Genomic DNA, 144,179 nt, shown 5'->3' on the forward strand with positions numbered 1-144,179 from the left:
TCTGAGATTCCTTGTCACCTTGGTTGTTTATGGTATTCAATGGACTATTTCTCCACCTGGGCATTAATGGAAGTGTATTCTGCTGTGTTCCAGAAAGAAGATTTATTATATAAAGGTCTCTCTTTAGCTTGTTGCAAAGAAGGTGCTTTTCTTTTGGTTTCCAGTTGGTGGTGTCTAAGCCTCCTGGATTCTTGCTTTCAATAAAGCCTTAATAATGCCTTTTTTTCCTTTTAGATGTTTAATAGTGTTCACTACTCTCAGCCTCAGTCCCTGTCAGTGTTAGTGATAGTTTTGGTAGCATTTGTTCAGATTCCCATTGGGCTCCGTGGTGTTCATTCTTGGGGGAGGGAAGGGGCCCTCTGGCTTAGGGTTTGGGGGCTGTGGCTCAGCCTCGGTTTTGCACCCATGGCTGATAAAAATCATCTGTTGTTTCTTTTCCATCTCACTTCTCTGCTTTCTGCCCTGATGACTTGGCCCTGTCACTCATCACATGGAACTCACAGCACTCTCAGGCAGGGCAGTTCAGAGATCTTGCCACACCTTTTCCCCTCCTCCTCCTCTTACAGGGAGCTCCAGCAGCTTCTTTATTTCTCCCAGTCCACCGCCTGACACCAAGAGTTCTGACCTGTGGTAGCTCTTATGCGCAGATCCCACACTCAGACATTCTGGTGTGTAGTTTGAATATTTTTTGTTGAGTTTTAGATGTTCAGCTTATTATTGTTTCAAGGAGAGAGATCTGGGGATGTATCTCACTCTGCCATGTTTCTCTAAACTCCCGACAATCCTTTTTTGACCCATGCCACCAGGGATGAAGAAGCCAAGATGCACAGAAGGCCCAGGCAAGAGCCGGACAGGTTCTGCTTAGCTCCCTAAAGGCCAGGCTTGGAATGGGTCTGGACATGACTGGTTATATAGTTGCTGTGTTGTCTCCTGCGTTCAGCTTCTGCTTCCTTGCCTGCACATGTCAGGGCAGAATCCACCTACAGGCAAGAGCTGCCTCTCCGGAGGAAGAGGAGGCCCTAGTCAGGCTGTGGGACACAGGAAAGCTCAGTATGCTGGAGGAGACCACTTGGAATAAGGCATTGAGGACTGAAGAGGGGCCCTGGTCACGGCTTCTCTCAGATGATTTAACAAAGAGTTAGTAGAGAAACTTTCCTCTACTTGGCAGTGCCCTCATGCTTTTCCTTTCGCTCTCTCATAGAATGTATTGATAAGTTGATTATGATGGTGGGAAAATGGGTGTCTGCGATGATATTGGTATCTAAGGGATGGTGTCATCATTGAGTGTTTTTAGGCACTAGGCACTGAAACTGATTCGCACCAAAGGGCACTCAATGGATTCGCCTGACCCCTTTTGCCCTTCCTGAAGGCCTCTTCTCCAGTCCCACTGTCAGAGGATTTGCACAATGATCCATGTAGGAGGGTTTTAATGGCTGACCTCTTGGAGGCTTGGGGTACCTTTTCTATGAATTCCAGATGATTCTTGGGGAGGAATACAACAAAATTTCTGAGAGAGGAAAATACATCCTCAGAGGAGAAACCTAAGGCCCTATCTGTATCTCCTAGAGCCACAATCTAGCCTGAAGCCAAGACAATCAGTGGCATCTTAATTTCCCTTTGATTCAAGGGGCTTGTGGAGTTTTTGACAAATTTTAAGGGGTCGAAAAAATGTTGGGAAGGGGAGAATGGATTCAGCATCATGACTTTATTTGCCCCAAAAAGAACAAATTACCCTCACCTCCATTTTTCTGACTTCAAAGAAGCTCACTCATCCACAACAGTTTCCTATACCCAGTCTCAGTTTCTGTCGTTTTCAAATCCAAGTATGACTGATCGTGTCAGACCAGCTCTCATGAAAGTGGAGGCGTCTGTCCATTCAAAGTGACTCTCCCATTCCAAAGATTTACTTTGCTAGAGATCTCTGTGTATCCATTAAAAAAAATCCATTCCAATCCAATCAAAGGGACACTCTTAAAGGGGTCATTGGATTGTCATAAGCAGAATCCATGATTTGGGTTCGAGAGCCCCAAAATGTGCTGCTCTATTTTCTCAATACTTAAATCTAGTCACAGAAACACTGGTGAATATCCTGGTATCGATTTCAGGTGTAGAACGTTAGAACACAATACTAGTGTGAGCTCCGCAGCCAGTGTCTATTTTCCATCAGGTTGCTGGTACCATAAATTCAGGTACTATGGCTGTCGCTACAAGCACAGGTAAGTTGCCCAGTGCATGCTCCTTGGGGATAGGACTAGTTCTCTATAAAACACAGCTGTTGTATATGCTGTTGATGCTGGCCAGGCAGTGGGGTGTGGGACTGGATGAAAGGGCCTGAATCATTCCAGGATAATAATAGGAGGTTTCCAGCTAAAAATAGGCTGAGGCTGGAGTTCCTGGATAAAAGTAGCTTTGATATGCCAGGTGTTCTCTGGCAATGACCCATTTCCAGATTTAAAAGTGGTAGCTGACCAGCCTCAGGGCTGAAGGTGGAAGCCAGTGGCATTGGGTCCAAGAAAGAATGCAAAGGCAGCTGAGACTTGGATGGTGAAAGAGGTCCATGCATGACAGGTCAAGCTGGGCTCCCAGTAAGCCTCTTGGGAAAGGTTGGCCCCCCCGGCAGGGGCCAAAGATGGCTTTCTTACCCTCATTTCTCATAGGGTCTCCAGGAACGTGGGTGTCAGTGAGGAGTAAGCACCCTGACCCTTCAGTCTGGTCTGGGCTAAGATTGAGGAGGAGGTGGTGCTACGCTCGAGGGGAAGCTTCAGAAAAACTCCAATAAGTAGGAAGTCCCCCCTATACACAGGAGTTCTGACAAGGCATTCCAAGTTCAGGACACACCAATCAAATGTTAGTTGTAGAACAGACCCGTCTAGCTGTGGCCCAGTCAAGGTGATTGGGACAACCCGCCTGCAACCAGTGCCACCAGGGATGAGGAGACCCAGTCTCGGAGAAGCCCGAGGACCAGAGCTGGGCAGGTTCCGCCCAGGTGCCTGGGAGCCAGGCCTGGAAATTGCTTAGAATGGGAGATCTGTGAGGCAATGACCTGCCCCCTCCTTGAGTATCAGCACTTGGCCAAGCACCAGGTGGCCTGTGGGACAGCTGGCTATGTGGTCTTCCAAACTCAATCCTGCCCTGACCATCCGGATCACCAATATTCATGCTGGAGCTCCAAGAATGGACCAAAAGTTTCTCTTTCTATCAGCCAGCCTCTTCCACATGAGAGCTTACCTTCTTCCTCACTCTTCCTGCAACCAGGAACCCATCAAGGCCCAGCAAAAGTCTGATTCCAGAGGGAAGCTCTATGAGGACGGGGGCAAGCTGACATGGATTCAGCTTTTTTGAATTCCTTGACTGGCACAGATGAGTTGCTTAATCAATCAATGCTCTTCGTGGGGGGACTAGCTCTCAATAAATTACTGCTGTTGTCTATGCTGTTGCTGGCCAGTCAGTGGGCTTTCCCTTTCCCCAGTCTTTTGCTGTGTCCTTCCATTACCTTGCAGCCTTGTTCTTTTTTTCTGATTATCCCCATTCTTTTGGGCTTCTCCACTAAGTTCCACCAACACTTTTCTGTTTCTTTAACAATCTGCTTTTGCAACCACCCCATTCTTCTTCTCCAAGTTTCCTTATACCTTTGTAGCCAATTCTTTTTCTTCCCCACTACCACCCTCCCGCCTTATTCCCCCTTTATAACCCCTGCATATGATCTAAATGCCAACCCATCTCTGTGCATTCCAGCCCTTTATCCCCTTCTCCAATATTCATCCTGGATATTTTGCAGTGTCAAAGAAATGCTTGAGGCCTAAACCAAGTTTCCTGGCACCTGGTACCTTGGCTCCTGTCAAATCCACTGCCAAACCAATCCAAGCCACCAGGGGAGTTTGTGTCAGGGGCATGCAATACGGTTATTAATTTTATTGGAGCTTTATCTGGGACTCAAGATGAATAGACATTGTGCCTTCTGCCTCAGCCATGCTGCCAGGCATCCTCTCTTTCTTCCTGAGGGCCAAGTCAGAGGGCTGAGAAGACTGAGAAAGTTCCAGTGAGGCAGGGAGCTGAAGGGAAAGGCACGGTGGCTCAAGGGTTTGGCCAAATTGCTGGACTTTGTGGGTTTCACTGTGTCTCTGTCATACATGGATAACCTTGGCCAGCCTACAATAGACTGTCCTGCATTATTAGCCATGACTTGGATGGTAAAAGAGGTCAACACATGGAAGGTGAGGCTGGGCTCCCAATAAGGCCAGTGGCTAATGGCCAGCCTTCTGGCAGAGGCCAGAGCCTTACTCAGAGAATTTCTGAACCTTGGTTCTCATGGGGTCTTCAGGAACCCTGGGGCCAGTGGAGCATGAACACACTGTCCAACAGGTCTCAGAGAAGGCCCAGGAGAAGAAATGGTTAAGTACTGTCTAGTTCCCTATGAACCAGGCCTGGTAATGGCCAGGAATTGGGAAGTCTGGGAGCCAATACCTTGTGCTTTTTGGAGAATCAGCACCTGGTCAGACCCCAGGGGCTCACTGGGCAGCTGGCCATGTGGAGCCCAGTGTCCTCCTTGCCCTGCCTGTCTGGGTCACCAATATTCCTGCTTTAGTTCCAAGTATGTTTGCTGACCAAGAAGTGACCACCAGCCACTCTTCCAACTTGCCCCTTTCTCTCTTGGAGCTTTCACTCTCCCTAGGTCTGTCCTCACTTTCCTCTTCTGCTAAATGGAACCAGACATGACCAGGGCAGTTAGAACTCCAGAGGAAGGCTCTGGGAGAATAGGAGTGACTGAAGAGGATTCAGCTCCTTCAACCCTCTTGGCTGGGAATTTGCCAATCAAGGCTCCTTTGAGGGAAGATGAGCTGTCAATAAATCTCAGCTATTGTTCATGCAGTTGATGCTGGCCGCTCAGTGACCTCTCCCCTTCCCAGGCCTCTGCTGTCTCCTCCCATCACTCTGAGCCCATTTCTCTCCCCTGATGCTCCCATTTCATGTGCCTTTTACTAAAAATATCCACCTCCATTCCCCTGTCCTTTCTAACTCCTGCATCCCCAACCAGCACATTTTTCTCTTTCTCCAGGATTTCTTATACCATTGCAGCCAATTTTCTCCTTCCCCTCTTCCTCATCATCACTCCTATTTCTACCACTGCCCTCATACCACCTATTCTTTTCAATTCCACCCCATTCTCCCCCTTTCCTATCCTATACCTAAAACCACTTTCTGCCACATCAGGGCTCTGTGTCCCAACCAAGCACCCCAGCTTCTGGGACCTTGGCTCCTGTCAATAGCACTGTCTGAACAGGCAGGGGAGCCAGGAACAGTGTTCTTGGGTCATGTGGGTTGGTGATTTGTTTGGAAGCCTGGCCTGTGGCTCAGATGGTGAGACCTGTGCCTCCTCCCACAGTCAGCCTGGCAGACATACACCTCTTCTTCCTGAGGCAAGGCCTGACATATGGTTAAGTTGACTGAGCAGGAAGGCCCAGGCCTGCAGGGTGCTCAAGGCAAAGGCATAGGGTGGCTCAAGGGCCTAGTTGAGATACTTGTTTGACTTTGGGAGTCTTTATGTTTCTGTGTCAGTCAGGGTCAGCCATGGTGTGCCTCATTGACCCGTCCTGCTGCAGGTGTAGTGTACTTGGGCCATGCCCATAAGTGTCTGGGAAAGAATCAGAGAAATGCCTGGACGGGTGTGTTTACTGTCCTTGCATGTGAGGGCAGGGAGGTGGTGGGGATACATGGATGTGGCCATCCAAGCATGTGACATTGCATGAGCGTCTGTCTGTGTGTGTCTGTGTGAAAATTTTGATGAGGGTTAGGGTGTGCTTTCATGTGTGTTTGATGATGTGGAGGTATGTTTTGTGTGCTTAAGTGTGAGTGCAAATGAGCATGTGTGCATCAAGTGTCTTTTGCCTGAATCAGTGTCTACAGGAGTGTGTGAGTGTTTCATCTTTTTTCCCATAGAGATATTTTATTGGGCTTTGGTGTGAGGAACAAAAGGTGAGGGGAATCCTGTCAATTATATTGTGATAGTTTGCTGGGTGACAGATGACCACTAGACCTTCATGTGTCACTTTTGCATCGGTCATCGTGCACCTGAAACTAACATCACCTTCCAATCAGTCTCTGCCTAAAGCAAGGATATAAATTTAAAAAATCTAGAAGAAATTTAATAAAAGTAATCTACCCAAATGGACCTCTTCCCCAACCTCAGGCCCAAATAATGATTTGAAGTTTTGTGCGTTCCATCCACATGGCCAGTGGGGGCTGCACAGCCTGCCACGTCTGGCCAGGTGCTTCTTCTGCTTACTGGCCTGCACAGGTCAGGGCCAAAGCCACCTGACTAGGGCTTCCTGTTTCCAGAAGAGGGAGCCTTGCCCGGCCTCTGAGACTAATGGATGCTCCATCCATATGAGGCCAAAGCTTGGTTCAGGGCCTTGATTGCAGAGGAGGGGCCCTGGCTGTGGCTTCTGTCAGATGTTTTTATTAATAGTGAGTAGAGAAGCTTCTATTTGCTCTAAGGTAAACCTCTCTTCATTTTTCACTTTTTTGCCTCATGGATTTATGAATTTCATGGATTTATGAATTTCTGGAAATGGGTGTCCAAAATGACATGCATTCCAATTGGCCAGTCATAGAATTTGAAATATGTAAGAAATGGGCAGAAAGTCTTTGTAGGACCCATCACCATACAATGGATCCCCTTAGGACCTTTCACCCTTTCACACATCCCTTATTCAAATATTTGAATAAATCTTTTACAATGATCCATTTAGGAGGGTTTTGGGCATTGAATTCATAGATCCTGTGTGTTTCTGTATAGATTTTGGAGTGATTCTGTGGGGGAAACCCAGTAGAGTTTCAGACAGAGGAAAACACCTTGACAGGGCAGAAACTAATATAAAAAATTTGGCATGTGCCTATTTCCCGAAGAGCCCCATTTTATCCTGAGGCCAAGGAGACATTGTGCATCCCAATCTCATTTGTATTCGATGAGCCTCTTCATTTTTCTACAAAATGTCATTCCTTGAAAAATATTGATAAATGAGGATTGGATCTCATTTCACAGCCTTCTTATCACTTTCATATTTCTTTTAACCCAATTCAGAATGTATTACACTGTCACTTTTCTGGCTCTTGAGAGTCAGACTTATCAATAAGAATGGAACATGTCCTTTATGAGTGCATCTTGTTTTCAACTCAGAGGATTAGCATGTTTGACACATTCTCATTATGCACCGATATGCCAGTCATTTCAAAATGACTCCGGGATGACTCAAATGTTCTTTGCTAACCATCTCTGTGAATGGATTAAAAATAATCCCATCAAATCCAAAAATTATTCCAGTTTGTCTAGGAATCTCTGGTAACTGCTATGCCTGACTTGAGTTTGACAGACTAAAACCTGCTCCTGCGTGTATTTTCTACCAAGTGAAATGTACTGGAGATACATTGCTTATAAACCTCAGAAAAAATCAGTGCACTACCTTATCACGCAACACCTGTGTTCTCCACGGTGCACTCAGCACTTGCTGCCTGGGTTTTAACTGTTACCCTAGAGCCGACATCCTTACCATTTGTCATTTCCCCCCTACTGCCCTCATGTTCTGGTCACCAACAATGTATTGTTTGAGACTCTGAATTTTCTCTTTGTCATTTTGCTTCTTGTGGTCTTGCTCTCTGTTCCAAGAGCATGTAGGAATGGAATCATATGATCCTTGTACCTTTTGGTCTGACATATTTTCCTTACCTTGGTGGGGTGGGGGACCTTTTGAAAGTAAAAGGACAAACACCTCAGTTCCTACCAATCTTTCGACCCTTGCCAGAACCAGCTTTAGCTACCAAGTAAAATATATAAACTATAGATCCTTGAGCCCCTGCCAGAGTCGGCTCCATCTATCAGCCAAAATAATGTACAGATACAAGGAGACCCCAAAGCCCCTCTAATATTTCTTTTTCTTAAGCTTGAGTTCACAGGCCTGGGAAAAGATACCCAGATAGGGGAGCCTGCAGTTAATTAACTACATTTTGGTTACCTGGCTTCAGATAATGCGAAAGAAACATCAAACTTCTTGCCAGTCTACACAGCTGTTGACAAACATCAGCTGCTTTGCCCTTTAGAACCCAACAAAATCTCAAACTTCTAACCCTTCAGGGTCAGTGTTACTCTTAATGTTTGATGCCTTTCCTTGCTTGTAAAATGAATAAACGTTTTACTTTGCTTCCTGATTTTGTGAATTCTTTCACACCCATTGGCACCCTAACAGGTCATTCTCTGGAACAAAAACTGTAAGCTTGAGATTTAAAGCATTATAGACGTTTTCAATGGCTCCCTTATAACACCAGAAAGAATTGTAATCTTGAGCATATTTTGTTTTGGCATCTCTAGCAGTTGTGAAGTTCTTTTACCAGAGCATGACATTGCTCTATGTGTCAGGAACACAGTGTGGTGGCTGTACAGTGATGGGGGACACACTGGGGTTGGCTGTGAGGGTCATGCAGGATGTGAACTGTCCCTGTACACAGTGATTGTGAAGGGCACAGGCATCTAAGCGCCAAGCTGCAGGCAGGGTAAAGGTAATATTTATCTCCTCAAAGGCTTCTATGTCTGAAAGTTCAATCTGATGCCCTAACATGGTCAAGTACAGATGAGTGACATTGTGAGAGTACCCTTCAAAGGGTTTGAGTGGGTCCAAAGTAAAGGCAATTGCAACTGTGGTGTTAACAGGGCCTGAGTCCTCCACAGCCTGTGGGGACTGGGGTTACACTCTGGCCTGCCTGCTGGTCATTGTGCTTTCCAGAGTTGTGGTATCATTTGTGAGATGCTTTAATGTTTCATTCTTTGATACACACACATCCAAATCATTAACCCACCACAGAAAAGTATTCTAATTCTTTGCCCTTTCTGGCAACTTAATCTCCTTGATTTTAAGAAATAACCCGAGGACAAAGAAGCTATTGCCTTGATGCTTACACTGATCATACAGACCACTAGAGGTGTCAGACTGCTAATATATAGTGTCAGGTGATACAGAGGATTGATGTTGAATATTATTCTGATCAGCTCCACCCCACCCTGGTGGGCAGTGGCACGCCCTGGGCCTAGCCTGGCCAGCCCCTGGGCAGATGCCCAGAGTGAGTTTGCCTATTTCTTGATTTTCCATTATGAAGGACATTTTTTAATTTACCATTCAGCTATTTTTCATGCCTGATATCACCTTAAAGTTGACGCCTTTAATGCTTCCCTCCAACAATGCTGTCACATGTTAATGTCTTGACTCTGATCAAAGTTGATAGAAAACTTGAAGTGCGTCCAATTTAGATTAATAAGTACTTTGCTAACACACCATTTAAACCCTCCATATAGATTGCTTTACTAGTGATCTTAACTAAACTTTAATGTACATGTGAAGTATATATTTCTTCATTGAAGTCTGTACCACAAAATAAAGTGCAGAAGACTCTAATCGATTTATTTGATGCAAATTGGAATATGAATAAATGGTTCTCATTCCATTTACAAATCTAGATGCCGTCATTCTTTATAATATATTAGTTTATGGAATGTAGCACAATACTAGAAGATAAATTGTGAATTGTAAGATTTTTAAATAAAGAATATATTAATTTGAAATGTATCATTGACCTAAATATAAAACCTAAAAGAATGGAACTGATAGAAAAAAGTCTAGCAGAAAATGTGGAGATTTCTTTGATATGACAACAAAATCACAGTGCACAAAAGAAAAGAAAAACTGTTAAATTAGATTTCATGATATTTAAGAACTATTCTTTAGAAGATGCTGTTGAGAATATTAAAACACAAACCACAGACAGGAAGTAAGTATTTGTAAGTTACATATCTGAGAAGAGACTTGTATCCAGGCTAGATAACAAATACTCAGAACTTTATAATCAGAAAACACAAAATGGACAAAATTTTTGAATTAATACTTTATCAAAGAAGATACATGAACCCAAAATAAGCATGTGAAAGATGTTTTACATTTAGTTATAAGGAAGTGTAAATTAAAACATGAGTATAATAGAGAGACATCAATAAGATGAATGACTAGCAGACCCCAGTATTTCTCCCACAACAAAAACAATGATCTGACACCTGACTATTAATGGAAATATCTCTGGGAGAACACTGGAGTACAATTAAGAAGCTGTGGCAACACAGAAGTGCACAAAAACTGAGAATAGCTGCATAAAAAAGTATAGGATGTGTTTGACTCTTTTGTCCCATCCTTGGGTCAGCATAGGACTGCACCAAGAGGAATCAGGCATGACTTATCCTGTAGGAAAAAAGAAGAGCAGAAAAATCCCATCGGCCCTGGCTACTACCATTGATGCCCACAGCCTTACACTCTGAGAATGTCTCCAATCTTTGTTAAAACTGAGCTCAGCTGACAGGATTTCCTTGTACCCATTCTGTTGTGCCCCGCTCCCTGGACCTGGAATTTCTACACCTATCCTCCAGCCCTGGCACTGCTGCATGGATGGCCACACCTCAGATTTTGGTCTCTCAAGTGGATAGCTATGCCCTGGATGTGGGGCCACAATATAATAATTTCCAGAACATTGCACATTTTCCAGAAATCGGAAACCCAACACATGCCAAAGAACTGGTGCAATCACATACTCTCCAAAACAGATGCCCCTACTTGCCCCTGGAACCAATGCCACCACATGCCTTTTGGATAGCATCTCCCCACACCTGAAACTGGACATAGCACATCTATGTACCTTACCCAGTAACCTCCTTCCCATATGCCAGTGAAAATCTCTCCCTGGAAAAGGCAGTCTGTAAAGTCTGAAAAAGATGAGTGCTCTTTAAAATGTGGTGACACCAATGGTAGCCTATGAGAAACTACAACAACAACAAAAATCAGGAAAATAACATTGCCAAAGAAATGTAAAACATTTCCAGTAATTGACTCTCAAGCCATGGCAATTTATGGATTTCTTGACAAAAAGATTCCAAATAATTCTTTTAAACAAGCTCAGCAAGTTACAAGACAACGCAGGTAGCTCAACAAAACCTGGAAAACAATACATGAGTAAATGAGAAGTTCATTAGAGACAGAAATCATAAAATAGAACCAAACAAATTCTGGAGCTGAAGGCTACAATAAACGAAATGAAAATTAAATAGACAGCATCAACAGCAGATTTGAGCAGCAAAGAGAATCAGAAAACACATAGACAGGTCATTTGAAATTATCTAGTCAGAGGAGAAAAATAATAAAAATGAGTAAAGAAAGCTTCTGGGACTTATGGGAAATGACCAAGAAAATCAATGCATGCATTGTGGGAGTCCCAGAAGAAAAGGGAAGAGGGGTAGAAGGATTATTTAAAGAAATAATGATAAAAAAACTTTACATATCTTGGGAAAAAAAAGAATAAATAACAAGCATCCAGATTCCAGAAGTTCACAAGACCCCAAGAGGCTGAACATAAAAAGGCCTACACTGAGGCACAGTGTAATTAAATTGTCAAAAGTTAAAGGCAAGAGAGAAGTTGGAAAGCTGTTAGACTCTCAGAGAATTTCTCAGCAAAAATATTGCAGGCTAGGGTGAGATGGATGTTGTATTCAAAATTGAGAATGAAAAAAAAAAAAACAACTCTGCTTAATGAATACTGTATCTGACAAAATTATACTTTGAAATGGAGAGATAAAATCTTTCCCAGGAAAAAGTAACAAAGAAAAAAGGACCCAAATAAGTTTGAAAACTCAATGTACCTGAAATGTTTCAGGAAGATCTTCAAACTGAAATAAAACCCAGCTAACTAGCAATACAGGATAGGAAAGGAAGCATAATTCTCACCAATAAAGGTATAGATGAATACAAAATAATATACCACTGTGATGGCAGTATGTAAATGACTTTTTAACTCTAATAAAAACTAACATAAAAATGTGTCGATGGATACACAATGTAGAAGCAAACACTGATTACAAGTACACAACATGTATGTGTGGGAGTAAAGTCCAATTTTTATTTCTACATGCTTTCACCATAAGCACCTTTCTGTAGATATCTTTGTTGCAAAATGTTTGTGCATCATGACACTACATGTGGCTTTCCATTCTCCTCAGCAAAGGAACATTGTGTGGGGCAGGTGTTAACGACCCGCTGTTATAAACGACAAGCAAGCTGCCCCTGTTTTAGTATCTGCTTATGCAGTCTGTGCAGATGGTAAGTTCAAGACTATGGATCTCTAAGGAGTGTTTCCAACCAGCTCTCTGGTACCAAAAAGAAGGCACATCACGAACAGAGTGATGGTTGTGACAGAATGGGTTTGAATTTCACTCCGGTCAAGAACACTGGCAAAAAGGGTTGGCTCAAATCAATAATACGTTACACAAATTACATGTAAGTAGGATAATCACTTCCTATGTTTTGTTCAGAGTGTAGCCTTAGACTACATAGCGCACAGCAATGCTAGCACCAATCATTTACTGGATTTCTGGATTATACAACACTAGCTTTGGAATACATGTGTCTTTTCCTGTTGTTGCACACTGTCTCTAATGGTAATAGTTCTATTTCCTGTTCATGATATCCACTCTGGTCACCATCTTAGCACTTGGCATACAGGATGTGTTTGGATCAAAATGCCAAAGAGAAGCCTGCGAAATAGAAGAGGCTGAATTCAAGGCTTTGCCTCAAGCATTATTGGTCAGAATGATTCACCTTCCTAATTAAGCACTTTGGATCTCAGATTAATGCTCAACCAGTGTGTCGCTGCCTTATCTGAAATGTCTTTGAGATGTGGCCTTCGATTTCCATATGCATTCTACAACACATTTACTGTATATTTATGGAACAGCATTGCTGAGGACACAAGTTACAAGCCACTACTCCACAGAAAGTTTTCTCATTGCATTCAACAATGACACTACACGCAAGACACTGTGGGTTTACGCTCTCCTTGGCAAAGGCACACTGCGTGGAACAGGTGTTAATGACCCACTGTTATAAATGACAAAAAAACTGTCCTTGTTTTAGTACCTGATTATGCAATTTGTGGGAATGAAAAGTTCAAGACCATGGATCTTTAATGATTCCACCCAGCTCTCTGGTGCCGAAAGGAAGTAGCCTCATAAACCAGCTACTGTTGTGACAGAATGGTTTTGAATATCACTCTGGTTAAGAACATCCTTGAAAAAAGTTGGCTCAAATCAACAATGTATTACACAAATTACAGGAAAGTATGATAATCACTTCCTATGTATTGTTAAGAGTGTAGCCTTAGAGTACATAACATACACCAATATTAGTACCTTCTCACCAGAAAGATTTCTCATTGAATTCAATAATGACACACACGCTAGATGCTGTGACTATCTGTTCTCCTCAGCAAAGGACACTATATAAAACAATTGTTAAAGAACTGCTACTATAAATTACAAGCAAGCTGCCCCTGCATTAGTACCTGCTCATGCAGTCTATGCAGATGGTAAGTTCAAGAACATGGATCTCTAAAAAGTGTTTCCCATCAGCTCATTGGTACTGAAAACAGGTTGCTCATAAACAGAGCTACAGTCATGTAAGACTGGGTTTTAACTTCATTCCAGTGAAGAACACAGAGGCAAAGAGCTTGCTAAAATAAAAAATGTATTACATGAATTACGAATAAGAACTGTAATCCCTTCTTCTATATTATGTGAGTGCCACCTTAGACTTCACAGCATACACTAGTACTAGCACCAAATTTTTAGTGGACTTCTGGATTACAGAATGCAGGTATTCAAAAACCTGTTTCCTTGGCAAGAGTTGCTGACTGTCTCTAAAGGTTATAGTTTCCTATCCCCTCTTCATGTGAAGAAATGAACCATTGTATTGAAACACTGTACCACATTGTTTTTCGCAATGGTTTTAGGTCTCTTTAGCATATATGCTCCCTTCCAAAACATGGCAGCCTGAACCTGCTTCATATGAATTTCCACCACTTTGTATATGTTGGTAGAGTCCAAGTTTGCTTCACACACTGCAGATGTCAAGTCGCCTCTTGGAACAATACTGCAGGCCATTCAAAATATCTATCACTTGGCACATAGGATGCAGGATGCATTTAGAGCACCTTATCGAACCTGAAGCCATAGAATGGAAATGGCTCAATGCAAAGCCATTGCCTCAGTCCTTACTGGTCAGAGTGATCTAACTCTTGATTAAGCACACTTTGACCCCAGCTTTAAGACTCTACCAGTGTCAGTGCCTCATCTGAAACGTTAAAAAAGAGGTTAAGAAAACAATCTAATTTACAATTGCATCAAAAACAATGAAATTCCTGAGAATTAAATTCACCAAGATGGTAAAAGACCTGTTCTTGGAAACCCATACGTCATTGAAAAAAGAAACCGAAGAAGATACAAATAAATGGAAGCATATACTGTGCTCATAGAGAGAAAGAATTAACATCATTAAAATGTCCACACTGCTCGAAGCAATCTATAGATTCAATGCAATCTCTATCAAAATACCAATGGTATTTTCCACAGAACTAGAACAAATAGTCATAAAATTTATATAAAACCATAAAAGATTCCAAATAGCCATAGCAATGATGAGAAAGAACAAAGCGGGAGGAATCCACACTATATCAAACTATACTAATCTAAATTGTCATTAAAAACAACAACAACAACAACAACAACAACAACAAATACATAGACCAATAGACAGACCAGAAATAAATCCTTGCCGATACGGTCATTTAATCTATGACAAAAGAAAGCAAGAATATACAATCTAAGGATGGTCTCTTCAACAAATACATGCAAAATAAATGAAACTGGACCACCTTCTTATGCCATATACAATAATAAATTCAAAATGAATTAAATACTTAAATATAAGCCCCCAAACTTTTAAACTTCTAGAGGAAAACATGCAGGAAACTCTCTGATATTGCTATTAGCAATATTTTTTTCTGATGTATCTCTTTGGACAAGGGAAACAAAAGAAAAAATAAACACATGGGACTACATCAAACTAAAAAGTTTTTGCACAGCAAAGAAAACTATCAACAAATTGAAAAGGAAACTTACTGACTGGGAGAAGGTATTCGCCTATGATACATTTGATAAGGGATTAACATCTAAAATTTATAAAGAACTTGTACTACCCAACAACAAAAAAATAAACAATCCAATTTAAAAAATGGGCAGAAGACCTGAATAGGTATTTTTCCAAAGAAGACATACAGATTGCCAATAGATATATAAAAAGATTCTCAAGATCACTAATCATCAGAGAAATGCTAATCAAAACCACAATGAGATATTCACTAACATCTCTGGGAATGGCTATCGTAAATACATCGACTAAAAAATGCTGGCAAGGATGTGAAGAGAAAACCCCCATGCACTGTTGGTGGGATTGCAAATTGCTACAGTCACTATGGAAAACAGTTTGGAGGTTTAGGTTTCTCAAAAAATTAAAGATAAAACTACCAGTTGACAAAGAAATTACACTCCCAGGTATTTATCCAAAGAAAACCAAAACACTCATTTGTAAAGATCTATGTACCCCTATGTTCTCTGTGGCGCTGTTCACAATAGCCAAGGTAATGAAAGCAACCTAAGTCCCCATAAATAGACACTAGATAAAGAGGTGGTATGTACCTTCCATAAGCCAATGTGTGTAACATGTTTACTTCAATAAACAAACAATATTATTATTATAAAAATGAAGTTTATTTAAAATGTACATTTAAATATCAACAGAAAAAATTTCAAATATTATAATTTTATTATGTTTTCAGATTATTCATGAATCTAAACATACATTGTATTTACTTCAATATCATTATTTGATTGAACTAGGTCAAAGCCGATCATCTCTATCATAGGATGAATTTTTGGAAAAGTAAACTTATGTGAAATATATTAAAACCACATTTTGAAATATTTTTTTATTTTTCAATTGACATACAATATTATATTAATTTCAAGTGCACAATATAGTCAATTAGACATGTATATAATTTATGAATGGTCACCCCAATAAATCTAGTACCCATCTGATACTATATAATGTTATTACAATATTATCGACTATATTCTCTATGCTATACTTCATATCTCCATGACTCTTTTGTAACTACCAGTTTGTACTTTTTCTTTTAATAACTTAAAAAAATTTTAATTACACTTGACATGCAACAAATATTAGTTTCAGGTGTGCCATATGGTAATTTATACATTTATGTAACCCATATGACACCATACATGGTTATTACAATACTACTGACTATTCTCCAGGCTATACTCTACCTTCTGATGACTATTTTGTAACTACCAATTTGTGCCTCTTAATCCCCTCCCCCTTTAGCTATCCCCCAACTCCCCAATCTGACAACCTTCAAAATGCTCTCTGTATCTATGAATTTGTTTCTGTTGTTTGTTTATCCTGTTCTCTAGATCCTACATATGACATTTGTCTTTCTCTGTCTGACTTAGCACAATACCCTCTAGGTCAATCCATGTTATTGCAGATGCCAAGATTTCATTTTTAATGGCTGAGTAATATTCCATTGTATATATGTACCACCTCTTATTTATCCATTCATCCATTGATGAACACCCAGGGTGCCCCCATATCTTGGCTACTGTAAATAATGCTGCAATTAACATATGGATTCACATGACCCTTCTAAGTAGTGTTTTGAGTTTCATTGGATAAAGTCCCAGAAGTGGAATAACTGGGTCCTTCTTTGTCTTTCGTTATAGCCTTCTTTTTAATGTCTATTTTGTCTGGTATAAGCATAACTTCCCCAGCTTTTTTGTTTGTTTCCATTTTCATTTTCATGAAACATCTTTTTCATCCTTTTACTTTCAATTCGTGTGTCATTTAATCTGAAGCGAGTCTCTTGCAGGTAACATTTGTAAGGATCTTGTTTTCTTATCCATTCAACCATCCTGTCTGCTAATTGGAACATTTAATTCATTTACATTTAAAGTAATTGTTGCTAGATATATAGTTAGAGCCATTTTATTATTTATATTTTTTATTTATTTTTTCTTCTTTTTCTTAAAGAAGTCCATTTAACATTTCTTGTAATCCTGACTTGGTGATAATGAACTCCTTTAGTTTTTTCTTTTCTGGGAAGCTCTTCCTCTGACCTTTGATTTAAATGATAGCTTTGCTTGATACAGTACTCTTGATTATAGGTCTTTGCTTTTCATTACTTTGCCTATTTCATGCCATTCCCTTCCTTACTGCAATTTATGTTGAGAAATCAACTGACAGTTTTATGGGAGTTCTCTTATAAATAACAACTGCTTTTCTCTTGCTGCTTTTAAGATTCTCTCTTTGTCTTTAACCATTGGCATTTTAATGATGATGTGTCTTGGTATGGGCCTCTTTGGGTTCATCTTGTTTGAGACTCTCTGAATTTCCTGAGCTTGTATGTCTATTTTTTTTTCACCAGGTCGGGGAAGTTTTCAGTCATTATTTCTTGAAATAATTTTTCAATTTTTTTGCTCTTGCTTTTCTCCTTCTGGTACCCCTATGATACACCCTGTCCTTTAAGTGTCCTTAAAGTGTCCTTTAAGCTCTCAGTGCCTGTTGACATTCAGGGAGTTACAACAGAAGGGGCCCCTCTCTTCTCCCTACAAGGTTTCATAAAGGGGTTTTGCATTTATTCCAAAATTTGACCCCAAAGGCGACTGAACTTGCCATTCCCAGAAAGCCCCTCAGCTCCTTTCCACTGCTTGGAACCCATGGTGATAAGATGGCTTGTTTCCTGTGATGATCCCGCATTTGGCCCTGGGTGTAAGGATGGACCTGAGATACTGAACCTGCTGTTGGAGATTCGAGCCTTTGAGGGAGATACCTTGTAACCCTTCTCAGCCAGACACTTTAGTGTTCTCACAGTATTATCCTGAGAACTCAGGAGGTCCTCGCCAGCAATAACTAAGTCATTCATATATTGAAATAAGGTGCCACGTTTTAGCTTATGGTCCTTGATATTTCTTTCTGGTGCCTTTCCAGACGAGGGCTATCTGGGAGCCCTGAAGGAGCACCATCCATGTGTATTGGCTGACACTGAGGTTCTTTGAATCTTTCCCTTCAAAGGCTAAGACAAGTGAATCTGGGTGTAATGGTTACAGAAATAAGCATCTTTCAAACCAAGGACAGTGTGTTGCTAAGCATTCCACGGGATAGGAGGGTGCAGGGGTTGGGAGCAACTGCATTACTGACTTCCTTGAGATTGTGAATCAACCAATATTTCCTGTTTGATTTCTTTACTAGTAAAATTAAGGTGTTACAAGGGGACTGACAGGGCTTACATTATTTAAAGGGGTTGGACTCCTTGTAGGACCTCTGGCCTCAAGGAGTACTGGGGTTTTCAGGGCTGTGAGACCCTAGGTCTTAGTTGCATCCAAGACCAACTGAGGACTTGTGTTTCCGGGGAGATTACTGGGGCTCGTATCCTGTGAACTTGCCAGAAACGAGAAATGAGTTCCACTCTCTGGGGTACATTGCCCTTAGTTCATCCTCCTGGAGGTCAATAGTAGCCCCTTATTTGGTGAGTGAATCTTGGCTAATCAAGGAGATAGGGCCCTCGGGTACATACAGGAAGGGTTGGGTCAAAGTTTGAGACTCTATGTCACAATGAAGGAAAGGAAAATTGCATTATCTGAGAGAGAGGACAAATAGGTTTGGTCAGGATAGAGTTGGTGGCTACAGGGACACAGGGCAAAGCAGCTGGAAGATCATTCCCTGACAAAAATTTTCAGGGGTCCTACCTGAAACTATGGGGAGCCCCCAGGTGTCAGGTTCCTCAGTCAGAGGCTCTGCTGGCCCAGAGAGATGTCAAACCAACTTCTCCCTTAGTGGTTGAAAGCTTCTTCTGGGGACAGGCCCAGACTTCAAAATTCATCCGACAACTGTGGGCCCACTGAGCTTTCTTCCCTGGGTAGAGGAGATGCAGGGGTAGAGCTCCAGACAGGTACTGCCTGAAGTGACTTGGAGATGCCAGGTGGGCAGAAGAGAGGCAGAATGAGCATGGCATGTTCTGGAATAACAAGATTGTTGGCCAAGAGGAAGGTTCCCAGGAGAGTTGCCATGGGTACAGACTGAGCAAACTGCGGCATTGCCATAGCTTGGGTTTCCAGCAGGACGAGTTTGTGAGATTGGGTGAAAGTTGGAAGAAAGGATCCTGGGATGCCTGTGAAAGAAGATAGCTTCAACAGTTGGGGCCTACTGCCCAGCCCTGTGCGTCTTCGGTTCCTGATCACCTGGGCAACTGCCCCTCACTACTGGGCAGAGACAAGAGGGAGCTGAGGTATCTGTGGATCAGGTTCACAAAGCAGGTCAGCTAAAGGTGATCCTTGCCTTTACCTGGTGAGTGCATGAGACTATTGGTCACAGAATACCAGTGGCAGACCTTGAACTGCCCAGGTCATCTCCATTTTCAGGAGGGGAAGTGGGTGCAGAGCTTTAGGCCAGTCTGAAAATCCCACAGTGACCATCCCTGCAGCCCAAACCCTAAATGCTATATTTACTGCCCCTAAAATTTAAAAGGTTGACTTGGAATAGGTTGCTGCAGTCAAAGGGAAACTGGATAGGTAGTGGGTGTTGGGAGGTTTTTCCTAGGCTGTGGAATTCGCAGTTCTTCCCTGGGAATTTTGGAACAACAGAGCCTTGAATCCTCAGGAATTTTAGAGTGAAGCTTCCAGGATCACCTTCCATGCATTCCCAGGAACTATGAAAATGATGGGTGGGAGGAGGAAGGCCAAGGGTTTCCTTGTATGTGGCTGGCAGAAAGCTCACAGCACAACATTGCCCCCTACCACAAATCCCAGGGTGACAGTGATATTTGGTAATTATGCATAAAGAGAGAAGGAAGGATGTGTTCAGGAATACCTGTGTGGAGAAGCGGGTAGAGAGAGACATAGAGTGGTGGAGGTTCCACGGGTTCATGGCTAGAGGGACACAGTCAGAGGTTTCTGCTTGCACTGTCCCATCAAAAAGCTCTTTGACCCTGAGGATATGGCAGATGTGGACAAACACCTGAGAGTCAGGATAGTGAGGCCAGCTGTAGTCCCCAGGCCCAGAGGGTGGAGTCAGGGCAAACTCTCTGGGCCTTTGAGACAACCCCCATTAGGTGGGGGCAGCTTTGTATTTCTCCTCTAGGTCTGTTGAAGGGAGAGGGCTCCACATGCTGACCACTGATGATACGAAAGCCTGTTCTATATGGGGCTCAGAGGGAAGGGCATTTGCAAGAAGAGGCTTCTGCCTCGGCAGCTTGGGTGCCATCTCAGACACCATAGGGCAGGAGGCTTAAACAAGGGACACTTATTTCTCACAGTTCTGGGTGCCAGCATGGTGAGGTTCTGGGGAGGGCCCTCTTCCTGTCTGGAAGATGGCTGCCTTCTCCCTGGGTCTTAGTACAGTGGAGAGGGAGGTCTGATCCCTTCCTCTTCTAAGTATAAATCCCATCCTGAGGGCTCCACCCATCTGCCTTCATCTAAACCTTATCACCTCCCAAGGCCCCACCTCCTAACACTGTCCTACTGCTGCTTCAATGTATTGATTTGGGGAACACAAACAAGCACTCCATGGATTGCAGGGTGAGGCTAGTGAGAGGAGTGAAGTGGGAAGGTGGCGCTGGTGGAAGTATGTGATGGTGGGTGGGGCTATGGATGTCAAGACCACATTGGCAGCTGCAGAAGAGGAGAGTGTGGGAGACCATGGCATAGAGGACATCATATGGTGAGAAGCTGAGAGAGGCGCTTGCTGACTGGTGGATGCAGAGCCCCCTACTTCCTCTAGGCTTGAAACCAGGAGAGGTTCTGCCCAGGGATGGAAGTGACAGGCAAGTGGGAGGGGCAGGAACCCACTTCCAGCACCAACGGTGGTGTAATGGAGAACCCATGGGAGAGATAAAGAAGGCAGGAGGGCTCCTGGGGAGGCTCAGTCAAGGTGGGCACATCCAACAATACAGCAGGAGGGGCAGCAGCCCAGAGGGGCCAGAGGGAATTGGTCAGGCAGAGAGAGCTACCCAAGTGACCCTCCCAAGCCTCATTGGGGACACCCACTTGTCTGGGAACAAAGAAAGGTAGAATGACATTTCCCACTGGTTGCCATTTTTCCCTTAGCAGCACCCCTTGCTAATCTGTCACTAAAGCTCAGGGGGCATTTTTGTGCCTGTGGGTCTGTTGTGGGGAGCAGGGGGCAGCTCCAAATGGCCAGAACTGGAAAACAATTGATTCTACTTCCCAACCACAGGCAGACAGAACATGTTTGGCTTCCTGAGAGTGAAGATATCTGTAGACCTGTGCGAGCCTTTTGAGCTCCCAAATGGTGTGGGCTTTCTCCCAAAAGATGGTAAAATATTGTGGGAAATTTTCCCGACAACACCGCCCCTGTCCCATATGCCCATCCCATATGTCCCATATGACCCATATGGTGAAGGGCGACAATGTCATCTCTGTAAAATCTGAAGCCGGTTATGCAGGCACACCCATGTACTTCCTTGTGCCCAGCTTCTGGTCTTCAGTCAGCATCAGGGCTTGTCACCCTGGCAGGTCCCACAAATGGAGCAGGATGTGGCACTCAGAGCACCCATGCTCTGTCTAATCAGGTTAGAGGATCAAGGGCTGCATGTCTTTGCCCTCTGTGGCTCTCAAGACTAGCCTATGTGACACCAGGGAGAGCCAGCAAATGATATCGCAGGCAGATGTGGCTCTTTTACAGCACCCCGATCCTCTCATCACCTCTTTCCTCTTCCATAACCCCCTGCTTTTTCCTTTTGGGCTTGACATGTGACCCCCAAGATCTCTTTTATGATAATACAGAGATAGAGGTTGGAGGGTACATGCTGATTGGGCAGGGAGATGCCAAACCAGATGCCTCTTCTACCTGTGTCCTCCAGAAAACATGGCAGAAAGATGTGGCTGTCCATTAGCTGCTGTGAAATAGACCTTAGGCCAGTTTAATGTCATCTTTGTGGTGTCCCTTCTCAGTGGTGAGTCAATGCCACCATCCTCTGCATTCCTTGACATGTTACACATATTCAGAATGCTATTCACTTATTCACCAAACATGAATAAGCACCTGTTATGTTCCAGGCACGATGCTAGCTGCTGGGGTGGGGAGTGAGCAATACAAACAAATGCAGTTGGGTGTCAGGGACATGAGTCAGATGGTAGATAAGACTGCAGATGTTTGTGAAAAATACACTTGTCTAAATGTTTGCCTGCATGTGTTCACTTTAAACTTTTTCTTTCACCCTATTCCAAGCCTTTGGTTTTGTTATTTTTTGTTTCAAGGATTTTAGTGTGATGTAAATCAGAATTACCCTGAGGAGGTTATTAGGTTAGCCAGACTCTATGAGAGAAAAAGCTAGATGGGAATGGGGTGCAGGGAGAATGCTTTTGAGAAGCTCTGATCTAAAAATATATCCAGAACCACCATTTCATACCACCTTCACCAGGGTAATTAGTATAGGTCTTTGGGTGAGGCTTTGCAAATGTGCCAATATCCTGGTTCTCCTGAGTTTTTGTCCAGTGATCGGAAAAAATTGCTACAGTGCTGTGTGCCTAGTAGCGATGTTCTTTCCCCCTCATTTCTCTCACTTATTAATAACTTTTTTTTCTGTAGGAAAACACTCATTGCTCACATTTTATTATTTATTTGACTTTTTTTTTTTTTTTTTGGAACTCAGAGAATGTCACTCTATGGATGATCATCCAATATTGTCATTGTTTATATTTTTTTGAAATCATTCCAATTTTGATCAATGGGAGTCCTTTCCATCTCCTTGATATTTACTTTTTGAAATTCTCGAAGTCACCCAGACACTTGAGGGCTTCCTTACAACAAGGACTGCTGGTCCATGGAGAGGTGATGAACTGTATAAACACCAAAATCAAAAGATAAACACAATGATGATCACAACGCCGATAATAGCTACCATTTATTGAGTGTTTCAGGCAGTGTGCCAAGCACTGTGGACACATTTTTTTTCTTAAAATGAAATCATCAGTATAAACCCAAAGTCTTATTTTCACTATCTAAATTTTTCACATGAGGAAACTGAGTCAGAGCTGAAGGACCTCAGCTGGGTCACTCTGCTGATGAAGTGGTCCAGGGAAGGCCTGTTTCTTCCTTGCTGGCCAGTGCATACTTGGACCTGCACTGGCACGCATGAGAGTGATGCTTTGCTTACATGCTCCCTTTAAATGGCTCTCTATCCCTAGAGGCTTGAGTAGCTGAAAAAAAAGGACCTTTCTGTGTATGCACTGGCATACGCTACCACATTCCCAGCGGATCTTTGGGAGTTAAATACAACCCTGTGTTTTATGTTGTATACAGAAAAGAGGAAATGTGCTTTTTATTTTGCCATATTTACTATTTAAAAATCTAAATTATGTCCCACGCACATCCTTAAAATGTCTTTGAGGGTGTCCTTGAGGGAAAAGACATAATGCAGATTTCACCAAAGGTTCCCTCCATTTTTTAATACTGATCTTTAGGAAACAGCTCCTGTAGATAAGATATGGGGAACAGAGAGAAGGAGAACCTTACCAAACACACATAGCCAAGGTGTGGACTTGCAAGAAGGTACCCAGATATAGATCACTGGGGGTCATATGAGGAAAACCAGCTTTTCATCAGTCCAAGAATTCACACCTCAGGCCAGAGGAAAAAGAAACTTTACCAGGCCTCTGTATGGTCTGTCCCCTGAGCAAAGAGAGGCGAGTTATTCCACAGCCACAGACTGTTAGTGAGCCTGGGCTCTGTGGTCCTAAGATGTGGGCAAGAGACCACAGTCTGACTCAGCTTCTACATTTCCCTGGCTGCAAAAGAGCAGTCCTCTGATGAAGGAGGGAGGTGTTTGTGGTAAACTTTCTTCTAAGTAAGCTCCTTAAGTGAGTGAATGCCCTGAGATAGTGTGGGGAGGGACTCCTTTGTTTTCAAGGCTCCCCTGTAAGAGACAATCAGGACTTGTGGGTTCAATGCTGTTCCCTGAAATAGTGGAAAATTTAAAAATATGTAAAGAACAAACAATAAAGTAAAAAGAAAAAGACACAAATTTCCCACGGCATACTGGAAACTGAGAACAGGAGTGAGGGACAATGGAGACTACAGGATATTTCCAGGGAGCAAAGAACAGAATAGTGGCAGGAGGATCCGTATGGTGGAAGAGGGTTTCTGCTTAGTTGGGTGATTACAGAGGGCAGGGCTGCAGAGATCCTTTTTGGGCACTCTCTTCTCAGGCTGCTGTGGTGTGCTCTTCTTGTCAGGATCTCTCTCATCACATCTACCTGGCTTTTCACCAAGCAGCACTTGCAGAAGTGAGCGAAGTCATTTGGGAGGCAGAACAGGGGCAGGAAGAATGCGGGAAGTAGGTGGTAGAAATACATGGTAAGAATGGTGAAAACATGGCTGTATCAGTTGACCTGATCCCAGCAGTAACAACCCAGAAATAAACTCATCTGGAAAGGCAAAGACTTAATGTGGAGAAAACCCAATCTCTCTGAAGATATAAATACACTCTGAGTGAAGGAGACATACACTGAATGACACATAGAGTAATAGTCCTGGGCTTCACAGGTTTAGTATAAGTTAAAGCAAAATTATATCTCAATCATTAAAATTAGCTACTTTGATTCAAAAGCTTCTCTGGAAAAATAAGTGGATATGAAAAACCACAAGGGTTTTAAGTGAAATAATCAAGGGCAGAGATACTTAATCAGATAGTAAACCATAATACGAAGCTATAATTACTGAAAAGTATAGATAGCTGCAGGAACCATGATCTACATCCATAAAAATGCAGAGATCACACCAGAAAGAATCAGCATTTTTGTCATAATATTTTGTGTACATGCAATAATTTACTAAATGCCAACAATATCATCATTAATCAATCAAGAAAAGTTTATTTAATCAAAATTATGGGATCAAGAAACAAACCTCAGACAATAAAATTAGATCTTCTCATATCCCATTAGAACATAATAAATTTTAGGTAGAGTTGATTTAAAAAAAGAAAATAAGACAAAGAAGACAGAACAAAGCCTGACTATGTTTGACTCTAAGGTAAAAACGACATTTTTAGAAACTATGTAGGGAAACACAAAATATTTTGAATTGGCATTGAGATTAAAATTTAAGACCCCAGCAGAAATAAAGATGAAAAACAAAATAGGGTAGTTATAAAACATTTGCATAGATATACTCCCCATATATAATAATGTCTTAGAAATAATAATTATGTCAATTGAATAATGGACACAGAGAAGGCATAAGCAGACATCTCATCCTTTTTTATTTTCCTGGTCACCATTAACCATTCTATGTTATTCACTAGTTTCTGCAGTCCAGAAATAGGCATGCGGCTCAATGCTCCCCAGCCTCAAGCTAGCGCCTCAAAGACAGCCAACTCTCTTTGAATTTTTATGAGAATTCTGATTACAATCTGGGTCATCTGTTTTTAGACCAGAGAAGTACTCATTATATTTTCTGTAAGATGGATCTCCTAGCAATATTTTTTTCTTGGTTTTTGTGTGTCTGGACTGTCTTCATCTCCTTTATTTGTATATAGCTTTTCTGGTTATAAGATTCTTAGTTGCTGGGTATATTCTTTATTTGAGAGGTGAAACAATTCTAAAGGGAGTCCTTTGATGGATAACTGGATGAAAAATAAAAGGTGGTACACATATGCAATGGAATACTACTCAGCTGTAATACAAGACAAAATGCTGCCATTTACAATAGCATGGATAGATCTTAAGAATATCATGCTAAGCAAAATAAGGCAGACAGAAAAATTTGAGAAACATATGATTTCACTTATATATGAGATATAAAATCAAAAGCAATAAACAAACAAGACAAACAAAAACTCATAGACATAGACAACAGTATGGTGTTTACCAGAGGGAAAGCATTGTGAGGGGAGACAGAAGAGAATAAATGGATTATGTATATGGTGATAGAAGGAGACAAGACTTTGTATATTTGCAATATATAGATGATGTATTATAGAATTGTATACTTGAAACTTTTATAATCTTATTAACCAATGTCATCTCAATACATTTAAAATTAAAAAAAAAAAATCCAAGCTGATGACAGAATGAACTGGATTGAAGAATGTGGGAGCAAATGTACCTGTGGGCAGAAGTCTGTGTGGTGGTGGTCTCAAAGACAACAAACTGAGCATCAAAGATGGCACATGAGAGAGACACACCAGGCTGGCCCTCAATGGGCTGAGCTAGTGCTCTATGATAGGATTCATGAAAATAAAAGTCATCATTTTGATTTGAGATAATATTTAATTAAGAAAAGATTACAAAGAGTTTGGAGAAACATGACAGAGTGAGAGACGTCCCCAGATCTCTCCCCTTGAAACAACAATAAGCTGAACATCTAAAACTCAACAAAAAACACCCAAGCTGCACATCAGCACATCTGAGCATGGGATCTGTGCATAAGAGCTACCACAGGTCAGAACCCTGGGTGTCAGGTGGTGGACTGGGAGAAATAAAGAAGTTGCATCTAGCAGCTGTTGGAACTCCCTGTAGGAGGAGGCGGAGGAAAGAAGGTACAGCGAGTTCCCTGAACAGCCCTTCCTGGGATAGCTGTGAGCTCCATGAGGCCGGTGGCAGGGCCTAGTCATCCGGGCAGAAAGCAGAGAAGCAGGATGGCAGAGAAACAACAGTTGATATTTACCAGCCATGGTTAGAAAACCAAGGCTGAGCCACAGCTCCCAATCCCCAACCCAGAAAGCCCCTCCTCCCATATCCACCAAGATCGAACACCACAGAGCCAAGGGGAATCTGAGCAAATGATACCGAAACTATTGTTAACACTGACAGGGACTGAGACTGAAAGTAGTGAGCATGATTAAACATCTATAAGAAAAGAAAAAGGCATTATTAAGGCTTTATGTAAAGCTGGGATCCAAGAGGCTTACATGCCCCTACTGGAAACCAGAAGAAAAAGAGCCTTCTTTGCAGTAGGCTAGACACCTTTATATAATAAATCTCCTTTCTGGAAAAACAAAAGAATACACTTCCATTAATGCCCAGGTGCAGAAATAGTCCATTAAACACCATGAACAACCAAGGCGACAAGGCATCTCAGAAAGAAAGAGAAAAATCTCCAAAAAATAAGCTTACAGACATAGAAATATGCAACTTAAATGACAGAGAATTCAGGATGGTACTTCTGAAAAAACTCAATGAGATCCAAAATGAGTCTTATCAACAATTTCAGGAATTGAAAAAACAATTAGATGAGTAGAATGAGTTCTTTAGCAAGGAAATTGAAACCCTCAAAAAGAATCAAAAAGAACTTCTGGAGATAAAGAACATACTGCAAGAGCTGAAAAATGAAATAGCAAGCTTGGAAAATAAAGTTGACCAAATGGAGAAAAGGATCAGTGATATCAAAGACAGAAATCTAGAAATAAATCAGAAGAGAGAAACTGAAGAATGAAAAATAATGAGAGAGAAATACGAGAATTAGCCGATACCATCAGGAGAGGAAACATAAGGTGAAGAAAAGGAGCAGGGACTAGAAAGCACTTTCAGACAAATAGTTGACGAGAATTTCTCAAATCTAAGGAATGAGCTGGAGCTTGGAATTCAAGAAGTTAACAGAACACCCAATTATTTCAACCTCAAAAAGCCTTCACCAAGACACATTGTATTAAAGTTATCAAAAATCAATGACAAAGAGAATTCTCAGGACAGCCAGTGAGAAGAAAAAGTTAACTTAAAAGGAAAACCCATTAGGTTATTTTTGGACTTCTCAGCATAAACCTTACAAGCCATAAAGGAGTAGAATCAAATATTCAAACTATTAAGTGACAGGAGCTACCAGCCTAGAATAATGTATCCAGCTCAGATCTCCTTTAGACATGAAGTAGAAGTAAAGACCTTTCCAGATATACAAAAATAGAGGGAATTTTCCACTACAAGGCCTACACTATAGAAAATACTAAAAGGGGTCAGCTCACCTAAAACAACATGACAAAAAAAAAATACATAAGAGTAAAGTGATTATCAGACAAATAGAAGCAGAGGAGTACAACCTTTACTAAGAACAGGGCATTGTAAGTTTAAACAATAAGAAGAGAATTTCTATAGCAAGATAGTAATGAATGTTTGGCATACATAGGGACAAATTGAGACAACAATGACTGAAAAGGGGAGGATTCAAAGATCCAAATTCCCAAAGGGGAATGTAGATATGGCACTTGCAGAGGAAAATGGATGACTGTATATATATATAACTATCTTTTACACATTCATAATGATAACCACACACCAAAGATTCAGAACTGAAGTATATAACATAAAACAAGGAGAACCAGAGGGAAAACCCACAAAAGCCAACCAAAATAAAGAAAACAGAAACACAACGACAAGAAAGCAATGGAAACACTGAGCTACCAGAAAGCAAAAGATAAAATGGCTATAAGAAGACCTAATATTTCAATAAATGTAAATGGATGGGACTCACCAACAAAAAGACACAGGTGCAGAATGGATAAAAAAAAAAAAAAAAACCCAAACCAACCATATGCTGGCTCCAGAGACACATCTCAGCTCCAAAGACAAATATAGACTCAAAGTGAAAAGATGGAAAATGATATTTCAAGCAAATTGGCATTCAGAGAAAAGCAGGAGTAATGGTACTAATATTAGAAGAAATAGACTTCGAAATTAAAAAGATAAAGAAAGATATTGGGGAACATTTCATACTGATGAAGGGAAACATGCAACAAGAAGACATAATACTTATTGATATCTGTGCTCCCAATCAGGGACCCCGAAATATGTAAAGCACTTACTAACAGAACTAAAGGGAGAAACAGGCCAAAACACTATCGTGGTAGGGGACCTAAATGCCCCATTGTCAGTTATGGACAGATCATCCAAACAGAAAATCAATAAGGACATAACATCCTTAAATGACACATTAGAGCAAATGGACATAATTAATATTTATAGAGCCTTCCATCCCAAAATAGCTGCTTATACATTCTTTTCTACTGCATATGGAACATTCTCAAGGACTGACCAAATACTGGGACACAGAGATAGCCTCAACAAATATAAGAGGGTTGAAATCATACCAACCATATTCTCTGATCAAAATGCTTTCAAATGCTTTCAAATCCTTTCAAACTAGAGAACAACTGCAAAAAGAAAGCAGGAAGAACCACAAATACATGGAAATCAAACTACATGCTATTGAAGAATAACTGGGTCAGAGAAGGAATAAAAAGAGATATATATATAGAAACAAATGATAATCATAGTATAACATATCAAAAGTTTTGGGACTCAGCAAAAGTGGTCATAAGAGGAAAGTTCATGTCATTACAGGACTATCTCCATGGTATTGGCAGAAAAACTGACACATGGACCAGTGGAACAGCATTGAGAATCCAGAAGTAAACCCATATGTATATGGGCAAATAATTTTCGACAAAAAAGCCGAAAGCATACAGCGGAGAAAGGAAAGCCTCTTCAATAAATGGCGCTGGGAAAACTGGAAAGCCACCTGCAAAAGAATGAAACTAGACTCTTGTCTATCACCATACACAAAAATTAACTCAAAATGGATTGAGGACCTGAATATAAGATCTGAAACAATAAAATACATAGAAGAAAACATAGGAACTAAACTCAAGGACCTTGGACTTAAAGATTTTAGGAATATGACCTCAAAGGCAAGAGAAGTAAAAGCTAAAATAAGTGAATGGGACTACATCATACTAAAAAGTTTCTGCTCAGCAAAAGAAATCATCAACAAGGTAAAGAGACAACCATCTGAATAGGAAAATATATTTGCAAGCAACGCCTCCAATAAGGGCCTAATATCCAAAATATACAAAGAACTCATACAACTCGAAAACAACAAAAAAGCAAATGATACAATAAAAAAAAAAACAAAAAAACAAAACAAACAAACAAAAACAAAACAAACAAGCAAACAAACAAAAAATGGGCAGAGGACCTGAATAGACACTTCTCCCTAGAGGACATACAAATGGCCAACAAATAGATGAAAAGATGCTCAACATTGCTAGCTGTTAGGGAAATGCAAATCAAAACCACAACGAGATACCATCTCTCACCTGTTAGAATAGCTATAATCAACAGGACAAGTAATAACAAATGCTGGAGAGGATGCGGAGAAAAAGGAACCCTCATACACTGCTGGTGGGACTGCAAATTGGTAGAGCCACTATGAAGAACAGTATATAGTTTCCTCAAAAAACTAAGACTCTATCTACCTTATGATCTAGCAATTTCTCTACTGGATATTTACCCCAAAGACTTGAAAATCCATATCCGAAAAGATATTTGCACTCCAATGTCCAATACATGGAAGCAACCGACTGAAGTGTCCTATAATAGATGATTGGCTAAAGAAGCTGTGGCACATATATACAATGGAATATTACTCAACTATAAGAAGAGGTGAAATACTGCCATTTACGACAACATGGATGGACCTCAAGATAATTATGCTAAGTGAAATAAGCCAGACAGAAAAAATTGAAAATCACATGATATCACTTATATGTGGGATATAAGCCCAAAAGCAACAAATGAACAGGACAAACAGAGACTCATGGACATGGACTATAGACTAGTAGTTATCAGAGGGTAGACATTGGGGGGAGGGGGCAGTAGATGGGATAAGGGGGGTCAAATATGTGGTGACAGTAAAAAACCTAACTATGAGAGGTGAACACACAATGTAAACGTATATATGCCTTAATGTTAAAGTGTACAGCTGAAATTTATTAGATTTCATTAACCAATGTCAGCATAAATAAATAAATAAATAAATAATTTTTCAAAAGGATCACAAATGTGGCAGTATAATTATAGGTAAGCTTAAATTTAGTTATAATTCAGATAAGATAGGTCAGTGATAAAAGAACAAATATTGTGGCAGAAGATAAGAAGTGAGTGGTCAAATGCTGAGTGAGTAAAATGAAACATGTCTCTGAGTTGAAGGAAAAGAGTAGCTCAGTGCTGGCTGTGGCACAACACAACCATAGGAGCCTGATACTTTATATCTAATTCAGATATCTTAGGAGGACTGTCCATCTATCAAACTTCAGTGCTGTTTGGAATGAAGGTGTGTTCTCTGCCCTCTATAAACGCACTTGGCAAAAGAGTTAGGGGGTAAAAACTGCCTGAATTCTATTTGCCATGCTGGGTGTCCTGCTCTAAACAGAGAGCTCTACCTAAATATTTTTAGCACAGGGGGCAATATTTTATTCATCACAAAAGTGCTTATACTTGAGTTGCAACCCTGAAAATCAGAGACCTCAGATTTCATGCAACCACTCATAATCAATTGAACAAGCAGGAATATTTGAGGAAATCTGATAATGCATTCCACTCATGTGAAGGTAGAGTTATTAGAAGACTTCTGTTTTGACAAGAATTGGGATCAGGGCATTGTAATCTAGAAAAATGATCACGCATTCAAAAGTTCAGAACCCACCTGTTCCTCGTCTCCTGTTTTTCAGTAATGAGCTATCCTTTAGAGGCTGTGTTTTTAATAATACCAAGGACGAGGGTGTTCTGTTTCTATAGGTGACATGACAATTATGGGTCTGGAAGGAGGTGAGCCTATTGCTTCTCTTATAACTACATTGTGGGGGCTTCATCTCATATACAGAAACTCACTTCAAAGACTCATCTGAGTGAGGCAGGCTCCAGTCAAGGGCAGGTGGGAGCGGAAGGCTGAGCAGCATGCCAATGGTGCCCTCCTCCCACTGACTGCAGCTCCATGTCATAGACCTCACCATATGCTTGCAGGGAACAGCATGGGGAGGCTCCTCGCACTTCAGTGACAGGCTTGTGCCCTGTAAAGAAACAAAGATGACAACATCAGGAGAGTGTATCATCTGCCCAGCTATCCAACCTGGCCTTATCAGGTGCTAGGCAGGTTGGAGGTGCTGAGCTTGGCTCTTGTGCTTGTCACACCTCTATTGTCACAAGGCTGTGTGATCCTGGACTTTGAGGACCTGAGCTCCTCCAAAGTGGTACCACCAGGAGGGTTTAATGAGATACTGTGTGGAAGTGACCCGGCCCTGCCTGGCACACAGGACATGCTTCACTGGCTATCACTTCTGTTCCTGTTCAGCGTGGCCTTATGTTCTGCCCCTATGATGGACACCCTCTCCCAGATGGTGCTTGAGCAAACCTGAGAGTCATCCTGACTCCAATACCTGTGGAATCAGCCTCGAAGCAGCTGGACAGCAGTGGTCAGCTGTTACCTTCGGGGAACAGAGCAGGCATCTGTGTGTCTTTCCATGTTGCCCCAAGTCCACTCAGCTTCACCTCTGCAAAGGGGCCCTGGACCTTCTGTGGGCAGCAGTGGCCACCACATCACTGAGTACCTTCCCTCTGGCTTCTGTAGCTCCTTCTTCAGGGACCCAAGGTGCCAATCGCCCTGCAGTGCCAAACGCAGGGTACTAAGGTTGGAGGCTAGAGTTGGGCCTCTGTGGCTGCCAGCATGCCACTTCCATCTTCTCCAGCTCCCCTCAAGGTAGACCCTGCTCCTCAGCTGGGGCTGGTGGGCCCAGCCCTTCTGCATGGGGTCTGGTCCTGCCAGGCCGGGTCCTTTCTGCGGTGCCGAGTTGGGGAAGGCGGCTCTCGGGGCCATTTTAGCTGTTGGATTACAGTTCTGGGTGGGGAGGCAGTGCAGCTCCAGGTGCGGGGTGCTGCACCTCCAGGACAATCATGGCATCGATGACCTGCACCCTCCCTGGTGGGAGCTCATGTGCTGTCTGCTGCTGGTCATTGTCCTACTCTACTTCAACTTGTGGAAGGGAGTGAAGATGTCTTGGATGGTTGTGTGGATCACGGGCACCATGCCACACGTGGTCCTTTGTCCTGTTCCTACAAGGATTCACTCTTCCCTGAGCCATTGATAGCATCTAAGGGTACCTGAGCATTGACTTCCATCAGTTCTGCGAGACCTCTGAAGCTGATCTTCGATGGCAGAGCACTCCTGCTGCCTACGTCACAGAGGGATCTAAATCTCATCAGATCAAAAATGAAGTAAAAAAAAAATGGCAATGAAGTCCAGACTCTGGCTGCAGATTGCTTCAACAAAGAAAGAGATTGTTCCATGTTAAAACCCACCCCTGGCCTCCTGTCCACTCACCAAACTAACCACAGCCTCCCTTAAAATAATAATAATCTCAATTTGGATTTTTATTTAATCCATCATTTACTTGAAATGGTCTTAAACGAGGTTTGCTTGTGCCTGGACAGTAGTCATGGGTTACACTCTGATCGATAGATTCTGGTTTCATTTCACAGGGCCTAGACAGTACAGCCTGTTGGATTTCTGCTTCATGAAGTTAAGTACAATTTAGGGGCCCTCAAACCAGTCATTTAAAAAATCTCGCATATTTGAAAATAATGTGCATCCTGTCTTTACTGTTGTAAAATGCTGTTCTTTTTTTTCTTTCCCCAGTTAGGCAAACTTTCTTATAAAGTCATTTAGCATTCAACTCCCCAATGGAAAAGAAATGACTGTTCTTTGTTCCAGATGACATCACCTTGTATAAAAATTTTTGTGAGCAATTCACTAAAAATCCACTAGAACTAATGAATAAGTTAAAAAGTTCACAGGATACAAAATCAAAATACAAGACTGAATTATACTATTATATAGTAATAATAAATGATGTGAAAATAGCATCAAATTAAGAAACATTTAGAAATTTAAGCTGTTCTAATCACTGACAGTTTTTTGAAAACATAAATTAAATAAATGAAAAACATTTGAATTAACATAAGTCATCAAAAGTTCAATATTAATGTCAATATGGGTATGATCAAAATACATCATAAACTGATCTATAAATTTAATGCAGTTTTTAAAATTACCAGGTTTTTTTAGAAAAACTGACAAGCTTATCTTAAATTGGATATGTAAATTTAATCCAACTGCATGTGCAATGTAATCTTTAAAAAGAAAAACAACATGGCATGACTCATGATTCCATATATCAAATCTTACTTTGATGGTATTATAATTAAGACTGTGTGGTACTAACATAGTATTGATCCATGTAGACCAATCAGGTAGATTTCAGATCTAGTAATAAATACTTTAATAAAATTGATTTTGACAAAGGTGTAAAGAAGTTCAACTTAAAAAGAACTATCCTTTCAACAAATGGTGATTTGAATATTGAATATTTATATGCAAAATGATGAAGTTGGTTCCCTAACTCAAATAATACAAAAATACTCAAAATGGATGATGCACAAATGTAAAAGTTAAAAGTATAAATTTATTAGAGAAAAGAATATGACGTTGATGATAGAGGCTCTGTTCATCCCTCTGGTGACCAAATCAAAGTTGTGACAGAAACAAGGAGCAGCAACAAGGAAAAATCACCTGGGATGAACAAGCCATACAACTAGGGAGAAATTTGAGAAATCCAAGAAATCACCCTGCAATGGCGGAAGGTAGGACGGGGCGAGGATGCGAGGATGCCCAGTCTACATCGGCCGAATGAGATGGAGGCTGCAGCAGTGGCAGAAGCCTCTTAAAGGGGCCACGCCCTTAAGCGGATTTCCGCGGTGACAGACCTGCTTGCTCTGAGCACAAGTGCCGATTGGGCTGTGTGAAGGGGGCACCAGGGACTTACTGGGAGACATTGTTGGAGTGAAGGCTGAGTCGAAACTCGCTTGGTATGGAAGTGCCAGCAGTATCCATTGGTCCCTGATGAGCCCTCCCCACTCCCAGTGCGCAGACACAGCACTGCCATAGCTGTGACATCATCAAACTGGATAACAGAGGTCGCTCCACCCAGAAGATTCCCTGAAACCCTGCCTCCCCCAAGCCACATCCGGATATATCCTCAGCAAGTCAGGTGCTCCTTGCTGAGCAGTGCCTGGACTCACACTGGAGGCAGCTGGCCTCAGTTTCTGGTGTGGACTTTTGAGACAACTATAAGCACAGCATCAGTAGATTGCTTGCTGAATCTTAATAGGTGGCTGCGGAGGGGTAGAGGCTTGGGCTAAATTTGGCCTGCAGCTGAACCCCTCTCAGGACTGTGTTACTGGACACCTACTTCAGAAATCCACACTAATAAGACTGGGAGACCTAAGACTTAGAAACAGTCTATGCTTAGTACATAGAAACAGACATGGAAAGGCAGCCAAAATGAGAAGACAAAGAAGCAGAAGCCATATGAGAGAACAGTACAGAGATCCAGATATAATGGATTCAAGTAATCTAACAGATGCAGAGTTCAAAACACTGGCTATAAAGATGTTTAATGAACTTTTGGAAAGTGTAGAGAACTTCAACAAAGAGATAAAAAACATAAAAATGGAAATGGAAATTATAAAAGGAAACCATTTATAATTATAAAAGAGAAACATTATTTGCGATGAGAAGTATATTAAATAGCATAAACAAAAGAATAAACAAAGTGAATAAAGTGAATAAAGAAGAGGATCAAATGTATTATCTAGAAGATGGGAAAGCCAAGGACACACAATCAGAATAGCAAGAGATAAGATGCTAAGACTTTAAAAATAATTTAAGGAGCATATGGGACACTATTAAGGGTCCAAATATCTGTCTGATTAGTGTAACTGAAGAAAATCAAGATATTGAACAGGTTTTTGAAGAAATAATGATAGAAAACTTCCCTAATCTGGTGAAAGAAATGGACACAAAACCCCAGGAAGCTCATAGAATTCCAAATATTAGGGATCCAAAGGGGCCCACACTAAGACACATCATAATTAAAATGCCGAAGTCTAAATACAAAGAAAGAATATTAAAAGCAGAAAGAGAAAAACAGATAGTTACTTATAAGGGAACACCCACCCATAAGACTGGTGGCTGCTTTCTCAAAAGAAACTGTGCAGGACAGAAGGGCTTGTCAAAAATATTTGACAGGATGAAGACCCAGGATCTACAACCAAGAATAATTTATCCAGCAAAGCTATCATTTAGAGTTGAAGAACAGAAAAAGAGCTTCCCAGACAAAAATAAGCTAAAGGAATTTATCGCTACCAAGCCAGTAGTACAGAAAATGTTGGAGAGACTTCTTTAAGAAGAAAAAACATGTATCAAAAACAGGAATAAAGGATGGTAACAACTACATTCCTCTCAATGAGTATCTTAAGTGGAAAAGAATGAAGTGCTCCAACCAAAAGATAGAGTGGCTGAAAGAATAAGAAAACAATACCTCTACATATGAAAAGGAAGGGGATAGAAAAAGATATTGCTTTGATGGACCTAGAAGGTATTTAAGTCAGATAAAGATAAACACTATATGATTTCTCTTATATGTAGAATCTAAGGAATAAAAAGAACAAACTAATCAAAAACAGACTCACAAACATGGTAGACAATTTGGTGACAGACAGAGAGGAGGGGGTTTGAGGGGCTGAGAGAATGGAGTGAAGGGTTAAAGAAGTACAAATTAGTAGCTGATGGATGGTCATGGGGATGGGGAGCTCAGCATAAGGAATGCAGTTAGTATTAATACGTTGGCTAGGTGGAGGGTCATGGGAGGGAAGGAGCAATTGGGGGGATTGTTTTACGAACTATATAGATGTCTAACCAATGTACTGTATACTTGAAACTAATTAAAATAAATAAATTTAAAAGAAGTATAAATTTATTGAGAAATATTGAAATAATTTTTGTAACTTTTGATTAGGTAATAGTTTCTTGGATTACACCAAAAATAGTAGCAACAATTTTAAAAAAAATGAGATAAATTGCACTTCAAATTTAAAAACTTAAGTTCTTCGAACAGTAGCAAAAGGAAATGAAAAGGCAAGTTGCTTAAAAAAATATTTTCAATTACATATTTATTTTGAATTACATATCTACAATAAAGAACACTTGGAAGTTAATAATAAAAAATGAACCATTTTAAAAAAAATGGACAGGTACCTGAATAGAGATTTCTCCAAAGAAGGCACAGAAGCTGCCAATAAGTATGTAAAATGTGTTCAATACTCTTTGTGATTATGGAAATGCAAATTAAAACCAGAAGGAGATAATAGTTGACCCCCAAAGAGGGTTATATAAAAGAGATAATAGTGAGTATTGACAACAATGTGGAGGATATAAAACCCTCATATATTGCAGGTGGAATTGTAAAAACGTGCAGACACTGTGTAAAAAAAAAATATGGCATATTTTTTCAGAATATTATGCTATGACCCAGAAATTGCACACCCATAGGTGAATGCGCATGGTAATACTGTTTATAATAGTTAAAAGTGAATAAACCTATATACTCATGACATAGTGAAAATAAAAATAATATGTGTATATTCATATAATGGAATATTATTCACCAATCAAGAGGAATGAAGAAATGGTGCATTGTACAAGGAATGGACCTCAAAATAAGAAGCTAAAGTAAAGAAGCTACACCCAAAAGAACACATAAATTAATATTCCACTTATAAGAAGTTTTCATAAAATGCTCATCTATACAGACAAAAATAGATTAATAGTTATTGTGAGCTGCGTGATAATTGGGATGGAGATTGCATGTAAATGGAATTGTTGTCGGTAGTCACCTAGTCGGAACCTGCAGCTGGGAGAACAACCTTGCACCACTTCCCTCTGCCAATATGAAACAGTGAGCAGGTAGAACCACAATCACAGGAGAGAAGAGCAGCCCTGAGAAAGGCCCTAAAGTCGTAAAAGGCTGACTCTAGTTAAATTTTCCTCACCATTCCAGTAAAATACACCCCCAAGGGAGAGATTCAAGACACTCGGGAGACATATGAAGCATAAAGTGGCATATAGGTACCCTGCTCAGGTGCAGTGTAGGACCCATCTCAACATGCTTTGGGGAAGGAAAAGAGAAAGGTGAGGGGTTGCCCCTAATCCCAAGGGCGCATAAAACTGCTGGACCTGTGATCCTCAGGAGCCACATCTTTCTCCTCCCATGGTACATCAAGCTTTCGCTTTAATAAATCTTTCTCTCTTCAAAACTGTTTCACCCACTCTCTTGAATTGTATGCTGAGGGGGGCAAGGACCCTTACGTTCATAACAGAACCATCTAAGAGGTCACTCTGGGGACTGACCACCAGTAAGTGGATACACAACACCCACTGACCTGTAAAAAATTGGGGCACTAGTGGAAGCCAGATCCTGGGTTGAACATGCTCCCTTATTACCTTTTTATCCTACTTTCCAATGCCAGAATCTCAAAAGAAGTCAGATTCTAAACTCTACTCATTAATCTTTCCTAAACACGGAAATTCTCACAATTCATTGTTCCAGTGTTATTGATGACTTCTGTAGCAAACTGTCCAGTGGACAGGACAGAATCAAGAAAGCTCCAGGACACACTTACTATTGCTTCTTAGACAATGCTCCAATCTTTAGTCAGATCTTCCCCACAGCACTGTCCATAGAGAAGAAAGTGTTCTCAATGTGCTATACAATACATGGCCACACGCCACATGTGGGCCACGGAGTCACTCATTGTTTTCATGCTACTCACTAATGTGCTGAAACTGTTCTAGATGACAGGGGCTAAAAAGGACTATAGGAGATTATTGGGTGATTAAAAAGTCCCCAATTTACAGGCCAGGAAGTGCGCTGCTGCTGTGTCCAGAACAAGGCAAGGTCACTTCCACGCACACCTCCGCACACCTCCTGAAGTCTCCCTTGGTGCCTGGACTCCTTGGGCCTGTGGACTCGCTGTCACCTGGGCAGGTCGTGAGTACAGCTGGCTTTTTGAGATAGACAGCAGAGAACAGTCCTACATTCACTTAAGCACTTTTAAAATTCAAACAGGTAACCCAAGCTCAAACGTGCACATTTCCTTAAGGAGAATAAGGATGCTGTCTGGGGAATGCAGGTGGGAGTCGCTATCCCACTCCACGTGTCATCTGGCATCCCCTGCCCTGTGCAGAGTAAACAGACGAGAGTCAGGCCTGTGGACTTGTGGGCGTTTTACAACTCTTCTAACGGGGTCTCATCCACCTCCCCTCCCCCAGGGATTCACCCACCTCCCCTCCCCCGGGCCCCACAGCCAACCGTCATGGGACTGCCCAACCTACCTGCATGTGGGGCGCCTTCTGCGCCTCCCAGCCCCGCAGCTCGCCTGCCCAGCATGGACCGGGTCAGCGACCTGGAGCCCTTCTAAGGGCTCCTGCCCCACCCACTCCGGCTCCCGCCCCAGCCGCTCAGGCGGCCATCTCCCCCATGGACTTCTCCGCAGCCTCATGCATCCGGGGGTGGGGGTGGGGGTGGGGGGGGGAGTGGGAGGGGGGTGTGAGCTCCCGTGCCCTGTCTGTCCCCTTTTCTGTTTGCCATGTCCTTCTTTCTCTTCGCCGCCCTCCTTTCCTTCTTTCTACTCTAAGTGGGCTTGGAAAGGCACCAGTCCTAGCCTGAGAGGCGCTGTGTTCTCATCAGCGAAAAGAGACATGATTCCAGGGAGTTACTCTCCTCTGTCACAGTCACAGCTGGGCGCCCGCAAGGCCTGGTCACAGCCCCCAGGGTCTCAGCGTTTTTCCTGGCCACTGGGTCCTCTTCTTCATTTCATTTCATATTTTACTCTTCTACTTCGTCATTTTTCTGCAGCGGTCTTCAGAATCAGCCCATGAAGGATGCTTAAAGAAACTGGGACATGAGAGGCAGGAAACAAGATTTTAAAAATTAAATAACTAAATAGGATATCTTGGCAGGAAAAGAGCACACTGTGGTGGCTTGTGATCCATAAGGTTGGATTCTGCTATTAGTTAAATGGGGCAATGAGAGAACCTACCTCATTATTAAATTCGACTTTGCAGTAAGGAGTATAGGGCAGACGTTTAGCAATTGCCATGGGTGTTACGCAACCATGCGGCTTCTCTACTTATAAGGTGTTATGATCTGTTTTGTCACTTGGAATAGAAGGGAATTTTGCTCAAGTTTCACTAGCATTGGACACGTTGTTTACAAAATGCTGTACCGTGGCTTCATTAAACCAACAGAACCGTTTGGTTTGACTTCGAGAATGCTTAAATTTTAAATTTAAACATTTTAAGTTATTGCAGATATTACTAAATCAAAAAATTGGACATGGAAATCTGGATGTTGTCCTTTTCTTGAAAGATTTATCAACTCAGAGTGTATATCCTGATGGCAATGAACTGGTGGAGTCAGTGGTGGTCGCCCCTTTAGAAGCCCAGGTTCTGTAGGCATCTCGGTCAAGTCCAGCTCACTGCTTTTTATGATCTGTCTGGTCCACAGAGGCAAGCTGTTTACAGTGCTGCAGGGAATGAATGGGGAATTGATGGGGCTGGTGTTTGAGTTGTCACAGTGACCGAGGAATGGGGTGGACAGGGGTGAAAGGAATGACAAACAATTGTCCAGGATCCTTCTGGACTCTCCAATGCCACTGGACAGTCGTGTGAGTGAAAAGTTTGTTTATAATGATCAGAGCTTGGAGTCTAATTCCAATTTCATAACAAAACAAATTTTTTTGGGGGGGGCAGTTTTACTATTGTATCAGGCTAGGTTATGGCTCAATTACAAATAAGCCCAAACCTCAGTGGCTGAACATAACAGACATTTGTTTTTCATCATGCTTCAGAGGGGGATCTGGGTTTTGAGCATGAAGCAGTTTTGCATCAGCATTAAATGCCCCAGCCTTGAAGTGACAGACTTTGCTTATACATATTTCATTGGCTGGGGCAAGTCACATGCCACCTCTAACTTCAAGGGAGTTAGAAAGTTCAAATTTACTAGTGTCTAGGAAAAGGAGAATCAGGAATATTGGTGAGCAGTATGATGACTACCATAAATATACCCTGAATTTTCCCACAATGCAACAAAATTGATTTGTTCAGAAGTTGAGTTATTAACCATTTCAGAGGAACTGATCACCCAGAATTGTGTTGATTTTGGTATCTGAGATGTTAAGACAATATCTCTCATATTCTTTATTTATACTTCTGTATATGCTGAGTCTTTAGCATGGAACAACTTTCCAAATTTTTATGGAATGGCTCAACTCTACTTTCCTTTGAAATACAGTTCAAATCTATGCTGATTGTGTTCAGACACAGTAAAATGTTTCTCCAACATGCTCTCTCAGTACTGTGAGCTTCTATTATTGTGTTTCAGTGTATCATATTTTTCATATATTCTTCATTTCCACTCATGGTTAAAAACCTCTGGAATACAATGGCTGGCTGCCTTTTAATGATATGCCCAGAACAAGTAAATCATTGTGAGAAAACTATCTCCCGTGTATCTCCCATGAGTCCTAACATGTTAACAAAAGTACACTAATATTTTAACTTGGAGACAAAAATAAAACAACGTGAAAGAAAATTCTATGTTTTCAGGAGAGCATTCTAAATCTTTCTATCACATATCTAATTATGAAGCAACCCTAAAATATAGTAATTTTAATTTCATTATTTTTCAATAAATTCTTCACTTTCTAAAGACACACACACACACACACACACACACACACACACACACACACACACACCATGGACTGAATTGTTTCCCCGTAAAATTCATGCACTCGATGGAACAGTATTTGAAGATGGACCTTAAGCAGGAAATTAGGTTTAGATGGGCCAAGAGAGTGGGGCCCTTGTCTTGGGATGACTGCCCTTACAAGTAGAGACATCAGAGAGCTTACTTGCTCTCTATCATTTTCCTCTAAGTTAAAATAAGTGAGAAAGCAGTATTCTGCAAACCTGGAAGAGAGTCATCACCAGAACCTGACCATGCAAGTGCTCTGATTTCAGACTTCCAATCTCCAGAACTGTGAGAAAATAAATGTCTGCTGTATAAGACACCAAGTCTGTGATATTCTGTTTGTAAGCCTGACTTGACTAAGAGAGTGTACACATGAACTCTATAGCTATACTATATAATATATGCACATAAACACATACATACTCTTTAATCTTTAAAAGATTTTTTTAAATCTCTTTTTATTTTAATGTTATTTACTTTCAATTACAGCTGACATTCAATATTATATTAGTTGCAGGTATACAGCGTAGTGCCTAGGCATTTATATAACTTACGAAGTGATACCCCCCATAAGTCTAGTACCTAGCACCATACATTATTATTATTATATTATTGACTATAGACTCTGTGCTGTACTTTACATTCTTGTGACTAGTGGTTACTTTTTTTATTAAGTTTATTGGGGGTAACATTTGTTAATACTATTATATAATTTTCAGCTGTACATTAAAATTCGACATCTATATATTCTATTGTGTGATTACCACCCAAGTCTGGTTTCTTTCGGCTACCATATATTTGATCCCCTTTATCCACTTTGTCCTCTGCCAACCCCCTATATTTGACCCCCCTTACCCTGTCTACCCCTCCCCTTCTCCCCCACCATTTACCTGCTGGTATCCACTAGTCCATTGTCCATGTCCCTGAGTCTCTGTTCATCCTGTTCATTTGTTGCTTTTAGGCTTATATTCCACATATAAGTGATATCATGTGATTTTCAACTTTTTAGTCTGACTTATTTCGCTTGCATGGTTATCTCGAGTCCATCCATGTTGTCACAAATGGCAGTATTTCATCTCTTCTTATGGCTGAGTAATATTCCATTGTATATATGTACCATAACTTCTTTATCCGATCATTTCTCATAGGACACTTCGGTTGCTTCCATATCCTGGCCACTGTGAATAATGCTGTTATGAACATCAGTGTGCAAATATCTTTTCGGATATGGGTTTTCAGTCTTTGGGGTAAATACTCACTAGTGGGATTGCTGAATCATATGGTAGATCAAAAATAGCTAGATGAGTAGAGCAAGGAGATTGAGACCTCCAAAAAGAACTAAATAGAAATTCTGGAGATGAAGAACACACTGCAAGAGCTGAAAAATTAAATAGCAAGCTTGGGAAATAGATTCGATCAAATGGAGAACAAAATCAGTCATATCGAAAACAGAAACCTAGAAATAAATCAGAAGGAAGAAGAGAGAAACTGAAGAATGAAAAATAATGAAAGAAATACAAGAACTAGTTGATACCATCAGGAGAGGAAACATAAGAATAATGGGCATTATCGAAGGCAAGGAAAAGGAGCAGGGACTAGAAAGTACTTTCAGATAAATAGTGGTCGAGAATTTCCCAAATCTAAGGAATGAGCTGGAACTTGGAATTCAAGAAGTCAACAGAACACCCAATTATCTCAACCCAAAAAGGCCTTCACCAAGATACATTGTATTAAAGTTATCAAAATCAATGACAAATACAGAATTCTCAAGGCACCCAGGGAGAAAACAGTAACATATAAAGGAAAACCCATTAGATTATCATTGGACTTCTCAGCATAGACCTTACAAGCCAGAAAGAAATGGAATAAAATATTTAAACTATTAAGTGAAAGGAACTACCAGCCTAGAATAATGTATCGAGCTCAGCTCTCCTTTAGATATGAAGGAGAAATTAAGACCTTTTTAGACATACAAAAATTGAGAGAATTCTCCACTATGAAGCCTACACTATAAGAAATTTTGAAAGGTGTCAGCTAACCTAAAACAAAACAAAACAACAACAACAAAAATACATAATTAAGAGTAAAGTGACTATCAGGCAAATAGAAGAGAAGTGCAACCCTTACTAAAAACAGGGAATTATAAGCTTAAATAATAATAAGAGAATTGTTATAACAAGATAGTAATGAATGTTCAGCATACATAGGGACAAATTGAGATAACAAGGACTGAAAAGGGGGGGATTCAATGATTGAAATTCACAAAGGGGAAAGGAAATAAGGACTACACAGAAGAAAATGGATGACTGTATATATATAACTATCTTTTTCATATTGACAATGGTAACCACAGACCAAAGATTCAGAACCAAAGTATATAACATAAACCAAGAAGAATCAGAGGCAAAACTCACAAAAGGCAACCAAAATAAAGAAAACAGAAATGCAAGGACAAAGAAGTAAGGGAAACACTGAGCTACTGGAAAGCAAAGGTAAAATGCCTATAAGAAGACCTCATATTTCAATAATCATCTAAAATGTAAATGGACTGAACTCACCAATAAAAAGGCACAGAGTTGCAGAATGGATCAAAAAACAAAACTCAAGCATTGCTGCCTCCAGAAGACACATCTCAGCTTCAAAGACAAATATAGACTCAAAGTGAAAGGATGGAAAATGATATTTCAAGCAAATGGCATTCAGAGAAAAGCAGGAGTAGCAGTACTAATATCAGATGAAATAGATTTCAAAATTAAAAAGGTAAAGAAAAATACTGGGGAACATTTCATACTGATGAAGGGAAACATGCAACAAGAAGACATAAAGTAATTAATATCTATGCTCCTAAACAAGAAGCCCTGAATATGTAAAGCAATTACTAAAAGAATTAAAGGGAGAAACAGGCCAAAACACTATCATAGTAGGGGACTAAATACCCCACTGTCATATGGACAGATCATCCAAACAGAAAATCATTAAGGAAATAACATCCTTAAATGACACATTAGACCATTTGGACATAATTCACATTTATAGAGCCTTCCACCTCAAAAGAGCTGCTTGTGCATTCTTTTCTAGTGCTCATGGAACATTCTCAAGAATTGACCAAATACTGGGACATGGAGACAACCTCAACAAATATAAGAGGGTTGAAATCATACCAACCACATTCTCTGATCATAATGGTTTCAAACTAGAGATCAACTGCAAAAAGAAATCAGGGAAACCACAAATACATGGAGATTAAACAACATGCTACTGAAGAATAACTGGGTTAGGAAAGAAATAAAAAGAGAGATCAAGAGATACATAGAAATGAATGATAATGATAGTACAACATATTGAAACTTTTGGGACATGGCAAAAGCAGTCATAAGAAGAAAGTTCATATCATTACAGAAAAATCTAGAAAAGGAAGAACAAATGAGGCATAAAGTAAACAGAAGGAAGGAAATAATCAAAATTAGAGCAGAAATAAATGAAATTGAAAACAAAGCAAAACAATAAGATAGAAAAAATAAATACAAGAATGAGCTGGTTCTTTGAGAAGGTTAATAAAATTGACAAACCCTTGCTAGATTCACTAAAGAAAAGAGGGAAAGGACACAAATAAACAAAATCAGGGATGAAAGAGGGGAAATTATGACTGACATCGCAGAAATGCAAAGGATCGTGCAAGAATATTATGAAAAAGTATATAACACCAAATTTAATAACCTAGAAGAAATGGACTAGTACTTAGGAAAATACAATCATCCTAGACTGAATCAAGAAGTTCTGGAAAATCTGAATATACCAATCATCAGTATGGAAACAATCTTCAAAAACCTACAAAAAGTAAAATTTAGGACCAGATGGCTTCACCAGTGAATTCTAGCAATCAAAGAAGATTTAAAAGCTATTCTCCTCAAACTCTTCCAAAAAATCGAAGAGGAGGCAATACTTCCCAACTCATTTTATGAGGCCAGTATTACTCTGATATGAAAATCCAGTAAAGATAACACAAAAAGAAAATTACAGACCAATATCTCTCAGGAAAACAGATGCAAAAATCTTAAATAAGGTACTAGCGAACCAAATATAGCAACATATTAAAAAGATTATACACCACGATCAAGTGGGCTTCATCCCAGAGGCACAGGAATGGTTCAACATACATAAATTGATTAATGTGATACATAAACGAATTAAAAAATAAGAATCATATGATCATATCAATAAATACAGAAAAAGCCTTTGACAAAATATAGCATCCATTTATGATCAAAACACTTAACAAAATCAGTATAAAAGGAAAGTAACTTAACATAATAAAAACCATCTATGACAAACCCTCAGCCAACATTATACTTAATGCTGAGACACTAAAAACCTTCCAGGTCCTAGCAAGTGCAATTAGGCAAGAGAAAGATATAAAAGGCATCCAAATAGGAAATGAAGAAGTCAAACTGTCATCTGACATGATTCTCTATGTAGAACACCCTAAAGAATCCATAAGAACTCTACTAGAAACAATAAGCAAATACAGTAAAGTCTCTGGATACAAAATCAACATTCAAAACTCCATAGCGTTCTTATATTCGAATAATGAAGTGTCAAAAAAAGAAGTAGAAAAAGTAATTCCTTTTGCAATTGCAATAAAAAGAATAAAATACCTAGGAATAAATTTAACAAAACATATGAAGGACCTGTACAATGAAAACTACAAGACCCTATTAAAAGAAATCGAAGAAGATACAAAGAAATGAAAAATTATTTCATGTTCTTGAATTGGAAGAATCAACATAGTTAAAATGATCATATCACCTAAAGCATTATACAGATTTAATACAATCCCCATCAAAATCCCATAGGCATTTTTTAAAGAAATAGAACAAAAAATCATCAGATTGTATGGAAGCACAAAAGACCTCAAATTGACAAAGTCGTCATGTGAAAAGAGAATGAGGCTGGAGGCATCACTCTGCCTGACTTGGAATTACAATACAAAGCGACAGTAATCAAAACGACATGGTTTTGGCAGAAAAACACACACGCAGACCAGTAGAACAGAATTGAAAGTCCAGAAGTAAATTCATATTTATATGGGCAAATAATTTTTGACAAAAAGGCCAAAAACATACAGTGTAGAAAGGAAAGCCTCTTCAATAAATGGTACTGGGAAAATTGGAAAGCCACTTGCAAAAGAATGAAACTAGACTATTGTCTATCACCACACACAAAAATTAACTCAAAATGGATTAAAGACCTAAACATAAGACCTGAAATAATAAAATGCATAGAAGAAAACATAGGAACTAAACTCAAGGACCTTGGACTTACAGAGGATTTTAGGAATTTGACCTCAAAGGCAAGGAAAGTAAAAGCTAAAATAAATGAATGGGACTACATCAAACTAAAAAGCTTCTGCTCAGCAAAAGAAATCATCACCAAGGTAAAGAGATAACCATCCAAATGGGAAAATATATTTGCAAGCAATAAGGGCCTAATATCCAAAATATACGAAGAACTCATACAACTCAATAACAACAAAAAAAACAAATGATCCAATCAAAAAATAGACAGAGGACATGACCAGACATCTCTCCCTAGAGGACATGCAAATGGCCAACAAATAGATGAAAAGATGCCGAGCATAGCTAGCTATTAGGAAAATGCAAATCAAATCCACTACGAGATATCATCTCATACCTATTAGAATAGCTATTATCAACAGGACAAGTAATAACAAATGTTAGAGAGAACGCGGAAAAATAGGAACCCTCATACACTGCTGGTGGGACTGCAAATTGGTACAGCCACTGTGGAAAACAGCATGGAGGTTCCTCAAAAAACTAAGAATTGATCTACCATATGATCCAGCAATCCACTACTGGGTATTTACCCCAAAGACTTGAAAACCCATATCCGAAAAGATATTTGCACACTGATGTTCATAACAGCATTATTCACAGTGGCCAGGGCATGGAAGTAACCAAAATGTCCTATGATAAATGATGGGCTAAAGAAGTTGTGGTACATATATACAATAGAATATTACTCAGCCATAAGAAGAGATGAAATACTGCCATTTGTGACAACATGGATGGACCTCGAGATAATCATGCTAAGCGAAATAAGCCAGACTGAAAAAGTGGAAAATCACATATCACTTATATGTGGGATATAAACCTAAAAGCAACAAATGAATAAGACAAACAGAGACTCAGAGACATGGACAGGTGGATTAGTGGTTACCAGAGGGTAAGGGGTAGGGTAGGAGGTGAGAGGTAGATGGAGTAAAGGGGGTCAAATATAGGGTTTAGGGGAAAGGTGAAGTGGGTTAAGTGGATCAAATATATGGTAGCTGAAGGGAACTGAACTCTAGGTGGTAATCACACAATAGAATACATAGATGTCGAATTTTAATGTACAGCTGAAAATTATATAATTGTATTAACCAATGTTACCCCAATATACTTAATAAAAAAAACTTATTAACAAGAAGAAAATAAAGCATCATTTTACTATGTATATTCTAATCACTGGGCTGCCTGGATCCAGAAGTGGAAGCACTGCAAACCAGGTGGCAAATATTGTACTAGTGTATGGTACATATATTTTCATTTAATCTTCATAAAAATCCCACCAGGTTGATGTTGTTATTTTTATTTATCAGATGAGAAAACTCAAGGAAATTGAGTTACTAACTCTATGATAAAAAACTACCAGTAAAGCAAGAATATGATGCGACATCTCTCCAATGATAAATCCTTTTCCACAATTCTACTGGTGCCTACAGTGAAAACACATGCCTTTATAAGCGCTGACACTTATCTGAAAGTTTTAAATTCAGTCACATCAATAGCAAAAAGTTAATTGACTTGCAATAAAAACAAATTAATTTTTCCAATGAATTAAAAGTATGCAGGATTATAGGGCAGAAATACTAGGCCTGGAGGACAAAATTAGAAGTCTGTATTTTAACACACTTTAATATACCTGCTTTAAAGAACAAAGGCAACATATAAAACCCAGTTCATGCTGTATTGCAGAAATTGTTCAAATAACGTAAACTCAAGAAAACTTTTGGTCTTAAGATGTGATGGCTGTATATTATTTATTACTAAAATATATTTTAAGATTTATCACTTTCTTGATAACCTATATTATGTCAAAAAGAATTCTGATGCTTATTTTAAGAAATGTTATTTTCAAAGTTTGTGATCTCTCTAATATAATTTCAGAAGCTGGACATTACTGGTCTAAGCTAATACAACCTAGATCATGGAACCATAACCAAGGTTCATTATGAAAGACAAGATTTACCTTGGGGTACAATTTTACCTTGGGGTACAATCCCCAAAACAGATAAAATAATGTGTGCCTCCCAAAATACCTTTTGTCTTGGAGAAGACCGTTCATTTTCCTAAAAAGCTACACTTTTTATAAAATATCGAGAAAAGGAGTATCGAGTTAGAATCACAGCTTTTTTTTTTTCACTCTGACAGTGCAGGAATATCCAACTGTCGGGAACTGCCTGGGTTCTGGGAGCCATATTTTCACCTTACTCCTAAGACATAGTACCCTTTGTCCTTGACGAGAGTGTTCATTTTTTTCACAAAGCTTCAGTTGAGGTCAACCATTCAAAAAAAGGGCATTGATTCAACATAACAACTTTCTTTTTGTGTCTCCATCCTGTAAGTATCAAGCTATAACACCTCTGGCCTTTGAGAAGTTGCCTTTTCACTGAGAGTCGAATCCCTCCATTTTGAGTTCATCTCCTTTTCCAATCAGGATATTCATGTGTTCGACATGTTCTCATGAAACAGTCATACATTCAGTCTGCCAGTCATTTTCAACTTCGTCTCACCTTCCTCCAATATCCTTTGCTACCATCTCTGAGTCAACAGAAAACCATCCCGTCAAATCCACACAGCGATACAGTTGTTCCCGGTTCTGTCGTTACCAGAAAGCCAGACTCAGGGTTGGAACCCCAAAGCAGTCTTTCATTTTGACTAAATGAAACCTAGCTGAAAGACGAGGCTTCAGAACCTTAGAAAAATGTCAGATTTCCTAACTCATTAGCCAACAGCTGTTTAGTCTGTGGCGTGTTCAGACCTTCATCCTGGCGCAGACCCTCTTTACACATGTCGTTGTCCTGCCTCTGCCCTGAGGAGCTGGTCATCCCTGGTCTATTGTCTGAGCCTAAGAATTCGTTTTTGTTTGTTTTGCTTCTTTACGTCTTGCCATCTGTCCCTGGTCCACATGAGAGTGAAACCAGAAAGGCCCTGTTTCTTTCAGTGACCTCTTTCCTTTCCCTTGATCGACTGGGGGACTGGTCGAAAGGGCCAGGGTCACAGCATGTTAATGTCAGTTGTTCAGCCGGTGAATGGCAGAGGCCGGAGTCCCTGGAAAACACAGCCCCGAAACTCTCAGAGCTGTTTGGTGACCACCCATTTTCACACTAAGGACTGGTGGCTGCACAAGCTACTGGGCCAAAGGAGTCAGCCTGTGGCATTTGGGCAGACAGCTTGCAGATGCAGACAGGACTTGAAGAGAGAAAGAGTTCAATTCAAGGCAGGTGAGGCTGGCCTCCCAGTAGGCCAGAGGCTAATGGCCGGCCCTCTGGCAGGAGGCCAGGCAGAAGTCCTGAGCCTTGGCTCTCATGAGATCTCCAGGAACTGGGGCCAGTGGAGAGTGCACACTGTTCCTCCGGTCTGACCTGGGCTGAGGCTAGGGAAGAGGTGGTGTGACTAAGTAGTGGGGGGCCACAGTAGCGTGTGGTATTGATGGAGTCTCTGCTATAGGCAGGAAGACTGAGCACTCATTTGAAGTTAAGGACACACAAATGCAACTTTGGCTGTTGAATTCAGCCCTCTGCTCACAGCGCCATCACGGCGGTTATTATTGGCTTCTGGTCTTCAGTGCCAGCAGGGATGAAGAAACCAAATCTCAGGGAAGGTCCCAGCCAAGAGCTGGCCAGGTGCCCTCTGTCACCCTGGGGGCCAGGCTGGTAAATGTTCTGGCATTGGAGGGTCTGGGAGTCACTGCCCTGCTACCACCTGGGAAATCAGCACTTGGCCAGGCACTGGGGGAACTGCCAAGTAGCCGGCCATTTGGGGTCCAGTTCCCTCCCTGCCCTGACTGTCCAGTTCATCAATATCCATGCTTTCGCTCCAAGTCTCTGAGCTGACTAACAAGGGACCAGGAGCCACTCTTTTAGCCTGGCACCTTCCCCTCTGGAAGTTGTTCTTTCTCCCTGGCCCTGTCTTCGCTTGGCACTTCTGCCATCTCGAAGCGGCCAGGCCCACGGCAGTCGAAAGACCAGAGGGGAGCTCTGGCTGGGCAGGGGCCAGTTGACATCAATTCAGCCTCTCTGGGCCCCCAGACTGGCTCAGGTGAGTTGCCCAGTTAACATTCCTAGGAAGAAGGATTAGCTCTCAATAAATCACAGCTGTTGTGCATGCGCTTGATGCCGGCCTGGCCAAGGACTCTGCTCTCCCCCAGCTTTTTGCTGTGTTTAACCATCACCCTATAGCCTTGTTTTTTCTCTGACTTTCTCATTCTCTTTGTCTTTTACTCTCAGCTTCTACTCTTACACCCCATTCTATTCCATCTTATGTGAATTTTCCAGCAGGCCATTTCCCTTTTCCTTCATGTTTTTTTGACCATTGTAGGCAATTCTACATTCCTCCACTCAGCCATTCTCCCATCTTCATCTCTCCGTAACCACTCACTTCTATGTTCCTCACCCACCTGTTTCACAGCCCACTTCCAGCCAGTTTTACCCATGCCATAGTTTATTGTAGATACACCTTCTACCCACATAAGGACTGTGGGATCCAAGAAAGCACCCAGATTCTGGGAGCAGGCCTGCCTTCATGCCCACTGCCCAGCCAGAGTGGGGCAGCCAGGGACTGGACATGGAGTTTGGTGGTCTCATTCAGCCTGGAAAGTATCTCAGAAAATGTGATCACAAATCCTTACCCCAGCCATGCCACCAGGCACACTCCAGTTCATTCTTCAGCAAGGCATGCCAGAGGACTGAGGAGACTGTGATCTGGCCTAATATAAGGGTCTTCCTAAAGAAAAATTGAGCGATGACCATATGGAATTGAAGTTTTCCACTTCAAAGGATAAGACTGTCTCTTGGGAAATATAGAAAATGACTTTGATTATTGTGATTTGTCATCTAAGAATGTCTATAGGTGATGAATGTGCTGTTTAGTCTGGTCACTGGAACAATAAATTCTTATTTTTCAGTAACAAATTGTTACTCCCCCTCTGTCTACCTTGGTTGTGTGTGTATTTTCATTATTCATCCCTGGACATTAACAGTGATTGTTTGGAGATTCATGGTGCTGAATCAGGTCTAACAGTCTTTTTTACCACTTTCATCTACTAACTTAGTTTTCAAAGAGAGATCAAAAAGACTACATACTGTATAATTCCAACATTCTGGAAAAGGAAAAACTGTGAAGACAATAAAAAGATCAGGGGTTTGTGAAGAAGGTATAGTGAATAGCTGCAGCATGGAGAACTTTTAGAGCAGTGAAACTAATCTGTATGATACTAAAATAATGTATATACGTCATTACATATTAGTCAGACCCACAGAATGTTCAACATCAGGAGCGAACCCTAATGTAAAGCATGAACTTTGAGTGATTATGATGTCTCATTGTAGGTTCACTGATTGTAACAAATGTACCACTCTGGTGCAAGATGTTGAGAATGAGGGAAGCTATGGGTACCCACGGGGCAGGGAGTATATGAGAATTCTCCGTATCTTCTGCCCAATTTTGCTATGAACATAAAACTGTTCTAAAAGGGATTTAAAATGTTTGTGCTTAAGAGTCTAACTTAGCATAGAGTTTTAAAAATCTGCAAAAATAAATCAGACATGTGCCTCCTATACTTACTGCACTAGCAAATGCACATTTAATTCTATCAAAAGCAACACAAGATTGACATCCTTATTCCAATATTCAAGATGAGGAAGTGTGGTTCTAAATGTTAAATATCTTGCTCAAAGATCACACAGCGATAATAGGATTTAAACTTGCCTGTATGAATCCACAATCTGAGCTTCATTACTAAACTATGCTCTTTGAGTAGAAAGTATAAAACTCTGGCCTCTCTATGACTTGTCCAACTAACTTTGGGCCACTAACCTCACTTATGTAGAATATTTATTATTCACTAAATGTTCACGATTTTCACTGTCTGAGATGGCTTATATCATTTAGTTCTCACCACAATCCTAGAACATAATTTTTATTAGCTCTTGTCATTCAATGGCGAAACGGAGACTGGGAAAGATTAAATTATTTGTCAAGCTTGTGTTTCAAAACCACTATTATATGAAGTCAAAGCTCCTTTCAAAGTGACACATTTCTTGCAAGACTTGAAAGTTGCCTGAGTTTTCTCATTCATATTTTCATATGCACTTAAGAGATATGAATCATATAAATTGATATGAAGTTATACTTTTAAGTTGCCATTTTTTAGTTTTCATAAATTTCACCTCATTGTAAGGAAAGGGACATCATGATTTTGGTTGTATAAAATTTTCATTAAGTAAAATACATTGAATGCCTTCTTTTTAACTGGAATTACATCAGTGGAAAATAGATTTCCTAGCCTCATGGAGTTTATATTCAGTGGAAAATTGACATATAATAAAAATATGAGCTAATGCTTTGAAGAAAAATAAAGAAGAATAAACTTTAGAGGTTGAAGAGAGTATCAACTCTTTTGAATAGTGTGATCAAAGAAAGCCTATCCCAACAGATGACATTAAAGTAGCTAAGAGAAAGGCACAATTCTAAAATTTTCAGGTGTAATCAGCTATTATTTTGATATGGGTTAAACATATATAAACCATTTTTGAACACGTGAACAAGATACTGCATGATTGACATTCCATGCACAAATATTGATAATCACCTCATTCATAGCACATTTTATGTGACAGCCAAAGGTTAAATTTCATAAAATGTCCACAAATCATTGTTATAAAACACACATGCCTTTATTATAAGAGGATCACTCCTTCCTTAATCAGTGTCTATTGTATTTTATTTGATGCATAATTACTAAAAGTTTAGTTATCTATCCAAAGCTTCTCCCTGCAACTCAGAAGTGCAGATAATTTGCTAGAGAGAGGAAGATAAAGTGACCATTGGTATCTGTCAACCTGAACTCAATAGAAAACAGAATAATAAATAAATACCAATATAGAAATTGTGAAATGATGACAGGCTAGATTAGGGTAGTTAAGAATGAAATAGTAAAGATATTTTAATAATCATTGATAATAGAATATTCGAGTACATGTAGCTTAATAAATAATCACAACTTTGAGTCGACAATAATATGTTCAATCATGTTCATTGTAAATGGTTCAAAGGTAGAGGGGCATGGCATATATTTAGAATAATGCCATGTATAAAGTATATATTGTTTAAAATTTATCATCTTTTTTTTTTGAAAAAATAATCTTTAGGCATCTAGATACACCACTTTGAGAAATAGCATTCTCCAGACTAGCAGGCTTGCTTAGATAATGAGCTATATGAATAATATTGGGCCACAAAAATCACGATTTATACTCAAGTAATTAATGTTATGATTTATTTCTTGCACGCTGCATTTGAGGTTATATTGATGCATATTTGAAGAATAACTTCTCACATCTAATTTTCATTCTGAAGAATAACTTCTCACATCTAATTTTCATTCCTATTTGAAAGTACTCTCAGAATCTTCACATATTTCAAATAAAGCTACCTCTTTCAGGAAAAGCACCAGCTAGCTAAATTATTATTAAGACAGTGTTTTAAAATGCATGTTTAATCTAAACATTATACTGATTTAAATGATCTAATCCAATACAAATTATAGCCATATGAAAATAAATATATAAGTTAACAAAAATCCATTACTCAGTAAAATCTTTTTTTTTCCAGTAGCGTTGGGGGCACATTAGAAACAATGATGTGCATATCCAGCTGATTGACCACAGAGATCTGAAAGAAGAAAAAAACCCAGCATTTTAATTGCATTTTAATTCTATAATTAAAAATAACATTTATTTCTTCCCTACTCTGCACTGATATTTTTAAATTTAGGAATAAATTATATTTTTGGTTACACAATCTCCACTAGATGAGGGGGACATGTCGAGACCGATATACTTGTTTACTTATAAGTTACAGAACTCTAAACAACTTTGACTGTTGTAGATGTTGGTTTTTTTTTTCTTGGTCATTTTCTAGGACATGAGCGAAGATGTTTTTGTTTGTTTGTTTGTTTTTAATGTGTTCTTTAAGGACACAGAAGAATGAAAAGCACAGCTTTTAGATTTTATAAATATCATGAGATCATTTATTCATTGTGACTAGGAATCTGGGATATGACTACTTAGAATAATTTATTCCATGTAGTCATCATAGATAGTCTTTACATCTGCCAAATCCAACTTTATGTATGTACAGATCGAGATATATGCATACAAATTTACATATGGGCTAAAATAAATTTCAACAGCTGTTTATGAATTACTCCTATTTATTTAACATTTACAGAATTCTTTCTATTCTTATTTAGAAAAATAAAGAAAACTAAAAGCATTTATTCCCTCCTTACAACATACACTTTTCTTTTTCCTCAGTGTTTTAGAGGCTTTAACTCATTTATTTAATAACTACCATATCAGGTAGTTATAATTATTATTCCAATTTTAAATAAGAAAACTGATAAAACAAAGAGACATTTAATAACTTGAAGCTGGTTAGCACAGGCTGTCTGACTCCAGAATGTGTGCTCTTTACTATTGCCTAATATGGATATAAAAAAATGTAAATTCAAATCATATATTGTCTTGCATGTACATTACACACTATAAAATTGTATAAGTGCATATACATCAGGACTATAAATTAAATATTCTAGATTCAGTATATTTATTACCATATAGCTAAATATAATTTATTCTAGGGGATGATTTTTGTTTATAAGTATTTTTGATATAGCTGCTCATAGATTCTCTATCAGGAGTCACAAACTCAGTGTCTTCAGGAACCAAGAAGTAACCTAAAAAAGTGAAGTAGCCAAAAATATGAAATGATAGTGATAAATAGAAGTGAGCCTACAACTTGTTGAAGAGGTCAACTACTAACTCATCTCTAGTAAATATTTCCATGTGGTAAAGCAGGTCCAGATTTGAAATATTTACAACTAATTAGAAGTTTTTCAGACCATTGTGTGAACTAAATAGTTATGTTTTACAGTCTATACTTAGCCAAGCATCTGTTCTACTACCACCTATGAGCAAACAGTTAACAATGCTGGTTATAACTCTGCATCCCTAACTCATTATAGGTGGAACTAAACATTTAAATTTTCCTTAAACATGTGGACGAATCTTGATTGTGCCTTCACAAAAAAAAATACAACTTCATTAGAGATGGGATTATCACAGTTTTTGTGTAACTTTCTTTACTTATCCATCCTAAATAAAAAAAGAGACAGAAGTTATATAAAAGTATTTTTGTTTTGTTTCAGTTTGTTTATTTTTGTTTTTAGTAGGATAAACACATGACCAAATCTCCAGATATGATATTTACAAAACTGTTTTCTCCCTCTCATTCTCCTTTGCTTCTTCCTTTATCTCCCACTCTCTTTCTCTTCTTCTTTTCTTATCTTTTTTCCCTTTCAACACTGAATCAAAGACTATAATAGAATGAAATGAAATGAAACGGAATGGAATGAAATATAATTAAATTAAATTAAGTTAAATTAAATTTAGGGTCAAAAGAAAATGGCCTGAAACAAATAGTAACCATGGTATGTTATCTCAACGAGAATAGTTTCCTCAACCTCCTCTGGAGTTTGGCGGAACCATATGATGGAATACTGATCAATATAAAGTAAGTGCAATGGAAGAAATGAGTATTCTTAAATCTGTGTGAATCTACCCTTTCTCTCCCAACCTCTATCTGAATAAAGAAGTCAAAAAAAAAAAAAGGCAAAAACACAAGTTAAAGAAATTGAGTCCTTGAATCTCTACATGTAGAAAAGCTGTCAAGAACATCACCCGGCCATGTACATGCTCATTGCTATGTCTTGTGAGAGAAACATCAAATGTGTTTTTTTAAACTGCTGAAATTTTGGAGTTTTTTGTTACACCATCAGTCTACCATGATAAACACTCATTTGTCACGTTGTTTGTCATGGATTCATTACACATGGGATCTATTACACAGAGCTATTAGATTCTTACTAATTGTAGGACAATGAAAAACTAGAATGTTAGTTATACGTGGGTTCAGAGATTTAATAGAATTTCCCCTTGTATAAAAATATGTTCTGAGTTTTAGAAGCTTATATCCAAGTAATATTTGGAATGCAGTCAATTCATGTGCTAGGACCTCTATTTGGAAGCAAAATTTGGCCTTGTAGATATAAACAACTCTATTGTTTGCCTTTTAAGAACAGTTAGTAATTTCCCAGAAAGACAAATTACTTATTTAAAGGGAATTTTTAATTTGTTAATGAGCTTAGGGGCTAAATTGTGACCGAATTAACAAAATAATTAAGATTTAAGATCCTGTGGAATATATATACATAAATATATATATATAAATATATAAGGCTTACAATTTCTCAAAAAGGTCTCCCAATTTTAATAACTTTTGAAAACATACTTTGTATTTTTAAGATGTAAAAATTATGTATTTCTAATTTTGATAAAACAAAAGTTCTACTTTACTTAATCTCAAAAATGGTTGTCTCATCTTATCTGTTAGTTGTCGTCTTTAAAATTTTAAATCTTTTTAAAGTGTTAATATATGGCTTATGTAGAATGTACATATTTTTGACTATGCAAATGGAGAATAAGCTTTTACAGTTTAAATTTTGATGTTTCAAAGAAATCCAACATCCCTGAATCTTTGGTTTCTTCTATCATCTATAGCAAAGATATTTAAATCTTTGTTAACTAGATATCGTTTATATTACTTTTCTAGTATAGCTTTTTTGTGAATAGTTCCAGAAATATGCATGACAGTATATTATGCCAAATGTTAATAAAATTGTAATTATATAGCAGAATTTTTTAATGTTTGCTATAATAAATTAACACTTGTATTTTTGGAACTAATTGCAAATGTCTAACCAATATGCTGTGTAACTGAAACTAATATAAAATAATGTTGAATGTCAACTGTAATTGAAAAATAAAAAAATATTAAAACATTCTTATAAAATTGCTTAATTTCATTCTTTATGTGTTGATTACTAATAAAAATGTTTTAGAAAATATTCTTATCATTGGAATCCATCTTTGTTGCTAGGTATAGTCACACCACACAAAAAAGAAGAAGGAACATTTGTGAAGCACTAAATTCTAAAAACAGAGATTGCCAATTTATACATTTTATTTCTAAATCCTTTAGATTCTTTATCAGAAACCTCTTATGTTTTCTTTTTTTTCCCATTTGTTCCAATATAGTTTAGACAGTGCCATCCAATAGAAATATAATCTGTCACAAATACATATAAGATATATAACTTAAAGTTTTCCAGTACCCAAAATAAAAGATAAAAAAATAGTGAAATTAATTCAACAATACATTTAACACAATATATTCAATATGTTATCAAGTCATCGTGTAATAAATATAAAACAACTTATTAAGGAAAAAAATTACATTTTTTCATGCTAAATCTTCAAAATTCATTGTGTATTTTATACCTCTAGTACATCACAATGCAACTAAGCCACATTTCAAGTGCTCGGTGGCAAATATCTAACATATTGGACCCTCTGGAGGGTCCTATAGCTCTAGAGACCCTTATCATGTTCTGCTTGGACTGGTAACTATCTCTTTTAACTGGTTTCTGATACAACCCCATTTTCTTTAAAAGAGAATAGGTATTTTAATGGTCTTTTGAGATCAATGTGTATATTCTTTTTTGATACTATACCATGATACTACATTTGGAGAAGGAGCATTCTAGGTAGAGCCACTTCAAAATCTCTAAAGTGAGAGCATGTCTGGCTGTTTGAAAAGCAATTTGACCGACATTATCTAGACTGAATGACTTAGAAGAAAAGTAGAAAATGAGGCCATTGGAGGACAAATTATCAAGAGCTTCACAGTCTTCTTTAGTGACTTGAAAACTTTTCTGAAAACACAGAAGTGACAATGGAAGGTTTTCAGCTAAGAAATAATAGGACCTGAATTAAATATGAATCATTTTGGGTGTTATATTAAAACAAACTTTAGTGGAACAAGAATGGAAACATTAGGGCAAGTTAATGTTTGTACAATGATATAGGTGAGATACAATGGTAGTTTCAACCAAGTTGTAATAGTAGGAGTGTTAAAAAATGTGCAGATAACATGTAGCTCTATATCTATATTTATATCTACGTCTATAACTATAACTATATAACAACAGTATTTCCTAAGGGATTGAATGTGTGGTTTAGGAGAAGAAGGAATCAAAAACCTTTTAGCCTAAGGAACTCAAAGATGAGGGGACTGAGAAGAAAGAAAAAGGTAAGAAGTAAACAAGAGAGAATGGTGGCCTGAAAGCCTAGTAAAGGTAACAATCAGTCAAGTGTTGCTGATGGTTCAAATAAGATGAAGACTGAAATTATTGGTGCTTTTAGTACAAGAAACAATTGATGATGTTGACATAAGCTGTTTTAGATGAGTGTTGAGAGTGAAATTATAATTAAAGAGGTTTTAAGAATATTAGATGCTGGAAAATGAAAGTCAGTTCTGTCTACTGCCATGCCACCCTGAGCAAGCTTGATCTCGTCTGATCTCGGAAGCTAAGCAGGGTCAGGCCTGGTTAGTACTTAGATGGAAGACTACCTAGGAAGACCAGGTGCTGTCGGCATAAAAAATAAAAAATAAGAGAACGTAAGTTGACAAGCTCCTTGCAGTCTGTGAGGTCAACCAAGGGGTGCCTGCCTAAAAAAAGAAAGAAAGAAAGAAAGTCAATTCTAACAATGATATTTTCTGGAAAGAGGAACTGAAACAGTGTAGCAGTTGGAAGTAGATGTAGGTCAAGAGGGTTTTTAAAATTATTTTTTGGAGATAGAAAAAAAGTATGGTAATGGGAATAATCAAATAAAGGAAGGAGACTGATGTTGATAATGTATATAAGAAATGGGAGAGCTACTTAAACAATATCTTAGGGCTGGTGAGCAGAGGACTGGATCTGTTGCACAGGTGGAGATAATGGCTCTAGAAAAACACATAGAGAATCCATCTTAAAGAATGGGAAAGAAGGCAAAGAATGTTGGTGTACATTCTGGCAGGTAGATGGTTTAGTGATGGGAGTGATGAGATCACAGCAATAGTGTGAGGCAGTGAATGATTGACAGCCAAATGGTGAGAATAACGGCTGGATCCCTAGGAAGGAGAAAGGGTAGAGAAATAGTTACAAGGTGCACCGAGAATCCTACCTTGCCAGTAAGTGGTATAAAGACTGTGGCAAACAAATATAGAAAAGAACACAAAAGCCATTACTTGACAAGGCAGCAGAAGTACTAACCTCAGGGGAGGTCCAGATTTGTATTATGCAAGGTTTAATCTAAATTAAAAATCTTATCTTCACTCACTCTTACTAAAAATTTTTCAATAGTTTCCTGTTGACTTTAGGAAAAAGATTCAATACTTTTAATATAACCTAAAGCTTTTATATGAACCAGCTACTTCCATCTTCAGGCCTGTCTCTTATTTACTTTCTCTCTCTCACTGAGATAATATCCATTAGTTATTTATACCTGCCATCCTTTCTCTTCCTTCTTGGTTTTGGCATATTTTGTTCCCTCTACATGAAAGTCTTATTTCTCTTCATATCTCCCTTTTGTTGATTTAAAGGATTTCAGATCTTATAAAGAGTATTTTGCTGAGATGGCTTCTTTGTACATATATATCATAATTTATAAATGAATAACATTATGAGTTCTTTGAATTAATTTTTCTAAATGTATTTTGGATAATTTTAAAAGTATATTTTATAATTTACACATAATAGTTCATAGAGTTCAAATAAAAATCACATAAAATTCATATTGCTTATGTACATATCATATACATATATATGTATATTTCATTTTTTAAATAATATTTTAAGTATATTTAGTGAGCTTATCAGCCTTAAAGCATTGCAATGTGCCTATCTTAAATAACAGGAAGAGAAATAACATTATTTCACATAATGTTTACAGATATTGATTTGATTGAAAATCTCTGTCAGCCATAATATCACCTATGCCAAAAGCTTATTGGCTTAGACTGGCCTTGGTTTATTTTATGCAGCTTAACTGTTATACATGAGAAAGTTCTGGCCTTCATACTAATCACAATCATGGTGATAGTTCTTTACCAGTGTCTAAAAAGAATAATATTTGGTCACTGATATCTGCATATATACAAAGGTTAAACTTATCCAGAGAACTAAGTGAAGAAAACTGTGAAAGATAAAGATTTAATAAGATGTAAAGAGCATAAGGAAAAATATACTTTATTCTGTCTGTGACAGATAGCTCCAATAATAAATATAATTTCTGATGAATCTGATCAGAGAAAAGTCCAAATAATGATAGATATTCCATAGGGTGTAGATGCACTGGTATTGAATATTTTGAGTAAGTGTTAATATCAAACAACCCTTGGGAATAATCTACCATTGAGCTTGTACTGACTGAGAAAAAGCAGACTAGAAAGGTGATGTTACTGACTGAAGCCAAATACAACAGTCATGGGTCATCCATTTGGACATAAACTTGCTTCAAAATAGTTCCTTTTGTTTTCTTAATTACACAAGGCCTATAAGTAATTTAACCAGTAATAAAAAAATCTTTTAACTTGTACAGCACAACTCTGTAAAGCATTTTATAATTTTAAGTAGCTCCAGCCAACTCTATATTAAAAATGAGATCCATGGACCAAATAGAAATCTAATGCTTACAACATTGCTGTCACAATCATATATAAAAACAGATACTGTATTTCCCAAATGACAAAAAAAAAAAACCCATAAAGCTATATTTTTTATATGCTGAACTATAGCTATCAACGACCTGAATTCAAATTAATCACATTATAGAAAACTGGTATCAAAATAATTTAAATGTTCTATGAGTTAAAAACACTGACCCAACTATTATTTTATGTACTCCCTTATCCGAAGTTTTATCTACTTACAAATACATCAGCTTTGCCACTTAGTCCCTTCCCATAGTCGTCAGTTGCAATTACTTGAAACTTGAAATAGGACTCTCTCATATTATGGAAGTGCATAGCAGTTTTGATATGCTCTGTATATGTTTCCACCACAAATCCTCCTTTTTCCTCTTTAATTGGAGGTATTATGATGTATGCCATGGCACCATAATTGCCAGTATCTTATCAGTAGCCTAGGAGCGGGGGAATCACAGGTTATAAATAATCTGGAAAAAAAAAAACTTTAGGAAAAAAAGTGGCATAGATGATAGAGGCTCTGTTTATCCCTCTGGTGTCCAAATCAAAGTTGTGATGGAAACAAGGAGCAGCAGCAAGGAAAAATCTCCTGGGATCTAGAGGAACAAACCATACAACTGGAAAACACCCTGCAACAGCAGAAGGTAGAACGGGGTGAGGACATGGGCATGCCCAGTCCTGAGCAGCTGAGTGAGATGGAGGCTGGGGTAGTGGCAGCGGCAGAGGCCTCTTAAAGGGGCCATGACTATGAGAAGAGTTTCACGGTGACGGACCTGCTTGCTCTGAGCACCAGTGCCAATTGGGCTGTGTGAAGTGGGCACCAAGGACTTACAGGGAGACATTGTTGGAGTGAAGGCCGAGTTGAAACTTGCTTGGTATGGAAGTGCCAGCAGTATCCATTGGTCCGTGATGAGCCCTCCCCACTCCCAGTGTGCAGACACAGCGTCACCATAGCTGTGATGTCATCAAACTGGATAAAAGAGGTGGCTCCACCCTGAGGATTCCCTGAAACCCCACCTCCCCCAACTCGGGCCCCACCCCATCCAGGTGTATCCTCAGCTACTCAGGTGCTCCTTATTGCGACTCATACTGGAGGCAGCCTTGGTTTCTGGTGTGGCCTTTTGAGGCAACTATAAGCACAGCATCTGGGGATTGCTTGCTGAATCTTAACAGGTGGCCCCAAGGGGAAGAGGCTTGGGCTAAATTTGGCCTGCAGCTGACCCCCTCTTAGGACTGTGCCACTGGACACCTACTTCACAAATCCACATGAGACTGGGATATTTAGGAGCTTTGCTTAGTACATAGAAACAGGCACAGAAAGACAGCCAAAATGGGAAGACAAAGAAGCAGAAGCCATATGAGAGAACAGAACAGAGATCCAAATATAATGGAGTCAAATAATCTAACAGATGCAGAGTTCAAAACACTGGTTATAAAGATGCTCAAAGAACTTTTGGGAAGTGTAGATAAATTCAGTGAGAACTTCAACAAAGATTAAAATCATAAAATTGGAAATGGGAATTATACAAGGGAACCAGTCTGAAATGAAGAACACATTATCTGAGATGAGAAGTATATTAAATGGAAAAAACAAAGGCATAAACAAAGTGAATAAAGAAGAGGATCAAATGCCCTATCTAGCAGGACAGAAAAGTCAATCAGGACACTCAATCAGAAAGTCAAGAAAAAAGTTGCCAAGACTATAAAAACAATTTAAGGAGGATATGGGACACTATTAAGGCTTCAAATATACATCGGTTCAGCATAACTGAAGAAAATCAAGATGTTAAACAGCCGTTTGACAAAATGATGATGGAAAATTTCCCTAACCTGGTCAAGGAAATGGATATAAAACCCCAGGAAGCTCAGAGAATTACAAAAATCAGGGATCCAAAGAGGCCCACACTAAGACACATCATAATTAAAATGCCAAAGGTTAAATACAAAGAAAGAATATTAAAAGCAGCAAGAGAAAAACAAATAATAACATATAAGAGAAAACCCATAAGACTGGCAGCTGATTTCTCAAAAGAAACTATGCAGGACAGAAGGGCTTGGCAAAAAACATTCGACAGGATGAAGACGTAGGATCTACAACCAAGAATAATTTATCCAGCAAAGCTATCATTTAGAGTTGAAGGTCAGATAAAGAGCTTCCCAGACAAAAATGAGCTAAAGAAATTTATCACCACCAATCCAATACTACAGAAAATGTTGGAGGGACTTCTTTAAGAAGAAAAACACATGTATCAAAAACAGGAATAAAGGATGGTAACAACTACATTCCTATCAATAAGTACCTTAAATGGAAAAGAATTAAGTGCCCCAACCAAAAAAATGGAGTGGCTGAAAAGATAAGAAAACAATACTCTTATGTATGGAAAGGAAGGGGATAGAAAAAGATATTGCTTTGATGGACCTAGAAGGTATTTAAGTCAGACAGAGAAAGATAAACACTATGTGATTTGACTTATATGTGGAATCGAAGGAATAAAAAAAACAAACTAATAAAAAACAGACTCACAAATATAGTGGACAATTTGGTGTCTGACAGAGTGGAGGGAGGTTTGGGGGGCTGGGAGAATGAGGTGAGGGGCTAAAGAAGTACAAATTAGTAGCTGATGGATGATTGTGGGAATGGGGAACACAGCATAGGGAATGCAGTTAGCATTAATACGTTGGCTAGATGGAAGGCTAGGGGAGGGATGGTGCAATTGGGAGGATTGTTTTATGAACTATATAGATGTCTAACCAATGTACTGTATACTTGAGACTAAATAAAAAATAATAATTTAAACAAAAGAAAGTAAAATGACAAAAGAATGGGAGAAAATATTTGCAAATCATGTATTTGATAAAGGTCTTGTATCCAGAATACATAAAGATATCTCAGTAAGAGAAACACAAATAACATTATTAAAAACTGGGCAAAGGATCTAAATAGGCATTTCTGCAAAGATTACAAATGGCCAAAAAGATGTTCAACATCGTTAGCCATTAGAAAAATGCAAATCAAAACCATGAGATTCCACTTCACACCTACTTGGCTGGTTATAATAATTAAAAAAAAAAAGACAACAACAAGGATATGGAGAAATTATGAAAGATAAAACGGCATAGCTGTTTTGGAAAACAGTTTGGTGGCTCCTCAAAATATTAACCATAGTTACTTATATGACCCAGCAATTACAATCCTAGGAATCTACCCAAGAAAAATGAAACATGTCCATACGAAGACCTGTACGGGGATGCTCTTGGCAGCTTTATTCATAACAGCCAATGTCCAGATGGGAGAATTTCCATCAATGTCCAAAAGATGTCCAAAGTTCATTGATGGGTAAATGGGTAAACAAAACATGGCTGGTTATCCATACAATAGAATATCGTTCAGTAAAAAGGAACGAAGGGCCGATATGTGCTCTAACACTGGTGAATCCTGAAAAGACTATGCAAAGGGAAAGAGGCTAGTCACAAAAGACCACAGATTACATGGCTGCATTGGTATGGATCGTCCAGAGAAGGCAAAGCTACGATGGCAAAGTAGCAGCTGCCTGCACTCAGAGTGGAAGCAGGAAGAGACTGAAAGTGGGCACAAAGTTTCTGTTTGGGGGAGACTGAGGTGTTCTAAAACTGTGATGTTGCATCACTCTGAAAATTTATCAAAAAAAACAATGTAAATGTAGAGAGAGTGAATATTATGGTACCTCAAGAGTTATTAAAAAAATAGAAAAGCAAAGAAAAAAGGCATTTTCAAAAATAAAAGTTCAGTAGTCTAAAGAATCAGTCTTCATTGAAAAAAGGTTCATTTGCCTCTTGGGGAAAAAAAACTGTTGTAAAGGACTTATTTATGTTTGTAAGAGTGATATTCCTTGAGTAGTAATAATACAAAAAAAGTTTATTTTTTCTGGATATTATGTAGATATGTAGACTTTATGTCCACTTTATATCGAATGGTTGTCATTAGAATGATAATAACAACTAAGATCTGAATTAAAGAGCTTAGACACTAACAGAGTCCAGTACGTGAATCAAGTGTTTTGACTGGCATGTCAAATGGGTTCCTTTCTGGTCTGTGGTCCAAGTTGATTTAAGGGTGAGATTGATTGTTTACCTAACCATTGCTTTGTGCATAAGCACAGTATATGATTGCGTGTGTGTGTGTTTTTAGTGAACCTATTTCCTAAAGGGAAAAACAATGAAATAAACACATTTATACCTCAAACGACAATAAGACAAATCGAAATTCAGAGCTTTTAACCAGTAATCCCAGAAAGGCATGAAGACATTGTAATTAGTTAATGCCATGTCATAATATGACAGAGTTAGAATACTATTCCAACTTCCTTTTTCATTATCTCGTATTCTGATTAACCATATTTACTCCTGGTGGCATGTGCTTATGACCTACGTGTTAAGATTTCTTTTTATTTAGAATTTTTAAAAAGTAAATAATTGCTTACTATATGTTTTGTGTGAGTGCGTGTGTGTGTTTAATAAAGCTGTGAGCATAATATATTAGGCTGACTTTATGGCTTCTACTTCAGGGAAATTTTTCGGAATGCCAACTTAAGAATTATTTCATAGTGAAATATATAGAAGCAGAATTAATCTTAGTGAATTAATACAAAGCTATATACACCCTACTCATGAAACTAGATATGTAAATGTTGTTTTTATTACTATTTTCATTATCTGATTATTCTTAGTTTAACCAGTGACATTATTGTTAAATATCATATATCAAGCATTTCTGTTTTGTCATTCCAATACTAAAAATTCTATAAAATAAACATTTTTAATAAAATAAAAACTCCCAGAAGAACGAATTGTTCTACATATACATATATATTAATGCTGTCCATTAGTACTTTCTGCAATGATGGAAATACTCTAAGTATGTTCTGTCCAATACAGTAGCCTCTGGGCACATAAGACTATTGACTACTTGAAACAAGACTAATGTGAATAAGGAACTGAAATTATAGTTTAGTTTAATTTCAATTAAATTTAAATAGCCAAAGGATACATAGTAAGTGGCAAAGTTGTGATATAATAATGACAATAATAGTAAATAATATAAATGTGTATTAAGATGCAGCATGAGTCTGACTAGCTTCAAATTTCATCATGTGCTTAATCTGTTAGACACGGTTGTTTAAAAATGAAGTATTTCTTGATTTTTCTAAGAAGTTAAAATTTTCAACTTTAAAATAAGACAAGCTCTGATTACCACCAGCTCATCTCTTTAGATGATCTGGATGGTCGATATAATGACAGAGCTTAGTTTTGCCATTAGAGGAATGGTAATTAGATTTCAACATTAGGTTACATTATTACTTCAGGAGAAAAAATAGAACAAATAAAAAATAGTTATCAAAGATTTTCTTTTTAAGCTTTGAACTTCAGAGTTCTTTCATTTAACGAAGCACAGCATAAGACATAAAGCAAGCACATTTCCAATTAAAGTTAAATTAGAGCTTGAATCAAGTAATCAAAGACATTTATTTACTATGAGCAAATTTTGGACTAATGCTAACTCACTCTAAGATTTGGTTCAATATTATCTTTTAACTTATGATTAACAAGGGCATTTCCCCTAATGTAAACTTTTTATTGTTAATGCAAAGTTTATTGAGGTACAACAAACACACACCAAAAAATGCAAAAATCTTAAGTATAGAGCTTAATAAAATTTTGCAAAATATACACAACCATGAGACCAGCATCTGCATCAAGAAATACATTGCCAACATCCTAGAATGTCTTTCTTTCCCTTCCAGTCATACTTAGCTCCCTGAGGAAACCACTATCCTAATTTCTAATGCTATAGATTAGTTATGCATATTTCTAAACTTTATGTTGATGGGGTCATAATAAATGTTCTGTTTTCTGTCTAACTTCTTTTACTCAATTTTGTGTTGTGAGATTCTAAACTTTTATATTTTAAGATAGACCCAGTAACACAACGCAATCACATTTAGAAAAGGAAAGGTAGTTACAATGGAATCAATGTGATTGGTACATTAAGTTTCTTTGCTCAGTTCTTAGTTATTAACTTACAATTTCAATAAATGAGTAATTTCATTTTACAGTATTGCTGTAAAATTACGATAACCACAAAAGAGCCATATGTTATTTTAATGGATTAAGGGGTTCTTTTAAACATACCTTTCATGAAACAGAAATCGTTTAATGCAAAAGTTTGGGTACAAAATGAATTATTATAACTCAGGAATATCTACTTTTTTAAAAATATTTTTTCAGAGCACATTTGGAGCAAATTGTCAAAAATGAGATTCGTATTTAAAAAAGTCATGTTTACTATACCTTTTTTTTTCGAAAGTACAAAACTCTACCTATTGTTAGTAATGACTCCACTTTAAATTTCTATTTCTTTGAAGGGGCTTGATCCTCTTTGAAATCTCAAAGTTCTCATTTCAGAAAACACTTATTGAGGATGGTTGACAGAATCATTAGCATTCTTTCAAATCTCCCTGCTCTCTCCCAAAAATATATAGTAGAATACCAGTAAGTTAAACAGTGAATGAGAAAAATTCCAATAGGTAGTATACTTTTAGGAATCTCAAGTTAAATGTTGAGTCTATTCAATTTTTAATGAACGATGGATTTAAGAATTAAACCTATATGTAAGATGTGACTGGAAAATGTTGGGTGTGTATAGTAAAATCACGCAAAGTTAACAATGTTCTTTTTATAAATAAGTTACAAAATATGATTCATTTAAATACATACCAAGTCACGGAAAATACTGACAACAAAATTAAAAACACATTTTTAAATCTGATTCAAGATGTCAACAAAGTAAGAGAGTTTCAGCATGGAGTGTGTTGTATCTATTTGTTTTGTACTTTTAATAATTTTAATTTTATTTGTTTTTTTTTCGTATTGTGTTTTGGAAAGAGGTGGACTCACAAGTCAGGAATAATTTTTTAAAAGTCACTTAGAGTTTCAGGTTTCCTTATAAAACATAAAGAATATTGATCAACAAATATTATTTTAAGATTTTATATAGTCGAGTACAGCATAATGTCATAATTATCTAAATTTTATTATAACATTAAAAAATAACATTTTCCACTGAGACATTTGCCAATGAATATGTAAATTTAACCACAAAATTAAGTAAAACTCTTATTACTTCAGACATATTATCATAAGATTGTAACTCCTTTAATATAATGCATCAATATTTTTTTTTCTTATTCAGCTTAAGAATAAGTCCATGATCTCTGAGTGCAACTGTGCTTTTATTTATTTGGAAGAATTGTATTCTATGTTCTTTGTCTTGCTCCAAGAGTTCACCCTTTTCTTCAAATCACATATTTTTTCAGTCTCCTCCAGTGAAGTTGTAATTCCCATAAAAATCGAGGCTATCAGTGTGAAATATCTGAACTTCTCTGCCTATTACTAGAAAAATACTTGTATCTATAGTTATTGTCTTTCTTCAAATCTCAGAGGAACAAACTGACTCTTCTGTTCTGAAGTTTTATGCCTTCATCTGAATCTCTCCCATGTCTTTGATGTTTAATGCTTCATCAGCTCTGTCTCTGTACTTCCAACCTTTTCCTCTATAGACTATTTCTCTCGTTAAAATGAAATAACTTTTCTTGTACTCTGTACCAACTTTTGACACTATCTCCACAATTTTCATATCTATTTTCACAGTTATATTCTTCAAAAAATATTCCTACAATCATTGCCTCCAATTTTTTACTTCACAGCCATCCCTTAACTACAACTGGAATTCTGCCGCTATCATGCCATTGAATCTGTTAAAGTCAGTGGCTGAGGCTGGCTCAGTCTCAGATCAAATATCAGTCCAGTACTCTTTAAACCACAAAGTCCATTTGCATTATTTGTATGATGTTATTGCTGATGCTGCAAGCTAATATGTATCGAACACTTACAGTAGTATAGGTGTTATGTAAATATATACATTATCATATGACAACTTTTCATTGAGTAAATTTTATTATCATTTTACAGGCAAAAAAATGGAAGCAGAGAGATTAGTAATTTGCTTATGATCACACAGATAGTTGATAACACAGCTGATTGGTCTCACTTAAAAACCAGTACATTGACTATGTCCGACTAAGTACCAGGACTAAAATTCCAATGTAAACAACATTAAATACTAGATAAAATGTCTTTTAAAAACTCACGTTAGGTTAGAGTTAGGGTTAGAGTTTAGAGTTAGCGTTTAGGGTTAGGGTTAGGGTTAGGTTTAGGGTAGTGTTTAGGGTTGGGGGTTGGGTTAGGGTTGGGTCATGGTTATGGTTAGGGTTAGGCTTAGGCTTAGGGTTGAGGTTAGGGTTAGGGTTTTGTTAGGGTTAAGGGTAGGCTTAGGGTAAGGCTTAGGGTTACAGTTAGGGTTATGGTTAGGCTTAGGTTTAGGGTTAGGTTTAAGATTAGGGATAGGGTTAGGTTTAGGTTTAGGATTTGGGTAAGGATTAGGGTTAGCGTTATGGTTAGGTTTAGGGTTATAGTTAGAGCTAGGCTTCAGGCTTGGGTTCGGATTCAGGTTCGGGTTGAGTTTAGAGTTAGGGTTAGGGTTAGGATTAGAGTTATTGTTATTGTTAAGATTAGGGTTAAGGTTAAGATTAGGTTTAGGATTAGGGTTGGGGTTAGGCTTAAGTTTAGGCTTAGGGTTAGGCTTAGGCATAGACTTAGGTTTAGGCTTAGCATTAGGTTTAGAGTTAGAGTTAGGGTTAGGGTTAGGATTAGAAAAAAATAAAACTCTTTCTAGAAATATCAAGGAGGTAGAAAGAGAACAATAATTAGCCAGGTCAAAACTAAATGAAAGCAGAAATACAAAAATCTTAGTGACTATGGCTTTGAGGGGTTTTGCTGATCTCAGTGAACTTAAAATTTGATCTATGAGGTCTGGAGTTGTCAGAGAACAGGAAATAAAACCCAGGGCTTAGTCATGGAAGCGAGTCTAAAAAGATTTTTCTCTCCAGAATGCTAAATTCTCACTATGAGGGTGAATGAAAAATTCATCTCTCCTTTCCAGTCACAACGGCCACAACCACTTCTAAAATGAAAAGATAATTGCCTAGCTTAACCCTTGATTTTGAGTGTAGTGGAGAAAAAAAACTTCCTTGAGAATTCATAAGCAAACACAAGCTCTCATCTTTAGAGATTGTATCCTTTATTCACATACCATCAATTTGCTCAGCTCCAGGCAAAATCATAATATTCTGAATTTGTATATCTAATTATCTTGAACTCTACCTAAAGGAAAAGAAACAATACAATTGAGAGTCTGAGAAAAGCGATCTTTGACTGATAATGGCCTATCATCCTCACAGAAGCAAGCATTTTTCAAAGACGCTTCCTCCAACTTATGACTCAAATAATTCTGACTTATAAGTTCCAAGAAAGATGAAAAGTAAGAATAAAATAATTCTCATAATGAACAAGAAACAAACTATCATGAAAAAGAGTCTGTCAAGACAAAAAAAAGCAGTCATTCCCATAAAGTCTTTAAATATTTGAATTAGCAGAAAAGGAGTTAAAGCAAATATGTTCATCTCTGAGTTTTCAATTTCAAGTATATATATTTTATTTCTAGAAGATAGTTTTTATGTCTCTCATTCTTTATTCATATTTTAAGATCTATGTTATTCATTAAAATATATTGAATCACTTTCACACTTTGAAGATGTTGTAAAAGTCCAAGTTTGCTTAACACACTGCAGATGTCAAGTGCCTCTTAGAACAATACTTCAGGCAATTCAGATTATCTATTAATCACTTGGCATATAGGATGCCTGTGAAGCACCACTAAGAAAGAGAAGTTTGCAGCATGGAAGTGGCTCAGGTCAAAGCCATTGCCTGAAGCATTTTTTGTCAGAGTGATCTAACTTCCTGATTAAGCATATTTGGACCCCAGCTTTAAGGCTCCACCAGTGTGTCAGTGTCTCATCAGAAACATCTTTAGGAGATGGTTTCAATTTCCATATGCATTCCAAAATATATTTACTGTTCATTTATGGAACAGAGCTGCTGAGGAAACAGATTATAAGCACTTTCTTACCAGAAAGGTTTCTCATTACATTCGTCTGTCACACTACACACAACACACAGTGGCTTTCTGTTCTGCTGGGCAAAGAAACAGTATATAGGACATCTGTTAAAGAGCCGCTACAATAGACTACAAGGAAGCTGCCACTGTATTAGTACCTGCTCATGCAGTCTATGCAGATGGTAAGTTCAAGAGCAAGGATCTCTAAAGAGTATTTCCACCAGTCTTTGGTACTGAAAACAGGTCACATTATAAACAGAGCTACAGTCATGAACTTTACCCAGGTCAAGAACACTAGGGCAAAGAGCTTGCTCATATCAAAAATATATTACATGCATTATAAGTACGAACTGAAATACCTTCCTCTACATTGTGTGAGTGCCGACTTAGATATCAGAGCATACACCAATACTAGCACCAAATCGTTGACTGCACTTGTAGACTGTAAAGACAGGTATTCAAAAACCTGTGTCCTTTGCTCGTGCTGCAGATTTTCTCTAAATTTTATTGTGTTTGTATCTCCTCTTCATGACAAAAAATGAACCACGGTATGGAAACACCATATAACCCTGTTTATCGCAATGGTCATATCAGTACTATTTACAGTGGCCAGGACATGGAAGTAACCGAAATGTCCTATGATAGATGATTGGCTAAAGAAGCTGTGGAACATATATACAATGGAATATTACTCAACTATAAGAAGAGGTGAAATACTGCCATTTGTGGATGGACCTCAAGATAATTATGCTAAGTGAAATAAGCCAGACAGAAAAAATTGAAAATCACATGATATCACTTATATGTGGGATATAAGCCCAAAAGCAACAAATGAACAGGACAAACAGCGACTCAGGGACATGGACAATGGACTAGTGGTTACCAGAGGGTAGGGGGTGGGGGAGAAGGGGACGGATAGATGGGGTAAAGGGGGTCAAATATAGGAAGTTTGGGGGAAGGTGAAGTGGATAAAGGGGATCAAATATATGGTAGCTGAAGGGAACTGGATTTTGGGTGGTAATCACACAATAGAATATATAGATGTCAAATTATAATGTACACCTGAAAATCATATAATTGTATTAGCTGATGTTACCACAATAAACTTAATTTAAAAAAAAAGGTAAAGAATGAAAGGAAAGGGATTAAGTTTTCTGAATTACTTTTCTTGAATCAATATATATATGTATATATATTTGAAATCATTATTATTTCTTCTGAGACAATAAAGTGCCTCTGGTAAGCAGTAAAAAAAAGAACACTAGGGCTAAGAGCTTGCTTAAATCAAAAATGTATTACATGCATTATAAGCATGAACTGTAATACCTTCCTCTACATTGTTAGAGTGCCTCCTTAGACTTCACAGTAATAGTAGCACTGAATTGTTGACTGTGTACTTTTGGACTATGGAACACAGGTATTAAAAATCTGTTTTCTTTGCATGTGCTATGGATTTTCTCTAAAGTTTATAGTTCTTCTATCTCCTCTTCAAGGCAACAAATGAACCACAGTATTGAAACAACATACGACATTGTTTATTGCAATGGTTTGAGGTCTTTTTTGCATATACACTCCCTTCCAACACATGGCAGCCTCAACCCGCTTCGTATGAATTTCCTCCGTGAAAACTGCCAGTTTTCCCTAATCACTTTGACACTTTGTAGATGTTAGAAGAATCGAAGTTTGCTTCACACACTGTAGATTTTGAGTAGTCCCTTAGAATAATACTCAGCCAATTCAAATTATCTATTGATCCCTTGGCATACAGGTTGCATTTGGAGCTACTAGACGAAACAGAAGCTTGAAAAATGGAAATAGAACAATTGAAAACCATTGTCAGAAGCATTTTTCATAGAGTGATCTAACTTCCTGATTAAGCATATTTGGATCCCATCATTAAGGCTCCACCAGTGTGTCAGTTTCTCATCAGAAGCATGTGTAGGATATGGTTTCATTTCAATATGCATTCGAAAACACATTTTCTGTTCATTTATGGAACCACTCTGCTGAGGAAACAGATTACAAGTACATCCTCTCGAGAATGATTTCTCATCACATTCGACTGTCATACTACACGTAAGACTCAGGGGCTTTCCATTCTGCTTGGCAAAGAAACAGTGTATAGGACATATGTTAAAGAGCCTCTACTATAAACTACAATGAAGCTGTCACTGTATATCTGCCTGCTCATTCAGTCTATGCATAGGGTAAGGTTGAGAGCATATATCTCTAAAGAGTCTTTCCTCCCAGCTCTTCGGTACTGAAAATGGGTCGAATCATAAACAGAGCTACAGTCCTAAGAGACTTGGTTTGAACTTTACTCTGGTCAAGAACACTAGGACAAAGAGCTTGCTCAAATCCAAAATGTATTACATGCATTATAAGTACAAACTTAAATACCTTCCTCACGAAGTGTTCACGTGACTGCTGCGTGCATCTCTAGTGATTGCTATGTGATTTCCAAGTGACTTCCACCTTACTCCTCTTCCCCTATTGTCAACCATGTGTTTACACTATCTCTTAAACCGTCATTTTTAATATTTCAGCATTGATGCATTGGCTGTTAAGCAATTCCCTTTTGACAGTATTGGCCTAAGGTCCCCATCCAAGAAGTTTGCGGGAGTCCCCCGGGAAGCCTGTTAGAGTAATGCTTATGATGACTCAGTAGTTTTGCTACAATACAGCAAAAGTCACCTACTATTTCCACTGTTCTAAAGTAGCTTCATCAAGCAGTCTCAGCCTTCAAATTTCAACGTGGTTAATGTGCAAAAGCCACTCCCATTGTCTTCAAGCAGGTTGCCTGACCACAGATGAAACATCAGGCAAGTTAACTAACAATAACTATCTGGTAGCCTATGCCGTTGTCCTCAACAAGTTTCCTCATGCAGACATGACCTTTCGATTGAAGGGCTGTTAGGTGGATCTGTTACCACGGACTCTTCTTTTCTCAGTGTTTATATGAATTTTACCAAGGCATGTAGAAAGGTAACTCAAAAGTGAGTGCCACTCCATCATTCCAATGTCATGTGATCTCCGGGTGTTGCCCTCAGGCGAGTTCCATGATGGTAATGTGGATTCTGCTGGAAAGGTTTGTGAATATCACAAGATTCCATAATTCTTGTTACGAGATTTCCAGGTGACTTCCACATAATTTTCTACTGCTAGCCTAAAACAAGGGTTTCAGAACACATTGAAGGAACTGCCTCAATGTCAATGTCTCAGCTTTCTTTCTATGTTAGTTAAATCAGTCCTTCCCAGAATTAGTAGTCTGATGTTTGCTACAGAGAAATTCTGAGGCAGCCGTTCTTTCCACCATGAAGGAGTATCCTCTGAATGATTCAGCATTTTCCCTACAATACAGTAAAATGGCAGCTGTTGTTTCCACCGCTATCCAGTCATTTCTTCACAGCAAACTCAGCCTCCAATTATCAATGCGGCCAATGTACAACCACCACCTCCATTGCCATAAAGCAGTTTTCCTGACAACAGACAAAATCTGAGGTGAATTAACGATCATTGACTGCCCACATATACCGTTGACCTAAGTGAGTTTTGTAATGGGGACATGACATTCGATTGGAGGTCAGTTAGGAGATTGTCTTGGTCATCTTCTGACTAATGTTTTCTCAGTGTTTATGTAAATTTTTTCAAGTGATATGCACTGGTCATTCCAAAGGGAGCACTACATCATCCCATCTGTCACATAATTCCCCTGTGTTTCATACAGTACAGTCTCTTCATGGGCAGCTGATTCTCATGGGCATTCACATGATACTTACATGATTCCATCAGATCAATGCTCCTGTCTAATTTTGAACAGATGAGGCTAAGGACCTGCTCACACTACCAACCTCCTAGACCCTGTGAAAGAAACTAATGTGCAGTACATGGCCCACAGATCAAAGCAGTCTATTCTTAGGGAAAAGGCAAGAGACTTCCTTTCAGGTAACAGTACTATCCTCCCTTTAAATGGTGTAGATTGGAGACCCGGGCCCATGACACAAAGCCAGTTTCTTCCTAACGTTAATACAATGGAGCCCTGGTCTAAAGCCAAAAAGCCTGTCCTCATTGAAAATTAGTATATTGGAAACTTTAAATCACAAGGCCACCCTTTATTCTGATAAGAATATCTTTCTTGAAGTCCAGGCCTGGACTTTCTGTTAGGAGCTAGGGTGGTGACTTCAGTTTGCAGATCCAATTCTTCACCTATTCTAGGACATCAAACTGAGACCTTGGACCACAGCATTTCTTCTGTCTGAAGACTAAACTGGTGTCCTTGGCCATGGATTTTAGCCTTTTCATCTGAATGAATGTTGAGTGGTGTCCCTGGACCACAGCAACAAGCCTGTCATTATGCAAGGGAAACTAGATAGGAGACTTAGGACTCTGACACCAACCATGGACTCTCCTCACAGGAATTAGAAGGCAGTCCCAGGCTTCCAAGTTCAAGACCATCAAATATATAACAGGCCAGATGAAACAACACTCACACTACACCCAAGGTATCCTATGTGTACAGAAACTCATGTGGAATGTATGGTCCACAAGCAAAGATGTCTTCTGAGAACAAAAGAAGAATAGAGGTTGCCATTCATACCAGCAACACTGTCTTTCCTTGAGAGGATGTGGGGTGGTGATACGGAACCAAGGCATAATGCCTGTCTTTTCCTAACAAAAAGTAGAAGGGAGACTAGGACCCAAGGCACTAAGCCTGACCTGTCTGAAAACTAGTAGATAGGAGAATTTAATCCATAGGGCAAGACTGTCCTCAGGAAAGAGAATCTTATCTTGAGAACTAGGATGTTGTCTCCTACATAGATTTTTAATCAGGACCGATAGTTCTGACCTTGGTTTGCACTTCCAATGCCTTCTCTTATTTCCAGGAAGTAGAGGTCAGAAATTGGCCCACAACATTTCTTCTGTCTTTCTCTAACAGAGTCAAATGGTGCCATTTGACCACAGTTTCAAACATGTCCTCCGTGAACAAATGACTCCTGGAGTCCTAGGCTCACAGCAAAAGACTTCTTTATGGAATAGAAACTAGAATGAAGACTGTGGAAATTTGCACCAAGCCTGGAACTCCTAAAGGGAATTATTGGAAGTCCCAGGCTGTCTCAGAATGTCAAAACCATGCAATTAATAACAAAGTCCAGACTGAACACCTAGGCCCAAACACCCAGCCTGGCCCTTGCTACCAGAAACTCTTATGGAGTCCTTGGCTTACAGAACCAAGCTGTTAACTCCTAGGAAGGGGAAGAATGGAGGACTCGGTTTATGGCTCCAAGACTATCCTCCCTTTAAAATATTTATAATAGAAATTTGGATCGATTATTCCAACCTGTGTCATGTTAACAGTACATTCAGCACAACCTGGTCTCATGTCACCAATTTTCCCTTTTGACAATTATTGAAAGGTGACCATAACTTACAGTACCAAGCATTTCCCTTATTATGAGAGAGTAGTATGGACACTAAGAAACGTGGCACAAAGCCTGGACTCTTCTGTTAGGAACACGATTGTGGAGCTTAGATGTATGGCCAAGCATTACTCCTACTTCCAGGAAGTAGAGAGGAGACCTCAGACCACAGAATCTAGCCCAACTTTACTTAAAGGAACCTTAGGTAGAGGACTTGGCACATGGTAACAAGACCTTTGTGGTAGAAAGAAAAAGTTGATAGAAGTCCATGGTCCAGGACCCAGTCCTCTACCCACACTAGAGTAAGTAGACTGGATTTTTAAAAACACAACAGCATGCCAGTCTCATTTACAAGGTAAACTCTAGTGGAAAAGGTTTCACACACTGAAGCCTGGTTCATTCTAAGAAGTAAAGTGAAAACCTACGACCAAGCAACAAGACTAGTCACATGGTAGACACCAGATTCCTGCGAACTCTTCCTTGACCGCCATGTGAATCTCAAGGGTATTCACCTGACCGTGGCATGATTCCCTATATATTGCTACCTGATTTTCAGGTGAATTGCACCTTACTGCTCTTCCCCTATCCTCAACCAAGTTTCAAAACATGTCTCATAAAATATTCATTTTCAATATTTCAGCATTGATGCATTTGCCATTAAGCAATTTGCTCTCGAAAGTAGTGGCCTAAGATCCACATCCAAGAATAGTGTGTGACTCCCACCTGAAGCCGTTAAGAGTTTTATTCGCAATGACTCAGCATTTTTGCTATAATGCAGCAAAATGGCTCCTATTGTTTCCACTGCTCTAAGTAGCTTCATCTAGCACATGTAGCCTCCAAATTTCAATGCGGTTAATGTGTGACAGCTGATCTCATTGCCTTGTAACAGGTTGCCTGACTACAGACGAAACACCAGGTCAGTTAACTAATGAAAATTATCTGGTAGCCTACATTGCTGTCCTCAAGCAAGTCTTCTCATGCAGACATGATCTTTCGATTAAAGTGCTGTTAGGTGGCTCTGTGACACATGGACTCTCCTTTCTCAGTGTTTATGTGAATTTTACCAAGGAATGTAGAAGGGCAACTCAAAAGTGGGTGCCAAACCATCTCCCCAAGGTCACCTGGTCTTCCTGTGATGCCCTCAGGCCAGTTTCATGATGGTAACGTTTATCTCATAGGAAGGCCTAGTCAATATAGTGAGAATCCCTAATTGTTGTTATGAGATTTTCAGGTGACTTTCACATAATTTTCCTTTGCTAGCCTAAAACAAGAGTTTTCAGAACATAATTGCCTCAATGTCAATATCTCAGCTTTCTTTCTATTGTGATTAATCTAATGCCTCCACAGTATTTGTAGTCTGAGGTTTGCTAGAGAGAAATTCTGAGGCAGTCATTCTTTATGCCTTGAAGGAGTATCCTCTGAATGACTCAGCATTTTTCCTACAATACAGCAAAATGGCAGCTGTTATCACCGCTATCCAGTCATTTCCTCACGGCAAACTCAGCCTCCAATTATCAATGCATCCAATATGTGACCACCACCTCTACTGCCATAAAACAGTTTTCCTGACAATAGACAAAACCTGAGGCAAATTAACGATCATTGACTGGTTGCATATACTGGCGACCTCAAGTGAGTTTTGTAATGTGGACACGACATTCCATTAATGGTCAGTTAGGCTGTCACGGCCACATTCTGTTTTACACAGACTAATGTTTTCTCAGTGTTTATGTGAATTTTCTCAAGTGATATGCACTGGTCATTCCAAAGGGAGCACTATATCACCCCATGTGTCACATGATGTACCAGTGTTTCATACAGTCCAGTCTCTTGATGGGTCCCTGATTATCACGGTCATTTGATACTGTCGTGATTCCCTCAGAACCATGCTCCCAAGCTTAACACTGTCTAATTTTGAACAGACTAGGCTAAGGATCTACTCACACTACCAACATCCTAGACCCTGTGACAGAAACTAATGTGCAGTGCATGGCCCACAGATCAAAGAAGTAAAACCTTGGCTCCAGGCCTGAATTTTCAGTAGGAGTGAGAGTGGTGCCTTTGCCTTGCAGTTCCAATTCTTCAAATATTTCAAGAGGTCAAGCTGAGAACTAGGCCACAGCATTTCTCCTATCTTTTCCTAACATAGACTGAAGTGATAGCCTGGGCCCACAGTTCTTAGCGTTTTCTTTCTGAGCTAATGTCGAGTTGTGTCCTACACTCACAGCAATAAACTCATCTTGATGCAAGGGAAACTAGAATGGGGAAGTAGGCCCGTGACACCTAGCCTGGACTTTCCTCACAGGAATTAGAGTGCAGGCCCAGGCTCTCAGGTTCATTCAATTTATAACAGACTAGACGAAACAACTACTCATACTACACCCAAGGTATCCCTTGTGAACAGAAACTCATGTGGAGTGTATGGCCCACCAACAAAGCTGTCTTATCAGAACAAAAGAAGAATGGTGGCCACCATTCATACCAGCAACACTGCCTTCCCTTGAGAGGATGTGGAGTGGTGACAGAGGCCCAAGGCACAATGCCTGTCTTTTCCTAACAAAAGTACAAGGGAGAATGGGACCCAAGGCACTAAGCCTGTCCTCTCTGAAAAATAGTAGAAATGAGAACTTAAGCCACAAGGCAAGCCTGTTGTCAGATAAGAGAATCTTAGCTTGAGATATGAGACCTTGTCTCCTGCCTGGATTTCTAATCAGGAACTAGAGAGCTGATCTTGTTTGCAGTTCCATTTCTTTCCCTTACTTCCAGGAAGTAGAGCTGAGAAATTCGCCCACAGCATTTCTTCTGTCTTTCCCTAACAGAGACTGAAGATGTGGGTAAAGCCCACAGTTCCAAGCTTGTCCTCTCTGAAAAAATGTCACCTGTATTCTAGGCTCACAGCAAAAATTCTTCTTTATAGAAGAGAAACTAGAACAGAGACTGTGGAAATCTGCACCAGCCTATAGCACCTAAAAAACTAGTTGGCACCCAGAGGCCCACAACATCAAGATGATCCAATTGGTAACAAAGTAAGACTGAAGTCCTAGTCTGACAGCACCCAGCCTGACCCTTGCTACAAGAAACTGTTGTGGTGATCATGCCCTATGTAATCAAGCTGTCATCCCCTAAGGGGAGGAAGAATGGAGGACTTAGTTTACGGCTCCAAGACTATCCTCCCTTTAAAGCATTTACGATAAAAATTTGGGCCAATGGCACCAACGTTGTGTCATGTTAACAGTACATTTAGCACATCATGGTCCCACAGTACCAACTTTTCCTTTTGAAAATTATTGAAAGGCAATCATAAGTTACAGTACCAAGCCTTTCCCCTGGTAAGAGAAAGTAGTGTGGGCACTAAAAAACCTGGCACAAAACCTGGATTGTTCTTTCAGGAACTGGATTGTGGAGCTTGGAAGCACAGCCAAGCATTGCTCCTATTTCCAGGAAGTTGATTGGAGGCCTTAGTCCACAGAATCTAGTCTAACTTTACTTTAAGAAACCTTAGGTAGAGGACTTGGCACACAGTAACAAGAACTTTTTGGTGAAAAAAAAATTAGTCAATAGAAATTCATGGCTCAGGATCCAGTCCTCTGACTAGACTAAGGTAAGTAGAGTGGATGTTTGAGAACATAACACTATGTGGATCTCATTTGCAAAGTAAACTCGAGTGAAAAACATTTTACACACCGAAGACTGGTTAATTCTAAGAACTAAAATGAAAACCTAACCCACAGCAAAAGTCTAGTCACATGGTAGACACCAGATTCCCGAGGGGACATGCATGATCATCATGTAAATCCCGTGAGGTGTTCATGTGGCTGAGGAGTGATTCTCTAGATATTGCTACATGACTTTCAGATGACTTCCACCTTATTCCTCTTCCCCTATCTTCCCCTCAGCCAAGTGTTTTCAAGACAAGACTCATAAACTCTTAATTTTCAATATTTCAGCATTGATTTATTGGCCATTAAGCAATTCCCTCTCGACAGTAGTGGCCTAAGGTCCACATCCAAAAATAGTGTGGGATTCCCACCTGAAGCAATTAAGAGTTATGCTACAACACAGCAATATGGTGCCTACTGTATCCAACGCTCTAATGTAGCTTTGTCAAGCAAACTCAGCCTCCAAATTTCAATGCCAATAATGTGTGACAGCATCTCCCTTTTCCTTCAAGCAGGTTGCCTAACCATGGAAGACACTCAGGCCAGTTAATTAATGACAATTGTCTGGTAGCCTACATCACTGTCCTCAAGCAAGTCTTCTCAAGCAGACATGATCTTTCAATTGAAGGGCTGTTAGGTGGCTCAGTTAACATGGACTCTTCTTTTCTCAGTGTTTATGTACATGATACCAAGGAATGTGGAAGGGTAAGTCAAAAGTGAGCACCATACCATTACCCCAATATCACATGATCAACTTGTGATTTTCTCATGTCAGTCTCTTGATGGTCTCGTGAATCCCACGGGGAAGCCTTGTGAATATCATGAGATTCCATAACTTTTGTTATGAGATTTCAAGGGGTCTTCCACTTCATTTGCCTCTTTGCCTAAAACAAGGGTATTCAGAATACACTGAAGAAACTGCCTCAATGTCAATATCTCAGCTTTCTTTCCATGGTGGTTAAGCCAGTTTCTCTTAAAATTTGTAGTATTTGGTTTGCTATAGAGTAATTCTGAGGCAGCCGTTCTTTCTGCCATGAAAGGGTATCCTCACAATGACTCAGTATATTTCCTACAATACTGTAAAATGGTGACTGTTGTTTCTATCGCTAACCAGTCCAGGACTGGAGCCAAGGCTCTAGATCCTCAAGAAATATTTTCTTACCAGAGGAAAGGTGGCCTTTGGTTTAAGTTATCAAATATAGTAATTTTCAACAAGAACTGCCTTTTTGGCTTTAGATCAGGGCTCCATTGTAGTGTTATGAAGAAACTAGCTTTGTGTCACAGGCCTGGGTCTCCAGTCTACATCATTTAAAGGGAGGACAGCACCTGAATGAAGGTCTCCTCTCTTTTCTATAAGAGTTGACAGCTTTGATCTGTGTGCCATGCACTGCACATTAGTTTCTGTGACAGGGTGTGGGATGTTAGTCTTATGAGTAGGCCCTTAGCCTAGTCTGTTTAAAATTAGACAGTCTTAAACTTGGGAGCACTGCCGCAAGGGAGTCAGGAAAGGATCATATGAGTGGCCATAGGGATTAGGTGCCCAATAAGAGACTGAACTCTATGAAACACAGGGAGATCATGTGACAGATGGGGATGATGTAGTGCTCCCTTTGGAATGATGAGTGGATATCACTAGAGAAAGTTCACATGAACACTGAGAAAACATTACTCTTTGTGTAACAGAAGGTGACCGAGGACAACATCCTAACTGCCCGCCAATCGAATGTTGTGTCCCCATTCTAAAACTACTTGAGATCAATGGTATATGCATTCTGTCAATGACTGTTAATCAGATTTTGTCTGTTGTCAGAAAAACTGCTCTATAACAGTAGAGTCGAGTTGGTGGTCACACATTGGCCGTGTTGATAATTGGAGGCTCAGTGTCCTGTGAGGAAGCGATTGATAGCAGTGGAAACAACAGCTGCCATTTTGCTGTATTATGGGGAAATTACTGAGTATTGTTAGGATACCCCTTCATGGTGGAAAGAAGGGCTGCCTCAAAATTTCTCGATATCAGATCCCAGACTACAAATTCTGGGAAGGAATGGCTTAACTACCACGGAAAGAAAGCTGATATATTGACATTGAGACGGTTCTTCAACATGTTCTGAAAATCTTTGTTTTAGACTAGCATAGGAAAATGAGGCGGAAGTCACCTGGAAATCTCCTAACAAGAAATAGGGAATCTCGTGATATTCACAAGGCCTTACTGCATGATCCATGTTACCATCATGAACTGGCCTGACGACAACACAGTGAGATCATGTGACATTGAGATGATGGTGTGATGCTCACTTTTGAGTTACTCTGCTACATTCCTTGGTAAAATTCACATAAGCACTGAGAAAATAAGATTACCTGTGTAACATAGCCACCTAACAGCCCTTCAATCGAAAGGTCATGTCTGCATGAGAAGACTTGCTTGAAGACGATGGCATAGGCTAACACACACTTGTCTTAGGTAACTGACCTGAGGTTTCGTCTCTGGTCACACAACCTGCTTGTATACAATGAGAGCAGCGGTCGCATATTAATCGCGTTGAAATTTAGGGCCTGAGTCTGAATGATGAAGCTATCTTAGAACGGTGGAAATTCTAAGTGCCATTATGCTGTATTATAGCAGAAATGCTGAGTCATTGTGAGCATAAACCTTAATGGTTTTGGTGGTATTCTTGAAGGTAAAGCTTAGGCTACTGCTGTCAAGAAGAAATTGCTTAGAAGACAATGCTGAAATATTGAAAATAAGAGTTCATGAGACATATTTTGAAAACACTTGTTTGAGGATAGGGGAAGTGGAATAAGGTGGAAGTCACCTGAGAATCACGTAGTAATCACCAGGGAATTATATGGAGGTCAAGTGAATACCTGGAGGGATTGACGTGGGGATCAAGGAAGACCCTGCAGGAATCATGAGTCCATCAGGTGACGAGTCTTGTTGCTGTGGCTATAGGTTTTCACCTTACCACTTACAATATATCAGGCTTCAGTGTGTGAAACGTTTTGCACTTGAGTTTACCTTGTAAATGAGACTGGCATGGTGTTGTGTTTTCAAACATCCACTGTACTTACCCTACTGTGGGTAGAGGACTGGGTCCTGGACCATGGACTTCTATCGAATTTTTTTTCTACCAAGAAGGTCTTGATACTGTGTGCCAAGTCCTCCACCTAAGGTACCTTTAAGAAAAGTTATTCTAGATTCTGTGGGCAAAGGTCTCTACTCCACTTCCCAGAAATAAGAGCAATGCTCATCTGTGCTTCCAAGCTCCACAATTGTGTTCTTGAAATAACAGTCCAGGCTTTGTGCCAGGTTTCTTAGTGCCTACACTACCTTCTATTACCAGGGGAAAGGCTTATTGCTGTAATTTATGGTCACATTTCAATAATTGTCAAAAGGGAAAATTAATGACTTGGGACCAGGTTGTGCTGAATATACTGTTAACATGACAAGGTTGGTGCTATTGGTCCAAATTTCTATCATAAATTCTTTAATGGTAGGATAATCTTGGAGTTGTAACCCGAGACCTCCATCCTTCCTCCTCCTAGGAAATGACAGCTTGGTTTTTTAGGCCAAGGTCTCCACAAGAGTTTCTGCTACCAAGAGCCAGGCTGGATATTTTGGGCCAAGGTCTTCAGTCTGGACGTTTTTATCAACTGGATGGTCTTGACTTTGTGGGCCTGGTGCTACTAACTAGTTTCTTTTAGAAAGTCCAGGCTTGGTGCAGATTTCCACAGTTTTCATTCTAGTTTCTCTTCCATAAAGAAGATTTTTGCTGTAAGCCTATGACTCCAGGTGACATTTGTTCACCGAGGACAGGCTTGGAACCATGGGCTTGTGCCACCCCTTCAGTCTCTGTTTGGGAAAGACAGAAGAAATGCTTTGGGCCAATTTCTGAGCTCTACTTCCTTAAAATAGGAGATGGGATTTCATCTGAAAACCAAGGTCAGGACTCTGGTTCCTGATTAAAAATCCAGGCAGGAGACAAGGTCCTAGGTCTTGAGATAAGGACAGGCTTTACGTGTGGGTTAAATTCTCCCATCTACTAGTTTTCAGACAGTACAAGCTTAGTGCCTTGGGTCCCGGTCTCCCTTGTCATTTTTGTTAGGAAAAAAAGCATTGTTCCTTAGGTCTGTGTCACCACTCCACATCCTCTCAAGGGAAGACAGTGTTGCCTATATGAATGATGGCCTCCAATCTTCTTTTATTCTGAGAAGACAGCTTTGTTTGTGGGCCATATATTCCTTATGAGTTATATTTATAGGGGATACCTTGGTTGTAGTGTGAGTAGTTTTTTCATCTAGTCTGTAATAAGTTGGATGGTCTTGAACTTGGGAACTTGGGCCTGCACTATAATTCATGTGGAAAGAGTCCAGGCTTGGTGTCCAGGCCTAAAATTTTATTCTAGTTTCCCTTGAATAAAGACAGGCTAGTTGCTGTGGGCCTTGGACACCACTCCACATTTGTTTCTGAGAGGACAGGCCTAGAATCGTGGGCCCAGGCCACCACTTCAGTCTCAGGAGAAGACAGAAGAAATTCTGAGGCCTATGGTCTCAGCTCAAACTGCTGGAATCGGTGAAGAATTGGAATTGTAGGCTAAAATCACCACTTTTGCTCTTAACATAAAGTCCAAGCCTGGAACCAGTGTTCTAGTTTTTCAAGATAGATATTCTTATCAGAAGAAAGGCTGCTCTTGGGATTTCAGGTCTCCAATCTACTAACTTTCAACGAAGACAGTCCTTTTGAATTTAGACCAGGGCTTTGTTGTAGTAGTGTTAGGAAGAAACTGGTTTTGTGTCTTATGCCCTGGTCTACAGTCTACACCATTTGAAGGAAGGCCAGTACTGTTACCTGAACAGAGGTCTTCTATCTTTTCTGTAACAGTTGACAGATTTGATCTGTGAGCCATGCACTGCACATTACTTTCTGTCACAGGGTCTAGGATTTTGGTAGTGTGAGTAGGTCCTTAGCTTATTCTGTTCAAAATAGACAGTGTTAACCTTGGGGGCATGGCCCCAAGGGAGTCATGAAAGGATCACATGAGTGCTTGTTGGAATCAGCTGCCCATGAATAGACTGGATTGTATGAAACACAGGGAGATCATGTCACAAATAGAGATGATATTGTGCTCCCTTTGTAATTACAAGTTCATATCACTTGAGAAATTTGACATAAACACCGAGGAAACAGTCTGCGTATAACAGAAGGTGGCCGAGACAGTCTCCTAACTGATCTTCAATCGAATGTTGTGTCCACATTACAAATCTTACTTGAGGTCAATGTTATATGTGGCCATTCAATGATTGTTAATTCGCATTTGGTTTTGTCTATTGTCAGGAAAACTGCTCTACGATAGTGGAGGCAGCTGTCGCCCATTGGCCATGTTTATAATTGTAGGCTGAGTGTGCTGTGAAGAAGTGATCGGATAGCAGAGAAAATAACAGCTTCCACTTTGCTAGATTGTGGGAAATATGCTGAGTCATTGTGAGCATACCCCTTCGTACCCCGGAAAGAACGGCTTCGGTAGAATTTCACTATAGCAATCCTCAGACCAGAAATTCTGAGAAGAACTGGCTTAACCATCATGGAAAGAAAAGTGCTATATTAACATTGAGGCAGTTCCTTCAACTCTTGTTTTAGGCCAGAAGAGGCAAATGAGGTGGAAGTCACCTTGAAATCTCGTAATAAGAATTAGGGAATTTCACAATATTCACAAGGCTTTCCTGTGGGATTCATGTGACCATCAGGAGATTGGTCAGGGCATCAAAGGATGAACACATGATATTGAGGTGATGGTGTGGTGCTCACTTTTGACTTACTCTTCTAAATTCCTTTGTAAAATTCACATAAACAATGAGAAAAGGAGAGTCTGTGTATAACAGAGCCACCTTATGGCTTTTCTATCTAAAGGTCATGTCTACATGAGAAGACTTTCTTGAGGACAGCAGTGTAGGCTACTAGATAATTGATTAGTTAACTGGTCTGAGGTGTCGTTCGTGGTAGGGCATTCTGCTTGAAGGCAAAGGAAGCATCAGTCACACATTATCAGCATTGTAATTAGAAGGCTGAGTCTGCTTAACGAAGCTACTTTAGAGCGGTGGAAACAGAAGGCACCATTTGGCTGTATTGTAGCAAAAATGCTGAGTCATTGTGACCATAACTCTTAACGGCTTCCCGTTGGAATCCCGCAGTATTCTTGGATGCAGGCTGTAGACCACTTCTTTTGAGAGGGAATTGCTTAATGGCCAATGCATCAAAGCTGAAATATTAAAAATGAAGAGTTTATGAGATGTGTTTTGAGAACGCTTGGTTGAGGAAAGCGTAAGAGGAGTAAGGTGGAAGTCATCTGAAAATCACATAGCAATCACTAGGGAATCACATGGCAGTCAAGTGAACACCTCGCAGGATTCTCGTCGGGCTCAAAGAAAACCCTGCAGGAATCTGGTGTCTACCATGTGACCAGTCTTGATGCTGTGGGTGTAGGTTTTCGGTTTACTTCTTAGAATGAACCCAGCTTCAGTGTGTGAAATGTTTTCCACTCAAGTTTACCTTGTAAATGAGATTGGAATGGTGTTATGTTTTCAAACATCCACTCTACTTACCCTAGTGCAGGCAGAGGACTGGGTCCTGGGCCATGGATTTCTATTGAATTTTTTTCTACCACGAAGGCCTTGTTACTGTGTGACAAGTCCTCCACCTAAGGTTCCTTTAAGGAAAATTAGGCTAGATTCTCTGGGACAAGGTCTCCACTCTACTTCCTGGAAATAGGAGAAATGCTTGGCCATGCTTTCTAGCTCCACAATCATGTTCCTGAAATAACAGTCTAGGCTTTGTGCCTGGTTTTTTGTGACTACGCTACCTTCTATTACCAGGAGAAAGGCTTGGTGCTGTAACTTATGGTCGCCTTTCAATAATTGTCAAAAGGGGAAATTGATGATGTGAGACCAGATCGTGCTGAATGTACTTCTAACATGACACAAGATTGGTGCCATCGGTCCAAATTTCTATCGTAAATACTTTAAATGAAAGACAGTCTTGGAGCTATGAACTGAGTCCTCTGTTCTTACCCTCCTAGAACATGATAGCTTGGTTCTGTATGCCAAGGTCTCCATAAGAGTTTCTGGTAGCAAGAACCAGGCTGGGTGTTGTGGACCTAGGTCTTCAATCTGGACTTTGTTACCAATTGGATGGTCTTGACATTGTGCGATGGCCTGGGGCTCCCTACTAGTATCTTTTAGGAGGTCCAGGCTTGGTGCATGTTTCTACAGTCTTTGTTCTAGTTTCTCTTCCATAAAGAAGGCTTTTGCCATGAACCTATGACTCCAGGAAACATTTGTTCACAGAGGATTGGCTTGGAACTGTGGGCTTAAGTCATCCCTTCAGTCTGTGTTAGAGAAAGACAGAAGAAATGTTGTGAGGGAATTTCTCAGCTCTACTTCCTGGAATTAAGGGAATGCCGCCTCCAGCAAGTGGTATATCCTGCCAGGAACAGGGCAGATCTTGAGAATATACTTGAGTTGATATGGTGGGAGATTAAGAAAAGAAAGAAGACAGAAAGCTGGAATCAGTAGGTCCACTGCCCACTGATGGAGCAATGGTGTAGTTATATATTTTTAAGGTTTTTCTATACAAGAGCATACAATTGCTAGCTAAGATCATCCTCTGCACAATCACCCAAACCACACCCTGCTATGATCTTTTGCAGTTCCATCTGCTCGGGGCTATTTGTGTACTTCCCTGTCTCCGGGGAACACTGCAATGTTTCCCCGAACAGTTTGTACTTTTCCAATCTTAGGAGGGTTCCTTGAGCTGAGGAAACCTTTGGTTGACCTCACAGATTGCAAGGACCTTGTCAGCTTACAATCCGCTCTCTACATCTCACCCTTCCTTTTTATTTTTAAGCCGCAGAGCATGCAATGTAATATGAGATCTTGCTATTTGTAGTTGGAGGATTCAGCAGCCAACTGAAATGGCACAAATGAATACAACAAGTAAGCATACAATTCCAGCTAAAATCCAAAAAATGTATGTTTAACCATAGTCAAAAGATTAAACCATTGCAAACTATCTAATAAATCTTTAGCTAAATATTTTGAATTGATAATAGTATTCTTAGCATTCCGTATAACTAGAATCTTCTGATGCAAATTATGCAAATCTAGACTTAAATTATTATGATGCCTAATATCGTGTTAATGCAATTGCACCGGTAGCCAATTCCACTTAGACTGATTATAGATTACATTACTTACTCACACCACTTTATAAGCAGCAGCATGGCAACACAAACTTGTGCTTTTTTTCTAGAGCTTCTACTTCACTTCCTATCTACACTACAACAGATTCTAAGGAATTCAGCTTAATCTCTAATTTTAAATCATTATCTTCCTGTGTCTTCATAACCATTGAAGTATTATGAGCCAACTCATTAACAAAGTTAGCATTTTGTATGCTTTGCAATAAAGCCATTGCTGCAGATAGTGCAGTAGCTATTAAGAACACAAATTACTAGTTCTGCAATAATAAGTCCTATAACTCTTTTATTTCTACACAAAGTAGATTTCATTTTTGACAGTTTTTACCCCACTATTATCATACTAAGGTTCTTCTAATTTAGTCGGTAACATGATAAAACTTGGTTGATTCAAAACCAATAGATTTGACCCCTTATTATAAAGACCCACACATACTTAAATTACATTTGGTATAAGATACATTAAGAAGACCCTCTGAAGCATATGTTTGCAATTGTCTAATTAGAAAAAAATAGGAGGCAGCAACACAGGCTCGAACCCCATAGCTATGCTTAATATTCAAATCTGCAGTAGAAGAATCAGACAAGTTAACAAAGTCCAAAGCTGCAAAAGCTTGCCACAAGTCCTTTTGAATATGTTCTTTTGGAGTAGTCATCAAAGAGGCTATGTATTTTACAGGCAAGCTTCTCTGGGTCTGATCCATCTTCATAATGCTTGACCAGCTTTTCAGGCAGCCAAATAGGTCCATCTGCACCCTCAGGAAAAACACAAACATGCCCTCAGCCCCATACTAAAACATGATCCGGGGCATGCCATTCATTAGTTAATGGGTCCTTTCAACAAAATACTGCTTGTGAATTCCCTGAAGGGGACCAGAACCTTTCTGCAGCTGTTCAACCATCATCATCTGCATTTAAAAAATTTAATATATTTTGAGGAGTCATGAGGCTAACTCCCCCTTTTTGTTTTTGTATTTGAAGTTTGTTAACAGCAACAATAGCAGACTAAATAAGTACCAGGCAGTATGTTTCAGAAAATTGTAGGGGTTAAAGCCTCTCAAATCATCTAAAGTTTTCTCAGCGAATTTGGCAGGATTCACAATAAAAGCTCTACTGTTTTGGATTTCAAGAATATGTTTATGAAGATTAACAACATCCAGACTGGCATTATTGCCAGTCTATATCCCTTGTCATTGTAATTTAATTTTATTTTAATCCCATTCAGAGGCATTGTAGTCTCTGAATGTGGACTGACCAACACCTCAATTTTCCTGCCTCCACCCTTCATTGTTTCCCTTCAGAGATTTTAATCCCTTAATCTTAAAGGGATGTTAAGGGAGGAAGATCTGTCTTCACTAACTTCTCTAAAGCTGAGATAGAGCTGTAATTTCTGCCTACTGGGAATAAAAATCTCTGAAAGCCTATTCTATGGGGCTCGAGAGGCAGATAACTTGAGGTGACTTTTCAGCATGCAGAAGTGGTAGAAAGCCTTGTAATCTAGAAGATATAAATTTAGCAAAAAGATAGAAAAGATAAGTCAAAGTTAATAGTAGAAGTGATTGACAATGAAGTTACTTTTTCATGGTAGTTTGTTAATTCAAGGTACACAAAAATTCCCTGATTCCCTGGCCCATGTGGACTTATCTAGTTTCTGGAACAAGAGCTTAAGATCTTCCCTGGGTTCACTAGAATAGGTTGCACTTACTGGTCTATTTTCTGGAAGAACCTGTGAGGACTCATAAGAAACTGGTTTAATTCAAGATAAAGGTACCCAGCTGTTGATTCCTTGTAATTTGACAGCATTTGGGAACTTAACAAAACTAGGTAGGGCCTTTCTATTTGCCTTGAGGGCTGACTATACCTGTCACTGTACAGCATTGGAGAGAGGCCTTTGGGATGGGTCAGGACAGAGTAGGTAGCTCTAGTATCTAGTAAAAATTCAGGTTTTTTTCTTGCCATGTCGAGGATGACCTGAGGTTCCATTATTGTGATTGTGATGGGTTTTCTAGGAACTGCGGTTAGCAAGTGCTTGAGCCTCCATTGTTAGAGAAGAGAGCAACCCCTTCATGAGAGGCTTGCTATGTGGGGTAAGGGCTTATGAGGTCCACCCCTCCCCAGCTTCCCAGGGTGGGATGAACATTCACCCTTTTAGTACCCTTCCTTCTGCGGTTTTCATGTTGATTATGCTTCAGTCCTGACAAAGCAAATCATGGGAAACCAAGATCGAGGCCCTCTAGGCCTGCAAAGTTTTTATTGCCTAGGTTACCTTGAGAGGTCCCTGTATTACGGCAGCTAAAATTCTCACCATTTTTGTACTTTGTCCCAGTTATTGGTCACCTTAAAGACTTCTGGCACCAAGGAAGACTGCTGGGTTGGGGTTTAGGCCCCAACTTTTAGAGCTTTCTTTAAATATTGGGCCCAGACCGAGTTATAGCTAGGAGTGTCTGGCCCTCAGAATTTGGGCTCATGTTATTATATTCTCTAAAAGCCTCAGAAAACTGGTTAAGGCAACATAAAACATAGAAATTACTTTGATTAATCACAGAATCCTTGTATTCTACTCAGAAAACTTTTCCATAACATTAGTAGCAGACTAATAGTCTAAGAAACATTAAAACACTTTTATTTCACGTTAGTTTACTTTTGGCATTTAAATTTCCAATCTTGTTTAGTTTGATCACACAAAATTTCCTCTCAGATTTTTTTTATATATACAAATTGTCTACTACTTTTTTCATTCCTTCAGTTTTCCTCTTTTCACTCATTCAGAAATAACCAACTTTAACACAAACACCTTTCCTTTAATTTTTTTCAAAATAAATCTCTATATTTCATACCTTCTGTTACCAAAAGCATACATTTTCCTTTCCATCATAATTAGAATTCCTAACTGAATCACCATATTACATATAACACAGACAAATATAGATTAGAGGTTATGCACATATTCGTATTTCCCGATCATCAGTGTTTGTAACTTTACTTGGGGTGCTTACTCAGTTCGTCAAAGTCCATTCCTGACTGTCCTCTCCTGCCCTAGCCTGATGACTTCTGTGAGCCTCCCTCTCTATTTCTTGCTCATACTCAGGAGGCAATGGTGGTGGAGGAGCAGAAGGCGATGGAGAGTATGAAGATCCTCATGCCTCTCCAAAGTCCTTCACACTGTAGCAACATTACCTTCTCCTCCTGGGAGTCTTTGATCCTCCCAAGTAGAATCAGGACAATCTCTTATTAAAGCCCATAAGAGGAATGTAAAAATGGGATCTTATCAGGCCCTTCAGAGGTACAGTGCCCTCAAAATGGCTTCACAATTCTCTCTCAGGTCTGACTATTTATAATTTCCTCTTCTGGGAACCAAGGACAAGTTTCTTGCACAACTTAAAAATTCTGTTAATTGTTCTCCTTTTACTTTATAGTTTCTAGCTCTAAGCATAGCCTTAAGTATTTGTATCAAAACAATCTTTTTACTTTTGTTGTCCCATGTTTTACCCTTGACTATGACAGCTTATTGCTTAAATTTATTTAACATGCATTTTTTTCTAGAATTCTACCAGGCTCTTATTTGTATTTTCTCCCTCCTCCTCTTTGTGTACGCTTTTCCCAAGAATCCCTCACCTTACACTTTTTTACGTGTTTCCGTACTCGGGTCCCTGTCCAGGTGCCAACTGCCATGTCCAGTAAGTGGTAAATTCTTCCACATCCTACTCAGCTCTGGAGAATGTACCTGAGTGGGAATGGCGGGAGATTGAGAAAAGAAAGAAGACAGAAAGCTGGGATCAGGAGGTCCACTGTCTGCTGACGGTGGAGCAATGGCTTAGTTTTATTTTTATGAGATGTTTTTATACAAACTCATACAATTGCTGCCTAAAATAAGATCATTCTCTGCACAATGGCCACCGCATACCCTGCTGTGATAATTTTCAGTCCTGTCTCCTCAGGGCTATGAGCTTACTTTCTCCAGTAACACTGCATTGTTCTCTCATCACTTCATACTTCCAGATTCTTAGGAGGTTTCGTTGAGGTGAGGCAACCCTTGGTTGACCAAACATATTGCAAGGACCTTGTCACCTTGCAATCTGCTCTCAACAATAGAGCTCAGAAACTGGCTCACAGCATTTCTTCTATCTTTCCATAACAGAGACTGAAAAGGTGGCGTAAGCTCACAGTTCCAAGCCTGTCCTCTGTGAACAAATGTCACCTGGAGTCCTAGGCTCACAGCAAAAGCCTTCTTTATGGAAGATAAACTAGAATGAAAACTGGAATTCAGCATCAAGCCTGGACCTCCTAAAAGGATCTGGTTGGAAGTCCTGGTCCACAATACAAAGAACATCTAATTGGTAACGATGACCAGAATGAAGACCTAGTTCCACAGCACCCACCCTGGCCCTTATTACCTGAAACTCTTGTGGAATTTTGGTCTACAGATCCAAGCTGTCATCTCCTAGAAGGAGGAAGAATGGAGGACTTGGTTTCTGGCTCCAAGAGTGTTCTCCCCTTAAAGCATGTATGATAGAAATTTGGGCTGCTGGCACCACCCTTGTGTTGTATTAACAGTAAATTCAGCACAACTTGGACCCACATCAACAATTTTCTCTTTTGACAATTATTGAATGATGACCATAACTTACAGCCCCAAGCCTTTCTGCTGGTAGGAAAAGGTAGTGTGGGCACTAAGAAAACTGGTACATAGCCTGGACTGTTCTTTCAGGAACTCGATTGGGGAGCCTCATGGTAAGGTCAAGCATTTCTCCTATTGCCAGGAAATAGAGTAGAGACAGGAGCCCACAAATTGTACCCTGACATTACTTAAAGGAACCATAGTTGGAGGACTTGGCACATGGTAAGAAGACCTTCTTTGAAGAAAACAAAGTTGATAGGAGTCCCTGGCCCAGTACCCTGTTCTATACCCACGCTTGGTGTAGTACAGTGGATGTTTGAAAACATAACACCATGCCGGTATCAGCTACAAACAACTCAAGTGGAAAATATTTCACACACAGGAGCCTTGTTCATTCAAAGAAGTAAATTGAAAACCTACGCCCACAGCCACAAGACTAGTAACATGGTAGACACCAGATTTCCACGGAGTCTTTCTTACCCTCATGTGAATTTCGGGAGATGTTCATGTGACTGCCACGTGATTCTCTAGATATTGCTACATGCTTTTCAGGTGACTTCCAAATTACTGCTATTCCCCTATCCTCAACAAAGTGTTTCAAAACACATTTCAGAATCTCTTTATTTCAAAATTTTACTATTGATGCATTTGTTGTTAAGCAATTCCCTCTCAACCGTATTGGACTAAAGTCCACATCTAAGAATAGTGCAGGTGTCCCACCTGAAACCATTAAGAGTTATGCTCACAAGGACTCAGCATTTTTGCTACACTGCTGCCAAATGGCTACTATTGTTTCCACCACTAACATAGCTTCATCAAGTAGACTCGACCTCCAAATTTCAATGTTGTTAATGTGCGATGGCTGCTCGCATTGCCTTCAATCAGGTTACCTGATCACATATGAAAAATCAGGCCAGTTTACTAATGACAATTATCTGGCAGACTACGCCACTGTCCTTATACATGCTTTGTCATGCACACACAACTTTTTGATTGAAGGGCTGTTAGAGGGCTCTGAGAGAGAGACTCTCCTTTTCGCAGTGTTTATGTGAATTTTACCAAGAAATGTAGAAGGGTAACTAAAAGGTGAGTGCCACGCCATCACCTGGTCTCTCTGTTATGCCCTCAGTCCAATTTCATAATGGTAACATGAATCCCCTGGGAAGACCTTGTGAATATCACGAGATTCCTTAATTCTTCTTATGAAATTTCCAGGTGACTTTCACCTCATTTTCCTCTGCTGGTCTAAAACAAGGTTATTCTGAATCTGTTGAAGGAATTGCCTCAATGTCAATATCACAGCTTTATTTCCATGGTGGTTAAGCCAGTCCCTCTCAGAATTTTAGTAGTCTGAGATTTGTTTTAGAGAAATTCTGAGGCAACCGTTTTTTTCTGCCATGAAAGGGTATTCTAACAATGACTTGGCATTTTTCCTACACTACAGCAAAATGACAGCTGTTCTTTCCAACAGATCCTGTCGCTTCCTCACAGTGCACTCAACCTACAATTTTAATCGTGTCCAGTGGGCAACCACCGTCTCCACTACCATAAAGCAGTTTTCCCCACAGCAGAAAAAGCCTGAGGTGAATTAACACCCATTAGCTGCATATTCTGTTAACCTCAAGTGAGTTTTGTAATTTGGACACGACATTCAGTTGGCTGTCTCGGCCACCTTCTGTTTCACACCGACTAATATTTTCTCAGTGTTTATGTGAACTTTACCAAGAGATATGCACTCGTCATTTCAAAGGAAACATTACATCACCCCATCTGTCAGATGATGTCTCATTGTTTTATATAATCCAGACTTGATGGGCACTCAAGTACTCACGTGAAGCTGTTGTGACTTCCTCAGGGCCCTGCTACTAATCTTAACACTCTCTAATTTTGAACAGACTAATGTAAAGACCTGCTCACATTACCAACATCCTAGACCCTGTGACGGAAACCATGTCCTAAGGATGTTTATGATGAGAAACTGACACACTGGTGGAGCTGTAAATCAAAGATCCAGATATGCTTAATCAGGAATTTAGTCCACTCTGACGATTAATGCTTGAGGAAATGGCTTTGAATTGAGCCTCTTCCATGCTGCAAGCTTCTGTGTCATTGTGTGGCTCCAAAATCATCCTATATGTTAAGTGATAGAAAGATAAACTGAATTGCCAGCAGAACTGTTCTAAAAGGTGACTCGATACATGAAGTGCGTGATGTAACCTTGGTCTCTTCCAATATCTACAAAGTGTGATAGCGATTAGAGAATGCTGGAAGGTTTAATTGGGAAAATTCATAGGAAGTGGGTTTTGGCTGCCATGTGTTAGAATGGAGTGAATATGCTAAAGAGACCTCAAACTTTGTAATAAACATTATTGTATGGTGTTGAAATACTGCAGTTTATTTGTTGCCTTGAAAAAGACATTGAAATCTATAAACTTTAAAAAATATCCACAGCACACCCCATAAAACCTCTTTTTAATACCTTCATTCTATAATGCATAATGGCAGTCAACGATTTGGTGATAGTATTGTGGTATTCTGGGAAGTGTAAAGCGGCACCCTAATAATGAAGTGGAAGAAAACACTGCTTTTACTTGTAATTGTGTAATACATTTTTGAATTTAGCAAGCTCTTTGTCCCTTGTTCTTGACGTTCCAACACAATCTGATCTGAGTGTATCTCTGTTTAGGATGCGATCTGTTTTCAATACACAAGAGCTGATGGCACATACTCTTTAGAGATACATGCTCTCAAACTTACCACATTCATGGACTGTATCAGCAGATACTAATACAGTGGCATCTTTCTTATAGTTTATAGTAGAGGTTCTTTAACAGATGTCCTATACACTGTTTCTTTGTCAAGCAGAATGGAAATCCAGGGAATCTTGTGTATACTGTGACAGTCGACTGTGATGAGAAATCTTTCTGGTGAGGATGTACTTGTAATCTGTTTCCTCAGCAGCGCCATTCCGTAAATGAATAGTAATTCTTTTTCTGACTGCATATTGAAATGAAACCATCTCCTAAGCACATTTCTGATGATATACAGTGGACATCTTGATCTGAGCTTTCTGTCTTTTTCTTTTATCAATCTCCAACCGTTCCTACTCAGGTATATTTTCCAGAGCCATGCTTGACGTGGCGAAATTTACACTTGCTGGGATTCGAAATGCAAACTATAATCAGTACTCTGGTTCCTCATTAGATATCCAGGAAAGAGACAAGGTCCTAAATCTCGAGATAAAATTCTCTTACCTGAAGATAGGCATGCCTTGTGGGTTCAGTTCTCCTTTCTACAGGTTTTAAGGGAGACTAAGCTTTGTGCCTTGGGTCCCATTCTCACTTGTACTTTTTGTTAGGAAAGATAGACATAATGACTTGGGCCCTTGTCACTTCTCTACATCTTCTCAAGGGAAGACAGTGTTGCTGGTAGGAATGGTGGCCTCTGTTTTTCTTTTGTTCTGAGAGGATAGTTTTGTTTGTGGACCATACACTTCTCGTGAGTTCTGTTCACAGGAGATACCTTGGGTGTCATGGGAGTAGTTGTTTCTTCTATTCTTTTATAAATTGAATGGTCTTGAACTTGGGAACCTGGGCCCATACTCTAATTCATGTGAGAAGAGTCCAGGCTAGCTGTCACAGGCCTACATCCCCATTCTAGTTTCCCTTGCATTAAGATGAGTTTATTGCTGTGAGTGTAGGACACAACTCGACATTAGCTCAGAAAGAAAACGCTAAGAACCGTGGGCCCAGGCTATCACTTCAGTCTATGTTAGGAAAAGATAGGAGAAATGCTGTGGCCTAGTTCTCAGCTCGACCTCTTGAAATATTTGAAGAATTGGAATGGCAAGCCAAAGTCACCACTCTTGCTCCTAACAGAAAATCCAGGCCTGGAGCCAAGGTTCTAGTTCTTCAAGAAAGATATTCTTACCAGAGAAAAGTCTGGTCTTGTGTTTTAAAATCTCCAATATATTAATTTTCAACAAAACCCAGCTTTTTGGCTTTAGATCAAGGTTTTGTTATATTAGTGTTAAGAAGAAACTGGCTTTGTGTCATGTTCCTAGGTCTCCAGTCTACATCATTTGAAGGGAGGACAGTACTGTTACCTGAATGGAGGTCTGTCTTTTCCGTAAGAATCAAGAGCTTTCATCTGTAGGCTATGAACTGCACATTAGTTTCTGTCACACGGTCTAGGATGTTGGTTGTGTGAGTAGGTCCTTAGCCTAGTCTGCTCAAAAATTAGACAGTGTTAAGCTTGGGAGCATGTCCACGAGGGAATCATGAAAGAATCATGTGAGCGCCCGTGGGAATCTGTTGCCCATAAAGAGACTGAACTGTAGAAAACACAGGAGGATCATTTGACTGATGGGGAAGATGTTGTGCTCCCTTTGGAATGATGAGTGTATATCATTTGAGAAAATACACATAAACAGTGAGAAAACAATAGTCTATGTATAACAGAAAGTGGCCAAGACAGTCTCCTAACTGATTTCCAATAGAATGTGTCTACATTACAGAACTTACTTGAGATCAACAGTATATGTGGCTAGTAAATGATTGTTACTTTGTCACAGGTTTTGTCTGTTGTCTAGAAAACTGCTATATGGCTGTGGAGGCACCGGTCACACAATGGCCTAGTTGATAATTTGAGGCTGAGTGTGCTGTGAGGAAGTAACTGGATAGTGGTGAAAACAACAGCTGCCATTTTGCTGTATTGTAGGAAAAATGCTGAGTCATTGTAAGGATATCTCTTAATGGAGGAAAGAATGGCTGCCTCATAATTTCTCTATAGCAAACCTCAGACTACAAATTCTGAGATGGACTGGCTTAACTACCATGGAAAGAAAGCTGAGATATTGACATTGAGGCAGTTCCTTCAATGTGTACAGAAAACTCTTGTACTAGGCCAGCAGAGGAAAATAAGGTGGAATTCACCTGGAAATCATATAACAAGAATAAGGGAATCACTTGATATTCACAAGGTCTTCTCACGGGATTCACGTTATCATTATGAAATTGGCCTGCAGGCATCACGGGGAGACCTGATGATAGTGTGGCACTCAGTTTTAAGTTATCCTTCTACATTCCTTAGTAAAATTAACATAAACACTGAGAAAAGGAGAGTTCATGTATCACAGAGCCACCTAACAACCCTTCAATTTAAAGGTCATGTCTGCATAAGAAGATTTGCTTGAGGACATCATCCTAGGTTACCCGATAATTGTCATTAGTTAACTCTCCTGATGTTTCGTCTGTGGTCAGGCAACCTGTTAGAAGGCAATGGGAGTGGCTGTCACCCAGTAAACACGTTGAAATTTGGAGGCTGAGTCTGCTTGATGAAGCTACTTTAGAACGGTGGAAACAGTGGGAGCCATTTAGCTGTATTGTAGCAAAAATGTTGAGTCATGGTGAGCATAATCCTTGATGAATTCAGGTGGGACTCCTGCAATATTAATATTCTTTGATGTGAACCTTTGGCCACTACTGTCAAGAGGGAATTGCTTAATGGCCAATGCATCAATGCTGAAATATTAAAAATGAAGAGTTTATGAGACGTGTTTTGAAAACAGTTGGTTGAGATTAGGGGAAGAGGAGTAATGTGGAAGTCACCTGAAAATCAGGTTGCAATATCAAGGGAATCATGCAAGAGTCAAGTGAACACTTCGCGGGATTCATGAGCGGGTCAAAGAAAACCCTGCAGGAATCTAGTGTCTATCTTGTGACTAGTCTTGTTCTGTGGGCGTAGGTTTTCACATTATTCTAAGAATGAACCAGGCTTCAGTGTGTGAAAACTTTTCCAATAGAGTTTACCTTGTAAAAGATACCTGCATGGTGTTGTGTTTTCAAATATCAACTGTACTTACCCTTGTGCGGGTGGAGGACTGGGTCTTGGTCCATGGACTTCTATCAACTCTTTTTTTCTACCAAAAAAGTATTGTTACCATGTGCCAAGTCCTCCATCTAAGGTTCTTTTATATAATGTTAGGCTAGATTTGTGGGCCAAGTTTTCCACTCTACTTCCTGGAAATAGGAGCAATGCTTGGCCTTGCTTCAGAGCACCACAATCGTGTTCCTGAAAGAAATATGGCATTGTGCCATGTTTCTTAGTGCGCACACTACCTTCTCTAGCAGGAGAAAGGCTTGGTGTTGTAAGTTATGGTCACCTTTCAATAATTGTCAAAAGGGAAAATTGGTAACATGGGACCAAGTTGTGCTGAATGTACTGTTCACATGACACAAGGTTGGTGCCATCGGTCCAAATTTCTATCATAAATGTCTTGGAGCTGTAAACCGAGTCTTCAGTTCTTCCTCCTCCTAGGAGATGACAGCTTGGTTTTGTAGGCCAAGGAATCCACAAGAGTTTCTGGTAGCAAGGTCTAGGCTGGGTTTTGTGGATCTAGGTTTTCAATTTGGACTTTGTTACCAATTGAATGGTCTTGACATTGTGGGACAGCCTGGGACTCTCAACAGTTTCTTTTTGGAGGTCCAGACTTGGTGCAGATGTCCATAGTCTTTGTTCTAGTTTCTCTTCCATAAAGAAGGCTTTTGCTATAAGCCTAGGACTCCATACGACATTTGTTATGGAGGACAGGCTTTGAACTGTGGACTTATGACACTCCTTCAGTCTCTATTAGGGAAAGACAGAAGAAATTCTATGTGCCAATTTCTGAGCTCTACTTCCTGGAAAAAGGGGAAGGGATTGAACTGCAAACCAATGTCAGCACTCTGCTTCCTGATTAAAAATACAGGCAGGAGACAAGGTCATAGGCCTGGAGATAAGATTCTCTCACCTGAGGACAGGCTTGCCTGTGGGTTACGATCTCCTATCTACTAATTTTCAGACAGGACCAACTTAGTGCTTTGGGTCCGAGACTCTTTTACTTTTTGTTAGGAAAAGAGTTAGTGTGACTTGGACCAGTGTCACTATTCCACATCCTCTCAAGGGAAAACAGTGTTAGGCATATGAATAGTGGCCTCCATTCTTCTTTTGTTCTGAGAAGACAGCTTTGTCTGAGGGCCATACACTCCACACGAGTTTCTATTCACAGGGGATACCTTGGGTGTAGTGTGAGTACTAGTTTCATCTAGTCTGTTATAAATTGAATGATCTTGAACATGGAAGTCTTGGCCTGCACTCTAATTCCTGTGAGGAGAGTCTAAGCTTAGTGTCACTGGCCTTAGTCTCCATTCTAGTTTCCCTTGCATAAAGATGGGCTTGTTGCTGTGGGCCTAGGACAAAACTCGACCTTCATTCAGACGAAAAGGCAGACGTTCAGATGTTCAGACAGAAGAAATGATGTGGCCCGAGGTCTCAACTCGAACTTCTGGAATAGGTGAAGAGTTGGAACTGTAGGCCAAAGTCACCACTCTTGCTCCTAACAGAAATTCTAAGCCTGGAGCCAAGTTTCTATTTCTTTAAGAAATATATTTTTACCAGAGGAAAGGTGGCCTTGCAATTTAAGTTCTCCAATATACTAATTTTTAACAAGAACCGGCTTTTTGGCTTTAGACCAGGGCTTTGTTATATTATTGTTAGAAGAATGGGCTTTGTGTCTTGGGCCCAAGTCTCCAGTCTACATGAACTGAAGATAGGACAGTACTGTTGCATGAACGGAGGTCTCCTGTCTTTTTCGTAAAAGTTGACTGCTTTGATCTGTGGGCCATGCACTGCATATTAGTTTCTGTCACTGAATAAAGGATGTTGATAGTGTGAGTAGGTCTTTAGTCTACTCTGTTTAAAATTAGACAGTGTTAACCTTGAGTGCCCGTAGGAATCAGCTACCCTTGAAGAGCCTATGCTGTATGAAACACAGGGAGATCATGTGACAGATGGGGATGATATAGTGCTCTCTTTGTAATTTTGCGTACATATCACTTGAGAAAATTTACATAAATACCTAGAACACAAGAATCTTTATGTAACAGAAGGTGACCGAGTCAGCCTCCTAAATGACCCCCAATCGAATGTCGTGTCCACATTACAAGTCTTACCTGAGGTCAGTGGTATATGCTGACAGTCAATGATTGTTAATTCACCTCTGTTTTTATCTGTTGTCAGGAAAACTGCTTTAAGGCAGTGGAGGTGGCATTCGCAGATTGGCTGCTTTGATAATTGGAGACTGAGTGTACTGTGAGAAAGCAACTGGTTAGCGATAGAAACAACAGTCACCATTTTGCTGTATTGTAGGAAATATGCTGAGTCATTGTGAGGATACCCTTTCATGGCAGAAAGAACGGCTGCCTCAGAATTTCTCTGTAGCAAACATCAGACTAGAAATTTTGAGAGGAACTGGCTTAACCACCATGGAAAGAAAGCTGAGATATTGACATTGAGGCAGATCCTTCAACATGTTCTGAAAATCCTTTTTTTAGGTGAGAAGAGGCAAGTGAGGTGGAAGTCACCTTGAAATTTCATAACAAGAATTAGGGAATCTCGTGATATTTATAAGGCTTTCCCACAGGATTCACGTGACCATAAAGAGACTGGCCTAAGGGCATCACTGGCTGATCAACTGACATTGGGGTGATGGTGTAGGGCTCACTTTTGAGCTACTCTTCTACATTTCTTGGTAAAATTCACATAAATACTGAGAAAAGCTGAGTCCGTGCGTAACAGGGTCACCTAACATTTCTTCAATCCAAAGGTCATGTCTGCATGAGAAGTCTTGATTGAGGACACGTTGAAGGCTACCAGACAATTGTCATTAGTTAACCGGCCTGAGGTTTCATTTGTAGTCAGGCAATCTGCTTGAAGGCAAAGGGAGCGGCTCTCGCAAATTATTGTTGTTGAAATTTGATGGCTGAGTCTGCTTGATGAAGCTACTTTAGAGCAGTAGAAACATTAGGCCCCATTTTGCTGTATTGTAGTAAAAATGCTGAGTCATTTTGAGCATAACTATTAACCTGTCCTGGTGGGACTCACACACTATTCTTGTATGCCAACCTAAGCCACTACTATCGAGAGGGAATTGCTTAATGGCCAATGCACTAATGATGAATAATTGAAAATGAAGATTGTATGAGTCTTGTCTTAAAAACACTTGACTAAGGATAGGGGAAGAGAAGTAAGGTGGAAGTTACCTGAAAATCACATAGCAATCACTAGGGAATAATGTGGCGGTCATGTGAACAGCTCACAGGATTCACGTGAGGGTCAGGCAAGACCACTCGGGAATCTGGTATCTAATAGGTGACTAGTATTGTTGCTCTTGGTTAGGTTTTTACTTTAGTTCTTAGAATAAACCAGGCTATAATGTGTGAAACGTTTTTCACTTGCGTCTACCTTGTAAATGAGACAGGCATGATGTTGTGTTTTCAAACATCCACTATACTTACTGTAATGTGGGCAGAAGACTGGGTCCTGGGCCATGGGCTTCTACTGACTCTCTTTTTCTACCAAGAATGTCTTGTGACCATGTGCCAAGTCCCCCACCTAAGATTCCTTTATGTAAAGATAGGCTAGATTCTGTGGGCAGAGGCCTCCACTTTATTTCTTGGAAATAGGTGAAAAGCTTGACCTTGCTTCAAGGCTCCCCAGTCGAGTTCCTGATTAAGAGTTCTTAGTAACCTCACTACCTTCTGTTTCCAGGGGAAATGTTTGGTGCTATAAGATATGGTCACCATTCAATAATTTTCAAAAGGGAAAGTTGGTGACATGGGTCCATGTTGTGCTGAATGTACTGTTAATACAATACAAGGTTGGTTCCATTGGCCCAAATTTCTATCATAAATACTTTAATGGAATGACAGACTTGGAGCCATGAACTGAGTCCTTCATTCTTTTTCCTCCTAGGATATGACATCTTGGTTCTGTAGGCCAATAAGCTCTACAAGAATTTCTGGTAACAAGGGATGGGGTGGCGGCTGTGGGACTAGGTCTTCAGTCGGAACATTGTTACCAATTGAATGTTCTTTTAGTTGTGGACCTGGGGCTTCCAAATAGTTCCTTTTAGGAGGTCCAGGCTTAGTGCTCATTCTAGTTTATCTTTCGTATTGAAGGCTTTTGTTGTGAGCCCAGGTCTCCAGGCAAGATTTCTTCACAAGGGACATGCGTGGAAATGTGGGCTTATGCTACTCCTTCAGTCTCTGTTAGGAAAAGACAGAGGAAATGCTGTGGGCCAATTTCTGAGAGTCACTTTCTGGAAATAATGGAAGCAATTGGAACTTAAAACCAAGGTCAGTGCTTATGTTTCTGATTAGAAATCCAGGCAAGATACAAGTTCCGAAGTCTTGAGAAAAAATTTTCTTACCTGAGGATATCTTACCCTGTTGGTAGAGTTCTCCTATCTAATACTTTTCAGAGAGGACAGGCTTAGAGTCTTAGTTCCTAGTCTCCCTTCTACATTTTGTTAGGCAAAGACAGGCCCTGTGCCTTGGGTATGTGTCACCAATCCATATTCTCACAAGGAAGGATTACGTAGTGTTCTTTTTGTAGTTAAAAGTGCATATCGGAGAGAAAATTCACATCGACACTGAGAAATCATTAGTGTACATGTAGCAGAAGGTGGCCACTACTGTCGACAGAGAATTGCTGACAGGCCAATGACTCCATGCTGAATATCGAAAATTAGAGTTTATGAGACGAGTTTTGAAAATACTTGTTTGAAAATAGGGGAAAACGAATAAGGTAGAAATCACCTGAAAATCGCTTAGATATCACTGGGGAATCATGCAGGAATTAAGTAAACACCTGGTGGAATTTACATGGGGATCAAGGAATACCCCGCACTAATCTGGTATCTACCAAATGACCAGACTTGTTGCTGTGGCCGTAGGTTTTCATTTTCCTTCATAAAATGAACTAGGCTTCAGAGCATGAATCGTATTGCAATTGAGTTTACCTTATATAAGATTGGTGTGGTGTTGTGTTTTCAAACATCCATCCAACTTATCCCTGTTCCAACAGAGGACTGACTCCTAGGCCATGGACTTACAACCATTTTTCTATTCTAACTAAGAATGTCTTGTGACTGTTTGCCAAGTCCTCTACTTAAAGACTCGTTATGTAAAGTTAGGCTAGATTCTGTGGCCCAAGGTCTCCATTCTACTTCCTAGAAATAAGAGCAATACTCTGTTGCAATTCCAAGCTCCCCAACCAAGACTTTTAAAGAACAGTTCAGGCTTTGGCCAGTTTTCTTATTACCCATAGTACCTTCTCTTATCAGAAGAAAGGCTTGGAACTGCAAACTATGGTCACCTTTCTATAATTGTCTAAAAGGAAAATAGGTGACATAGGACCAGGTTGTGCTGAATGTACTGTTATGATGACACTGTGTTGGTGCCATCAGCCCAATTTCTATTGTAAATGCTTTCAAAGGAGTATAGTCTTGGGGGCATGCACCAAGCCCTCCATTCTTCCTCCTACTAGAAGATGACAGATTGGTTCTATAGGCCAAGGTATCCACAGGAGTTTCAGGTAAAAAGGTCTAGGCTGAATATTTGTGGGCCTAGGTCTTGAGACTGGACATTGTTACCAATTGGATGGTCTTGACCTTGTGGGCCTTGGCTTTAACTATGTCTTTTTAAGAGGTCCAGGCTTGATTCCGATTTCCACAGTCTCCATTTTATTTTCTCTTCTCTATGAAAGTTTTTGCTTTGAGACAAGGACTTCAGGCACCATTTATTCACATGGAACTGGATTGCAAATGTGGGCTTACGCCATCATTTCAGTATTTGTTGGAGAAAGTCTTAAGAAATGCTTTGGGCTAATTTCTCAAATCTACTTTCTGAAATAGAGGTAGGTAACTGCAATAAGGATAGCACACTGGATCCCAATAGGAAATGCAAGCATGAGAAAGGTACTAGGTTTAGAGATAAGACTCAAATTCCATGAAGACAGACTTGCCCTGTGGTTTAAGTTATCCTATTTACTCGTTTTCAGAGAGCATAGGCTTACTGCCTTGGTTCCCAGTCTCTCTTCTACTTTTTGTTAGGAAAAGACAAGCTTTGTACCCTGGGCCCGTGTCACCAATCTACATCCTCACAAGAGGAGATGATGTAGCGCTTTCTTTGAAGTGATGCGTGCATATCACTGAGAACTAACTAGTATGCATGGAAGAGAAAGCGGGTGAGGCAAACTTCATACTGACCTCCACTTGAAGGTCGTGTCCACATTCCAAATATTTTCTGAGTTCCAGGGTATATGCAGGCAGTCAATGATCTCTAAGTCGCCTCTACTTTTGTCTCTTTGTCAGGAAACCTGCCTATGTCAGTGGAGGCAGAAGTCACACATTGGCTGCTTTCATAATAGAGCCTGATTATGCTGTGAGGAAGAGAATGGATAGCAGCTGGAACCAAAGCTGCCATATAGCTTTATTGTGAGGAAAATGCTGAGTCATTGGGAAGTTATCTCTTCATTGCAAAAAAAAAGGCTGCTTAAGAATTTCTCCTCAAGGCTATTTAAGACTGAATGTCTCTGAGACTGGCTAATCCCATAAGGAAAAAATGCTGAGATACTGACATTGAGGCAGTGTCTTCAACATGTTCTTAAAAGGCTTGTTTATCCTAGCAGAGGTAATGAAGTGGAAGTCGACTGGAAATCTCCTACCAAGAATTAGGAAATCTTGCGATAGTCATGAGATTTTCCTGCAGGATTCAGGTGAGCAATAAGCTACTGGCTGAGGGTAACACACGAAGGTCACGTAAAATTGGGGTGATGGTGTGGCGCCCACTCTTGTGTTACCCTTCTACATTCCTTAGTAACATACATAAATACTGAGAAAAGAAGATTATCTGTGTATCTTAGCCACCTAATAGGCCTTGAATGGAAAGGTTATGTCTGCATGAGAAGACTTGCTTGAGGACAGCAGCATAGGCTAAGCCTAAGTTGTCAGGTAACTTCCCTAAGGATTCGTCTCTGGTCAGACAACCTACTTGTATACAATAAAAGAAGCGGTCATACATTAACCGCGTTGAAATGTAGAGGCTGTGTCTGAATGACGAAGCTATCATGGAAACTCTAAGCGCCATTATGCGGGATTGTTGAAGAAACGTTGAGTCATCGTGAGCATAACCCTTAAGGTGTGATGAGATAGCCACGCTATTCTTGAAGATGAAACTTCAGCTACGAGTGTCGAGAAGAATTGCTTAAAGGCCAAGAACTCAATGCTGAAATATTGAAAATAAGAGTTTATGAGACGTGTTTTGAAAACACTTGGTGGCTAGGTGAAGAGAAATAAGTTCAAGTCACGTGAAAGTAAAGTAATAATCACTAAGGAAAGAATGTAGGGCAAATGAATACCTGGAGGGATTCACGTGGGGAACAAGAAAGACCCTGCAGGAATCTGGTGTCTACCAGGTGACCAGTCTTGTTACTGTGGCTTTAGGCTTTTACCTAACCTCTTACAGTGAATCAGACTTCAGTTTGTGCATTGTTTAGCTGTGTAGTGTATCCTGTAAATGAGACTGGCGTGGTGTTGTGTATTCAAACGTCCACACAACTTAGCTGCTTTCCTGCAGAGGACTAGGTCCTGGGCCATAGACTTCCATCAACCTTTTTTCCTACCAAAATGTCTTGTGACTGTGTGTCACTTTCTCCATGAAAAGATCCATTCAGTTAAGTTCGGCTAGGTTCTGTGTGCCTAGGTCCAACCTGCTTTCTGGAAATAAAGAAACGATTAGCCGTGCTTCCAGGCTATCCAATCGAGTAACTTACAAAACAGGTCAGGTTTTGATTTAGGTTTCCTGATGCCTAAACTATGTTGTATTACTAGAAGAGCGGCTTGGTGCTATAATGTATGGTCACCTTTCAAAAATTGGTTCAAAGGAAAATTGGTGACATGGAACCATTTTGTGCTGAATGTACTGTTATGATGACACTGGTTGGTGTCTTTGGCCCAATTCCCATCGTCAATACTTTTAGTAGAGTACAGGGTCACAGGTGTGCACCAAGTCCACCCATCTTTCTTCTTCCAGAAGATGACAGCTTGATTCTGTAGGCCAAGGTGTTCACAATAGTTTCAGCTACCAGAGGAAAGACTGCATGTTTGTGGGCCTACGTCTGCCTACTGGATATTTTTTAAATTAGATGATATTGATGTTGTGGCCCTGAGTTTAACTGCTTCCTTTATTTGGTCGAGGCTTGGTTCCGATTTTCACATTCTCTGTTATATTCTTCTATTATAAAGAAGACTTTGGCTTAGATCCAGGGCTCAAGGCAACATTCGTTCACAGAAAACAGGCCTGGAACTTGGGCTACACCACATTGCAGTCTATGTCAGATAAAGTTGGAAGAAATGCTGTGGGCTATTTTCTCCAATCTACTTTTTTGAAATAGCAGAAGGAATTAGAACTGCAAAACCTAGGTCAACACCCTGGTTTCTAATAGGAAATAGAAGTCTGAGACAAAGTCCTTGGTTTCGTAGTGCCCAAACTACAGTCTACTACCACGGGAAAGGCTTGGTGCTATAAGATATGGTCACCTTTCAATAATTGTATCAAAGGAAAATTGGTGACATTGAACCAGTTTGTGCTGAATGTACTGTTATGATGACACAGGTTGGTGTCTTCAGCCCAATGTCTATCATAAATACTTTAAAGGGAGGACAGTCTTGGAACTGTGCACCGATATCTCCATTATTCCACCTTCAAAGAGATGACATCTTGATTCTGTGAGCCAAGTTGTCTACAGTAGATTCAATTAGCAGGGGCTAGGCTGGATATTTGTGGACCTAGATCTTCAGACTGGATATTGTTACCAATTGAATGATCTTGACATTGTGGCCCTGAGTTTAACTGCTTCCCCTATGTGGTCAAGGCCTGGTTCAGATTTCCACAGTCTCCGTTTTATATTTAATCTATACAGAAGGCTTTTGCTTTTAGCTATGGCTCCAGGCAACATTTGTTCACAGAAAACAGGCTTGTAACTTGGGCTTTAGCCACATTTCCAGTCTAGGTCAGAGAGTGTCGGAAGAAATACTGTGGGCTAATTTCTCAGATCAATTTCCAGGAAATGGGGAAAGGGATTGATACTACAAAACCGAGGTCAGGATCCTGGTTCCTAATAGGAAATAGAACTCAGAGACAAGGTTATAGGTTTATAGAGAAGACTCAATTACATGAAGTTAGCCTTTCCCTTTGATTTAGGCTTTCCTATCTACTAGTTTTGAGAGTAAACAGGCTTAGTGCTTAAATCCAAGTCTCTCTTCTACTTTTTGTTAGGCAAAGACAGGCCCTGAGGTTTGGTCTAGTGTCATCAATCCATATCCTTAAGGGAGGTTGATGTCATGCTCCCTTTGTAGTGAAAAGTGCATATCACTGAGCAAATTCACATCGACACTGAGATGTCATTAGTCTACCTGGAGTAGAAGGGGCCAAGATAGCCTCTTAACTGTCCTCCAATCTAATATCCTGTCCACATTACAAATCTCATTTGAAGTCAATGGCATATGCAGGCAGTCAATGATCTTTAATTCGCCTCTAGTTTTGTCTATTTGTCAGGAAAATTGCCTTCTGTTTGTGGAGGCAACAGTCACACATCGGTGGCATAGATCATTGAGAATGACTGTGCTGTGAGGTAGTGACTGGATAGTGGTGGGAACAATAGCCGCCAATTTTCTGTATTGTAGGCAAAATACTGAGTCATTGTGAGGATACCACTTGATGCTGGAAAGAATGGCTGCCTCATAATTTCCCTATAGCAAACCTCAGACTGCAAATTCTGAGAGGGACTGGTTTAACCACCAGGGAAAGAAATCTGAGATATTGATACTGAGGTTCTTCCATCAACGTGTTCTGAAGCGGCTGATTGCAGCTTAGCAGAGGAAAGTGAGGTGGAAGTCGTCTGGAAATCTAGTAACGAGAATTAGGGAATGTCATGATAGGAAGCTTCCCTGCGGGATTCACACAACTGTCAAGAGACAGGCTTGAGGGCATCACAAGTGGTGCTCACTTTCGATTACCCTTCTCAAGATTTGGTAAAATTTAAATAAGCACTGAGAAAATTATTGTGTCTGTGGAACATAGTCAACTAAAGGTCCTTCAATGGAAAGGTCGTGTCTGCGTGAGAAGGTTGGCTTGAGGACAGCGGCGTAGACTAACAGACAATTTTTGTTACATAACTGGCCTTGCATTTCATCTCTTTTCAGGCAACCTGTTTAAATGCAGTGAAGTTGCTTCGAACATGATCTGCATTGTAATTTGGAGGATGAGTCTCCTTGATGAAGCTACTTTAGAGTGGTGTAAACTGGAAGTGCCATTTTCTGTATTAGAGCAAAAATGCTGGGTCATTGTGAGTAAAATTCTGAACGGCTTCATCTGGGACTCCTGCACTATTTTTATGTGGACTTTTGGCCACAATTGTCGACAGAAAATTGCTTCAAGTCCAATGACACAGTGCTGAATAGTGAAAAGAAGATTTTATGAGATGAGTTTTGAAAAAACTTGTTTAAAAATAAAGGAAGAGATATAAGGTGGAAATCACCTGAAAATCACTTGGAAATCACTAGAGAATCACGCAGAGATCCAGTAAACACCTGGTGGAATTCACATGGGGATCAAGGAATACCCCACATTAATGTGATATCTACCAAGAGAACAGTCTTGTTGCTGTCGCAACACTTTTTCGCTTTATTCATAGAATGAACCAGACTTCAGAGCATGAATCATATTGTAATCGAGATTACTTTATTTATGAGTTTGGCATGATGTTGTGCTTTCAAAGGCCCACCATACCTACTCCTGTCCAGCAGAGGACTGACTCCTAGGCCGTGGACTTTTCTTTTCCTACCAAGAATTTCTTGTGTCCGTTTGCCAAGTCGTCTGCCTAAAGATTCATTATGTAAAGTTAGGCTAGATTGTGTGGGACACAGTCTCTACACTACTTCCTAAAAATAGGAGCAATAGTTGATTGTGATTCCAAGTTCCCCAATCGAGTCTCTTAAAGAACACTCCAGGCTTTGGCCAGGTTTCTGAGTGCCCACACTACCCTCTCTTACCAGAAGAAAGGAATGGAGCTGCAAGCTACGTTCACCTTTCAACAAATGTCAAAAAGGAAAATTGGTGATGTGGGACCACTTTGTGCTGAATCTACTTTATGATGACACAGGGTTGGTGCCATTCACCCAATTTCTATTGTAAATGCTTTCAAGGGAGTAAGGCTAGGAGGCATGCACCAAGTCTTTCATTCTTTCTCCTCCCCAGGGATGACAGTTTGGTTATAAAGGCCAAGTTGTTCACAAGGGTTTCAGGTATGAAGAGCCAGGCTTGATGTTTGTGGGCCTAGGTTTTCAGATTGGACATTGTGACCAATTGGATGGTCTTGACATTGTGGGCCTGGGCTTCCACAGGCTCCGTTCTATATTTTCATCCCTAAAAAGGTTTTTGCTATGAGACAAGGACTTCAGGCAACTTTAGTTCATAGAGGACAGGATTAAATTATGAGCTACATCACCTTTTCAGAGAGGTAGTTCAACCTTGGCCTTATTGCAGCAGGATTTTACTCTTTGAACTTTTACAGTGCATGAAAAATAATTGTGAAAATGGCAGTTTTCTTGAGGTTATTTTGTAGAAAGTGAGATTAGAGAGCAAAACTTGGATGACAGGCTATAGGCCGAACACACTTCAAAAATTTGTTTTCATTACTAAGGTATGCTGTTTCAGCATATAGTAAATCACTATCCATTACAGACTGTCCTCTCGAATTGGCTATGAAAGAAGTTTTAGAATGCCTGTCTTCTCTAACCAAAAGTCTTATGAATGTATCCGTCCCTGTATTGATAAACGCTGTATAGACCTGACTGTACTTGTAAAGGTATACGAGAAGAGTGAATGCCCAAGTGTGGGTTTTATGCCGTACCATTTCCATTAAGTCATGCATTTCTCCCCACTGTTCTACACGCCAGTGAAACTAAAACCGATTCTGTCCTGAATGTCACTCTTTTCTATTGAGATATATGTCAGGACAAAAGAAGATATTTGGGAGTTCCCTGTAGAAACCCATCATTGGTTCACTAACAATAACCAGACATTGTTTCTTTATCGTGGAGACTGTAACCACAGTTTTCTGTATTGGATATGATTGGATAATCATGAGGGGTAAGTTTGTCTGATGTTTTTCTTGCAACCTGCAGTCTCAGCATGCTGATGCACGATTGAACAGTCAATTGTGGTTAAGAATTCATAGGCATCTCAAGGCCATCTCATTATGACGTTTAAGGTGTGCTACAGTTGCATTGCTGGAGTCTCTAAGCTGTGTAATAAAATGTTCTTAAGGAACACGTTAGATCACTCTGACCAATGATTTTGGAGTCTGGGTGTTTGAATAAAAAAAACGTGTATTTCATAGTCTTCTGTGTAAACAGGAAGCTGCAGTTTTATCCTGTAGTCTTTGTCTAGGTAAAGGACTTATTCCAAGGACTGCAGGAGTCTAATTTCACGAGATTTCAGAGAGGCAGTTCAACTTTCGTCATTGTACAATGAGCTTCTACTCTTTCGACAGCTACAAAGCATCAAAGATAGTTTGGAAAACGGACAGTTATCTTGAGATTATTTCTTACGAAGAGATTTGTGGGAGCAAATCTTGGAAGGCAGTCTTTATGCCAAACACACATCAAATCATTGTTTCCGTTACTATCATTCACTGTTTCAACACATAGGAATTCAGTATCCATTGCAGTCAATGCTATCAAATTGTTTATGAAAAAACTTTTAAGAATCCCTGTCTTCTCTAACCGAAAGTCTTGTGAGTGTATTCATCCCTGTATTGATAAATGCCGTGTCGCTCTGCAGTTTTATCCTTTAGTCTTCTTCGAGGCACAGGACTTATTCCAGGACTGGAGAAGTCTAATTTCACGATATTTCAGGGAGGCAGTTCAACCTTCGCCATTGTGCAATGAGCTTGTACTCTTTCAACTTCTAGAATGCGTAAAAGATTTGGGGAAAGGAGCAGTTTTGCAAAGATATATCTTACGATGCGGGATGAGGCAGGAAACCTCGAAACACTGGCTCTCTATGCCCAACACATTTCAATTCTTTGTTGTCACTACTATGTTCTTGTGTTGAAATCAACAAGTACTTGCCATCCATTAGAGACGTTCGGTTACAAATGTTAATGAAAGAACTTATCGCAAGCTTGTAGCGCTAAACCAAATATCCCAAACACGCTTTGTGTTGGTATTGATATACGCTTTCCAGACAGACGTCGCTCTGAGAATGATATGTAGCAAGTGCTAAAGTCCTGACCTGTACTTCCTGTATTACCTTTTGGATTCGAGCAGGGTGTTTGTGTCAGTGTTCTATTCTACCGTTAATGTAAAAGCCATTCTGTCATGAGAAAAGCTTTCTTTATGAAGCAATTTGTTGTCCGGACAAGGGGCCACAGTGGGAAGCACACTTTTGAGTTCCATGATCCATAAAGTAAACCTTTGTCCTCATGGCATAGGCAGGTCCCAACAGAATGGCAAGTTTGTTTCCATTTCCAAAGTGGTTCTTTGACACACCCGGCCCGTATTTACTCTGTTGCGGAGAATTGAAAGCACAGTTTCCTGCGTTAGAATTGATTAGGAACCACGATGGCTAATGTTTCTCTTGAGCTCTTTGGCAATATGTGTTCTCAGTCATGTTCATCCCCAACAGAACTTTCATTGTCATTATGAATTCAGACCTCAGGGCCACTCTCTAAGTCTTTACATAGGAAGCAGGGCCACACGACTGGTGCCTTCAATCAGAAGGATAAAATGAGCTTAATGAATAAGTTAGATCATTCTGACCAATATTATTGCAGGCAAAAAGCTTCCATCTACACACTGATATTCCACAGGCTTCTATATCGGCTGGGCGCTCCATTTTTATGCCCTTTGATTGTTCTAGGTAGATGTCTTGAGTTGCAGTGGAGTTGAGAGCATTGACTTCAGCATTGCCCTTAGGGAGGCAAGCTTCTACTCTTTCAATAGCTACAATGCATCAAAGATAGTTTGGAAAACTGGCAGTTATCTTGAGGATATTTCTTATGAAGAGAGATGGGGGAGCAAATCTTGGAAGGCAGGCTTTATGCCGAACACACATCTAATCATTGTTTTCTTTACTATCGATTGCTGTTTCAACACGTAGGAATTCAGTATCCATTGCAGTCAATGCTATCTAATTGTCTATGAATAACATTTAAGAATGCCTGTCTTCTTAACCAAAGTCTTTTGAATACATTCATCCCAGTATTGATAAACGCCGTGTCTCTCTGACTGTACATGTAAAGGTATTAGGGATGAGTGGTAGCCCATGACTGGGTTTCATGCCGTACCATTTCCACTGAGTCATGGATTTCTCCCCACTGTTCTAGACCCCACTGAAACTTAAACCGATTCTGTCTTGAATGTCACTCTTTTCTATTGAGATGTATCTCAAGAAAAATGAAGAGATTTGGGAGTTCCCAGTAGAAATCCATTGTTGGTTCACTGACACTAACCAGGCATTTTTTCTTTATCGTGGAGAACTGAAATCACTGTTTCATGAATTGGGTATGATTAAAAAACCGTGAGTGGTAACTTTTGTCTGGCGTTTTTCATGCAACATGCTGTCTCTGCATACCGATGCAGAATTGAACAGTCAATAGTGGTTAGAATTTAGAGGCATCTCAAGGCCTTCTCCTTACGACATTTCAAGTGAGCCACTGCCACATTGCTGGAGTCTCTAAACTGTGTAATAAATTGTTCTTTGGGAACATGTTAGATCACTCTGACCAGCAATGTTTCAGGCTGAGTTCGAATAAAAAAAAACTTTTATTTCAGTCTTCTATGTGGGCAGGAAGCTGCAATTTTATCCTATAGTCTTCTTCTAGGCACAGGACTTATTCCAGGGACTGCAGAAGTCTAATTTCAGGAGATTTTAGAGAAGTAGTTCAACCTTCGCCGTTGTGCAAAGAGCTTCTACTCTTTCAACATCTACAACGCATAAAAAGAGTCAGAAAAGGGGTAGTTTTTCAAAGGTATATTCATACGAAGCGGGATGAGGCAGGAAACCTTGAAAGACTGGCTCTATGCCAAACACACTTCAAATCTTCATTGTCACTACTATGGTCTTGTGTTTAAATCAACAAGTACTCATCATCCATTAGAGACGTTTGGTTGCTACTGTCAATGAAAGAACTTTTTGCAAGCCTGTAGCACTAAACCAAATATCCCAAACACGCTTTGTGTTGGTATTGATATACGCTTTCCAGACAGACGTCGCTCTGAGAATGATATGTAGTAAATGATAATGTCTTGACCTGCACTTCCTGTATTACCTTTTGGATTTGAGCAGGGTGTTTGTGTCAGTGTTCTATTCCATCGTTAATGTAAAAGCCATTCTGTCATGAGAGTAGCTGTCTTTATGAAGTGATTTGTTGTCAGGACTAAGGGCCACGGTTGGAAGCACACTTTCCAGTTCCATGGTCGTTAAAGTAAAACTTTGTCCTCATGGCATATTCAGGTCCCAACAGAGTGGCAAGTTCGTTTCCATTTCCAAAGTGGTTCTTTGAGACATCAGGCACCGTATTTACTCTATCGCAGAGAATAGAAAGCACAGTTTCCTGCATTAGGACTGATTAGGAACTGTGATGGCTAATGTTTCTCTTGAGCTCGTTGGCAATATGTGTTCTCAGTCATGTTCATCCACAACGGAGCGTTCATTGTCATTAGGCATTCAGAAGATACCTCAGGGCCACTCTCTAATTCTTTAGATAGGAGGCAGGGCTACACGACTGGTGCCTTCAATCAAAAGGATAAATGTGCTTAATGAACAAGTTAGATCATTCTGACCAATATTATTGCAGGCAAAAAGCTTCCATCTACACACTGATATTCCACAGGCTTCTGTATCGACTGGGTGCTCCATTTTCATGCCCTAACCTTGATGCTAAACTTAAAACCAAAGCTAATAATAACCCTAATTTTAAACCTAACACTAACCCTAATCATAACACTAACCCTAACCTAAACCTAACTCTAATCCTAACCCTAATGATAAACCCGAACCCAAACAGTAACCTTAACCCTAACCTAATCCTAACATTAAACCTAACCCTAATGCTAACCCTAACTCTAACCCTAATCCTAAACCTTAATCATAACCCTAACCCTAACACTGACCATAACACTGATCCTAACCCTAAAACTAAAGCTAATCCTAACCCTAATTCTAACCCTAACCCTAACAATAACCTAACCTTAAATTTTAAACTAACAATAACCCTGACCATAACTCTTTACACTAAACCTAACCCTAACCCTAACTTTAACTCTGAAATTAACCCTAACCCTAACCCTAACCCTAACCCTAAAGCCTAACTCTAACCCAAATCTAACCCTAAACCTAACCCTGATCCTAACATTAAAAATAAACTTAATCCTAACAGTAATTCTATCCTTAAACCTTAATACCTCTAACCCTAAATTTTAAACTAACAATAATCCTGACCCTAATCCATCACCCTAAACCTAACCTTACCCCTAACTTTAACTCTAAAACTAACCCTAGTCCTAACACTAACCCTAACATTACCCCAAACCTGACCCTAACCCTAAAACTAAAGCTAATCCTAACTGTAATTTTAACCCTGACCCTAATTTTACACTAACAATAACCCTAACCCTAACCCCTTACCCAAACCCTAACCCTACTTAATGCTTCACTAACAATAACCTAACCCTAACCCTAACACTAACTCTAACAATAATACTATGTCTAAGCACTTACCCTAACACTAACCCTAAACTTAACCCTAATCCTAAACCTACCCGGAATTCTAACCTAACCCTAACCCTAATCCTAACCCTAACCTTAAACCTAAATCTAAACCTAAACCTAACCAAAGCATAAACTTAATCCCTAACCCTAACCAAACCCTAAATTTAACACTGATACTAACCCTATAATTAAAGCTAATACTAAAAATAATTCTAACCCTGAACCTAACCTAACCCTAACCTTATATTTTAAACAAACAATAACCCTAACACTACCCTCCTATCCTAAACCTAACCCTAAATCTAACTTTAGTCTAAAACTAACCCTAACCCTAACACTAACATTAATCCGAACCCTGAATCTAACCCTAAATAAAAAGCGAATGCTAACCATAATGCTAAACCTAACCCTAACACTAACCATAACCCTGATTCTAACCCTAACACTAAAGCTTATCTTAACCCTAACACTAAATTTTACACTAAAAAATAACTCTAAACTTAAGTCCTTACCCTAACTCTGATCCTAACCTTAAAACTAAAGCTAATAATAACCCTAATTTTAAACCTAACACTAGCACTAACCCTAACCCTGATCTTAACCCTAAAACTAAAGCTAAATCTAACCCAATGCTAACTTTAAACCTAAATTTTACACTAACAATAACTCTAACCCTAACCCTAACCCTAACCCTAACCCTAATCCTAACCAAAACCTAAATCTAACCTTACCCCTTACACTTACCATAAACCTACACCTAAACTAAACCTGACTCGAACCCTAATGGTAAACCTAATCCTAACCTATCCCTAACCCTAACCTTAACCATAACCCTAATACAAATCCTAAATCTAACTTCTTACCCTAATCCTAAACCTAACCCTAACCTTAACCCTAATCCTAATTCTAACACTAACTCTAACCAAGATCCTACCACTAAAACTAAAGATAATCCTAACCTAATTACAATCCTAACCTTAACACTAACCCTAACTCTAAATTTTACACTAACAATAAAACAAAACCTAACCCCTTACCGTAAACCTAATCCTAACTATAAATTTAACTGTAAAACTAACTCTAACACTAACCCTAACTCTAAACCTAAAGCTAAATATAACCTTAAGAGTATCCCTAACCCTAACCCAAACATTAACCTTACCCCTAATCCTAACCCTAACACTAACACCTAACCAAAACCCTAACCCTAACCCATTACCTTAACCCTATCCCTATCCCTAGCAATAATCCTAACCCTAATCCATCACCCTAAACCTAATCTTACCCCTAACCTTACCCATAACCTAACCCTAACCCTAACTCTAACATTAATCCTAACTCTAACCTCTTAGGCTAAACTGAACCATAACCTTAAACCTAACCCTAGACCTAAAGCCAACCCTAACTCTAACACTATTCCTAACCCTATCCCTAAACGTAACCCTAAAGCTGATCCTAACCCTAAAATGAAAGCTAATCCTAACGCTAATTCTAACCCTAACCCTAACAGTAATCCTAAACCTAAATTTTACACTAACAATAACCCTAAACCTAACGCCTTACCCTAATCTTAACCCTAACCCTACCCCTAACCCTATCCCTGAACATAATCCTAAAACTAAAGCTAATCCTAACCCTAATTCAAACTCTAACCCTAAATTTTACACTAACAACAACACTAACCCTAACCCCTTACCCTAACCCTAACCCTAAACTATAGCTATCCCTAACCCTAACACTAACCCTATCCTTAAGCATAACCCTAACCTAAAGCTAACCTGAATCCTAACAGTAACCTTAACAATAACCTAATCCTAACCCAAACCTGAAACACTAACACTAACCCTAATCCTAAACCTAACCATAACCCTAACTCTAAACCTACGTCTAATCTTAACACCTTATAGTAACCCTAACCCTAACCCTAAACCTAACAGTTACCCTGATCCTAATGCTAAAACAAAAGCTAAACCAAAATCTAACCCTAACCCTAACAATAACAATAACTCTAACCTATTATGCTAACCCCAAACATAAACCTAAGCTAACCCTAACTCTAACACTAACCCTAAACCTAACTCTATCTATAACCTAAAACTAACCATAACCCTAACACTACCATAAATCTAACCCTAAACTAAATCTAACCTGACCCTAACTCTAATGCTAGTCCTAAACCTAACCCTAACCATAACCTAACCCTAACCCTAACCCTAATATTAATCCTAACTCTAAACTCTTACCCTAAAACTAACCCTACTCCAATCCCTAAACCTAACCCTAACACTAAGCCTAACCCTAACCCTAACCCTAAACCTAATCCCTTATTTGAATCCTAACCATATACCTAACGCTAACCCTAACACTAACGTTAACCTTAAACACTAACCGCAACCAAACCCAAACCTAACCCTAACCCTAACACCTTTCCTAACTCTAACTACTTACCCTGACCCTAAACCTAACTCTAACTCTAACCCTAACTCTAACTCTAACCCTAAACCTAGCCCTACCCTAACTACATTGCTAACCGTTAGCCTAACCCTAAAATGTACATTAAAAATAACCCTAAACCTAATCTTTACTCTGAACTTAACCCTTACCCTAACTTTAACTCTAAAATTAAGCCTAACCTTAACACTTAACCCTATCCCTGATCCTAATCATAAAACTAAAGGTAATACTAACCCAAATCTAACCCTAGCCCTAAATTTTACACTAACAATAACCCTAACCGTAACCCTAATTTTAACTCTAAATCTAACCCTAACCCTAACCTTAACATTAACCCGAACTGTGATTATAACCCTAAAACTAAATCTAACCCTAACCATAAATCTAATCCTTAACCTAACAGTAACCATAACCCTAACCCTAACACTAACCCTAAACCCTTATCCTAACTCTAACCCTAAACCTAAAGCTAACCCTAACTCTAACACTAACCCTAACCATAACCCTAACCCAAACCTAAAGCTAACCCTAACCCTAATCCTATCGATAAATGTATCCCTAAACTGAACCTAACCCAAACTATAATGGTAATCATACCACAAACCTAACCCTAAACGTAACCCTAAATCCTAACCATAACCCTAAACCTAACCCTAGCCCTAACCCTAAACTTAACCCTAACCCTAACCTTTTATTCTAACCCTAACCCAAACCATAACCCTAACCTACCCTAACCTTAACCCTTACCCAACTGGAAACCTAACCATATCCCTGATCCTAACGCTGAAACTAAAGCCAATCCTAACTCTAACCCTAACCCTAAACCTAACATTAACTCTAACCTCTTATGGTAATGCTAACCCTAAACCTATAGCTAACTCTAACTCTAACACTAACTCTAACCCTAACACTAACTCTAACCTAAAGCTAACCCTAACTCTACCCGAACCCTAAACATAAACCAAACCCTAAACTAAACCTAATCTGACCCTAACTCTAACCCTAATTCAAAACCTAACCCTAAACCTAACCTAACCATAAACCTAACCCTAACATTAACCCTAACTCTAATCTCTAACTCTAAACCTAAACATAACACTAAAACTAACCATAACCCTAATCCTAATCCTAACCCTAAACCTAACCCTAACTCTAACCCTAACACTAACCCTAACCCAAACTCTAACCCTAACTCTAATCCTAACCCTAAAAATAACCCTAAGCCTAAACTTAAGCTAACCCTCGACCTAACACTAACCCTAACCCTAATGCATAATGGAAACCCTAACACTAACCCTACCCCTAACCCCTTACCTTAATCCTAACCCTAACTGAACCCTAACCCTAACTGTAACCCTAACCCTAACCCCTTACCTTAACCCTAATCGTGATCCTAACCCTAATCCTAACCACAGCATTAACACTAACCTAAACCTAAATTTTACACTAACAATAAACATAAAATGGAACCCTTACACTATAACTAACCGTAACCCTAACTTTAACTCTAAAACTAACCATAATCCTAAAGTAACACTAACCCTAACTCTAACCTTAACATTAACCCTAACTGTAGCCCTGATCCTAACCTTAAAACTAAAGTTAATCCTAACCATAATTCTAACCCTAACCTTAACAATAAAACTAACGCTAAATTTCAAAATAACAATAAACCTAACCCTAACCACTTACTGTAACTCTAACACTAACTTTAACTCTAAAACTAACTCTAATCCAAGGCCGAAACCGAACATTAACCCTAATCCGAATCCTAACACTAAAACTAAAGCTAATACTAACCCTAATTCTAACCCTAACCCTATCACTAACCATAACCCTGATCACAACCCTAAAATTAAAGCTAATCCTAACTTTAATTCTATCCCTAACCCTAAATATTACACTAACAATAACCCTAAACCTAATCCCTTACCCTAACCTAAAGGTAACCCTAATCCTAACTTAACCGTAACCCTAACACTAAGCCTTACTCTAAACTCTTACTCCAACCATAATCCCAACCCTAACCTAAATCTAACCCAAAGGGAACCCTACACTAATACTAACTCTAACCCTAAACCTAACACTAATCCAATCTCTAACCTCCTATCCTAACCCTAATACTAACATTAACTCTTACACTAATCCTAACCCTAACTCTAACCACCACCCTAACTCTATCCCTAACCCTAACCCTAAAGCCTAACCTTAAACCTACCCCAAACCCACCCTAACCCTAACTGTGATCCTAACAATAACACTAAAGTTAATCCTAACCCGAGTTCTAACCCTAACCCTAAGAATAACCCTAAACATAAATTTGAACGAACAATAACCCGGACCCTAAGCCCTTATCCTAAACCTAACTCTAACCCTAACTTTAACTCTAAAACTAACTCTTACCCTAACCCAAACCCTAACCCTAACCCTATCCCTAACCCTAACACTAATTCCTTAAGCTAAACCTAACCCTAACCCTAACTTTAAATCTACACTAACCCTAACCCTAACCCTAACCCTGATTCTAACCTTAAAACTAAGCTAAACCTAACCCTAATTCTAACCTAACCATAACACTAACGCTAAATCAGAAGCTACCCTAAAACTAAAGCTATTCCCAACCCTAATTCTAAACCAAACCTTAAGTTTTACTCCAACGATAAACCTAAAACTAACCCCTTACCCTAACCCTAACCCTAAACCTACCCCTAAACTAAACCTCAACTGAACCCTAACGATAATCCTAACCCTAACCTACCCTAATCCTAACCCTAACCCTAAACCTACCCCTAAACTAAACCTCAACTGAACCCTAACGATAATCCTAACCCTAACCTACCCTAATCCTAACCCTAACCCTAAACCTTAACCCTTATTCTAACCCTATCCTAAACCTAACCAAACACTAAACTTAATCCCTAACCTAACTGTAATGTTAAACCTAAACCTGATGCAAACCCTAAAACTATAGCTAATACTAACCATAATTCTAACTCTGACTTAACACTAAACCTAACCCTAAATTTTAAACAAAACAATAACCCTAACCCTAACCCCTTTACCTAGACCTAAACCTAAATCTAACTTTAAGTCTAAAACTAACTCTAACCTTAACCCTAACATTAACCCGAACCCTATTCCTAATCATAAAAATAAAGCTAATGGTAACCATAATTCTAAACTTAACCCTAACACTAACCCTAACGCTGATTCTAACCCTTACACTAAAGCTTATCCTAACCCTAATTCTAAACCTAATGCTAAATTTTACACTAACAATAACGTTAAACCTAAGTCCGTACCCTAACCTTGATCCTAACCTTAAAACCAAAGCTAATAATAACCCTAATTCTAAAGCTAACACTAACCCTAATCATAACACTAACCCTAACCTAAACCTAACTCTAATCCTAACCCTAAGGATAAACCTACCCCTAAAATAAACCTTACCCGAACCCAAACAGTAACCTTAACCCTAACCTAATCCTAACCCTAACCTAACACTAACGGTAATCTTAACTCTAACCCTAATCCTAAACCTTAACCGTAACCCTAACCATAACACTGACCATAACACTGATCCTAAACCTAAAACTAAAGCTAATCATAACCCTAATTCTAACCCAAATCCTAACAATAACCTAATCTTAAATTTTAAACTAAAAATAACCCTGACCATAACTCCTTACACTAAACCTAACCCTAACCCTAACTTTAACTCTAAAACTAACCCTAACCCTAACCCTAACCCTAAAGCCTAACTCTAACTATAACTTAAAACTAACCCTAACCCTAACACTACCATAAATCTAACCCTAAACTAAACCTAACCTGACCCTAACTCTAACGCTAGTCCTAAACCTAACCCTAACCATAACCTAACCCTAACCCTAACCCTAATATTAATCCTAACTCTAAACTCTTACCCTAAAACTAACCCTACTCCAATCCCTAAACCTAACCCTAACCCTAACACTAAGCCTAACCCTAACCCTAACCCTAAACCTAAGACCTTATTCGAATCCTAACCATAAACCTAACACTAACCCTAACACGAACGTTGACCTTAAACACTAACCACAACCAAACCCAAACCTAACCCTAACCCTAACACCTTTCCTAACTCTAACCACTTACCCTAACCCCAAACCTAACTCTAACTCTAACCCTACCCTAACTACATTCCTAACCGTAAGCCTAATCCTAAAATGTACACTAAAAATAAACCTAAACCTAACCCCTTACCCTGAACATAACCCTTACCCTAACTTTAAATCTAAAATTAAACCTAACCCTAACCCTAACATTAACCCAAACACTGATCCTAACACTAAACTAAAGCTAAACCAAACTCTAATTCAACCCTAACCCTAATACTAACCCTAAATCGGAACCTACCCTAAAACTAAAGCTAATCCCAACCCTAATTCTAACCCTAAACTTAAATTTTACTCCAACAATAAACCTAACCCTAACCCTAACCCTAACCCCTAAACCTAAATTTTAAATTATCAATAAAACTAATCCGAACCCCTTAGCCTAAACCGAAACCTAACCCTAACTATAACTCTAAAACTAACCCTAACCCTAACCCTAACCCTAACCTAAACATACCCTAACCCTAAACAAAACCATAAACCTACCGCTAAACTAAACCTAACCCGAACCCTAATGGTAATCCTAACCCTAATCCTAACTCTAATCCTAACTATAACTTCTTACCCTAACACTAACCCAAACCTTAAGCTTAACCCTAACTCTAGCCCTAACCCTAACCCTAACAATAAACCTACTACTAAACTAAATCTGACTTGAATGTTAACGGTAATCCTATCCTAAAACAAACCCTAACCCTGACCTTAACCCTAAAAATAAAGTTTATCGTAATCCTAATTCTAACCCTATCCCTTACACTTAACCTAAACATAAATTTTATACTAACAATAACCCTAACCCTAAGCCCTTTCTCTATACCAAACCTTAAGTCTAACTTTAACTCTAAAACTAACCCTAACCCTAACCCTAATTGTATCCATAACATTAACACTACCATAAACCTGAACCTAACTCTAAAACTAAAGCTAATCCTAATTTTAATTCTAACCCTAACCCTAAATTATACACTAACAATAAACCTAAGATTAACCTTTTAACTTAACCCTAACCCTAAACCTAATGCTAACCCTAACCCTGACAGTAACTCTAACCCTAACCCTAATCCTAACCCAAATCTAAACCTAACCCTAACCCTAACTTAACAGAAACCTAACCTTAACCTTAACACTAATCCTAACTCTAACCTCTTACCCTAACCCTAACTCTAACCTAACCCACACCCTATACCTAACATTAACACTAATCCTAACTCTAACCTCTAACCCTAACTGAAATCCTAACCCGAACACTAACCTAAACCTAACCCTAACCCTAAGCCTAAATTTAACCCTAAAACATAAACCTAACGCTAACCCTAACACTGATCCTAACCTTGAAAGTAAGTTAATCCTAACCCTAATTCTAATCCAAACCCTAATAATAACTCTAACCCTAAATTTTAAACAATAACCCTGACACTAACCCCTTACCTGAAACCTAACCCTAACACTAACTTGAAATCTAAATCTAACCCCAACCCTAACACAAACATTAAACCTAATCCTTAACCTAACCCTAAAACTAAGCTAAACCTAACTTTAATTCTAACCCTAACACTAATTTTACACGAACAACAACCCTAAACCTAATCCCTTACCCAAACCCTAACCCTAACTCTAACACTAACTGTAACCCTAACTCTAAACCTATCATAAATCTAACACTAATCCTAACCCTAACCCTAACCCTAACCCTAACACTAACACTAACACTAACCCTAACCCTAATGCTAACCTTAACACTAATTCTAATCCTAGCCCTAAAGCCTAACCATAACCCTAAACCTAACCCTAATTCTAACATTTACCATAACCACTTACCTTAACACTAAATCAAAACCTAACCCTAATCGTAACCCTAACCCTAACCATAACCTAAATCTTAACCCTAATTCTAACCCTAACCCTAACTTTAAATCTAAAACTAACTCTAACACTAACTCAAATGCTAACTTTAACACTAATCCTGATCATAACCCTAAAATAAAGCTAATCCTAACCCTAATTCTTACCCTAACCCTAACACTAAAGCTAACCCTGAACCTAATCCTAAAACTAAAGCTTATCCTAACACTATCTCTAAGCCTTACCCTAAATTTTACACTAACAATAACCCTAACCCTAACCCTAACCTTAACACTTACCTTAACCCTAACAATAACCCTAACCTAAACCTAATCTTAACCTTAACCCTTACCATAAATATACCCCTAACCTACCCCTCGCCCTAACCCTAATCCTAACTCTGATCCTAACTTTAAAACTAAAGCTAATCCTAACCCTAATTCTAACCCTAACACTAACCATAACCATGAACCTAATTCTAAAAGTAAAGCTAATCCTAACTTTAATTCTAACCATAACCCTAATTGTACACCTACAATAACCCTAGCCTTAACCCCTTACATTAACCCTAACCCTAAACCTAATGCTAACCCTAAAGCTCACACTAACACTAACCCTAACCCTACCCTAACTTAACCCTAAACATAGCCCTAACCCTACCCCTAGCCCTAACACTAACACTAATCCTAACTCTAACCTCTTACCCTAACCCTAACACTTACCCTAGCTCGAACTAAACATAACCTAACCCTAACCATAATTTTACACTAACAATATACCTAAACCTGACCACTTACCCTAATCCTAACCCTAACCCTAACTTTTTCTCTAAAGTAAATGTAACTCTAATCCTATCTCTAAACCTCACCCTAACCTTAACAACATCATTAACTCTAAACCTGATCCTAACATTAAAGCTAAAGCTAATCCTACACTTAATTGTAATCATAACCGTAGATTTTACACTAACGATAACCATATCTCTAACCCCTTATCCTCACCGCAACCCTAAACCTCAAGCTAAACGTAATCCTAACACAAGCCCTAACACTAACTCTCACCTTAACCTAAACCTAACCCTAAACATATACCTGCCCTAAGTTAAACCTTACACAAATCTTAACGGTAACCCCACAACTAAACTAACCGTAATCCTAACCCTAACCCTAACACTAATCCTAAATCTAACCTCTTGCCTTAAAGCTAACACTAATGCTAACCCTAACCATAATCTCTTACCCTAATCCTAACTGTAACCCTAACTTTTAATCTAAAACTAACCGTAACCCTAACTCTAACCCTAACCCAAACACTATCCCTAAATCTGAACCTAATCTAAAACTAAAGCTAATCGTAACCCTAATTCTACCCTAACGTTAATTTTTTCTCCAACAATAAACCTAACCTTAACCCCTTACTATAATTCTAACCCTAAACTAAACCTAAACCAAACCCTAACGATAATCCTAACTAAATCTAACTAATCCTAACCCTAACCCTAACACTAATTCTACCTTGCCTCTTACCTTAATCCTAATCCTAGCCCTAACCCTAACCCCTTATTCTAACCCTAACCTTAAACCTTACCCTAACTATAAATTTAATCCCTAACCCTAACCGCAATCCTAAACCTAACGCTGATCCTAACCCTAAAACTAGAGCTATAACTAACCATAATCTAACCCTGAACCTAACACTAAACCTAAACCTAAATTTTAAAGCAACAATAACTCTAAACCTAACCCCTCATCCTAAAATTAACCCTAAATCTAATTTTAAGTCTAAATCTAACCCTAATCTTAACCCTAACATTAACCCGAAACTTATTCTTAACCATAAAAATAAAGCTAATGCTAACCATAATTCTAAACCTAACCCTAACACTATCCCTAACCCTGATTCTAACCCTAACACTAGAGCTTATCCTAACCCTAATTCTAATCCTAACTCTAAATTTTACACTAACGACAATTCTAAAACTAACACCTTACCATAACCCTGATCCTAACCTTAAAACTAGAGCTAATAATAACCCTAATTCTAAACCTAACAATAACACTAACCTAACTTTGATCCTAACCCGAAAACTAAAGCTCATTCTAACCCTCAATCTAAATCTAACCCTAAATTTTGCCCTAACAATAACCCTAAACCTAACCCCTTACCCTAAATCGAACCCTAAACTTAAAGCTAACCCTAAATCTAACACTAACCCTAACCCAAAACCTAAACATAAACCGTCCCCTAAACTAAACCTAACCCGAACACTAACGATAACCCTAACCATAAACTAACCCTAACCCTATCCCTAACATTAATCCTAAAAGTAAACGTAACGATAACCCTAACCTTAACCACTTATCTTAACCCTAACTCTAAACATAACCCTAAACCTAAAGTTAACCCTAAACCTAACACTATCCCTAACCCTAACACTAATCTTAACCCTAAAACGGATCCTAACCCCAAAACTGAAGCTATTCCTACCCTAATTCTAACCCTAACTGTAATATTAAATCTAACCCTCAATTTTACACTACCAATAACCCTAAACATAACACTAATGCTAACTTTAACTCTAAAACTAACCCTAACCCTAACCTTAACCCTAACCTTAACCCTAATCCTGATCCTAACCCTAAAACTGAAGCTAATCTAACCCTAATTCTACCCTAACCCTAAATTTTACACTAAAAATAACACTAACCCAATGCCCTTACCCTAACCCTAAACTGTAGCTAACCCTAAAACTGACACTAACCCAATCCCTAACCTAAACCTAATGCGATCACTAATGGTAACCCTAACACCAAAATAACCCTAAGCAAACCCCTTAAATCTAACCCTAAGCCTAACCCTAAACTAACCCTAAACCTAACCCTAAACCTACCCCTAATCCTCAACCCTTATTGTAACCCTAACCCTAACCCTGATCCTAACTCTAAAACAAAGCTAATCCTAAATCTAACACTAAGACTAACCCTAACACTAACTCTAACCTCTTGCGCTAATCCTAACTCTAAACCTAAAGCTAACCCTAACAATAACGATAACCCTAACCCTAATTCTAAGTCTAACCTAAACCAAACTCTAATCCTAACAATAACCAAAAATCTAAACCTAAACTAATCCTAACCTGACCCTAACACTAAACCGAACACTAAACCCAAAAGTAACCCTAATCTAACCTAGAGTTAAAACTAACTCTAACATTAATCCTAACTCTAAAATCTTACCCTAAAGCTAACCTTATCCCATCCCGAAACCTAACCCTAACCCTAACCCTAATGCTAACCCTAAACCTAAAGCTAACCCTAAACCTAACCCCGTACCTTAACCCTAACCTTAATTCTAACTCTAAACCTAATTCTAACCCTAACTCTAACACTAACCCTAACCCTAAAATTTGCACTAACAATAGCCCTAACCCTTACACCTTACCATAAACCTAACTCTAACTCTATCTTTAACCCTAAAACTAACCCTAACCCAAAACTTAATCCTAACATTAAACCTAATCCTAACACTAAACCAAAATTAAAGCTAATCCTAACCCTAATTATAACCCGATTCCTAAATTTATACTAACAATAAAACGATGCCTAACCCCTTACTCTAACCCTAACCCTAAACTATAGCTAACCCTAAACCTAACACTAACACTATACCTAAACATAACCCTGACATAAACCTAACCCGAACCCTAACGGTAACCCTTGCACTAACCTAAAACTAACCCTAAACCTAAACCCTAACTCTAACCCTAACCCTAACCCTAATCCTAACAATAACCCTAAACCTAACTTTAACACTAACCCCTTATTCTAACCCTAACCCCAACCTTAACCCTAAACTTAAACTGTAATCCTAAATGTATCCCTAACACTATCCCTGATCCTAACGCTAAAACTAAAGCTAATCCTAACGCTATCACTAACCCTAACCCTAACCGTAACTCTAAACTCTTTCGCTAACCCTAACCCTAAACCTAAAGCTAACCCTAACCCTAACACTAACACTAAGATAAGCCTAACCCTAACTGTAATCCCAACTTTAACCCTAATACTGATGCTAACACTAAAACTAAAGCTAATCCTAACCCTAATTCTAACCCGAATACTAACACTAACACTAAACCTAAATTTTACACTAAAATAAACCTAAACTTGACACTTTACCCTAAACCTAAACCTAATCCTAACTTTTACTCTAAAACTAAACCGTACCCTAACCCTAACCCTAAACATAACCGTAACCTTCACTCTAACACTAACCCTAACCCTGATCCTAAAAGTAAAACTAAAGCTAATCCTAACCCTAATTCTAACACTATCCAAGTTTTACACTAACAATGACTCTAACCCTAAACCTATCCCTAACCCTAACACTAACCCTAACTCTAACTTCTTACTCTACCCCTAACACTAACCCTAATTCCTAACCCTAACCCTAACCCTGACCCTAACCCTAACCCTAACCCTAAACACCCTAACCCTAATCCTGATCCTAACACTAATTCTAACCCCAACATTAACACTAACCTAACGCTAAATTTAACACTAACAATAAACCTTAAAAGGAACCCTTACACTATAACTAACCCTAACCCTAAATTTAACTCTAAAACGAACCATAACCCTAACCCTAACACTAAACCTAACCCTAACTGTAAACTTAACACTAACCCTAATCCTAACCCTAAACCTAACCCCTAAAGCAAACCTTAACCCTAACCATAACCGTAACCCAAAAGGTAGCCCTGATTGTAACCATAAAACTAAAGTTAATCCTAACCCTAATTGTAACCCTAACCCTAAAAATAACCCAATCCTAAATTTTAAACTAACAATAATCCTGAACATAACCCCTTACCCTAAATATAACCCTAACCCTAACTTTTACTCCCAAACTAACCCTAACCTTAGTCCTAACTCTAACATTAACCATAACCCTGATGCTAACCATAAAATTAAAGCTAATCCTAACCTTAATTCTAACCCTTACACTAACACTAACCATAACCTGATCCTAACCCTAAAACTAGAGCTAATTGTAACTTTAATTCTAACCATAACCCTAATATTTCACTAACAATAACCCTAACCCTAAATCTAACGCTAACCCTAACTGTAACACTAAACCTAAACCTAAATCTAACCCTAAACTAAACCTAACTCTAACCCTAACCCTAACCTTAACCCTAATCCTAACTCTAACCCTAAATCAAACCCTATTCCTAAAATTAACCTTGAACCTAACCCTAATCCCTAACCCAAATCCTAACCATAACCCTAACCCCTTACTTTAACAGTACATCTGACCCTAACTCTAACCCTAACCCTAAACCCTAACCCTAACCCCAACCCTGATCCTAACCCTAAAACTAAATCTAATCCAACCCTAATTCTATCCCTAACCCTAACACTCACTATAACTCTAAATTCTACACTAACGATAACTCTAAACCTAAAAACATATCCTAACCCTAACCCTAAACCTAAAGCTAACACTAACCCTAACACTAACTGTAACTGTAACCCTAACCCTAACCTAAATCTAACCCTATCCTAACCATAACCAAGATCTTACCCTAATACTAAAGATAATCCTAATCTAAATTCTAACACTAACTCTAACAATAACCCTTACCCTAAATTTTAAACTAACAATAACTCTTACCCTAACCCCTTACTCTAAACCTAATCCTAACCCTAACTTTAACTATAAAACTAACTAGACCCTAACCGTAACGCTATTATTAACAATAACCTGGATCCTAATCCTAAACCTAAAGCTAATCCTAACCCTATTTCTAACCCTTACCCTAAAATTTACACTAACAATAACCCTAAACTAACCCTAACACTAACACTAAACCTAACATTAATGCTATGTCTAACCGCTTACCCTAATCCTAGCACAAACCCTAACCGTAATTCTAACCCGAACTCGAACCCTAACCTAAACCTAAAGGATACCTTAACCCTAACCAAAACCGTAACCCTAAGGCCCAACCCTAACCCTAACCCTAACCCTAATATTAACCCTAACCCTGATCCTAACCATAAAACTATAGCTAATCGTAACCCTAATTCTAACTGTAACCCTATAACTAACCTTAAAACTCATTCTAACCCTAAAACTAGAGCTAATCCTAACTTTAATTCTAACTCTAAACCTAATTTTTCTCCAACAATAAGCCTAACCCTAACCCCTTAACCTAACCCTACCCTAAACCCAATGCTGTCCCTGAACATAACCCTAACCCTAACACTAAACCTAAACCTAACCATAATCCTACCTAAACCTAACCCTAACCCTAACCCTAAACATAAACCTACCACTAAACTAAACTTAATTTGAACCCTAACGGTAATCATTTCCCTAAACCTAACCATAACCCTGACCGCAACCCTAAAATGAAAGCCAATCCTAATCCTAATTCTAACCCTAATCATTACACTAAATCTAATTCTAAATTTTACACTAACAATAACCCTAACCCTAACCCCTCACCCTAAACCTAACCCTAATTCTAACTTTAACTCTAAAACTAACCCTAACACTAACCTAAACCTAACACTAACACTAACCCTAACACTAAATCTAACTCTAACCTCTTATCCTATCCCTAACCCTAACAACTTATTCTGACCCTAACCCTAACCCTGACCCTAAACCTAACACTAAACTTAATCTCTAACCCTAACCGTAACCCTAAATCTAATCCTGACCCTAACTCTAAAACTAAAGCTAATACTGCCTGTAATTTTAACCCTAACCCTAACACTAACCCTAACACTAAATTTTAAATGAACAATAACCCTAAACCTAACCATAACATAAACCCGAACCCTGATCCTACCCCTAAAAATGAAGCTAATGGTAACCATAACTCTAAACCTAACCAAAACACTGACCCTAACCCTAATCTTAACCTTAACACTAAATCTTATCCTAACCCTAATTCTAACCCTAACCCTAAATTTTACACTAACAATAACACTAAACATAACTCCTAACCCTAACCCTAAAACTAAAGGTAATAATATCCCTAATTATAACCCTAACATGAACACTAACCCTAAATCTGATTCTAACCCGAAAACTAAAGCTAATCCAAAACCTAAATGTAACCCGAACTCTAAATTTTACACTAACAATAACTCTAACCCTAACCCCTTACCCTAAACCAGTCCCTAAACTTAAAGCTAACCCTAACCCTAACACTAAAGCTAACCCTAACCCTAACCCTAACCTAAACCTAACCCTAATCCTAACCCTAACCAAAAACCTACCCCTAAAATAAACCTTGCCCGAACCCTACCGGTAACCCTAACCCTAACCTACTCCTAAAACAACACTAACCCTAACACTAACCATAACCCGAACCCTAATCCAAAACCCTAACCATAACCCTAACCCTAACACTGACCCTACCCCTGATCGTAACCCGAAAACTAAAGCTAAATCTAACCCAATTCTAACCTTAATCCTAAGTTTTACACTAACAATAACCATAACCCTAACACCCTATCCTTAACATAGCCCTAACCTAAATTAACTCTAAAACTAACTCTAACCAAAAACCTAAACCTAACGCTAACAATAAGTCTAACTCTGACCTAAACCTAATGCTAACTCTAACCCTAAATGTATCTCTAACCATAACACTAATCCTAACTCTAACCTCTTATCCTAGCCCTAACACTAACCCTAACCCTAACCCGAATCCCTTACCCTAACCCTAACCATAACACTAACTCTAACAGAAGCCTAACCATAACCATAACCCTAACCATAAACCTGAACCTAACCCTAAAACTAATGCTAATTCTACCCAAATCGTAGTCCTAAACCTATCCCTAACCCCTTACACTAAACCTAACCCTAATTCTAACTTTAACTCTAAATCTAACCTTAACCCTGACCTTAACACTAACATTAACCATAACCTTGAATCTAACCCTAAAATTAAAGCTAATTGTAACCCTAAATCTAAACTTAACCCTTAAACTAAAGATAACCCTGATCCTAACCCTAATATTAAAGCTAATCCTAAATTTAATTCTAAACATAAACCTAAATTATATACTAACAATAACCTTAACCTTAACCCTTACCTTAACCATAACTCTAAACCTAATGCTAACCCTAACTCTAAAACTAACTCTAACCTTAACCCTAATTCTAACATAAACCGAACCCTAACCCTAACCCTAACAGTAACTTAACCCTAAACCCAACCCTAACCCTAACCCTAAACCTAACCTAACCCTAACCCTACACCTAACACTAACCCTAACCCTAAAGCCTAAACCTAACCCAAACCATAACTCTAATCCTGATCCTACCCTTAAAACTAAAGTTAATCCTAACTCTAATTCTAACTCTAACCCTAACAATAACCCTAACCCTAAATTTTAGAATAACAATAACCCTAATCATAACCCCTTAAAGTAAACCTAACCCTAACCCTAAATTTTACTCTAAAACTATCACTAACCCTAACCTAACATTAACATTAACACTAACCTTAATCCTAACCCTAATACTAAAGCTAATCTAAACCCTAATTCAAACCCTAATCCTAACAATAACCCTAACCCTGAACCTAACCCTAAACTAAAGCTTATCCTAACCTACCATAAATTTTACACTAACAATAACCCTAATCTTAACTTGAACCTTAACACTAAAACTAACCATAACAGTAACCCTAACCTAAACCTAACCCTAACCCTAACCCTTACCATAAATCTATCCCTAACCTATCTCTCTAACCCTAACTAACTCTAATACAAATGCTATGTCTAACCTCTTACACTAACCCTAACACTAACACTAACTGTTATCCTAACCATAAAACTTAAGCTAACGCTAACCCTAACACTAACCCTAACTCTACCCTAACCATAACCTAAACGAACCCTAACCCTAAATATAAATCTACCCCTAAATTATACCTAACCTGAACTGTAATGGTAACACTAAGTATAATGTAACCTTAAACCTAACTCTAACCCTAACACTAACCCTAACTCTAACACTAATCCTAACCCTAACACTAACTCTAAACTATACCTAACAGTAACCCTAACCATAAACGTATCCTAAGCTAAACCTAACCTGTCCCTAACGGTAACCCTAACCCAAACGTAATCCTAACCCTGACCCTAACCCTAAATCTAATCCTAACCCTAACCTTAACCATTACTCTAACCCTAACCCTAAAACTAGAGCTAACCCAAACCAAATAGTGACCCTAACACTAACACCATCCCTAACCCCGATCTTAACTCTAAAACTAAAGCTAAATCTAAGCCAATTCTAACCCTAAATCTAAATTTTACATTAATAATAACCATAACACTAACCCCTTAACCTGAACCGAACCCTAAACGTAAGTTAACTCGAAAACTAACTCTAAACATAATCCTAAACCTAATGGTAAACCAAGCTCTAACCCTAACCTAAACCTAATCTTAACCGTAACCCTAAACCTGTCTCTAACCCTAAGACTAATCCTAACTCTAACCTCTTACCCTAACACTAACCCTAACCCTAACTCTAACCTTACCATAAATCTACCCCTAACCTAACCCTAACACTAAACATAACCGTTATCCTAACCCTAAACCTTAAGCTAACGCTAACCATAACACAAATCCTAACTCTAACCCTAACCCTAACCTAAACATAACCGTAACCTTAAATATAAATCTACCCCTAAATTTAACCTAACCTGAAATGTAATGGTAACTGTACCTCTAACTTAACTTTAATGCTAACCCTAACCCTAACACTAATCCTAACTCTAAACTCTTACCCTATTGCTAACGTTAACCCTGATCCTAATCTTAAAACTAAAGCTAATCCTAACCCTAATTCTAACCGTAACCCTAACACTAACCCTAACTCTAAATTTTACACTATCAATAACCCTAACCCTAACCCTATCCTAAAACTAACCCTAATCCTAACCCTAACTCTACACCAAACATTTACCCGAACTCTGAACCTATCCCTAAAAATCAAGCTAATGCTAACCATACTTCTAAACTTAAACTTTACACTAACCTTAACCCTGATCCTAACCTTAACACTAAACTTATCCTAAACCTAATTCTAAACCTAACCCTAAATTTTACACTAACAATAACACTAAAACTAACATCTTACCCTAGCCCTAACCCTAAACCTAAAGCTAACTCTAACCCTAACACTAACCTTAACTCTAATCCTAACCCTAACCTAAAACTAACCCTAACCCTGAACATAAACCTAAACCTATATTAAACCTAAACCGAACCCTAACGATAACCCTAACCCTAAAGTAACCTAAACCCTAACCCTAACACTAACACTAATTCAAACTCTAAACTCTTACTCTAATCCTAACCCTAAAACTGACCCTAACCTAAAGCTAAAGCTTATCATATGCCTACTTCTAATCCTAACACTAACACTAACCCTAACCTTGATTCTAACCAAAAAACTAAAGCTAATCCTAAACCTAATTCTAACCATAACCGTAAGTTTTACACTAACAATAAACCTAACTTTAACCACTTACCCACACCCTATCGCTAAACCTAAACCTAACCCTAACACTAAGGTTAACCTTAACGCTAACCAAAACCTAAACCTGACCCTAACCCCAAGCATAAACATAAACCTACCCGGAAACTAAACCTAACCTGAACACTAACGGCAACCCTAACCATAACCTAAACCTCACCTTAACTCTAACATTAATCCTAACTCTAACCTCTTATGCTAAATCTACCCATAACCCTAAACCTAACCTTGGACCTAAAGCTAACCCTAACCCTAACACTATCCCTAAACCTAATGCTAACCTTAACACTAAATGTAACCCTAACTTTAACCCTAACCCTGATCCAAACCCTAAAACAAAAGCTAATGCTAACCCTAATTCCAACCCTAACACTAAATTTTACACTAACAATAACCATAACCGTAAACCTAATTTTAACTCTAAATCTAACCCTAACCCTAACAATATCCCAAACAATGATTCTAACCTTAAAACTAAATCTAATCCCAACCCTAAATGTAAACCTTACCCGAACAGTAACCCTAAACCTAACCCTAACACTAACCCTATCCCTAAATTTAACTCTAAAACTAACCCTAACCATAATCTTAACCTTAACATTAACCCTAATCCTGATCCTAATCCTAAAACTGAAGCTAACCCTAAACCTAATTCTAACCCTAACCCTAAATATTATACTAGCAACAACACTAACGCTAACCACTTATGCTAACCATAAACCTAAACTATAGCAAACCCTAACCCTAACACTAACCCTATCCCTAGGCATAACCCTAACCTAAGCCTAACCCGAACCCTAACGGTAACCATAACAATAACCTAACCCTAACCCAAACCTGAAACCCTAACACTAACCTTAATCGTAAACCTAAGCCTAACCCTAAACCTACACCTAATCCTAATACCTTATTGTAACCCTAACCCTAATCCTAACCCTAACCCTAACAGTAACTCTGATATTAATGCCAAAACTAAAGCTAAAACTAAATCTAACCCTAACCCTAACCCTAACATTAACTCTAACCTCATACGCTAACTCTAATCCTAAACCTAAAGCTAACCCTAACTCTAACACTAATCCTAAATATAACTCTAACTCTAAACAAAAACTAACCCTGACCCTAACACTAACATAAACCTAAAACTAACCCTAACACTAACCTAAACATAACCCTAACCCTTACATGAAACCTAACTCTAACCTCTGACCCTAAACCTAACCCTACTTCTATCCCTAACCCTAACCCTAACCCTAACCCTAACCATAAGCCTAACCCTAACCCTAACCCTAACCCCTAACCCTGACCCTAACCCTAACCCCTAACCCTAACCCTAACCCTAACCCTAACCCAAACATCGATTCATATCTAACCACTTATCCTAACCCTAAACCTAACCCTAATTCTAACCCTAAACCTAACCCTACCCTAACTCCAATCCTAACCCTAAGCCTAACAAAAAATGTACACTAAAAATAACCCTAACTCTAACCCCTTACCATAACCCTAACCCTTACCTTAACTTTAACTCTAAAATTAAACTAACCCTAACCCTAACCCTGACTCTAACCCTATCCCTAATCCTAATCATAAAACTAAAGCTAAACCTAACCCAATTCTAACCCTAACCCTAAATTTTACACTAACAATAACCCTAACCATAATCCCAATTTTAACTCTAAATCTACCCCTAACCCTAATCCTAACTAAACATTAACCCGAACCCTGATTCTAACCCTAAATCTAATCCTAACCCTAAATCTAATCCTAACCCTAAATCTAATCCTTACCCTAACAGTAACCCTAAACCTAAACCTAACAGTAACCGTAACCCCTTACCCTAAACCTAACCCTAAACCTAAAGCTAACCCTAATTATAACACTAACCCTAACCATAACCCTAACCCAAACCTAAAGCTAACCCTAACCCTAAACCTATCCATGAAGCTACCCCTAAACTGAACCTAACCCGAACTATACTGGTAAACATACCACTAACCTAATCCTAAACTTTACCCTAAATCCTAACCCTAACACTAAGCCTAACGCTAACCCTAACCCTAACCCTAACCCTAATCCTAATCCTAACACTAATCCTTACTCTAACTTCTTATCCTAACCCTAACCCTAAACCTAACCTAAAGCTAACCCTAACCCTAACCTGACCCTAAACCCAACGCTAATCCTAACAGTAATCCTAACTCTAACCTCTTACCCGTACCCTAACCCTAACTCTAACTTAACTCTAACCATAACTCTAACCCTAACCTACACCTTATCCTAAGCTTAACCCTAACCCTCACCATAACTTTAACTCTAAAACTAACCCTAACTCTAAACTTAACCCTATAACTAACCAAACCTTGATCCTAACCCTAAAACTAAAGCTAATTCTAACCTTAATTCTAACCCTAAAACTATCACTAACCATAACCCTGATCATAACCCTTAAACTAAAGTTAATGATAACCATAATTCAAAACCCAACTCTACCCCTAACCCTACCCCTAACTTAACCCTAATCCTAACTCTAACACTAACACTAATCCTAGCTCTAACCTATTACCGTAACCCTGACTCTAACCATAACCCTAACCCTGACCTAAATTTTACCCTAACCCTAATCCTAACCATAACTTTAGCTTTAAAACTAACCCTTACCCTATCCATAATTCAAATCCTAACATTAACACTAACCTTAACCCTGATCCTAACCCTAAAACTAAAGCTAATCCTAACACGAATTCTAACCCTAACCTTAAATTTTACACTAAAAATAACCTAACCCTCAATCCCTACTCTAATTCTAACTCTAAACCTAATTTAATATAAAAGTAAGCCTAACTCTAACCCTAACCCGAACTCTAACCCTAAATTTAACCCTAACCCTAACACTAACCCTAACCCTGAACCTAACCCTGAAACTAAAGCTAAACCTAACTCTAATTCTACCCTAACCCTAAATTTTACACTAACATTAACCCTAACCCTAACCCTGATCCTTACCCTGAAACTAAAGCTAATCCTAACCCAAATTCAAACACTAAATCTAACAATAATCCTAACCCTAAATTTTAAAATAACAGTAACCCTAACCCTGACCCCTTATCCTATCTCTAACACTAAACCTAAAGCTAACCCGAACTCTAACACTAAATTAACCCTAACCCTAACCCAAACACTAATGCTAACACTAACCTCTTACCCTAAACTTAAATCTAACTCTAACTTTAACTGTAAAACCAACCCTAACCCTCACCCTAATACTAAGCCTAACCATGATCCTAACCCTAAAATTAAAGCGAAACCTAACTCTAAATATAAACCTAATTCTAAATTTTACACTAACCCTAACCCTAACTCTAATCCTAACCTAACCCTAACCCTAACCCTAACCCAAACTCAAAGCAAGACCCTAATACTAAAACTGAAGATAATCCTAAACCTAATTCTAACCCTAACCCTAACACTAAAATTAACTTTAAATTTTACACTAACAATAAACCAAAACCTTATCCCTTATCCGAAACCTAATCCTAACCATAACTTTAACTGTAAAACTAAACCTAACACTAACCCTCACACTAAACCTAAAGCTAACCCTAACATTAAGAGTAACCCTAATCCTAACTCTAAACTTAAGCTGTTATCGTAACACTAACCCTATCCCTAACACTAAACTCTAACCCCAACCTTAACCCTAACCCTAACCCTAATCCTAAATTTTGCACTATCAATTACCTTAAACCTAACCTCTTAAACTAAATCTAACCGTAACTCTAAATTTAACTCTAAAACTAACCTTAACCTTAACCCTAACATTAACCCGAACGCTGATCCTAACCCTGAAATAAAGCTAATCCTTACCATGTTTCTAACCCTACCTAAAACTAAAAACATAAATATCATCCTAACCCTAAAACTAAAGCTAACCCAGAAAGTAACACTACCCCAACCCTAAATTTTACGATAACAATAACCTTAACCCTAACCTCTTACGCTAAACCTAACCCAAACACTAAATTTAACTCTAAAACTAACCCTAACCCTAACCTTAACCCTAACATTAGCAATAATCCTGATCCTAACCCTAAAAGTAAAGCAAATCCTTACCGTAATTCTAACCCTAACACTAACACTAAACAAAAACCTGATGATAACCCTAAAACTAAAACTAATTCTAACCCTAACCCTAACCCTAACCCTAATTGTAACCCTAACTAAAGAAAATCCTAAACCTAATTCTAACCCTAACCCGAACACTAAACCTAACCAAAATTTTACACTTACAATAAGCCAAACCCTAAATTCTTACCCTAATGTAACCCTAACCATCACTTTAGCTCTAAAACTAAGTCTAACCCTAACCCTAACCCTAACATTAACCCGAACGCTGATCCTAACACTAAAACTAAAGCTAATCCTAACTGTATTTCTAACCCGAACACTAACACTAACCCTAAACCTAAATTTTACACTAACAATAAACTTAAACCTGATGACTTACCCTATACCTAACCGTAACCCTAACTTTTACTGTAAAATTAAACCTAACCCAAATGCTACCCTAAACCTCACCATAACCTTAACTATAACACTATCCTTAACCCTGATCCTAACACTAAAACTAAAGCTAACCTTATCCTAATTCGAACCGTAACCCTAAATTTTAAACTAATAATAACCCTAACCCTAACCCCTTATCATCACCCTAACCCTAAACCTAAATATAACCTTAACCCTAAACCTAAATATAACCTTAACCCTAACTCTAACTCTAACCTAAACCTAACCCTAAACCTAATCCTAAACATATACCTAACCCTAACGTAAACCTTACACAAACCCTAACGGTACCCCATCCCTATCCTAAACCTAAACCTAACACTAACCCTAACACTAATCCTAATTCTAACCTCTTGCCTTAAAGCTAACCCTAACCCTAACCCTAAACTGAAACCTGCCCTGACCCTAACCCTACCCCTATCTCTAACTCTAACACGAACCCCTTACCCTAAACCTAACCCTAACCCTAACTATAAATCTAAAACTAACCCTGACCCTAACCCTAATCCTAACTTTAAACCTAACCTTTATTCTAACCCTAAAACTAAAGCTAAACCTAACCCTAAATCAACCCTAACACTAACACTAACCCTAAATCTGAACCTAACCTAAAACTAAAGCTAATCCCAACCCTAATTCTAACTCTAATCTTAAATTTTACTCCAACAATAAACCTAACTCTAACTCCTAACGCTAACCCTAACCCTAAACCTACCCTAAACTAAACCTAAACTGAACCCTAACGATAATCCTAACCCTAACTTACCCTAACCCTAACACTAATTTTAACTCTAACTTTAACTTTAACTTTAACTCTAATTTTACCGTAACCATAATTCTAACCCTGACCCTAAAACTAAACCTAACCCTAAATTTAAAACAAACAATAACCCTAACCCTAACTCCTTATCCTAAACCTAACCCTAAATCTAACTTAGTCTAAAACTAACCCTTACCCTAAATCTAACACTAACCCAAACCCTGATCCTTACCCTAAAATTAAAGCTAATGCCAACTGTAATTCTAAACATAACCTTAACACTAACCCTAACCCTGATTGTTATCCTAACAGTAAAGCTTATCCTAACCCAAATTCTAACACAAACACTAACACTAACTCTAACCCTAAATTTTATACTAACAATAAACTTAAACCTGACCACTTACCCTAAACCTAACCCTAAGCCTAACTTTTACTCTGAAACTAAACCTAACCCTAACCCTAACCCTAAACATCACCCTAACCTTAACTCTGACACTAACCCTAACCCAGATTCTAACACTAAAACTAAAGCTAATCCTAACCCTAATTCTAACCCAAACCCTAAATTTTACACTAACAATAACCCTAACTCTAACCCCTTATCCTCGCCCTAACCCTAAACCTAAAGCTAAGCCTAACTCTAACAGTAACCCTAACCCTAACTCTCACCCTATCCCTAACACTAACCCTAACCCTAACAGTAACCTTAACCTAAACCTAACCCTAACCCTTACCCATATCATAAATTGACCCCTAACCTAACCCTAACCCTAAAACTAACCCTAATACTAATGCTATGTCTAACCTATTACCCTAAACCTAACACTATCCCTAACCCTAATCCTAACCATATATCTACCCTTAAATTAAACCTAACCAGAACCCTATTGGTAACCCTAACTCTAACTTAACATTTACCCTAACCCTAACTCTAAATCTAAATCTAAACTCTTACCCTAACCCTAACCTTAACTCTGATCCTAACCCTAAAACGAAATCTAATCCTAACCATAATTCTAACCCTCACCCTAACACTAATGCTAACTCTAAATGTTACACTATTAATAATCCTAACCCTAACATCTTACACGAACTCTAACATCTTATGCTAACCTGAACCCTAAACCTATAGCTAACCGTAACTCTAACAGTAATCGTAACCCTAACACTAACTCTAACCTAAACATAACCCTAACCATAACCATAAACCTAACCCTAAGCTAAACCTAACCTGACTCTAACGGTAACCCTAATCCTAACTTAACCCTCTGCTAACCCTAAACTTAACACTAATCCTATCTCTAAACTCTTACTCTAATCCTAACCCTAATTCTAATCCTAACCCTAACCCTAACCCTAACCCTAACGCTAACCCTAACCGTAAACCTAACCCTAACCTAAACCTAATCCTAACCCTAAACCTTACCATAAACCTATCCATAAACTAAATCTAACCCGAACCCTAATGGTAACCCTAATCCTAACCTAACCCTAACATAACACAAACCTTAACCCTAACGCTAACCCTAACCCTAAAACTAACACTAATTCTACCACTAACACTTACCCCGATCACAATCATGAATCTCAATCTAATCCATAAACTAATTCTAACCCTAACTGTAAATTTTGCACTAAAAATAAACCTAACCCTAAACCCTTACCATAATCCTAACCCTAAACCTAAAACTAACCCTAACCCTAACACTAATCCTAACCCTAACCCTAATCATAACCTAAACGTAACCTTAACCCAGACCCTAACCCTAAACCTAACCCTAAACTAAACTTTGCCAAAACCCTAACGATAACCCTAAACCTAACCTAACCCTTACCCTAACCCTGACACCTAACACTAACAATAATCCTAACTCTATCCTCTTGCCTTAAATCTGACCCTAACACTAACCCTAACTCTAACCCCACCCTAACCCTAATCCTAATCCTATCATTAACCCTAACACCGATTCTAACCGTAAAATTAAAGCTAAACCTAACTTTAATTATAAACCTAACACTAACACTAACCCTAAATCTGAACCTACCCTAAAACTAAAGCTAATCACAACCCTATTTCTAACCCTAACCTTAAATTTTACTCCAACAATAAACATAACCCGAACCACTTACCCTAATCCTAACCCTAAATTTACCCCTGAACAGAACCCTAATGATAATCCTAACCCTAACCCTAACCCTAACACTAATTCTAATCTAACCTCTTACCCTAACCCTAATCCTAACCTTAACCCTAACCCTAAGCCGTTATTCTAACCCTAACTGTAAACCTAACCAAGCCCTAAACTTAATCTCTAACTCTAACCGTAATTCTACCTAACCCTGATCCTAACCCTAAAACTAAAGGTAATACTAACCATAATTCTAACCGTGACCACAACAGAAACCCTAACTCTAAATTTTAAACAAAAAATACCCCTAACCCTAACCCCTTATCCTCAACCTAACTTTAAAACTAAAGCTAAGCCTAACCCTAACAGTAACCACAACCCTAACTCTAACCCTAACCTAAACCTAACCGTAACCCTCACCCTAAACATATACTTAAGAATAAAGTAAACCTTACGCAAACCCTAATGGTCATGCCACCTCTACCCTAACCCTAATCCTAACACTAACCCTAACACTAATCCTAAAACTACCTCTTGCCTTAAAGCTAACATGAACCCTAACACTAACACTATTCCTAACTCTAAACTCTTACCCTAACCCTACCCTAAACCTAACCCTAACTTTAACTCTAAAACTAACCCTAAATCTAACACTAATCCTATCACTAACCTTAACTCTGATCCTAAATTAAAATCTAACCCTAATCCTAAAATTTGAACAAACAATAACCCTAACTTTAACCCCTTACCGTAACCCTAACCCTAAACATATTGCTAACCCTTACCCTAACACTAACCCTAACCCTAACCCTAATACTAACCTATACCTAACCCTAACCCTTACCATAACCTAACCCTAACCTTAACCCTAACACTACTCCCAACTGTAAACTATTGCCCTAACCCTAACCCTAACACTAAACCAAACCTAAACCTAACCCTAACCTAAACCAAACCCTAAAACAAACCCTAACCCTAACACTAATCTAAACCTAAAACTATCCCTAAACCTAACCATAATCCTAACCCTAACCCTTTACCCTAACCCTAACCCTAACCCTAACCCAAAAGCCTAACACTAACAATAACCCTAACACTAACACTGATACTAATCATAAAATAAAGCTAATCCTAACCCTATTTCTAACCCTAACTCTAACAATAATCCTAACCATAATTTTAAACAGAGAATAACACTAACCCTAACCCCTTACCTAATCCTAAGCATAATGCTAACCCTAACCCTAACATTAACCATAACCCCAACCTAACCTTAACACAAAAGTAACCTTAACCCTACACTAACACTAACACTAATCCTAATTCTAACTCCTTAGCCTAAAGTTAACTCTAACCCTAATCCTAACGCTAGCCTTAATCCGAACACTAACCCTAATCTTAAATCAAACTCTTACTCTAATCCTAAATCTAACACTAACCCTAAACTAAACCCTAAACCTAATCCTAAACCTAAACCTAATCTTAACACTAAAACAAACCCTAACCCTAACCCTACCATAACCCTAAACTTGACGATAACCCTAACACTAAACT

At 39.0% G+C, this 144,179-nt stretch overlaps 2 pseudogenes; one reads left to right on the top strand and one right to left on the bottom strand.

The window, feature by feature from the left end:
- Window positions 1–8,216: 8,216 nt before the first annotated feature.
- On the bottom strand, window positions 8,217–106,443 carry LOC105309252 (annotated as a pseudogene).
- On the top strand, window positions 59,270–59,388 carry LOC111733946 (annotated as a pseudogene).
- Window positions 106,444–144,179: the final 37,736 nt, after the last annotated feature.

Source organism: Pteropus vampyrus, unplaced genomic scaffold, assembly GCF_000151845.1.
Source record: "Pteropus vampyrus isolate Shadow unplaced genomic scaffold, Pvam_2.0 Scaffold702, whole genome shotgun sequence".
NCBI lineage: Eukaryota > Metazoa > Chordata > Mammalia > Chiroptera > Pteropodidae > Pteropus > Pteropus vampyrus.